At 50.2% G+C, this 121,896-nt stretch overlaps 10 protein-coding genes across 61 annotated transcripts; 5 read left to right on the top strand and 5 right to left on the bottom strand.

The window, feature by feature from the left end:
• Nucleotides 1-214: 214 nt before the first annotated feature.
• On the bottom strand, nt 215-10,219 carry C2CD2L (C2CD2 like). Of its 7 annotated transcripts, none has more exons than XR_012423775.1 (15): nt 9,466-10,219; nt 8,207-8,381; nt 7,385-7,480; nt 6,920-7,039; nt 6,640-6,750; nt 6,429-6,545; nt 6,223-6,334; nt 5,968-6,076; nt 5,230-5,294; nt 5,013-5,140; nt 4,749-4,923; nt 3,908-3,983; nt 3,646-3,779; nt 3,270-3,555; nt 215-1,304 (listed from the first exon to the last, which is right to left on the bottom strand). XR_012423775.1 is itself a non-coding variant. In XM_005579895.5 (15 exons), the coding sequence occupies exons 2-15, from the start codon at nt 8,372-8,374 to the stop codon at nt 1,093-1,095; spliced, it is 1,938 nt and encodes a 645-aa protein (XP_005579952.2). In that variant the 5' UTR covers nt 8,375-8,381; nt 9,466-10,219; the 3' UTR covers nt 215-1,092. The 7 variants fall into 7 exon arrangements, 4 of the variants coding, with proteins under 4 accessions (XP_005579952.2, XP_073871519.1, XP_045225939.2 ...); XM_005579895.5 differs by having other exon boundaries at nt 3,646-3,782; nt 3,908-4,009; XM_074015418.1 differs by having other exon boundaries at nt 3,908-4,009.
• Nucleotides 10,220-16,225: 6,006 nt separating this feature from the next.
• On the top strand, nt 16,226-24,188 carry DPAGT1 (dolichyl-phosphate N-acetylglucosaminephosphotransferase 1). Of its 10 annotated transcripts, XM_074015419.1 has the most exons (11): nt 16,226-16,593; nt 16,950-17,070; nt 17,245-17,458; nt 17,667-17,813; nt 19,574-19,658; nt 20,025-20,213; nt 20,524-20,611; nt 20,778-20,933; nt 21,012-21,815; nt 22,174-23,613; nt 23,812-24,188. In XM_074015419.1, exons 1-9 carry the CDS (start codon nt 16,433-16,435, stop codon nt 21,075-21,077), a joined length of 1,227 nt encoding a protein of 408 aa, XP_073871520.1. In that variant the 5' UTR covers nt 16,226-16,432; the 3' UTR covers nt 21,078-21,815; nt 22,174-23,613; nt 23,812-24,188. The 10 variants fall into 10 exon arrangements, with proteins under 10 accessions (XP_073871520.1, XP_005579954.1, XP_073871524.1 ...); XM_005579897.5 differs by having other exon boundaries at nt 22,174-24,188; XM_074015423.1 differs by having other exon boundaries at nt 17,633-17,813; nt 22,174-24,188.
• On the top strand, nt 22,598-24,188 carry H2AX (H2A.X variant histone). Its single transcript, XM_074015425.1, has 2 exons — nt 22,598-23,613; nt 23,812-24,188. The coding sequence occupies exon 1, from the start codon at nt 22,674-22,676 to the stop codon at nt 23,103-23,105; it is 432 nt and encodes a 143-aa protein (XP_073871526.1). The 5' UTR covers nt 22,598-22,673; the 3' UTR covers nt 23,106-23,613; nt 23,812-24,188.
• Nucleotides 24,189-24,519: 331 nt separating this feature from the next.
• Nucleotides 24,520-32,888, bottom strand: HMBS (hydroxymethylbilane synthase). 5 transcript variants are annotated; one of them, XM_015435824.3, is made up of 14 exons: nt 32,618-32,888; nt 29,680-29,733; nt 29,290-29,362; nt 28,866-28,915; nt 28,724-28,779; nt 28,248-28,325; nt 27,958-28,035; nt 27,760-27,835; nt 26,547-26,660; nt 25,907-25,945; nt 25,547-25,666; nt 25,259-25,312; nt 25,049-25,135; nt 24,520-24,958 (listed from the first exon to the last, which is right to left on the bottom strand). In XM_015435824.3, exons 1-14 carry the CDS (start codon nt 32,738-32,740, stop codon nt 24,785-24,787), a joined length of 1,176 nt encoding a protein of 391 aa, XP_015291310.1. In that variant the 5' UTR covers nt 32,741-32,888; the 3' UTR covers nt 24,520-24,784. The 5 variants fall into 5 exon arrangements, with proteins under 5 accessions (XP_015291310.1, XP_045225943.1, XP_005579945.1 ...); XM_045370008.2 differs by having other exon boundaries at nt 32,641-32,888; XM_005579888.4 differs by having other exon boundaries at nt 32,708-32,888.
• Nucleotides 32,889-35,751: 2,863 nt separating this feature from the next.
• VPS11 (VPS11 core subunit of CORVET and HOPS complexes) lies at nt 35,752-61,166 on the bottom strand. 6 transcript variants are annotated; one of them, XM_074015412.1, is made up of 16 exons: nt 49,908-50,305; nt 48,790-48,961; nt 48,557-48,692; nt 47,735-47,898; nt 45,303-45,550; nt 43,722-43,923; nt 43,170-43,321; nt 40,660-40,846; nt 40,092-40,238; nt 39,671-39,859; nt 39,403-39,564; nt 39,033-39,172; nt 38,740-38,942; nt 38,436-38,607; nt 36,404-36,626; nt 35,752-36,259 (listed from the first exon to the last, which is right to left on the bottom strand). In XM_074015412.1, exons 2-16 carry the CDS (start codon nt 48,934-48,936, stop codon nt 36,095-36,097), a joined length of 2,637 nt encoding a protein of 878 aa, XP_073871513.1. In that variant the 5' UTR covers nt 48,937-48,961; nt 49,908-50,305; the 3' UTR covers nt 35,752-36,094. The 6 variants fall into 6 exon arrangements, with proteins under 6 accessions (XP_073871513.1, XP_073871516.1, XP_045225947.1 ...); XM_074015415.1 differs by having other exon boundaries at nt 43,789-43,923; XM_045370012.3 differs by having other exon boundaries at nt 48,790-48,938; nt 50,096-50,305.
• Nucleotides 61,167-61,400: 234 nt separating this feature from the next.
• On the top strand, nt 61,401-74,990 carry HYOU1 (hypoxia up-regulated 1). Of its 11 annotated transcripts, none has more exons than XR_012423772.1 (26): nt 61,401-61,528; nt 62,437-62,534; nt 62,762-62,855; nt 63,034-63,112; nt 63,282-63,436; nt 63,561-63,637; nt 63,948-64,129; nt 64,381-64,496; nt 66,106-66,298; nt 66,506-66,640; nt 66,776-66,858; nt 66,995-67,127; nt 67,321-67,508; nt 67,771-67,909; nt 69,033-69,093; nt 69,229-69,308; nt 69,661-69,846; nt 69,978-70,150; nt 70,295-70,382; nt 70,484-70,606; nt 70,775-70,908; nt 71,036-71,120; nt 72,345-72,614; nt 72,709-72,759; nt 73,353-73,403; nt 73,530-74,990. XR_012423772.1 is itself a non-coding variant. In XM_005579886.4 (26 exons), exons 2-26 carry the CDS (start codon nt 62,444-62,446, stop codon nt 73,589-73,591), a joined length of 3,000 nt encoding a protein of 999 aa, XP_005579943.3. In that variant the 5' UTR covers nt 61,401-61,450; nt 62,437-62,443; the 3' UTR covers nt 73,592-74,990. The 11 variants fall into 11 exon arrangements, 8 of the variants coding, with proteins under 8 accessions (XP_005579943.3, XP_005579940.3, XP_045225945.2 ...); XR_012423770.1 differs by having other exon boundaries at nt 61,401-61,798; XR_012423771.1 differs by having other exon boundaries at nt 61,401-61,798; nt 73,350-73,403.
• Nucleotides 74,991-87,319: 12,329 nt separating this feature from the next.
• Nucleotides 87,320-93,840, top strand: SLC37A4 (solute carrier family 37 member 4). 13 transcript variants are annotated; one of them, XM_045370016.2, is made up of 10 exons: nt 87,320-87,368; nt 88,598-88,940; nt 89,749-89,981; nt 90,304-90,547; nt 91,096-91,254; nt 91,503-91,588; nt 92,110-92,223; nt 92,435-92,500; nt 92,864-93,002; nt 93,115-93,840. In XM_045370016.2, exons 2-10 carry the CDS (start codon nt 88,793-88,795, stop codon nt 93,279-93,281), a joined length of 1,356 nt encoding a protein of 451 aa, XP_045225951.2. In that variant the 5' UTR covers nt 87,320-87,368; nt 88,598-88,792; the 3' UTR covers nt 93,282-93,840. The 13 variants fall into 13 exon arrangements, 8 of the variants coding, with proteins under 8 accessions (XP_045225951.2, XP_045225953.2, XP_045225950.2 ...); XM_045370018.2 differs by having other exon boundaries at nt 87,320-87,935; XM_045370015.2 differs by having other exon boundaries at nt 87,320-87,997.
• A 1,002-nt stretch (nt 93,841-94,842) lies between these two features.
• On the bottom strand, nt 94,843-99,939 carry TRAPPC4 (trafficking protein particle complex subunit 4). Of its 3 annotated transcripts, XM_005579867.3 has the most exons (5): nt 99,723-99,939; nt 99,374-99,548; nt 98,208-98,311; nt 96,579-96,705; nt 94,843-95,174 (listed from the first exon to the last, which is right to left on the bottom strand). In XM_005579867.3, exons 1-5 carry the CDS (start codon nt 99,895-99,897, stop codon nt 95,096-95,098), a joined length of 660 nt encoding a protein of 219 aa, XP_005579924.1. In that variant the 5' UTR covers nt 99,898-99,939; the 3' UTR covers nt 94,843-95,095. The 3 variants fall into 3 exon arrangements, with proteins under 3 accessions (XP_005579924.1, XP_073871511.1, XP_073871510.1); XM_074015410.1 differs by lacking the exon at nt 96,579-96,705; XM_074015409.1 differs by lacking the exon at nt 94,843-95,174 and having other exon boundaries at nt 96,645-96,705; nt 98,132-98,311.
• Nucleotides 99,940-100,343: 404 nt separating this feature from the next.
• RPS25 (ribosomal protein S25) lies at nt 100,344-103,061 on the top strand. The gene is made up of 5 exons (XM_045370024.3): nt 100,344-100,423; nt 100,651-100,746; nt 101,164-101,347; nt 102,835-102,933; nt 103,015-103,061. Exons 1-4 carry the CDS (start codon nt 100,421-100,423, stop codon nt 102,927-102,929), a joined length of 378 nt encoding a protein of 125 aa, XP_045225959.1. The 5' UTR covers nt 100,344-100,420; the 3' UTR covers nt 102,930-102,933; nt 103,015-103,061.
• CENATAC (centrosomal AT-AC splicing factor) lies at nt 103,028-120,043 on the bottom strand. Of its 4 annotated transcripts, none has more exons than XR_012423769.1 (11): nt 119,850-120,043; nt 119,575-119,738; nt 119,059-119,157; nt 108,606-108,672; nt 108,131-108,221; nt 107,444-107,508; nt 107,193-107,332; nt 106,163-106,193; nt 103,995-104,081; nt 103,322-103,454; nt 103,028-103,228 (listed from the first exon to the last, which is right to left on the bottom strand). XR_012423769.1 is itself a non-coding variant. In XM_045370022.3 (11 exons), the coding sequence occupies exons 1-11, from the start codon at nt 119,967-119,969 to the stop codon at nt 103,168-103,170; spliced, it is 996 nt and encodes a 331-aa protein (XP_045225957.1). In that variant the 5' UTR covers nt 119,970-120,043; the 3' UTR covers nt 103,028-103,167. The 4 variants fall into 4 exon arrangements, 1 of the variants encoding a protein (XP_045225957.1); XR_012423768.1 differs by having other exon boundaries at nt 107,193-107,298; XR_012423767.1 differs by having other exon boundaries at nt 108,159-108,221.
• Nucleotides 120,044-121,896: the final 1,853 nt, after the last annotated feature.

Genomic DNA, 121,896 nt, shown 5'->3' with positions numbered 1-121,896 from the left:
ATTGACTTTTTGGCTACAATTTCACACTCCAGAGCCTCCTGTCTCTTCCATCCTTTCTCTGCACGCCCCTTCTTCCCTGCAGGAACTTCTTAGCAGATCCACAATGTGTGTCATCTACCCAACCTCATTATCCGGGCCCGTCTCTCATCCTCCCACACCATCCATGTCACAGCCTGGCTGCCTACTGCCTTTCAAAGGATAACCAGTTGTCCAGTTTATAAACTCCAATTTCACTTTAATAAATTAAATTCCAAGCCATCACACAGCAATGGACATCATCATCGTCTCCCAACACACAGAGGTGCAGCCTTGCGTGGCTCCACCATCACAGTCTTTAAATAAAGCCCCTAAAGCCATCTCTCTGGGGAAGGCTTCCCAGCAGGCTCCCGGCTCCCTCCTTCCCACAGAGCCACTGCTCACAGAGAAGGCATCAAGTACAAAAAACGGTAATAAAGGGGGAGGGAGGGATGAGGAGCAGGAAGGGAGGCAGAAAGGTGGGGAGTACCTGCCCCCCATCCCGGGCCGGCCCTGCTGTCTGTGAGCTGCCAACACTCTCAGAGGCAGACACGGGTGCTGGTCTGAGTGGGGACCTGAGGGAGGTGTGGGAGCCCCATCCTGAAGGGAATTACCCACCCTCCTGGGACAGAAAAGAAGGGTCACCTAGGAGAGATGCCCTCTATCATCTGTTCACGGAGGGTCCTAAGCCACACATATAAATAGAAAAGAGAATAAATAAGGGAGGAAGGGTCAGCTGAAGAGCTGAGCACCCTGGGACTCCACTCAGGGACCAGGCTCAGCAGGAGGCAAACGCTTCTGGGGAATGCCCACACATGCCAGACAGGGCCCTTCTCTCCCTCCCAGCCACCAGTCCCTCGTCTATGTCCTCGGCAACGGGTGCCCACCTCTCATGTGCTTCCCGTTCCAAATATCCTTCCAACCAGCCCCGTGGCCCAGGGTGGACAGGGCTTCCTGGAACCCAGAGGACTTTCCTGGCCCAGGCGCTGGAGATCCAGGAAGGGGTATGGAAGGGGAGGTGGGGAATGGGCTAAGAGAACTTGTGCCCTTTCCTAGCTCAGGAAGTAAGGAGGGTCCTCAGAGCTGGGGGCTGGGGTTACCATTGGCCTTGGGTTTGGATTTGAAGGAAAAGCGCTTGATAAGGCGGCGAGAAAAGCTGCCGGCCTTCTTTCGGACACTGGGCGTGGCCGTTGCGTTGGAGAGGTCATCGTGTGATTGGCTCAGGCCAGCTTCCTTCTGTCGAGGCCTCCGGCGGAAGATGAGCTTAGTGCCGCTGCGCAGGAAACTCACTGCAGGGGAAGAGGGGAAACTAAGGCAGAGAGGGGCACGGGGTGGGGTGAGACGGGGGCAGAGACATGACCGAGAATGGAGGGATCGAGGATGTGGACAGGATCAGTCCCGTGGCCCAGAAGCCAGGCTTCCTCAGGAAAAAAAGCAGAAACATACTTCTCCAAAAGGCTTCGTGGAAAAAAAGAAAAAAGAAAACGAAAGCATAAACAAACATGTGCTTTATCCTTCCTGAGGCAAAAATTGTGGTACTTGTGGAGATCTGTGTACACTCCTAACTCTGCCCGCAAAAGAGTTATCACGGGGCTGGCTGCTTTGTGAGGACAAACTGGGATTGGGCCTCTTTCCTATGGGAAGACAAAAGCTACCAGAAGGTACTCCCAAAAGCCTATAAATCATGAAGGGAAAGGTGGGTTGACACTGACTTGTTAACCGAATTCCAGGCTGTGAGCAGGAAGTGGTGCATCTAGAAACTTCAAAGAGGTAAATTCAGAATCAGTATAATGAGCAGGGTGCTCACCCAGCAGGCTTTGGAGGTAGAAACCTCATTATCTCAAGAAGTGATGCAGGCTTAAAAAATAGATCCCTTTGGGAGGCCGAGACGGGCGGATCACGAGGTCAGGAGATCGAGACCATCCTGGCGAACACCGTGAAACCCCGTCTCTACTAAAAAATACAAAAAACTAGCCGGGCGAGGTGGCGGGCGCCTGTAGTCCCAGCTACTCGGGAGGCTGAGGCAGGAGAATGGCGTAAACCTGGGAGGCGGAGCTTGCAGTGAGCTGAGATCCGGCCACTGCACTCCAGCCCGGGCTACAGAGCGAGACTCCGTCTCAAAAAAAAAAAAAAAAAATAGATCCATCCATGGTTGATAGTCTCACTGGTAGAGGAATGAAGATGTTTTAGGGTGAGCCTCTCAACTTTTAAAGTTAGAAGAACTACCACCACTGGTGACAGCCTGTCTTGCTGCCAGAAGGACAATCCAAGGGTTGGCCTGGGGTAGGATTTCTTATACTCATGGGGGAGAGGGTGCAGAATGAAAGGGAAGAATTTTTTTTTTTTTTTTTTTTTTGAGACGGAATCTCACTCTGTCACCCAGGCTGGAGGGCAGTGTCATGATCTCGGCTCACTGCAACCTCCGCCCCACCGCTTCAAGCAATTCTCCTGCCTTAGCCTCCCGAGTAGCTGGGAATACAGGCACCTGCCACCACACCTGGCTAATTTTTGTATTTTTAGTAGAGACGGGGTTTCCCCATGTTGGCCAGGCTGGTCTTGACCTCCTGACCTCGTGATCCACCCACTTTGGCCTCCCAAAGTGCTAGGATTACAGGCATGAGCCACTGCGCCAAACCACAGAAATTTTTTTTTTTTTTTTTTTTTTTTTGAGACAGGGTCTCACTCTGTCACCCAGGCTGGAGTGCAATGGCACAATCATGGCTCACTGCCTCAACCTCCTTGAACCTCAACCTCCCAGGCTCAAGGAATCCTCCCACCTCAGCCCCCTGAGTAGCTGAGATTACAGGTGTGTGCCACTGTGCCCGAGCAATTTATTGTATTTTTAGTAGAGACAGGGTCTTGCCATGTTGCCCAGGCTAGTCTTGAACTCCTGTACTCAGGTAATCCGCCTGCCTTGGCCTCCCAAAGTGCCAGCGTGAGCCACTACGCCCTGCCTGGGAATAAATTTTTATAATTTTTTTTAAAGGACAGGAAAACTGGCACTTAGACTCAGGAAGAAAGAACAATGGAGGTAAAGGGAAATAATCTGGCATCCCTTCCTATCACAAGCATGTCAGATCTAGGCCAGGAACCAAGGCACCAAGTTCCCTCCTCTAGGCTAGCTTGGCTGAACTAGGCTGGGAACTCCGGCTGTCTCTTAGGGGAGAAGAGAAGGCACGTTGGCTTGAGGTCCCCCAGGTCATGATATGTGTATAAAAGAAGAGATGAGGGGCACCCTGCCAACGTCCCCCTACCTTTGTGATCCTTGAGGCTGCGGGTCTCCAGGGCACCAGTGGACCCCGTTTCCGACTCAACGTCATCCACAGATGGCCTCTCAGAAATATCCGAACGGGTTGTCTCGTCTGCTTCCTGGACACTTGTAGGACTGGAGAGGGCATCTAGGGGTCCTGGAGACATGGCTGGTGGGTCTGAGGGAGGTGAAGAGGGACCTCCACCGGTCCCTGCATCATCCTGCATTGAGGCTTCCAGGGATGCCGCATAGCCCAGGGATAGTGCCAACTCGTCCTGAGCAATGGGCACCTGGCAGGAGGGACGAGTTTAAATGGGCAGGAGTGACCGACTCATTAGGGCTTTCTCCCCATCCCAGCTCCTCTCCCAGAGCCCTGTTACCTTGGAAACACCAGAGATGATGAGAGTGCTGCGCTTGGTGGGTGTCTTCTTGGCCGCCCGCCCGCTGGGCTCTGTCAGCTGGCGAATCGCTGTCTCTGCTACAGGGTCCAAGCCGTTGGAAAGGTGGCTGTCCCCTGCTGGGGGTGCAAAGGATGGATAACCTGACTTCTCCCTGGCTCTTTCTTGGATTGGAACTCAGAGTACTTTTTGATGCTGGGGCACCAGGGCCAACCCACACTCATGCACCCCATTCCCCACTCACGGCTGCTGCTATGGGAGGCATTGCTGGGGCCACTGCTCTCACTCAGCACAGTCGTCGTCTTCTCGGTCACCTCCACCTTGGACGGGGAGCGGGAGGGGGAGTCTGGTGGGTGGGGGAGGGTCAGTGAGCTGGGAGGTGCTTCAGAGTGGCCCCCACCCCTACTGTCTTTGTTGAGATGCAGACTTTGGGTGACTCAGAGGGCAAGAATGATTGAGGGGTGATTAATCACAAGGGTGATTAAGAAGATGCCGTGGGGACTAAAAGACACCCCAGGAGCTAATGGGAGTGTAGGAAAGTGCCATGGGGCCTGCTGAGGGTGTGGGGAGATGCTATGAAAATATGGAGGGGGGACAGTGGGGGTACTGGGGTCCCCTGAGGTTGGGGCAATTCCATGGGGGCCCCTATAATGGCCGAAGTACCATGGGGGCCCACTGAGTGGGGCAGAAATGCCACAGAGGCCTCTGGGTTTGCTGGAGGAACCCAGGGGGTACTGGAGGGCTGAGGGTAGCAGGATGGACATTTATAGTCAGCTAGGGCTAAGGACACCTGTGAAAAGCCAGAGGAGAAGCTGGAAGGTGGGAGTGCAACAGTCCTGTGTGAGGAGGGGCACGAGGATCCAGAAGGGTGGTAGAGTGAGAGGAATTGCTGGGGAAATGGCAGAAGGTAACAGAAAATTTGAAAGAGACAAAGATTGGGAGGAAGATGTGGTAGGACTGGAATGGAATATCTGAAAACAGGGGGAGTTGGAATTAAGGCTTTCTCTCCTCTTTCACTGTCCCGCCTTGGGTCTGCAGTCCCAGGCCCCTGGTTAGAGCTGGGCTCCCAGGCTCCTTCTCTTTACCTAATTTGCCATCTATACGGGGCCGGGATTGAACGGTGGTGACTGTGGTGACAATGGTGCCATCGGGCATGATGGTCCGGTCAAGCTCAATCTTCTTGGTAGGTGTGATGCTGGGGCGTGGAGTGGAGGAGGTGGGAGTACCCAGGTTCCGGGGAGAGCCCTCCTCGTACTGAAGCTGCCCAGGGGTGGGAGAGAGAAGAGGCAGAGCCTCAGAGACTGCCCATCCCCTGTGTCCTCCCACTGCCCCAGGGGTCAGCTTCTTACCTCCACTGCCATGGTGGCTGCTGGTCCCAGGGCTTTCCCTGGCCCTGGGGTGAGTGGGCATACCTGTCTTCGAGAAAGTGGTCTGGAGGGGGAGCCCACAGGCAGTGTGGCCTGGCCTAGGAGTTCGGCTGGGGAAAGGGATGGCACTATGAGCTGGGCCCACGGCCAGGCTCCACTCTGCACCCACCCAGGGGTGCCCCTCCCGCCCCTCACTCACTGTCTCCACAGCTGCTGCTCCTCAGCACTTTGAGGGTCAGCTCCCGGCTCTGGGGGCCCAGATCCCTGTGGGACAAGAGGAGATGGGGCAAGAAGGGGAAGATTAGCAAGCTGAACCCACACTTGAGTGGATCACAGGCCAGAGGCAGAGAGCTGTGTACATAAATAAAATGGCACAAATGCTCCAATTCCAAATTCTCTCTCATCCCAAGAGAAAGGGACAGGGCCTGAGTGGGAACCATGCTCCTCAGCTGTGCATTCAAATCCTCCCTGGCCCTGCTCCTCCTGTCTTGCCAGTCTCTCAGTTGCAAGCCACCCTCTTTCATTTGCTCCAGCTCTTCCCTCTGCCGAGAATACTTTCACACTCTGATGAAATCCTACTGTTGCTCTAAAGTGTGGTTTAAATGCCATCTCCTCCATGAAGCCTACTCTGATCCTTATTCCCTCATGGGAATTAATCTCCCCCCGACCTAGGCACTGCAGTGACACATTATATAAACCTCAACTGGAGTGGTTATACCATCTTCTTTGTTTATACCTGTCTCTGCCTCAAGCTTGTCATTGACCCAGGGGTGGGGGTCAAGTCTGTATCCCTAAGACCCACGCCAGGACCTGGCATACAATAGGAGCTCACACCAAAGGCTACTGAAAACAAGAGCTGATTCCTGCAAGGGCTGTGCTGGAAAGGTTTGATCCTTTCTGCTGTGGAGCATGGGGTCGGGGCAGGGTTACTCCTTACAGTGCCAGGTCTTCTGTCCACTCCACCTCGGGTCCAGCCCTCGCGGGCTTGGTCCACTTCTGCTGCATGGGGTTGTCAAGTTCAGCTACACAGCACAGTTCCTCGGTGCCTGGGAGGAACCAGAAGTTAGAAGATGCTCAGATCAAAGATGGAAAGTCAATGCAGAATAAAGAGGCTGCACCCTTGGCAGAGGGGCAGAGAGCACCTGCAACCAGCCATAGCCTTGGCAGTCCCGCAGCCACTTCTAGCTCTCACCTTCCAGCTCATTTCCCAAGTGAGATGCCCGAAGCTGCCGTAGGAATAACCGGGTAGGTCTGGGAATGGCTGGCTGAGCCTGGGGCAACATGGGTGGCTTCTCACTGGGTACCTAAGAATAGAAGAAGGTCCAAAGAGCAAGAATCCTGACATAGCACGCTGGGGACAAGGTGCATGCAAATCTTTTGCTTTGGGTGCCAACTCACCAGGCCTCCTGGGGCAGAGCACGCCCTGAGGTTGACCATCATGGCTGGCTGGGTGCTGACTATGGCATCCTTGATCAGTTCCTCAATTGTGGAGAGCTCTACTTGTTCCTCACCTCTCTGTAGAGAGGAGAAGGGAACAACAAGGAGGTGGATCCCCCACCTCTGCCTCCCTCCCTGTTCTGCCTCTTCTCTGCCACCCCTGCCTCCTTACCTCCCTGGCCTGCAGCTTGGGAAGCACCGTTAGGCTGAGATCTGGGCGATCAGTGAAGGCCCATGATATGAGCAGCCCCTCACCAGGGATTTCTTCCAGGTTGACTTCCAACTACGGACAGGAACAAAGTGACTGGACTGACTTGCCCCATTTCCCCAAGGACTCCTAATTCCTGAGGACCCTCCCTTCCTGAATTCCATCCCAGAGAGGAAACAAATGGAAGAAGCCGAGGCAATGGAACCGCCCCCTGCCCAACTCAGTTTCCCACATCCCCTTCTACCTGTGTTGGTGGCAGTGTCAGAGTGACGTGGTAGGTCTCCATGGAGACAGCAGCGGGGGACTGCTGGGTCACAGAGACTGGGAACCGCACCTCCTCAGCAGAGAGCTGGCAACGCAGCACCTGAGACCGGCGAGGTGGGTCAGATGTGGGGGAAGGGTGCTCGCCCTGCTTTGTCCTGCCCTATAATAGTTCAGCAGACCCCTCCCCACTTCCATTTTCCTAGGGACTTCATGTTTTCAGGATCATAACTCCCTAAAAGAATCAGATAAACGCCAAAGACTCCTCTCCCCAGAAAAATGCAGATAAACACACATCCAACATTTTGCGCATAACTTCAATGGGATTCTCAGACTTCCTGAAGTCAATCCTTAGATCCAAAAGGCATTCACAGACTCCAGGTTAAGAACCTCTGGACTAAAGGTCCTTTTTGGACCCCAAAGACAGCAGTGCCCATCAGACCCTTACCATGGTATGCTCAGATTGGTCTATGCAGGTCACATGACTGATGCTGGCTCTGGGTGGGAGTTGGGGCACCTCCTCAAAGGCGATTTGGATGGAGCTCTGAAGGAGTAATGTGGGCACAGGATCAGGTTTCTGGAGCTGCCCCCACAGGGCTGGCCTGCTCAGTTGCTGGCTGGACTCTGCCACTGCGGAGGCCTCAGCTGCAGGCTGGCTTCTGGCCCCTCCTTGGCTCAGGGCTTTAGGACAGGAGGTAGTCCCCTCAAAGCCTGCCTCTCCAGGGGCCTGTAGCTGCTAGGAGCCACTGAGCAATGGGGAGTTAGTCCACCTCAGAGACTAGATCACCTTGAGCTGAAGACCCTGGCTTCCTCCTGGAATACCAGGAGCTTCCTTCTTCTTCTCGCCATCATCCCTTTCATCCCCTACCCTACACCTAAAAAACGTGTACATAGAAAAAAGTTAAGGTGCTGGTTGCCACCTATATATAATAGCTGGGCAGAGAGGGAAAGGGCTAAGCCACGGGTAAAGGTGGTAGAGCCACCTTGTCCAAGATAAGAGCTGGAGAAATGAAGCTAAGCCTTCTTCCAAATAAATAGGATGTGGAAGCTCAAGAGTATGATGCTTCATATTCTTGGAGATGAAGACTAGCATGGCCTTGGGGATCTGTACCGGGGGACTGGGAAAAGATACAAGCTCAGAGGACTCAAGAGTCCAGGGGCCTGGCTAATTCCTCAAGGCAGATAGCAGGAAGGTATTAGAGAGCAGAAAGCTGCTTAGATCTCAAAAGAGCTGCTCCCTAATTCTTCCACAGTAATGGAAGCAACCTACCGCAGCCCCACCTGGATGGAGAGCAGTGCGGACACAGAATTGAGGAAGGAGCACAGAATTGGCTGGCAACTCTTCCTTGGGTCTTGAGATGGAGGAAACAAATCCACAGGGTTCATTTGCCTGGCAAACCAGGGGAAGCCAACTCCTTTGCTCTGGTAGCTGTCTCATTCAAAGGCTAGGCCAAGGAAGATGGGGAGACAGATGCTTGAAACCTCAATCTCCCCACCCTCTGCAAGGGAGGCCAATGTCCAGCTGAGTCAGCTATCCTGGGGAGTTGCTTCTGACCGAGGGACAAGGTACAGGGAGAGTTGGATGAAGAGGTGGGTGCAAGGTATTAACTGACAGATGCCATCTGGCTTTCAGCCCGCCAGCTGGACAGAGGAAATAGAGCAATTTCTTGTGGCCATTTCTGTTTCCAGGCATCTGGGGAACTAGTAAGGTAAAGCCTCCAAATTCATAGTGACTGGAAATAGAGAACCCTCTGAGCAAGGAGCTGATGGACTGTGAGAGCAAGGAGAGATTGCTGGGCCAGGATGGGAGGGAGCTCCAGAAAAGAGAGACTTCTACCTCCCACCTTATCTCCGTCTCATGACCACGCTTCCTGCCCCACTTCCTGGGAGGCCAGATGCCCATGGTGCAATGGGAGGAAGTAGGCTGGACTGGTTTGTGACTGACCCTCAAGGGGCAGCTGCAAGCTCATCTACTGGTAAGGGCACTGTCAATCTGTTCTCCACCTGAACACTCCCCCACCCCCCAAAGAACCACAGGCCAGCATGGAGGATGTGTTTGACTGTAGCAGTGAAATTACTGTGGGGTAGGGGAGTGATTCAGGCTCTTTGGGGATCTGCCCGACCACACCAGGGATTTGGGGCATGAAATGTTAAATGGGTGTGGTGGCATGAGAAGCAGGCAAATTCCTTCTGCAGGTGCACCTGTCTCCCACGCCCCAACACAACCAGCACCCAGGCAAGGCGGAAGTGCCCTCAAGCACAGGGATTAGCGTTGCTATGAGAACAGCAACTTGTGCATGGGTTTGGAGCCAGAGTACCTTGCCCACAGAAATGGAGGTCTGGGAACCCAGTTGGATTTCTACAACCCCCAGCCTTAGCGGCACCCTTTTCTCTGATCCGGGAGGGGAAGAGAAGCCATAGGGTTCCCCCGTTAATGCCCACCCCCAACTGGCCTCCTAGCAGGAGCAGTCAGTCCCTCCCCTGGAAAGAAAGGCTGAAGGGACCACCCAAGCGCTTGGTCCAACTCACCCCGTTCCTGCAGGCCTGCTCGTTCAGCGCTCGCACCCAAGCCCGCTGCCAGTTCTCCCGGAAAGACTTGAAGGCGAAGAGTGACGCCAGGAGGCCCCGGACTCCTGGCTCCTCGGCGGCGCCAGCCCGAGTCGCCCGCAGCCTCAGCAGCGAGCGCCACACGCCCAGCTCCCGTAGGGAACCCGCGGGTTCCCCCGCTAAGGCGGGTCCCGGGCCCCGGTTACCGCGGGCCCGCGCCAGCCACAAGCCCCGGGCATATTGCAGCAGCCAGGCGAACACCGTGAGCAGCGAGGCTGCGAAGAGGATCAGGAGGGCCACCCAGCCCACGTCCCGCTGCCCCCAGCCCGGATCCATGCTCCGCGCGCGCTCCGGTCCCGGTCCCGGCTGAGGCTCAGCCGCTACCCCGGGGGAGCATGGCCCGGGCTGGCCGCGGGGCGGGGGCGGGCTCCCCCGGGGCTGGGCGCGCGGGGTCGGGGGCTCTCCGCGGTTGAGTGCCCAGTACTAGTGTATGCCACAGAGCGAGGAGAGGAGGTCCTCGGGGGTCGCGACGCCGGGGTCTCTGTCTCCGTGGTCCGGGTCCCTTCTAGCTTGGTCAGCAGTCGGACCCTAGTTAGTCGCCGGCCAGTGCCCGACTCCTCCCACCGCGCGGGCCCCGCCGGACCCGGTAGAGGACTGGTCTGCAAAGACGCTGGGGCTCGCGGGCCGGCACCGGCTCCGGGAGGGCTGCGTGCGCAGAGCTGACACTGACAACACCGCCGGCGCCCCGCCCCCACCCGCCCTTAAAGGAGCCGCACCCGCGCCGGGCGGGGCCACGACAGCCTGGCGCTCCCTCGCTGGAGGAGGGCGGGAGGGCGAGCTGCCAGCGGAGGAGGTTCCGGGGTTGAAAATAGGCGGGATCTTTGATCACCTCGCCCCATCTTGCTATCGCGGTGCTCCCACACTCAGCTCAAGGCAAGAGTAACTTCACTTACCTAAGATCCTGCCTTTGCTTTCCGCTGTGCTTGTTAGATTTCCACAGGTCGGACGCCTGTGAGGTTAAGAAGGAGGTGACCCCTGTGGAAATCACCGCCCCCTTCTCCCAACACCCCCAGACTCAGCGACTTCTAGCTTCCCATTTCCTGGGGGAAGCGAGGCCCAGGGTAAGAAGGTGCAGAACATCCCTCCCAGATAGAAGTGTCTGGCAGAGGTTCCGCTGATGTCAACAGAGAGAAAGCAGAACTTGAAGCTGGGAGAGGTTGAGAGTAGAACGCCGAATTTTGAATTCCCCCCACCATCATCACCCTCCTTCCTCTTGGAGCTTGGACCCAGAAACAGCCCCATTAACCTACTTGCCCGTGTAGATTTGTTCTGGAGATTCCCAAGCCCAGGCTGTGTGTCTGTTTTTAAAAATAATATATTTCCATAGTAACAGCTCCTGCCTATGGAGCACGTGCAGAGGGGGTGGTAATGACAGGGGAGCTGGCAATGTAACACTGGACTGAATAGATTCAGCCACAAGACCTTGCACTCCGAGTATGTGATATCCCAACAAGCTCTCAAGAAATGGTGCTGTAGGTACACTGCCCAACCTCTGGCCTCAGGAGCCATCTTTTCCTAGACTCAAGGAGTTGATTCAACCTCTACAGGACTGGGGCTCATCAATGCTTGCTGAGGACAGGGGAAGGAAATACCTGCAAAAGGATTCAAAGGAATCCTGTGGGAATTCACTTTCTCCCAAGAGCCCCTTCTTCATACATGTGGGAAGGTCTTTGGCACACAGTTCCTTTCTTAAAGAGGTAGGATGGAAAGTTGTTAAGTATCTTTCTCCCAAACCCAAATAGTTGTCCGAGGAATGAGCACATGAAAATAAGAGAATAAACAATGCCTTCTAAAGTGTGAGGTTGCAGGGCTAGGTAGAACCTGACAGGTCAGCAACAGGTTTGTCTAAGCCAGAGGAGGTGGTGGGGTAGGCTGGGCCTCCCTGGATTTCCCTGTAAGAAATGATGGGGAGAGGTGGGGATGAATGAAGTAACCTTCTGTGGCCTGCCCATGTACTGTCACTGGACTGCCAAATCAGTGGAGATTCCTAGAGTCTGGGTTTCTAATCTCAAAGGGAGGAGAAGGCATGAAATCAAGGGAGGAGAGAACTCAGGGCCAGAACCCAGGGATGCAGGAGGAAGCTGTCAGTGGGGAGAGCAGCTAGGGTTTAGGGGAGCAGGTTATGCAGGAAGTTGTCCAGGTAGAAGGTTTCCCTATGAAGACCCTCTTCCCCCCAGAATCCTTCAGGAACCCTCAGAACCCCAGTGATCTCCATTCTCCGACTTCTTTGATTTATTCCCTTAACTTCTCCACTGAGTGCTTGGTCCTATGCTGCCAGATACTGCTTCACAATTCAGTCTTACATGAGTCTCCCTAGTTAGTCCTCCCTCTTTTTTTTTTTTTTTTTTTTTCTTTTTTTGAGACAGAGTCACTGTTGCCAAGACTGGTGTGCAGTGGCGAGATCTCATCTCACTGCAACCTCCACCTCCTAGGTTCGAGTGATTCTCCTGCCTCAGCCTCCCCAAGTAGTTGGGACTATAGGCATGAGCCATCATGCCTGGCTAATTTTTGTTATTTTTAGTAGAGACACGGTTTCACCATGTTGGCCAGGCTGATCTCGAACTCCTGACCTCAGGTGATCCTCCCCCCACTGCACCCAGCCTAGCCCTCCCTCTTTCATCCATTACTTGGACATCTAGCACTTACTTCATTCTGCCTTAGAGTCTAGCTGATTGTTTATATGTCTGCTTTTTCCATTCATCAGGAAGCTGCCTAGGGGTGGGAACCATGTCTTAGTCATATCTCTTCCCTCAAATTCAACCAAGATGCTCTAAATATGCTGAGGTAGACTCCTTGGGGACAAGCAACTATAATTATATCAGTTTGTATCCTCCACCGTACTGAAGAGCTTCCTATGCACATAGTAGGGATTAACAAACTTTGTAATTTTAAGAAGTCTAGCCAGGCGCGGTGGCTCACGCCTGTAATCCCAGCACTTTGGGAGGCTGGGGCGGGCGGATCATGAGGTCAGGAGATCGAGACTATCCTGGCTAACATGGTGAAACCCCGTCTCTACTAAAAATACAAAAATTAGCCAGGCGTGTTGGCGGGTGCCTGTAGTCCCAGCTACTAGGGAGGCTGAGGCAGGAGAATGGTGTGAACCTGGGAGGCGGAGGTTGCAGTGAGCTGAGATGGCGCCACTGCACTCCAGCCTGGGCTACTCCGTCTCAAAAAAAAAAAAAAAGGGGGACTAACAAGAGAATTTCTATGCCATTTCTGTCTTTTGAAATATCATTCATGCCATACCAGTGGAATGGGAAATCCTGGGGCTTGCTTTTAATTAACAACTTTTTTTCTAGACTAAGAGAGGAGAGGTGGGAGGAAAAGGAAAAAGAGTGATTCAGCTGTCTGGACAGAGCCACAGATAGAGTCCTGCAAGTGTCACAGCCCCAGACTATCCAGAGGGGTCTCATTGTCTTTGTGGCACTATGAAACATTTTTGGGACAGGCTTTGTCTAGCAATCAGATTTAGTGGATTGACCTTGCTCATTGGGAGCCACTCAGGGCTCCTTAGAAGAGATGTGCATCTCAAACACTGTCTGCTCAGTCCAGGGCCACTGACAAGTCAGCTGGTCTGTGAATTCTAGGGCCTGCGTCAGCATTCAAGAAAATGCTTTGAACTTTACCAGGAAAGGCACACAACTTCAAGTGAAGCCAAAAATCATGTGTTTGTTTGTTTCTCCTTCTGATTAGTCTGATAATCAACTGGGCCTTTACCATCATGGGAACAAAAATACTCAGATTATTTGACAAGCATCTTAGTAACCATTTTCTGATGGTAACTTGTATATGTGGATGATGAATCCTTAGTATCTCGTCTTTGATTATGTCCTCCCGCCCTCCCCAGGAGGGTGATGGTAGGGAGGGCTAATGATCTCTGGAGAAGAAAGAGACAAAGCTTCCCAATACCAGGCTGGGAAGGAAGATTTATTAGGATTGGCCTCCTAATAAAAAAGGAAATAGATACAGACTGGCTCTCAGACCTCCAGGGAGTCTCAGTATACTCATCATCAACAGGATAACTGAATGCTGCCTCCTCTGGGATCCCACAAGCTCCTCCTTTCCACCTGCTTCTGGCGTCTCACTGTCGCCGCCTGTGAAAGGTCCTTCTACTCTTATAATCTACTGAAATGATACTTCTCTTCCTCAAGACCACTTACTGTGGTCACAACTGATTGCTCCCTCCATATGCACCTCAGTGCTTCTTTCAGACTCAGCCTCATTACGTGTGATGATGCCTTCCTTGTACACAGATGTCTGTGTTCCTAGCCCCATGGGGACACCCTGTGGAAGAGAAAACACTTGCCTCCTGGGAGTTTCCAGTTCAAGAGGGGCACACGTGCATACACACAACACACACACAGAAAAATAACAGCAGTGGGATAAGTACTGAAAATCTGGTGGAATACTAGCAAGTAAATTATGAGAATGTATGTATTTTATACATATCTGGGTTTTTGTTGTTAATTAGAGCCATTTTCAAGTAGAAAAGCCATTTCACATCTGAGTTTGTTTGTTTGTTTGCTTGTTTTGAGACAGTTTCCCTCTGTTGCCCAGGCTGGGGTGCAGTGGCATGATTTCGGCTCACTGCAACCTCCATATCCTGGGTTGAAGCGATCCTTCTGCCTCAGCCTCCTGAGTAGCTGGGATTACGGGCATGTGCCACCACGCCCGGCTAATTTTTGTATTTTCGGTAGAGATGGGGTTTCACCGTGTTGGTCAGGCTGGTCTTGAACTCCTGACCTCAAGTGAGCCACCCACCTTCGCCTCCCAAAGTGCTGGGATTACAGACACGAGCCACCACGCCCAGCCTCACATTTGATTTTGAGGGAAAGAAGGAACTATCTTCAGCTTAAAAAGAGTCAACGTGACCCTGACTCCTGGAACATGCCAAAGAGGGAAGAGTGGACAAAGTGCTAGGCTATTGGAGTCCTTTCCCTAACTCACTGGTGGTGACTTCCTCTCTGACGAATGGAAATCATTTACCGCCTAAGAGCCTGTGGGGGAATGAAAGGTAATAAAGATGCTGGTGGCCAGGCGCGGTGGCTCAAGCCTGTAATCCCAGCACTTTGGGAGGCCGAGACGGGCGGATCACGAGGTCGGCAGATCGAGATCATCCTGGCTAACACGGTGAAACCCGGTCTCTACTAAAACGCAAAAAAAAACTAGGCGGGCGAGGTGGCGGCGCCTGTAGTCCCAGCTACTCAGGAGGCTGAGGCAGGAGAACGGCGTAAATCCGGGAGGCGGAGCTTGCAGTGAGCTGAGATCCGGCCACTGCACTCCAGCCTGGGCGACAGAGCGAGATTCCGTCTCAAAAAAAAAAAAAAAAAAAAAAAAAAAAAAAAAAAGATGCTGGTGAACTGGCTGGGCGTGGTGGCTCAGGCCTGTAATCCCAGCATTTTGGGAGGCCGAGGCGGGCAGATCGCCTGAGGTCAAGAGTTCGAGACCAGCCTGACCAAAATGGGGAAACCCCGTCTCTAATAAAAATACAAAATTAGCCAGGCGTGGTGGCGCATGCCTGTAATCCAAGCGACTGCCTGTAATCCCAGCTACTCGGGAGGCTGAGGCAGGAGAATCGCTTGACCCTAGGAAGTGGAGGTTGCAGTAAGCCGAGATCGCACCATTGCACTCCAGCCTGGGCAACAAGAGCGAAACTCCATCTCAAAAAAAAAAAAAAAAAACAGCTGGCGAATTGTTGTTTGCAGGGGAACAGGCCAAGCAAAATGCACAGCGACCTGCAGGAGGCCAAGCAAAATGCACAGTGACCTACAGGAAGAAACCTGACTGGGAGTTCCTCAGACTCACAGGAAGTCAGTTGTGGGTCTGATTCCTCTGCCTCCTTAGCTGTTTCCAGAGCCTCAGCCTGGAAATCTCCGTCTCCTCCTTGTGGGCGCTAAGTACAATGGATCCAGGGCCAAGCTGAAGTCCCGAGTTAAATCCAAGACCTGAGGGTACTCCCAATCCCTGAGTGAAGTGCTGCGCTGGGTTGCCGGGCAACTAACTGCTACAGCTGGGGCAGAAGGTGGGTGGGATGCTGAGAAAAAAATACCAGGATCGAGGACAAGAAAAACAGAGTGGGAGGGGCTTTTCAAGGATCTACGCTTCAGAATTTACACCATCCTTCCAAACCGTAGCTGCGTTTCCGGGAACTGAGTTGTGTTTACCTTGGCTTCTGACTATGTTGGCAACAGGTTTCCTGCAAGGAACAGGCGCGGCTCCACACCATCGTCCCTCCTCCCCACCCCCTGCCTTTCAATAGCCATTTTCCTGAAGCCGGAGGCATCCCAGATTAAGGGCAAGGTACGGTCCCTTTAAAATTGACCTACGGAGGCGGACTGAGCTAAAACTGACGTGCAACCGGAATGTGAGCTGTATCAGACACGTGGTACAAGGAGGCATTCATCTTGGAACCGGGCAACTGGCATTTCCGCTCTGGGTAGTACATCTTTAAAATAATGTTAGGGAAGTATCCGTTCTTGGCTGCTTTTCTTTAATTGCGTTTCCAATATTCTCTCGGTGATTCTACTCTCGAACATAGGATGAAATTTAGAATCACACTTCTTTTTCACCTCCACCCCCCCCCCACCTCTAGTGCCCATATTAAAAATGGCGGCTGCCGCCCTCCGCAGTAATAGTTGTTCAGCGAATAAAATCCGGGCGGAAACAGTAGGTAGGCTGGTTCAGTGGGGGCAGAACCTAGGTTGCCTTAGAGAGGTTCTTCGAGGTCCCGAGGGCGGCTCAAGTCAGAGTTGTTGGATTCTGCTCAGATTGGTGTGGGAAGAGCCTGCCTGTGGGGAGCGGCCACTCCATACTGCTGAGGCCTCAGGACTGCTGCTCAGCTTGCCAGTTACCTGAAGAGGCGGCGGAGCCGGGCCCCTGACCGGTCACCATGTGGGCCTTCTCGGAATTGCCCATGCCGCTGCTGGTCAATTTGATCGTCTCGCTGCTGGGATTTGTGGCCACAGTCACCCTCATCCCAGCCTTCCGGGGCCACTTCATTGCTGCGCGCCTCTGTGGTCAGGACCTCAACAAAACCAGCCGACAACAGATGTGAGCAGCGGCACACGGTTCCGGGCAGGGGGCAAGGGCTAAGGAAGGAGTGGCTAGGGCAGGGGCGGGGACCGGGGTGTTTGACCACACGTGAAAACTCAGAACTAACCCAGGCAGCCTGGAACTCGGAGAGGTGATGAGCAGAACTTATTCGCATTGGGGAAAGGATGGGTAGGGAACCTTGGGTATATCAGGGACTCTGGCAGTGGTGCTTTCCTCCCTCCGCCCCCCTCACCACTTCCCAAAATAAAAAACCAGGAATGAGAAGACCGCTTTGGGTTATTGTAACACCTGCACTAGTGAGTGACCACGCCCCCTTTCCTCTTTCCCCTCGCCCCCTTGCTGCTGGGCCACAGCCCAGAATCCCAGGGAGTGATCAGCGGTGCTGTTTTCCTTATCATCCTCTTCTGCTTCATCCCTTTCCCCTTCCTGAACTGCTTTGTGAAGGAGCAGTGTAAGGCATTCCCCCACCATGAAGTAAGTGGGTTCGTGGGGGTTGTTGCCTGTGGCTGGGACCTGGGAGGTACCTGAGAGAATTGGTGTTATTTGGGCTTGTGGGGAGGGGCTAAGAAATGATAAGAAAAGACAGGAATTCTTAAAAGGTGAAATGGGAGCAGGCTTGAGTCATGGACCTGCCCTAGCCTCCCCCAGTTTGTGGCCCTGATAGGTGCCCTCCTTGCCATCTGCTGCATGATCTTCCTGGGCTTTGCGGATGATGTACTGAATCTGCGCTGGCGCCATAAGCTGCTGCTACCCACAGCTGCCTCACTACCTCTCCTCATGGTCTATTTCACCAACTTTGGCAACACGACCATTGTGGTGCCGAAGCCCTTCCGCCCGATTCTTGGCCTGCATCTGGACTTGGGTAGGTAGTCCTGCCACCGCTACTCCTATGGCACCTACTTCAGGGCACCCTTCCTGGTGCTTCACATTCTCCTTCAAGTGTTCCTTTTCTGTCTCTGTGTCTTCCCAGATCCTTTCTGGTAGCCCTTCATCCTGTCCTCTGTCCTCACCACTTTTCTAAATCCTCCTCCCCTAGGTGGCACTACTTTTCCTACCATCTCTCCCTTCAGGAATCCTGTACTATGTCTACATGGGGCTGCTGGCAGTGTTCTGTACCAATGCCATCAATATCCTAGCAGGAATTAATGGCCTAGAGGCTGGCCAGTCACTAGTAATTTCTGCTTCCATCATTGTCTTCAACCTGGTAGAGTTGGAAGGTAGGTGGGATTGGGGGTGGGGAGAGAGAAGTCTGAATGTTAAAGGTGTGGCCTGATATATGACTTTGGGAAATTCAGGGAAAAAAAGCAATATGCGTAGTAATTATAGAAGATAAGGGAGGCTACTTACTTTGCAAATAATGCAGATTTATTGAAAGTGAGAAAGAAAAATAGCAGCCGTGTCATTTATAGCTGGATTGGCACTAACAGCTAGGCCATGATCTTCTCCCATTGAATATAAACAATTTCACAGAACCTCAACGTTACACAGGGTCATTCTGTGACCATGATGGAGGAAGACCAAAACTCGACCCCTCCCTCTATAATCCTGTTTGAGCACAGATAAAACCACAAAAACACTGAGCAACCCACAAAATGGCCAAGATCCTCTCTCTCTGTTAACGTGAGCCATGAGCGACTGCTGCGGCTTTCCAATAACAACTCAGTTCCTACCACCTTTTATTTTGTTTTTTGAGACAGGGTCTCCCTCTGTCACCCAGGCTGGAGAGCAGTGGCACGATCTTAGCTCACTGCATCCTCTGACTCAAACGATCCTCCTGCCCCAGACTCCCACGTAGCTGGGGCTACAGGCATGCGCCACCACACCTGGCAAATTTTTGTATTTTTTGTAGAGACAGGGTTTCACCACGTTGCCTAGGCTGGTCTTGAACTCCTGGGCCGAAGTGATTTGTCAGCCTTGGCCTCCCAAAGTGCTGGGATTACACTCTTGAGCCACTGTGGCCAGCCAGTTCCTACCACTTCTTAGATAAACATTAAAATGCTTGATCATAGAATTATTGTTGTTTTCTTTTCTTTTTCTTTTTTTTTTTTTTGAGACGGAGTTTCACTCTTGCCCAGGCTGGAGTGCAATGGTGCGATCTCGGCTCACTGCAACCTCCACCTCCCAGGTTCAGGCGATTCTCCTGCCTCAGCCTCCCTAGTAGCTGGGATTACAGGCATGTGCCATCACGCCCAGCTAGTTTTGTATTTTTAGTAGAGATGGGATTTCTCCATGTTGGTCAAGCTGGTCTCAAACTCCAGACCTCAGGTGATCCGCCCACCTCGGCCTCCCAAAGTGCTGGGATTACAGGTGTGAGCCACCGCACCCGGCCATGAATTACACCTGCTTTCTAACAGCACCCAATCCAGAGCAAAACTCTTACTTTCTTTTACCCTCTCCCAAAATACCCAAAACTGCAAGCCCCTCCTAACACTCTCTTACTGAGACATTCCGTGGTTCCCAATGGTGTGTGGTTTCTGAAGTCTCCCTTTTTACAACAAGTCATTAAACCTAGCTTCGAACTATAGATGTGTTTCTAGTGGTCTTTGGCTGATGGACATCAACAAATGTTTATTAAAGCTAAGTACTTTTTAAACATGATCGTATTTAAATCTTGTAATGGTTTTATGTGGCACATGTTATAATCAGCCCTGTTTTACAGATGAGTAAACAGATTTAGAGAAGTTAAATGTGTCATGATCAAGATCAAGGTCACAAAGCTAAGAAGTAAAGTTGGTGTCCAAACTGACATCAGAATGGGCTAAACCAAATTTAAGACAGTAACTAGTTTGGAAGGCTGCATGAAAGAGGTGGAATATTGGGAATTGCCTTGGGTGGCATAAAAGGGGTATTGAGTTCTTGAAAGTGACTTGGGTGAGGTGGATGATACAGCTGTAAACAGAACTTAGACAAAAATAGGACCATGGTATGCAGAAGAAGTGGGTATTAATTTTCCCTTCTTTCTTCCTTGCTTCCAAAGGTGATTGTCGGGATGATCATGTCTTTTCCCTCTACTTCATGATACCCTTTTTTTTCACCACTTTGGGATTGCTGTACCACAACTGGTAAGTAGGCCTATGGATAAGGGGAAAAGGGGAAAACTACCCGAACACATGGCAAAGATGGCCCTTATCATAACCCACCTTGTGGTGGAGAGGTTAAACCTGTGCATACCTCCATGGAATTTTCTGTGTCTTCAGTTGGTCGTATTCTGAAATTTCTCCGTACCCAACAGTATTTGGGGATGAGTGCGTGGAGGTCCCAGGAATAGATGAATTCAGGGCCTTGGATCCTGCAGAGTTGCTGCACAACTGGAGTCTCCTCTAAGTCAGAACTAGGGTCAGGGCTAGTCCAGTGCCCATAGGGTGTGATGTGAGAGAAAGGATTGGTAATGCCTCTTGCCACTGGCTCGGATCCTCTCCCCCACACAGGTACCCATCACGGGTGTTTGTGGGAGATACCTTCTGTTACTTTGCTGGCATGACCTTTGCCGTGGTGGGCATCTTGGGACACTTCAGCAAGACCATGCTACTATTCTTCATGCCCCAGGTGTTCAACTTCCTCTACTCACTGCCTCAGCTCCTGCATATCATCCCCTGCCCTCGCCACCGCATACCCAGGTAGCCGCTTTGGGGCTTGAAATGGACATCATAGCCTTTTCACTTGGGATATCTAATGCCAGCCTTTACATTGCTGTGCAAAGGGAGTGGGCCCAAAGAAGGGCTATTTCCATGTGAGTAACCCTTTATAACTTCCAAAGCACATTTATTTGCATCATCTGATACTCACAGTGGTTCTGATAACAGCAAGCAGCAGAGCCAGAAATAGATCTCAGGTTGACTCCACATTCAATGCTCTTCCTATTGATTAGCCACAGGGAGGAGGGTTCAAATAGTGGCCCAGTCACATGAAGCTGTCTTCCCCCCGCAGACTCAATATCAAGACAGGCAAACTGGAGATGAGCTATTCCAAGTTCAAGACCAAGAGCCTCTCTTTCTTGGGCACCTTTATTTTAAAGGTAACAGGGTAACAAGGAGGTAAGGCCCTAGGCTGCCATCCTGACCTTGAGGAATGGGGAACCTAGGCCTACATCAGATCCAAGGGGAACTTGGAAGCATTAAATAGATCCACATTCCTAAAGCATAGGTATTAGCTGAGGTTCTCTTCACCTCTGGTCCCTCCAGGTGGCAGAGAGCCTCCGGCTGGTGACAATACACCAAAGTGATACTGAGGATGGTGAATTCACTGAATGTAACAACATGACCCTCATCAACTTGCTACTTAAAATCTTTGGGCCCATACATGAGAGAAACCTCACATTGCTCCTGCTGCTGCTGCAGGTGAGGATGGGGATTGGGTTTATACCTCCTTGTCTCCCTTTCTCCGTGATTCTTACTCCAGTCCATTTCTCCTTGCAGATCCTGGGCAGTGCCTTCACCTTCTCCATTCGATATCAGCTCGTTCGACTCTTCTATGATGTCTGAGTCCCTTGATCATTGTCCTTTACCTCACAGTCTCTAGGATTCCTGACTCAGGCTGACCTCTTTCTGGTCCCAGACTGCCTCCTTGCCCAGGCCTCTCTCACTCTTCATACTCTTCCAGATTTTGTTCTCAGCATTTTCTTTTCCCTGTGATCACTGGCATCCTGGGCGTTTCTTGCCCCCTACTGTCTACTGATTGGATTTTACTTATGACTTTCTGCAACTTGCTACTCTCCCTCTCCATCCTGTCTTTGCAGCCTCACAGGGTGGGATACAGAAGTTTTTTTTTTGCAGTTATCCACAGTCACATTTCAGAGTCCTGACTCTCAAGGAACTACTGGTTTTTGGGATAGAACTTGGGCCAGGGCTAGGGACACAGGCTCCACAGTGACCTGTTATTTGATTGTAAATTAAGTGTTCTGATTAGTAAGAAGTAAGCAGGGGGCCACATGCTCTCAATGGAGACAATAAAGTGTTGTCTATTTCTTATTGTTCCTGTAGGTATATTTCCTATATGGGCATTTTTGGGTGGATTGGGAGGGTAGGTGGGGGTACTTCCTCCAACAGGATGCCTATCTCTCTGCCCCACCAGACCCCGTCTAACAAGAAGTGAACAGAACTGAGACCAAACAGAACATATTGAATAAACATTTAAATCCTGATACTTCAGGTGGCATGGAGGGCCACAAAATTGAAGTTATCCTGTTTCCTGGCATGGGGTCAAACTTTCAAAGACACCAGGTACAGTGGCTCATGCCTGTAATCCCAGCACTTTAGGAGGCCGAGGCAGGAGGATTGCCTGAGCTCAGGAATTCAAGACAGCCTGGGCAACAAAACGAGACTCCGTCTCTACAAAAATAAATAATTAGCCCACTGTAGTGGAGCATTTGTAGTACCATCTACTCGGGAGGTTAAGCAGGAAGGATCCCTTGAGCCCAGGAGTCCGAGGCTTGCAGTGAGCTGAGATCACACCACTGCACTCCAGCCTGGGTGACAGCAAGCAAGACCTGGTCTATTAAAAACAAGAAAGAAAAGAAAGAAAGAAAAAGAAAACTTTAAGGGGTCTAATTTCTTCCCTTTTCCATTCTCCCTTTGTCAGGTAGGAGAAGGGAGTGTGGAGTGACCGGACCTGGAAAGGGTAGCTATAGTATTGACCCCTTTCCTTTAAACATCCTACGCCAGCACAGATTTCCCAGACGCTCTCTAGGTGGCCTCAGACTCCACCCCTTTTGTCTTCCGGTTCTGCCTTCCGACTGTAGTGTTTAAATCTCGCGCGCTTTACAAGGATTGGCTACATCAGCGGGTGTTTGGCCGTCTGCGTGCTACCCCGCCTCCTCGCCTTTTCTCCCCGGGCAAAAGGTTTTCAAATTCGACCAATCAGCGGGCGCGCTCCCTCAGCCGAGGCGCGACACCCAAGGGTTAACCGCAACCAACCGGAGGCGGGTATTGGAGAAAAGAGCCAATCAGGAGGGCGCAGAGGTGTGTCCTGGGGGCTTATAAAGGCGGCCTCACGGCGCGCGCGCGACAGCAGTTACACTGCGGCGGGCTTCTGTTGGGTTGTCTCTGAACCGTTGTACTTCACCGGTCTACCTCGCTAGCATGTCGGGCCGCGGCAAGACTGGCGGCAAGGCCCGCGCCAAGGCCAAGTCGCGCTCGTCGCGCGCCGGCCTCCAGTTCCCAGTGGGCCGTGTACACCGGCTGCTGCGGAAGGGCCACTACGCCGAGCGCGTTGGCGCCGGCGCGCCCGTGTACCTGGCGGCAGTGCTGGAGTACCTCACCGCTGAGATCCTGGAGCTGGCGGGCAATGCGGCCCGCGACAACAAGAAGACGCGAATCATCCCCCGCCACCTGCAGCTGGCCATCCGCAACGACGAGGAGCTCAACAAGCTGCTGGGCGGCGTGACGATCGCCCAGGGAGGCGTCCTGCCCAACATCCAGGCCGTGCTGTTGCCCAAGAAGACCAGCGCCACCGTGGGGCCGAAGGCGCCCTCGGGCGGCAAGAAGGCCACCCAGGCCTCCCAGGAGTACTAAGAGGGCCCGCGCCGCGGCCGGCCGCCAGGCCTCCCCATGCCACCACAAAGGCCCTTTTAAGGGCCACCACCGCCCTCATGGAAAGAGCTGAGCCACTTCAGACTGCGGGGCAAGCGGGCCGCGGCTCCCGGCTCCTTTCCCCTCCCATCGCCCGCCTTTGCCGCCCGGCCTCGAGTCCCCGCCCGCCCCCCTCCTGGCCTGCACCGCCTGCCGCGTCGGCCTCGGGCCCTGCCCCATCCGCCGGCCGCCCTCCGGTAGGGCTCGGGCCCTCTGGACGCGGCTTGGGCACTCTTCGGGGACCACCGTGGCGCGGAGGACCCGAGCCTGCCGGGGGGAGGCCGGCGGCGCCGCACCTGCCCGCCTCGGCGCTCGTGACTCAGCCAGCTGCCCCATCCTGAGTCGCTGAGGGGCTGCGGGGAGGCCGCAGCACCTTCTGGAAGACTTGGCCTTCCGCTCTGACGCAGGGCCGAGGTGGGCAGTCCAGGCCGAGAGGCCGGCGGCCCTGAAGGTGAGTGAGGCCCTCGGCAGCTGCAGCCAGGGTGTCCGGTACTCCCCCGGCGTGGTGCTTAGCCCAGGACTTTCAGACGTGGCCGCTGGCCTGGAGGCTTTGGTGGGAGAGACACGATCGCTGGTTTCGGTCTGGCGCCCCCTCTGCGGCCGGGACCCAGGCCTTTCACATCAGATCTCCCTCCATCTTCATTCATAGGTCTGCGCTGGGGCCGGGACGAAGCACTTGGTAACAGGCACATCTTCCTCCCGAGTGACTGCCTCCTGCGAGGACATTTAGGGGAGGGCAGAGGCCTGCAGTTTGGCTTCACGGCTGGCTATGTGGACAGCAAGAGTCGTTTTCGCGGAAGCCGACTGGCAGCCAAGCCTGTCGGGCCTCCCCATTTCCCTTCCAGCAAACTCAACTCGGCAATCCAAGCACCTAGATACCAGCACAAGTCGGTTAATCCCTGTCTGGACTGAGCCTCCGTTGGCTTCCGAACTGGAATTTTGCAGCTAACCCTTCCAAGACTAGAACCTTAGGCATTGGGGAGTTTTAGATGAACTAATTTTATTAAAGGATTGTTTTTCTAAAAATGGAGCATTTGTTTTCATTTTGCAAGAGAGTTGTAGGATTAGTGACTTTCTATACTTTCCTGATAGTGGGGGTGGGAGGGGCATGCAATATAAATAGGCTCTACTGTTAACCGAAGAAGGAGCAAACCATAGGAATTTAAGATTATGGCTCTGTTTCTTGGTGTTCCTGCGAGACAATTTATTCTGTGTGAAATGAAAACTATTGAGGCAGAAGCAGAAAGGATGTACCAGGAGAACTTTGGGCAAAAGTCCCAGCCTCCGAGGTAAGGATGAAAGGGCTTTGTGTTTGTTCATATCTTCCCGCCAACCCCCCCACACACACACACAAAAACACCTTCAGAGCTGGTTTATTAGTAGAGTTGGTTACATTCAAAGGCTGTGGCTTGGACTTCTCTAAAGAGATGAAGCCCCCACATACTGAGGAGGCAAGGCAGTCATCAAGGCCCCAAACTGAGGCAAATCCCCGGAAGGCTTGAACCCTGCAGTTCAGTCTTCTGAGGTAATCACTCCCCAGACAGCAGTGAGAATGGGGCACTGAGGGCCGGGATGTAGGCACTGGACAGCAGCAACCGAGGCATCTGTGCCCCACAGACCAGTTAATGGGCATCGTTAAGCTGCCGTGCAACATCCAGGATGTTTTTGGCTCCTTTGCTCAGCAACAAGTTGGCCAGGCTGATGCCCAAGTTCTGGGCAGCCAACTGGGGCCCTCGTGGAATGTTACGAGCAGTGATGCCTACCAGCTGTGGGTCATCCTCAGGGCCATCTTCATGCTGTATGCGGGAAGGAGGTGGGAATTGGTGAGAACAAATGAGATTATATGCACTCTTGTTTATTACCCCCTCACCCTCCAGCTTTGGTACCTGGGCAGGGACATGGATGGTAGCCTGCATGGTGTCTTGTATGCTATCTGAGCCATCTAGACTCCAGACTCCTCCAGTCAAGTACAGCTGGGGAAGAAAACAGTTGCCTCAGCACAGTCTGAGAGCGGACTGCTTAGAAACCTGGGATGCACAGGAAGAAATGCCACAGTCCTCCCTTCCCTGGCTTGCCACCTATTTCCCCCCACTTACTTGCCCATCCTTCATAGCTGTATGCACGGCTACTGGCACACTGCAGCCTCCTTCCTGGAATGAGAAGTTCTTGTGAGCTCCAAGGGCTCTTAACACCATCCTGTGACCACAGACCTGAGGACATCACTGAAAAGATAACTGTGGGCTCAGACCTGGTCCTCTCCATACACAACATTCAACAAGAATGAGTTAGCACTATATACAGAGCATTCATGTAAGAAATCGTCCCCACCACCTTTCCCAGCTCTCCAAGTCCCCAGCCCTCCACAGGTGGAGCAGAGGCCCTACCAGGTGCCTCAGGAAGGCCCTTTCAGCGATGCAGCGAAGCAGAGTCTCGGGATCGTGCAGCACACCCACCAGATCCAAGATGTCCTGGTCCTTGGCTCGGACTTCCACGCCCAAGGCCCCCTGATGGAAAAACAGCCTAGGACATCAGGCCTGCTCTTTCCCCAACCAATGGCGCAAAGCATAGGACCATCTCTATCTACTTGCTCCCCAGGGCCTTTTGGACCAGTAGCATCCCAAGGCCTGCCCCTCCCTGAGAATGCTATTCTGGGGTAGCAGATGCAGAAGGTTGTGAGACCAGCTTCTTGGTTGAGAACAAAGGGAAGGGATATGTCACCATGTGGCTTCCCTGGTCAAGTATACCTGGCCCACAGCATACATGCATTCCTCAGGGTGCAGGATCTGTGGAGGCAGAACAGGTAGTCAAAAGGGTGGACACAGGGATGTCTAAAAACACTTGGCAGTGAGATGATTCCTATCATTGAGAAAGCCTGGGTAGGCCTAAGTGCAGGTCTGGCCTCTTTTTTTTTTTTTTTTGGTAAATTTTCTCCATGAAGGCCTAGAGTCTAGCCTCTGATTCACAATCTTCCTAGCCTGTGGTGTTAGAGGTGGGGTGGTCAAGAAGTGAAGACAGATGGTCCTTGACTTACAATGGGGTTACATCCTGATACACCCATTGCTAAGTTGAAAACACAAGCTGAAAATGCATTTAATATACCTAGCCTACTTTACATGTGCTCAGAACACTTAACATTAACCTATTATAGTTGGACAAAATCATCTAACACCAAGCCTATTTTATAATAAAGTGCTAAATATCTCATGTAATGAATACTATACTGAAAGTAAAAAACAGAATGGCTGTATGGGTACTAAGTACAGTTTCTACTGAACGTATATCACTTTCACACAATCATAAAGTCTAAAAATCCTAAATTGGGGATGACTATAAGGCAGAAAGGAGATGCAGATGAACTGGGGATAGGATAGGGGCAGCCCCTACCTGCCCCACCCGGTTGTGCCAGCCCATGCGCTGCAGGCCAGCTGTTGCCAGGATGATGGCACTGAACTCCTGCTGCTCGTCCAGCTTCCGAAGCCGGGTGTTGAGGTTTCCCCGCTGTGGAGAGTTGCTAAGGACCAGTGTCGGGCAATCTGGGGCCTCATGAGATTCCCTCTGCCTGAGTCTGTCTTTCCTTCTCTAGCTGGCTGACTTTCACTCATCTTCCAGCTCTCAGCTTAATGGTAACAGCTAACACTTACATCATACTTACTACATGCCAGACACTGCTGTAAAAGTACTTTCCATATGTCAGATCATTTCATCTTCACAACAACCCTGTGAGGAAGGTAGTATTATTATCCCCACTTTACAGATAAGGAAAATGACATAGGGAGGCTAAATGACTTGCCAAGGTTACAAGACCTCTAACAAACCTTCCCTGAACCCCCAGACTTCTGTGTTTAGATGTTCCAACTAGAAGTTTCCAGAAAATTCCCAACTTCACTTATTGGAGCACTTCGCACATACTATTTTTAAATTTAGTTTTATGAAATGTACTACATATTCATTGTAAAAGTCAAAACAATATAGTAGCATATAAAAATGGAAGTACTGGCCAGGCATGGTGGCTCAAGCCTGTAATCCCAGCCCTTTGGGAGGCCAAGGCCGGTGGATCACCTGAGGTCAGGAGTTTGAGACCAGCCTGACCAACATGGTGAAACCCCATCTCTACTAAAAATACAAAAATTAGCCAGGTGTGGTGGCAGGCACCTGTAATCCCCACTACTTGGGAGGCTGAGGTAGAAGGATTGCTTGAACTCAGGAGGCAGAGGTTGCAGTGAGCCTAGATTGCGCCACTGCACTCCAGCCTGGGCAACAGAGTGAGACCCTGTCTCAAAAAATAAAAATAAAAAATAAGGAAGTACTGTTCAGTATAACTGCATTATCCCTAAGTAAAAAGTAAACTCTACATATGCAGGGGAATGTTTATCTTGCTCACCATTATCCCCAATGCCTTGCACTCCAAACACTTGTCTGGGACTAAGAAAACACTAGACTATAAATGAGTGGACGGATGAGTGGATGGAAGGACAGACAGGCCACTAACCCCACGGGCTGCTTGCTGGAAGCCCCTTCCACTCTCAGGACTCCCAGAGCCCTCTAGACCTTGCCTTTTTCCTTGGCTGCTGCCCCTGTCACTCTTTTAAAAGGATACAATACTCCTGAACTCCAGATGTGAGAACTTTCTCTGCAGCTGGGCCGCTCTCCGCAGGGAGCTGGTTCCCACCACACTGCCCAGAGAGAGGTTACAATGAGATTTTAACTCTAGGCGGTCACTGTTCCTTTCCCCCTCCTCCCATCCCTGCATCTTCTGGGCACATCCCACCAAGCTGCCTATCCAGGCCCCACTTACCTCTTCTCTGGCAAGGTTTCTAGGGTCTTCCCAACAAATTTTGGGTGAAAGACAACAGCATCATGGGGGTTTTCCCGCCTGGAGGAGGAGGGAAGGGCATAGAATGAAGGAAGAAATTTAAGTTCAGATCACCACCAACTCACTGGTATTTCCTGAGTTTTCTGCCACCAGTCAACACTCCTCAGGGCAGAGGAGATAACCCTGGAGCAGAGGGTCAGATCCCAAAGGGAAAGGTAAAGTTTCACCTGATGCCTACCCCTGCCCAAGCCCCTTACTTGCAAAACTCTTACTTGCAGATGGCTCCGATGGTGAAGCCAGGAGGAAGCACTGTGGGCAGGTCCTTCAAGGAGTGAACAACCAGGTCCACTCTACAGAGATGGGAGATGGGGGTGAAGAGAAAGGGAATGAGCAGCCAGCCTTCACCCCTTCTCCACCCACCCCTGCCTCCACTTCAGTGGTGGAGCCTAGGGCAGTTCAGGAAGCACGCCTTCCCAAAATCTCAGGAGCATGAAACCTGCCCTCCTCTCACTCTCCCTCCTACCCTCCCTCCCCCAGCCATTCTTGCAGTCCAGGCAGCCAGCTGGCTCAGAACCAGACTCTCTCCTTTTCTGAAGCCTGAAAAAACCCACCTATGCGCCGCCTTCAGCCTCTCTGAGGGTTTAAGCCCAGCAGCCTATCTGACACCCGGGGTCCCAGCAAGAGACCTAGCACACTAGGTTCCCAGCAAGAGACTGGGGGGGCACCACACTCTCCTATCTTTACTTACTCATTCTTCTCCAGGGCATGTTCAAGCTCCTTGGTAAACAGGCTCTTCTCTCCAATCTGCCGGACAAGAAAGAGCCTGAGTGAATCCCTTCAGGGAAGGAAAGAAGAGTGGGGACAAGAACTGGGGAGGGAGATGTTGTTACCTTAGAGAGTGCAGTATCAAGAATCTTGTCCCCTGTGGTGGACATAGCAACTGAGGAGAGAGTCAATCAATCAGGCGCTCATTATTGATCAGCATTTACTGAGCCCAGCACTGTGCTACGATTCATGATGAGGACAGAGGCACATAATCCCTGGTCCCTGCCCTCTGAGTACATACGATCGAGCAGGAAGACCAGAAACACTCCTAAAAAGACCCAAAGCTCAAGATGTTAAATGCCAGGCTAACCCAGGTAGTCAGAGCTGGAGGTATTCAGAGGAAAGCACCTTCGGAACTGGGAGCAGCCCAGAGGGATTCTTGGGGCAGCGAGACAGGCTTTAGCTAAAGGCAAAGCCAGAAATGCTGTGTTCTCCCCTCTCGGGGTACCAGGCTTCCCATTAGCTTCCACTCCTTTCCAGAAAACTCACTGATTTCAAACTGCAGGCCAGGGTACAAGGCTTTCAGTGTTGCCACCACACTGTCCGTCTGTATGCGAGCAAGCTGCGGGTAGAGATTTGGATTAGTCCTGCCCTTCCCAGCCACTGCTCAGACTCTCAAAGGTTAGGCAGATCCTGAAGGGACTGGAATTTCCATCTGAGAATGAGAAGGGGCTTGGGAGCCCTCTGTACTCCAACAATTTTCCCAGCCTAGGGATGATCTTGCCATAGAATGTAATCTGCCATTCCCCAGGGAACTTAACGCCCAGCCACCCCATCTCCTCCATGCTAGGAATTAACCCTCTGAGTCCCCCAATTTGTGGTACTGTGAACATCACAACTGTTCTGACAAACCTCTTCCACCCAGGCTCCTGCACCCACCTGGCTCTTGCGGGTACCCACGCGAATCACTCTCATCTTTGGGCTGTTTTCTTCCTGCAGAAAAAGTCCCCAGGTCACAGTCCCCTCTGTTCCTTGTGTTCCTCAATACCTTGTCCAAGAACCAGAATCACTGGCTTGGAAGAAAGGAACTTCAGAACCTGGCCTGTGGCTAGCTGGGGCTCAGAGTGGGGAAATACTTGGGCTGGTCCCTTTCACCTTCCTCAGTACCTTCTGCCCTCCTCAGGGATCCAGAGAAGCAGAGACTAGAGGGAGGCAACAGTAGGACCTACTGTTGCTGCCACTGCAGTAACCAGGACACTGAGCCCTGAAGCCCACCTTGGCCAAGGAAGTTGTCAGTAGGAGTGCTGTGCACAGCCAGGTGGATAAAGAGATAAGGCCCATCAGCCTGGCCACAGGAAGGGTGGGGCCTGCAGCTGGCAGGGGCGGGGCAGCCAGGACCACACTGGGGAACCTGTGCTGAGTCACTGGAGGATAGATTCCTTATCTACAACAGACGAGGCACTTGAGAAAATTTCAGTGCCATCCAGATGCCACATGGAGTAGACTAGAGTCTAAGAGCAGCAAGCTGCCACCTTCTCCAGCAAGAGGCCCAGATGTCTGGCTGCAAAAGAACTCAAGAGGATGAAGATGCCACAGTGGGGAAAGCTGACAGTATTAACAGTCACTTAATCTGGCTGGACTGCATGCATTAAGGACTAAGGTCAACAGATCTGATGTACAGTCCTGCTCAGCCTCTTGGCTGGGTGACCTTGGGTACATTGTCCCATCAGGATCTGTTTGTTCATCTATAAAATGAAGAGGTTGGACTCAGGTTTCTTCTGCCTCAGATGTTCCATAAGACTAGGAGGCTGCGCTGCCTAAAGTTCGTTCACCTAGAGTGTTGTCTCCAGTTTCGCCAACAAGGAAATATTGGGAGGGCAGAGCCCAAGTCAAGAACTCAAGAGGACACGCCTCTTCCTCCTGCCAGAGTACCTTGGACAAAAGTATTCACTGCCAAGCAGGTAGAACTGAATTCTTCAGTCTAAGATAGACGTCCCATTTCTTTTTTTTTTTTTTTTTTTTTTTTTGAGATGGAGTCTTACTCTTTTGCCCAGGCTGGAGTGCAGTGGCATGATCTAGGCTCACTGCAACCTCTACCCCCCGGGTTCAAGCTAAAGGCATGTACCACCATGCCCAGCTAATTCTTGCATTTTTAGTAGGGATGGGGTTTCACTATGTTGGCCAGGCTGGTCTCGAACTCCTGACCTTGTGATCCTCCTGCCCCAGCCTCCCAAAGCGCTGGGATTACAGGCCTGAGCCACCACATCCGGCCTGATCCCATTTCTTTCTACATCAGACAGTAGCCACTGTAGATACTGATACTGTCAACAGTCGACATTCCCTGATATGGGATGTTCATCCTATGGAGTTCCTTTTTTTTTTTTTTTTTTCTTTCAGACAGAGTCTCCCTCTGTCGCCTAGGCTGGAGTGCAGTGGCACATTCTCAGCTCACTGCAACCTCCACCTCCCGGGTTCAAGCAATTCTCCTGTCTCAGCCTCCCAAGTAGCTGGGATTACAGGTGCATGCTGCCACACCAGCTAATTTTTTGTATTTTTAGTAGAAACGGGGTTTCAACATGTTCCCTAGGCTAGTCTCGAACTTCTGAGCTCAGGCAATCCACCTGCCTTGGCCTCCCAAAGTGCTAGGATTACAGGCATGAGCCACTGTGCCCGGCCTAATTTTTATATTTTTAGTAGAGACGGGGTTTCACCATGTTGGCCAGGGTGCTATGGAGTTCTTTTGCACCCAAACATCTGGGGTCTCTATTGTGGGAGCAGGTGACAGTTTGCTGCCCTCAGACTCTGGTCTACTCCATGTGATCACGCCAGTAAATTAACCCTGGGAGACCCTTTGCAAATTAGGCTAGGCTTGAAATACTAAACGTGGCCACCAAAATTCTGGGCCACAGGGAGCCCACAGAAAGGACTCTAAGGTCCCAGAACTACTAGGTTCAAACAATTCCTTAAGTTCCTTGAATGTGCACAGCATATTCAAGTCAAACCGTTTCATTAAAAAATAAAACATTGAGCACTTCTAAGTTGAAGCTATTGCTTCTGCATATTGTTGTCCCCTCAACAATCCTATCAGGTAGACAAGACAGGCACCTTTGGGACCATGTTACAGAAGCAACGGGTGGCACCAAGGCATGAGGTGACTTGCCCAGGGTCACAGAGATAATAACCGAGAAAGAGTTGGGGCTACAATTCAGATCTTCCTACTCCTAGTCCAGGGCTCCGGAATGACTGCAGGAGCAAAGATCCCAGCCCTCACCAACTGGCTGGACAGGGGGAGATTAGCAGCTCCCCATCTCTTTCTTATCTCAGCCTGACAGTGGCCTCCACCAACTCTGCAGTTTGTGCACAAGCCCAGGGCTCAGCAAGCAGGCTTGTAATGGGAAGGCCCACAGCGGCCTCCCACCCACGGCAGTAATTCAGTAGGTGTGTCTCAGCTGAGGACTTGGAGAGTTGGTTGTGGCTGGGAGACCACTGTAATACAAAAATAAGGCGCACTTCTAAGACGTTTGTGTGCAGTTCGGAGGCTTGGCTTATGCTCTCTCCTCTGAATCAAAATTGGAACGTGTCTTCCCAAAGGGGCCGCATCTGCATCCGCCTCGGCCCAGCCTCGAATGAAAGGACCACGTCTGTGTAGACGAACGTTCGCGGTCTGGGTCACTAAATCTAGAGCCGTGCATCCCAGGCCTGATGGGAATCCCACCCAGATGCCCGCAGGGACCGGGGTTCTGTTCCAGACAATCCTTCCACTCTTAACCCAGCACCACCGCTCTCTTGATTCCCCCATTCCTTCCGGAGGGCAACAGAACTACTGGCCCTTTAAAAATTATTCGGACCAAAAAAAAAAAAAAAAAGCCGTTCTGACCAATAGCGACTGAGGATGGCAACCTGGGGCCAATTGCTGCACGGCTCGTCCAGAAGCCCAAAGTGTGCTGGTCACCGGCTCAGCACTCACCGCCGTTGCAGCCGCATTGCCGTTACCAGACATGGCTCCGCTTAGGAAGTAGGCTGTGTTTGGGTGCCGCTAAGGTCCCCCAGCCCCGGGAAGCCGGGGGCTCCGGCCGGCGAGTACCGGGGACACGTGGGGCCCCAGCTTGTCCTACAGTCTGACTCCTGGTCTCCGCAAGGCTCACGTCACTTCCGGCGCCCTCCCTCGAAGGGGAGGTCCCTCCCTCTGGGCGGGAATTGGAACATTGCGACAGAGTGGAGCTCCTCATTCGACCTCTCCGTTCCCCAGCTGTGGCATGAGCAAGTAGTGCAGCTTCTATGGCACTTCCTTTGCTCTATTCAAACTTAGCTTTGCTACATCCCTGAAGTAGGCAGCATTTTTCTTTTTGATACAGGGTCTCACTGTGTCCCCAGACTAGAGTGCAGTGGATGACCACGGGTCACTGCAGCTTTGACCTCCCGGCTTCAGCGATCCCCCCACCTCAGCCTCCCAAGTAGCTGGGACTACAGGTGCACAGCACCACGTCCGGCTAATTTCTAGATTTTTTGTAGAGACAGCAGGGAGGTGGTCTCACTGTGTTGCCCAGGCTGGTCTCAAACTCCTGGACTCAAGCAATTATCTCACCTTGGCCTCCTAAAACGCTGGGATTACAGGCGTGAGCCACTGGCCCAGCCAGCATTTCAATTCTTAAGATGAAGAAACTGGTTCAGAGAGATTAAAGGTTATGCCTAACGACAAGTAACTGAAGTGGGAGCACAAACGCTACATACTTGTAGTGAGAAAAGAGCTTATTAGGAAAAGTGCTTTCCCATGAACATAATGAACAATCATGATTAATAATCACCCAGCTGGGTGCAGTGGCTCACACCTATATTCCCAGCACTTTAGGAAGCCAAGGCAGGAAGACTGCTTGAGCCCAGGAGTTTGAGACCACCCTGGGCGACATGGTGAAAACCTCATCTCTACAAAAAATACGAAAATAGCCAGTGTGCGGCCGGGCGCGGTGGCTCAAGCCTGTAATCCCAGCACTTTGGGAGGCCGAGACGGGCGGATCACGAGGTCAGGAGATCGAGACTATCCTGTCTATAGATCGAGACTATACAGTGAAACCCCGTCTCTACTAAAAAATACAAAAAAAAAAAAAAACTAGCCAGGCAAGGTGGCGGGCGCCTGTAGTCCCAGCTACTCGGGAGGCTGAGGCAGGAGAATGGCGTAAACCCGGGAGGCGGAGCTTGCAGTGAGCCGAGATCCGGCCACTAAAAAAAAAAAAAAGAAAATATCCAGTGTGGTGGCACACGCCTGTAGTCCCAGCTACTCAGGAGGCTGAGGTGTGAGGATCGCTTGAGCCCAGGAAGTCGAGGCAGCTGTGAGCTATCGTGGTGCCACTGCACTGTCGCCTGGATGGCAGAGTGAGACCCCCGTTTTTTATGTTTTTTTTTATTTTTTTTTTTGAGATGGAGTTTCACTCTTGTTGCCCAGGGTGGAGTGCAATGGTGTAATCTCGGCTCACCGCAACCTCCGCCTCCTGGGTTCAAGCAATTCTCCTGCCTCAGCCTCCTGAGTAGCTAGGATTACAGGCACCCGCCACCACAGTCAGCTAGTTTTTGTGTTTTTAGTAGAGATGGGGTTTTACCATGTTGGTCAGGCTGGTCTTGAACTCCTGACCTCAGGTGATCCGCCCACTTCAGCCTCCCCGAGTGCTGGGAATACAAGCATGAGCCACCGTGCCATGTGCTTAGCACTGTACAAAGAACTGGACACCTATTTGCTTGTTAGGCTTTCATAACAGCCATATAGGGTAGGTGTTATAATCCCTAATGCACAGATGAAGAAACAGATTGATGGGGAAAGAGTGGGAGTAGGGTGAGGGATAAGAGACTACACATTGGGTACAGTGTACACTGCTTGGGTGATCGGCACCAAATCTCAGAAGTTACTACTAAAGAACTTGTTCACATAACCAAATACCACCTGTTCCCCAAAAGCCCACTGGGAAAAAAAAAATTAAAAAAAAAAAATAATAACCAGTTGAGAAGGTAAGATGTACCCTAAGTCAAACAGCACAACTAGGATTCGAACCCAGGTCAGTGGATCCAAAGTCTACTCATAGCAGCTACAATACTGCCACTGTTTTTTTCTTTTTTACTTTTTGAGACAGGGTCTCTGTCACCTAGGCTAGAGTGCAGTGGTGTGATCAAGGCTCACTGCAGCCTCAACTTCCTGGGCTCAAGCCTCCCACCTCAGCCTCCTGAGTAGCTGGGACCACAGGCAAGCGCCACCAGGCTGGGCTAGTTTATTTTTATTTCTTGCACAGACGGGGTCTCACTATGTTGCCTGGGGGGTTGGTCTTGAACTCCTGGACTCAAGTGATCCTCTCACCTCAGTCCCGCAAAGTGTTGGGATTACAGGCATGAACCACCGCGCCCAGCCCATGGCAATCCTACATACTACCTAAACCACAATGTCAAACGTACTTCCTCCAATTAAACAACATAGGAGATGAAATTAGGTGAGGCTGTGGAGAAAAAAACAACATAGGAGCAATTTTCAGACAGGCAGCGCCACCCAAATTACACAGGGACACCTAACAACATAAACTTTAGCTGACAATTTCAAAGAGGGAAAGGTGTTTCCAGAAAGGACCTTTTCTCCTGTTTATCATCTGATAGTACGTACAGCAAGATGCCAACCTACCCATTAAGGTAGGTTAAGCCCAAAGCTCCCTACCCGAGTCTGCCTCCTGCTTGAGTATTTTGCCCAAACTACAGCCATAGAGACCAGCAAGAGGAAAGAGCAAGAGTTGTTTTGTATGTCTTGGTCCAGGTTGCTCCTGGAGCTCAGTCATTAGGTCTTTTGCAGAGGTCCTTCAGTAAATTGAACTGTACGCAATGCCACAGGCCCCACCCATTACTGGAACGAGACTGAGCCAACATGGTCTCCAAGAACACCATAGGAGGGAAGTGGAACGCCAGGAGAGCAGAGGGAAGGAAGTCCATCATGCAGTTAAGAATCACCAGGAAGTCCCCAGAAAAAAATCCTTAAGCTCCCAAATCATTATATTCTTTTATTTATAGACTCTGCGAGCAAGGACCCAAGCACAGCCTGGTGCTCTTGGATAGAGAATAAAGCAGCTATTGTCCACACTCAGAGGTTGCTGAGGTGCCCTCCCCCACTGATCTGGAATGATCTACACTGCTAGTGAAGAGGAGGGATGGCAGGCTGGCTAAATAAGAAGGCAGGGAAAGAAAGTCTGCTTTAGTTCTGAGGGCTGCGACATTAGATGAGAGTGGAGCCCTGGGCATGTCAGCCAGCCTTCTGTGTAACACCCGCTCAGGTCCCATTGTGTCTGTCCTCTCGGTCCTCCACTGTTGCCCACATCTTCCTCCAGGCTGCTTAAGTGCCCCTCCTGGAGTGCATGAGCAGGTCGCGCTGCAGCCCAGCCTCCAGGCTGGAGGTCAGTCTGGCTGTGGGAGGGTCGGTCAGCAGAGTCAATTTGTTGAAAACACCTCTGCCAAAGTAGTCAGCAATCACAGAAAAGCTGTCATTGGAGCACTTGAGCTGCAGGAGAAGAGGAGGGAAGGAGTACCAATCAGAATCAAAGTGCTTGTTTCTCAAATGAGGAGGAGATAAGGAAACAAGCCCTCCAGTGACTCTGTGACACTAGTGGGAATCCCCTGGCCCATCTAGCCCACTCATCCCCACCTGATGCTGGAATTGATCATGGAGATCTCGTTTCTGTTCCTGGGCCCGGATCATATCCATGACCTTCCGGTTTTCAGGGAGGCAGGTGGGGCAGTCAGCATCACTTTCCGAGTAACTCTCAAAGCAATGTTGGTGGAAGGAGTGGCCACACAGGAAGTGGACTGAGGGCAACTCCAAGGCACTGTTACAGATGCTGCACTTGGTCTTTTGGAAAATCTTAGGACTACAGGGAAGAAAGACCAGAAGTGAGTGGCAAAAGTGAGGGCAAGGCCAGGAGTCAAGGATAAGAAAGAAGGCAGCTGAAGTGGACGGCGCAAGGTCACCGGTAAGGCCCCTGAAGGCCCTGCCCTGCTCTTCTTATTGCCTTAGGGGAGTCAAATGATTATAACAGCCCTGGACCTGTAGTGAGTCTTAGCATGCTCCCAACAAGGCCAACTCAGCCTGGGGATCATTTCCTCTCTCTCCATTTTCACAACTGCCACTAAATTAACTTTCAGGTCTGTACTCAGATGTGACCCTTTCAGTGAGGCCTTTCCTGGCCACATTCTCTAAACTTGTTGACACACTTCTTCCCCGCTCCCCTTGCGCAATTTATTTTCCACTCAGAACTTACCACCACCTAACGTACTACAAAAGTTTGCCTGTTTGGCCGGGCGCAGTGGCTCACACCTGTAATCCCAGCACTTCCGGAGGCCCAGGCAGGTGGATCACCTGAGGTCAGGAGTTCTAGACCAGCCTGGCCAATATGGCGAAACCCTGTCTCTAATAAAAATATAAAGATTAGCCAGGCATGGTGGCAGGCACGTGTAATCCCAGGTACTCGGCGGGCCAAAGTAGAAGACTCGCTTGAACCCAGGAGGCAGAGGTTGCAGTGAGCTGAGACCGCACCATCGCACTCCAGCCTGGGAGACAAGAGCGAGACTTCATCTCAAAAAAAAAAAAAAAAAAAATTTTTGCCTGTTTGGCCAGGTGCGGTGGCTCATACAATCTCAGCACTTTGGGAGGCCAAGACAGGCAGATCCCCTGAAGTCAGGAGTTCAAGACCAGCCTGGCCAACATGGTGAAACCCTGTCTCTACAAAAATACAAAAATTAGTCAGGCATGGCGGGAGGCACCTGTAATCCCATCTACTCAGGAGGCTGAGGCAGGAGAATTGCTTGAACCCAGGAGGTGGAGGTTGCTGTGAGCCGAGATCGCAACATTGCACTCTAGCCTGGGTGACAGAGTGAGACTCCATCTCAAAAAAAAAAAAAAAAAAAAGTTTGCCTATTTAACATGTTTGCTGTCTGTCTCTTCTAAAACATAAAGCTCCAGGAAGGCCAGGCTTTTTGCCTGTGCTGTTCAGAATAGTGCTTGGGACATCACAGAGACTCAGAATTTGTAGAATGAAGAAACTTGTTCTCTAATAAATATTTTACAGAATGTTAAGGGCAGATAAGATTTCAGAGTTGGGATTATGGCTGGGCACCGTGGCTCATGCCTGTAATCCCAGCACTTTGGGAGGTCAAGGCGGGAGGATCACTTGAGGCCAGGAGTTTGAGACCAGTCTGGTCAACACTGTAAACCCCATCTCTACTAAAAATACAAAAATTAGCTGGGCTTGGTGGCGCATGCCTGCAATCCCAGCTACTGTGGAGGCTGAGGTGGGAGGATCACTTGAGCCCGGGAGGTCAAGGCTGCAGTGAGCCGTGATCACGCTCCTGCACTCCAGCCTCAGTGACAAGATCCTGTCTCAAAAAAGAAAAACACCAGAATGGCTTCCAACCACAATATGGATGTGTTTAGAAAAGGTAAAATACAGGCATATAAAGAACAAAAAGTACCTGCTACAAAATAATATCCTCCAAAGCCCAGTAAATAATGATCTGTGTAATAAACCATTTTTTGGAATTCCTCCATTAAAACACACCTTGAAGAATCAAAATGCTCAAAAGCACTCCATAGAATCCTCTATGGAAAGTACTTAGTAATAAATACCCTGTGAAGGGCAAGTTATCCCCTGGACTCCTCCACATATCCATGCCCTGGGTACCTGGCCTTGAGCTCTTGGATCTCCTGGCGGATACGGGTGGTCTCCTCTCGGTACCGCCGCACCCGCAGCTCATCCTGTGCAATCTGCTGGCTCTGTTTCTGTAGTTTTTGGACCAGGTAGTCTCTGATGACGGACAGTGTGGCTGTGGAGTTGTGGGCCAGGGTCTGCACCACTGAGATTGGGGTCCAAGAGGAAACAAGACAATGAACTGCGTGCGGCACTCTCTGGATAGAGTTGAAGGGCCCCTGCCACAGAGCCCAGCTGTCAGCAGCTTGTCACCCACCCATCCTGTCTTCCCAAGTACCTAGAAGAGGTGGCATGAGGTTCTTGTTCTCGATATGCTTGAGGACAGCTGCCACATACTCCTTGCAGTCCTCCTCCTTGCGAGCGAAGTAGCTGAGGGCCTGCTCCCACAAGGAGGGGTCCTGCTCCCCGTGGCGCTCACACACGGTGATGACCTGCCGGTACTGCTCGTGCTGCATGTGGTAGTGCATGATCTGCTGGAATCTGTGGCCGGGGCAAGGGCACACCTCAGTGGCTGTCTCTGGAAAATGACTTGGATTCTTCCCCTTTCCCTGAAATTCCCCAAACTCTTACAGCTTCCCCTGCTCATAGAGGTAAAGGACACCATCCTGGAAGTCATGCATCTGGCACAGGACCAGGGCCTTGTCAAAGACATCGCAGAAGCGACCACTCTTCAGCAGGGAGATGGCCTCTGCGTGAAGCTTCTCTTTGACCTGGAGAAGGAGGAGGGCAGAGTTGCTGGACAAAAGGGGAAAATCACAAGGTCTCTTTGGACAAGGCCAGTCAACTCTTTCCCTCAGTCCATTCCCTCTTCACAGAGGACCACTGAGCCCCGTGGTAAGGTGTTACTGGTCTAAGGAATGCAGTGAAAGGCAGCCCCCAAGACGGAAGAATGGAGATGGCATGAACTGTCTTTTCTCCTGCAGCCCTGGCCAGGCCTCACCTGTGGGTCCTTTTCATGAGCCCAGTTCTGCAGTCGCAGCTCAAGGAGTGTGTCGTAGATGCCCTGGGGTGAGTCTGGCTGCACTTCACTCATGTGCTCTAGGAAGGCCTTCAGCTCTCGCGGGTTATTGGCAAAGATGGGGATGAACTCCTCAGAGTTGGCCTAGGATGGCAAGGGAGGAGAAAGGAGGCTGAGTGAGTGGGCGTGATATACAGGAAGCCCCTGAAGTGATCCCCACTGTCTGAAGCTCTTTTCCCTGCAGCCTCACCCTGCAGCCTGGGGCCTCCCTATCGCTGTGGCCTTCGAGGCTGGGCCGATAATCAGTACAAAGTCCCTTCAGCAACTGAGTTGTCTGCTCTGGTATATGGTGCATGAGGATCTTGCCATAGCGCTTCATGTTGCTCTCTGCCTGCTCAAAAGGCAGCTTGCCGATGTACCGAAGGGCTTCCTGATAATTCTGTGGAAAAGTAAAGGGCAGAGTAGTGCATACTCCTGCCTCAGCCACCAGAAAGCACTTTCATCATTCTGGGGATGTCTTCAAAAACAACACGGCTCGGCCCAAGTTAAGAGTCTCACCTCTACTCAGGAGGATGGGGTGGGAGGATCACCTGAGCCCAGGAATTCAAGTCCAGCCTGGGCAACATAGCGAGACCCTGTCTCTTGGGGAAAAAAGACAGAGTCTCACCTACCTTAATGTCCTCTAGCTGGATCTTCAGGTACCACTCATGATGTGCATGGTTCTCTGCCAGGTACAGGGCATGGGAGTAGTAACCAGCCTGCCGGAGGACCTTGATGGCTGTCTCCACATCAAAGTGGACTTCACTCTCACTTTTTGTCTGCCGAGGAGACATGAGACAAAATCATTTACACAGACGTAGCTAGAGAAGGGAGAGGAAACAGGCATCTGACTTTCAGACAGATGCCTAAGGTGATACCATAAAGTCCACGCTTTGAAAATATTATGCTAGTCAGCCTGTGGGAGTGTCTGACTAAAGTTTTCCTCTACCCCTACCATTAGAGGGACACCGCTAGGGAAAGGGCTTCCCCAGTGCCACCACCCTGGGCTTAGATATCATGGGAAGTTCTAGAGTCATAAAACAAGAGGGGAGACGGCACAGAACTAACAGGAACAGCCGCTCCTCTAAATAAGGTCAGCCCTTTCCTCTCCCTATATCTTGCTGAAACGAACAAGTCCCAGTGGAGCCACCTCATGCTCAGTGGGGCCTCCAGGACTCTCCCACCAACACCATCCTGCACCTTGATGAACTCCTCCAGCTTCGAGCTGTCCTTGAGCTTGGTATAGCAGTTGAGGAGCAGGGTGGTATGGTCAGCATTGGCCAGGGATTGTCGGTGCAGGGTCTGCAGGTAGGCAGTCAGGTTGTGAATGCGCTGGGCATCTAGAAACTTGCGGATCACGTAGGATGGCTCCAACTTTCCAATGGTTCTAGGGAGACATGTGCACCAGATAGCATCTGAATCACTATACTTGTCCAACTCATGTACACAGGAATCACTTGCAGATCTTCTCAAAATGCTAATTCTATTTAAGTGGATCTGGGGTGGGGCCTGAGATTCTACATTTCTAACAAAGTCCCAGGTAATATCGGTGCTACTAGACTGGGACCACAGTGGGTAGCAAGGCTCCAGGGCACTGCTTCTTAAATTTGGCTAAAAATAGGAATTCTAAAGAGAATGGGGAAGAGGCTAGACAGGTTTCTTTTTATATTATTATTTTGTTGTTGTTTTATTGTTGTATTTTTGTTCTTTTTCTTATATATTATTATTTTTTAATTTAATTATTATTTTTTTTTTTTTTGAGATAAAGGTTTGCTCTTGTTGCCCAGGCTGGATTGCAGTGGCACAATCTCGGCTCACGACAGCCTCTGCTTCCCAGGTTCAAGTGAATCTCCTGCCTCAGCTTCGCAAGTAGCTGGGATTACAGGCATATGCCACCACGCCCAGCTAATTTTTTTTTTACGCTAGGATTACAGGCGCCCACCACCATGCCCAGCTAAATTTTGTATTTTTAGTAGAGATGGGGTTTCACCATGTTGGCCAGGATGGTCTTTAACTCTTGACCTCTGATCCACCTGCCTCGGCCTCCCAAAGTGCTGAGATTACAGGCATGAGCCACCACGTCTGGCCTTGTATTTTTTTTTTTTTAAGTGGAGACAGGGTTTTACCATGTTGGCCAGGCTAGTCTCGAACTCCTAACCTCAAGTGATCCACCCGCCTCAGCCTCCCAAAGTGCTAGGATTACAGGCATGAGCCATGGCACCCAGCCATATTTTTAAATCTATGTATTTATTTGTTGTTAGAAATGGGGTCTTGCTATGTTGCTCAGACTGGGCTCAAGCAATCCTCCCACCTTGGTCTTCCAAAGGGATAGGATCACAGGCACATGCCGCTGCACCCCAGCCTTAGACAGGTTTCTTTTATTTATTTATTGTTTTTGAGATGGAGTCTCGCTCTGTTGCCCAGGCTGGAGTGCAGTGGCACAATCTCAGCTCACTGCAAGCTCCGCCTCTGGGGTTCAGGCCATTCTCCTGCCTCAGCCTCCCGAGTAGCTGGGACTACAGGCACCCGCCACCACGCCCGGCTAATTTTTTGTATTTTTTAGTAGAGACGGGGTTTCACCATTAGCCAGGATGGTTTCGATCTCCTGATCTCATGATCCGCCCGCCTTGGCCTCCCAGAGTGCTGGGATTACAGGCGTGAGCCACCGCACCCGGCCACCTTAGACTGGTTTCTAAAACCCCTTCTCAAGGCAGAAAATTCCAAGAATTAGTACTGAGGGAAGGAATTATGGAAGCAAGAAATGAATATCTTTTCCTCCTTAAAGAACCAGGTCAAAGTAAGTATTTACAAAGGCCAAGCTAAAGTTTAAAATGAGAGGTAATCATCAGCTGAACTGCATACTGGTCATATAATATTTGACCCTAAAATTCCCTTTTCAACAAGGAATCTTGTCCTCTCATTTAAGGCATCATAGTTCCTGCAAAAAAAATTAAAAAGGCCGAGCATGGTGGCTCATATCTGTAATCCTAACACTTTGGGAGGCCAAGGCAGGTGGATTGCCTGAGCTCAGGAGTTCGAGACCAGCCTAGGGAACACCGTAAAACCCCGTCTCTACTAATAATACAAAAAATTAGCCCGGCATGGCGGCATGCACCTGTAATCCCAGCTACTCGGGAGGCTGAGATAGGAGAATCGCTTGAGCCTGAGGCAGAGGCTGCAGAGAGCTGAGATCACACCATTGCACTCCAGCCCGGGTAAAAGGTGAGAATCCATCTCAAAAAACAAAACAAAACAAAAACAAAAACAAAAACGCTGGGAGCGGTGGCTCATACCTATAATCTCAGCACTTTGGGAGGCCGAAGCAGGCAGACCACCTGAGGTCAGGAGTTCATGACCAGCCTGTCTAACATGGTGAAACCCCGTTTCTACTAAAAATACAAAAAAGTGGCTAGGTGTGGTGGCATGCACCTGTAATCCCAGCTACTCGCGAAACTGAGACGGGAGAATCACTTGAACCCAGGAGGCAGAGGTTGCAGTGAGCCAAGATCGCACCACTGCACTCCAGCTTGGGGAACAAGAGCGAAATTCCATCTCAAAAAAAAAAAAAAAACTAACAAACAAAACAAAAACAAAAGCAAAAACAGTTCCTGGTAGAATTCTAGCCCCTACCTGGAGCATGGATGGGCTTTAGCTATCTAGCTGCCTGTCCCTGCATTCACAGCTATATCCCAAAGTGCCTCCAGACTGACCGGATATATTGCTGGACAGCCCCATCGTGGTTGCCCTTGCTGTAGAGATGGTCTCCATACTGCATGAAAATCTGGGCCAGCCCATCACTGTCCAGATGTTGGCTCTTGGCAAGGTTAATCGCCATCTCAAATAGGTTCTTCTTAAATAGCATCTAGAAGGGAAGAGAGATTAGAAAATTGGTAGAAGTGGTCCTGGTAAGACACTTTCCCAAAATGTGCCCACAACATGCAAAACAGAAAGTCCTGGATTTCTGATCTGCCTAGATCCTAGACAAACCTAGAGCTCCCAGAAATCCCCAAGATCAGTATCACCTTATTTCATAAGGTGCTCTGGAAACAAAGTGAACCCTTAGAGTGGGCTCAGACTCCCAGCCATTATTTCCCTCTAAAGCCCCATCCCAGGCCATTTACCTTATAATCCTACCCTAAGGAAGCTGAGTAAGGCTGTGACCCATAAGGAGGGAAACACCCTAGCCAATATGACTTGGGGAACCTGCTCCTGCAGCTGCTTCTAGGTGCCTGTGGCCAGCTCTGGGAGCCTGGTGGCCTTGCCTCCAGTTTGGTCTGTGTGTCCTTCTCCTGCAGTGCGTGGACCCGCCCATCCCGCGTCAGCACGTACAGGGAGCCCCACTCAGCAAGCACATCCACTACATCCTCAAAGACGGCGCTATAGGCTATGAACTTGTTGCACAGGTCATAGATGTTTAGAATCTGCTTGTCGGAGCTCTGTGAGTCCCTGCTGGTAAACTCTGACCTGCATAGGAAAGAAAAAGCACCAGATATTTGGACATCTCTGTCTTATCTCCCCTTGATTTCCTTTCCCATGATAACTTTGGTGCACATTCCACCCAGCACAAATCACCTCTCTGGTCCCTCACATCCCATACCATGCAGCACTATGCTGGTAGTTGTAGAAAGAGAACATATAAACCTGACCTTACCCTTTAGGATCCTACAATTAACCCAAGCAACAGATGAGAAAATTAAGTACATTCAGATATCCATTCATTTAGAAAATAATCATCCAATACATGGTATATTTAAAACATTGTGCCTGGAACTGAATGAAAGCAAAACAAACCAGCATCTAACAGGGAGTACTTTCATCATGCAGAAGACCCCACCTACCCCTTAAAAAAACAAAAACAAAACAAAACAAAAAACTTGCATCCCACATTTCCCAGCACTTTCTAATTTCTCCACTCCTGAATCCTTTGTTCCTCTGCCCAACTTATTTTGACAAAAGAGTTAAAAAACAAAACAAAGTAAGGATGGGCGCGGAAGCTCACGCCTGAAATCCCAGTGCTTTAGGAGGCCGAGGCGGGCAGATCATGAGGTCAGGAGATTCAGACCATCCTGACTAACACAGTGAAACTCCATCTCTACTAAAAATACAAAAAATTAGCCGGGCATCAGGGCAGGCACCTGTAGTCCCAGCTACTCGGGAGGCTGAAGCAGGAGAATGCCGTGAACCCAGGAGGCGGAGCTTGCAGTGAGCCGAGATCGTGCCACTGCACTCCAGCCTGGGCAACAGAGCGAGACTCCGTCTCAAACAAAACAAAACAAAACAAACAAACAAACAAAAAAACAGGTCTAAATTCCCCGGAGCATTCTAGTATACTAGGGCTATGTAGCAAACACCTGCAGCAAAAACACCCATTTTTCATTAAAAAAAAATGTTATAACCAACTCTAGATATGTGTCACCAGCCGGGTGCAGTGGCTCATGCCTATAATCCCAGTACTTTGGGAGGCCGAGGCAGGTGGATCACCTGAGGTCAGGAGTCTGAGACCAGCCTGGTCAACATGGTGAAACCTTGTCTCTACAAAAAATACAAAAAGTAGCCGGGCATGGTGGCACATGCCTGTAATCCCAGCTACTCAAGAGGTTGAAGCAGGAGAATCACTGGAACCCAGGAGGCAGAGGTTGCAGTTAGTCGAGATCACGCCACTGCACTCCTAGGTGACAGAGCGAGACTCCATCTCAAAAAAAAAAAAAAAAGAAGTGTTATCTACATAACACCAGAGTAGGAGTAGGAGACTGGCAGGATCCAGGCATTAGGATTTTAAAATCAGGCGGACTCTGGGGAACAAGTCCAGCCCTCTCCCTGTCCCTTTTCACTGGAGTCCTTACTTGGGAGAAACCTTCCGGTCACGGGAGACAATGACAAGGTAGCCTCTAAACCAGTGGGCAATGAGCTTATGGCCCTCAAAGGCGAAGCAGGGCCCACGTTCATCAGGCTGATACAAGTAGACACACTCATCCCCGGCCACAATGAACTGCAGGTCCTGAGAAGGGTCACTTAGGGCTGAGCAGCGCAGGCCACAACCATGGGTGTCCAACTCCACGCGAGGATAGTCTTTTCCAGAAACTATATAGGACTGCCAGAAGTAAGAAAGGGGTTAACAGGCTCCTTTGAGGAGGTAACACTAAGCCTTCACGAAGGTATTCTCATCTCCATACTGGCTCTTTTTTCCCTCTTAGCATTCTAAGTCTTTCTCTTGGCTGCTGACCTTCTTCATTAACCATCACCCATCTATTAAATATATAACAGAGGGCCGGGCGTGGTGGCTCACGCCTGTAATCCCAGCACTTTGGGAGGCCGAGGTGGGTGGATCACGAGGTCAGGAGATCGAGACCATCCTGGCTAACACGGTGAAACCCCGTCTCTACTAAAAATACAAAAAATTAGCTGGGCGCGGTGGCGGGTGCCTGTAGTCCCAGCTGCTCGGGAGGCTGAGGCAGGAGAATGGCGTGAACCCGGGAGGCAGAGCTTGCAGTGAGCTGAGATCACGCCACCGCACTCCAGCCTGGGCGACAAAGCGAGACTCCGTCTCAAAAAAAAAAAAAAAAAAAAAAAATATATATATATATATATAAAAAACAGGGACCACCATTTCTTTCTCTGTATATATTATTTCTATCTAGTACAGAAATTCTACAAGTAAGAGAAATGCAATAATCTTCTACTGTTTTATCAACAGTATTCCTGAGAGAGTAGACTGTTGTAAATCTGGGGCACCAGGAACAAGAAAAGTAAAGATACTTGTCCATTGTCATTTAAAAAGTTAGTTAGAAATAAGCCGGTGCAGGCCGGGCGCAGTGGCTCAAGCCTGTAATCCCAGCACTTTGGGAGGCCGAGACGGGCGGATCACGAGGTCAGGAGATCGAGACCATCCTGGCTAACATGGTGAAACCCCGCCTCTACTAAAAAACACACAAAAAAACTAGCGGGGCGAGGTGGTGGGCGCCTGTAGTCCCAGCTACTCGGGAGGCTGAGGCAGGAGAACAGCGTAAACCCAGGAGGCAGAGCTTGCAGTGAGCTGAGATCCGGCCACTGCACTCCAGCCTGGGCGACAGAGCCAGACTCCGTCTCAGGAAAAAAAAAAAAAGAAAAAAAAAGAAAAAACAAATAGGCCGGTGCAGTGGCTCATGCCTGTAATTCCAGCACTTTGGGAGGTTGAGGCAGGTGGACTGCTTGGGCCCAGGAGTTTGAGACCAGCCTGGGCAACATGGTGAAACCCCATATCTAGAAAAAATACAAAAAGGCCGGGCGCGGTGGCTCACGCCTGTAATCCCAGCACTTTGGGAGGCCGAGACGGGCGGATCACGAGGTCAGGAGATCGAGACCATCCTGGCTAACACGGTGAAACCCTGTCTCTACTAAAAAATACAAAAAACTAGCCGGGCGAGGTGGCGGGCGCCTGTAGTCCCAGCTACTCGGGAGGCTGAGGCAGGAGAATGGCGTAAACCCGGGAGGCGGAGCTTGCAGTGAGCTGAGATCCGGCCACTGCACTCCAGCCTGGGCGACAGAGCAAGACTCCGTCTCAAAAAAAAAAAAAAAAAAAAAAGAAAAAATACAAAAATTAGCCAGGCATGGTGATGCATGCCTGTAATCCCAGCTACTCAGGAGGCTGAGGTGGGAGGATCGCTTGAGCCCAGGAGGCAGAGGTTGCAGTGAGCTGATGCAGCGCCATTGCACTCCAGCCTGGGCGACACAGCAAGATCCTGTCTCAAGGGAAAAAAAAAAAGCTAATTAGAAATAAAATTCAAAGCCAGGCGTGATGGCTCATGCCTGTAATCCCAGCACTTTGGAAGGCCAAGGTGGGTGGATTACCTGGGGTCAGGAGTTCGACACCAGCCTGGCCAACATGGTGAAACCCCGTCTCTACTAAAAATACAAAAATTAGCTGGATGTGCTACTGTGTGCCTATAATCCCAGCTACTCAGCTACTCAGGAGGCTGAGGCAGGAGAATCGCTTGAACCTGGGAGACAGAGGTTGCAGTGAGTCGAGATCTCGCCACTGCACTCCAGCCTGAGCAACACAGTGAGACTCCGTCTCAAAAAAGAGAAAGAAAATTCACGTCTTTTTACTACAAGCCCAGAGTCTAACTCTTCCCAGCTTCCTAGGCAAAGAAATAAAATACAAAGCTAGGCAAATGATTCGAATTATATGATTAAAATTTTAACAATCCCACCTTTCCTGTCACTTCCTTACCCTATCCCCCTGAGCAATGGAGAAGCCCTTCCTGCCTGCTCCTAAGAGTGGAGGCCTTGGTCATACCTGGACGTTCTCTGTTGTCACAACAAACAAGTGAGTTGTCTTTCCTGCTTGGCGAAAGGCCAATCCAGTTACAGGATAGTTGCCCTTGTGCAAAATCTGGGTCTTGCTATGACGGTCTCGGGTGATGTCTCCTTTGTTCAATGTAACACTGCCATCTGTGAAACCTGTAGGAGAACGAGAAAATTACTTCAGTGAGGCTGAAAAGATCAGGAAATGGAGAGGGAAAAAAGACCCTTGAGGCACTCAGAAGTGACAAGCTTTCTCCATATACCCAACCTCTCTAATTAATGGTTAACCTGAATATTGGCACTCACTGACACATCTTCAAAGAACAAAATTAAATCCCTTCCCATTCCAAACTTTATTTATTTTATTTATTTATTTATTTATTTATTTATTTTGAGATGGAGTTTCCCTCTTGTTGCCCAGGCTGGAGTGCAATGGCGCAATCTCGGCTCACTGCATATAACCTCCACCTCCCAGGTTCAAGCGATTCTCCTGCCTCAGTCTCCCTAGTAGCTGGGATTACAGGCATGTGCCACTACGCCCAACTAATTTTGTATTTTTAGTAGAGATGGGGTTTCTCCATGTCAGTCAGGCTGGTCTCAAACTACCTCAGGTGATCCGCCCACCTCAGCCTCCCAAAGTGCTGGGATTACAGGCGTGAGTCACTGTGCCTGGCCCCCATTCCAAACTTTAATATCTCAAAAGCCTCAGTTCAATTCAAAGTGGTCTCACGAAAACAGTAAAGATGAGAGGCAGAAGCAACTGTGAAGAAAATATATAATGAATCTAGGAGTGTTAGTTTTGCCTTCTGTTTACCAATGGCCATAAAGTTGAGATTTTCATGGACAGTCAAACAAGATACAACAGTTGGCTCTGTTCCTGGAATAGCAGGGAAGATTCGAGTGCAGAGTGGATTGCCACCATCTCTCTTCTCCAGGTTCCAGATCTTAACCTGTGGACAGACCTCAGAAGTGTAAATGCTAGTCATTCTCCAAGAAAAAATCATTTCCAGGCTTCCGGATCTTTCCCATTTCCCTGCTGGGACTCACCAAGGGATTGATGCCCTCTTCATCTTCTCCAACAGATGCCAGAATATTGTGCTGCTTCAGTTGGTACAGGTGTGTCACCCGTAGTTTGTAGGCCTGGAAGCCTGTAAGCTGTAGGGAACGTGGCAAGAACCAGATCTGGCCTTCCATATGTGCAGGGTAGTCAAGGAGCCTCCTTTCCAAGGAGAGATACTTATATTCAGACCAGAATTCAGATAACAATGATATGCATATAACTCTAAAATTTTCAAGGATTTTCCTACATATCATCTCATAGAACTCCCTATCTTAAAAAGAGTAGGGCCAGGCAGGGTGACTCACGCCTGTAATCCCAGCACTTTGGGAGGCCAAGGAGGGCAGATTACCTGAGGTCAGGGGTTCGAGACCGGCCTGGCCAACATGGCGAAACCCTGTCTCTACTAAAAATACAAAAATTAGCCGGGCATAATGATGTGTGCCTGTTAGCTACTCAGGAGGTTGAGGCAGGAGAATTGCTTGAACCCGGGAGGCGGAGGTTGCAGTGTGCCCAGATCACACCATTGCACTCCAGCCTGTGCAACAAGAGTGAAACTCCGTTTCAAAAAAAAAGAAAGAAAGCGGGCCATCCCAGCACTTTGGGAGGCCGAGGCGAGTGGATCACGAGGTCAGGAGTTCAAGACCAGACTGGCCAATACGGTGAAACCCTGTCTGTACTAAAAATGTAAAAAATTAGCCGGGTGTGGTGGCGCACGCCTGTAGTCCCAGCTACTCGGGAGGCTGAGGCAGGAGAATCGCTTGAACCCGGGAGGCGGAGATTACAGTGAGCCGAGATCGTGCCACTGCACTCCCGCCTGGGCAACAGAGTAAGACTCCGTCTCAAAAAAAAAAAAAAAAAAAAAAAAAGAGTGAAAAAGGCCAGAGTTGAGTACCAGCAACATGAAGACGAAAGCAACAACTGCTAGCCTCATTTACCTCCTCGCCAACGATAACGGGCAGGGGAGAGCATGTCACTTTACATATTCATCTTTTAAAGCCAACTTGCATTTTTTTTTTTATTGATCTCAAATTAAGCTAGTCAAATTGGCATGTGCACTTCTCTTACAGATAAGGAAATTAAAACCCAGAGAGGTTAAATGACTTGCCCAGGATTGCTCAGTTGATAACAAGTTAGGAAATGGACTTCTTTCTTCCCGTAGATCACAGAACGACTCTGGATGACCAGCTAAAGGAAGGAGGCACGCGGCACTGACCCCTCCAACAAACAGATTTCATCCTAACTCGATCTCTTCGGGATCCCGGGAGGGAAAAGACAGCTCCAAACGAAGGATATCTCCAAAGACCAGGCTCCCTCGGCCTGAGTCGCAGACAGTGATGCCAGGAGGGAGGCAAAGGAACTTGGAAGCAGCGGATCCAGAAGCAGGTGTGGCCCCGGGAGCGGCCCCATCATTGCCCAGCGGCTCCTTCACCAGCTCCTTGTCGAAGAAAACGAAGCGCCGCCACTGCAGGTAGGCCGCCATTTTGGCCGAGGGCCCCCACCTCCGGGAGCTTTGTCACGTGAGCTGAGCCAGCGAATCACGTGGTCGGCAGCTTCCGGGAGCCTCTGGGCCCAGGATCTCTAGAGTCCGGGTGACAGCTTCCCGCTGCTGGGAAAGTGGGCGGGGCCGCGCGCGGTAGTCCTAGTTCCGCAGTGTGCGACTTTGCCGGATGTGACTGTAACTTCGCTAGCTAAAATGCTTGAGAGCGGACCCTTCATCCCTTTGAACGTGTTTCTTCCTAAAATGCGCGGGTACCGGGAGATCAAGATGAGCGATGTCATGCGCCTTGTGGACTGTAACCCGTCGTGCCTAAGTGAATGACGTTTTGACCTCACAGGACTGTTTTGGGGCATAAATGAAACAGTGTATGTTAAACCAGTTTTTCGGCTGTATGAGAGGAGAAATAAAATTAGAAGTTTGTGTCTGCCACCACGCAGATTGTGAACCATAGTCAGTGTCTTACATTCGTTTTTGTTCCCCCTGTCAGAGCGTATGACACCTAACAGACGCTCAAAACGTTTCCCAAGGAAACGGGCTGGGCGCGATGGCTCATGTCTGTCTGTAATTCCGGCACTTTGGGAGGCCGAGGTGGGGGAATCACTTGAGCCCAGGTGTTCGAGACCAGCCTGGGCAACATGGTGAAACCCCACCTCTACAAAAATACAAAAATGAGCCAGGCGTGGTGGTGGACACCTGTGGTCCCAGTTACTTGAGAGGCTGAAGCAGGAGGATCGATTGAGCCCCGGAGGTGGAAGCTGCAGTGAACCGTGATTGTGCCACTGCACTCTAGCCTGGGTGACAGAGCAAGACCTTGTCTCAAAAAAAAAAAAAAAAAAAAAAGGAAACGGAAATACTGATGGGGCAGGAACTCCCAAGGCCCTGGGCTTTCTCCCCCTTTCCATAGTGGCAGGGTATGGGACATAGAACTGAGCAAAAACCTGGAAGTGGCGGCTTTGAGAGCTGAGTGTTTTAATGATAAGCGGCAGGTGTCCAAGATATTACATGGCCATTCTCCACTCCCAACTCTGGCTAAACCAGCTTTGAATGCAACCAAGATCTATCCTCATGGACAACTACTGTAGGTTTACTGTTTGTGTGCCATGAGAAGCTATACACAGAAGTGACATAGCATCATTTTGAGATAGTAGGGACATATGAAAAAGTGACTCTGTGGTATTTGTGAAGTTTATTTTTTGCACTCCTCTAACATCCTTTTTTTTTCTTCTTTTTTTTTGAGACAGAGTCTCTCTCTATCCCTCAGGCTGGAGTGCAGTGGCACAATCTCGGCTGACTGCAACCTCCACCTCCCGAATTCAAGCGATTCTCATGCCTCAGCCTACCGAGTAGCGGGGATTACAGGTGCCTGCCACCATGCCTGGCTAATTTTTGTATTTTTAGCAGAGATGGGGTTTTGCCATTTTGGCCAGGCTGGTCTCAAACTCCTTATCTCAGGTGATCCACCTGCCTCGGCCTCCCAAAGTGCTGGAATTACAGGCGTAAGCCACCGCATCTGGCCCTCCCCCAACTTATTTCAGAATATTTGATGCTGTATTTCCACCAGCCACAGTTCCCTGAGAGCGGGGGCTACGTCTTGTTTACCGTGAACGAGGCCTAGCAGAGCCTGGTAGAAGTCCCATGTTTGGTTGGAGGAATGAATGTGGATGACTCCCTTCTTATCCACTCCTCTCCTCAATCTGGTTGATGGGCAGGTGGTGTCCATTTGTCTGAAGAGGTAAATGATAGAAAGAAACTCTAGCCACCACCATGCACACAGATTTCCTGACTTCAACTAACGTTTCTTTCCTCTTCATGACACAGGATATCTCCAATTCATTGGAACTGTTTCAGGATACCAACTCTTGGGCAGAAGCACAAATGGGAGCAGACTGAACCCACTTTCACCTACTGAGCATATTCCATAGTAGTCATCAGAATGTTTAGATGGTATGTTAATATGTCAGTTGTTAAGCCTATGAAGAATATATGTTAAAAGAAGCAATGTGGCCAGGCAAGCTGGCTCACGCTTGTAATCCTAGCACTTTAAGAGGCTGAGGCAGGAGGATCCCTTGAGGCCAGGAGTTCAAGACCAGCATGGGCAACAGACTTCAAAAAAGACACAATGTGGCCGGGCGCGGTGGCTCACGCCTGTAATCCCTGCACTTTGGGAGGCCGAGGCGGGCGGATCACGAGGTCAGGAGATTGAGACCATCCTGGCTAACACGGTGAAACCCCGTCTCTACTAAAATACAAAAAATTAGCCAGGCGCGGTGGCGGGCGCCTGTAGTCCCAGCTACTCGGGAGGCTGAGGCAGGAGAATGGCGTGAACCTGGGAGGCGGAGCTTGCAGTGAGCGGAGATGGTGCCACTGCACTCCAGCCTGGGCGACAGAGTGAAGACTCCGCCTCAAAAAAAAAAAAAAAAAAAAAAAAGACACAATGTAAAAGCAGAGATGTGAACAGGAGATAGAGTGCATCTCCGTTGCTTGGGTGCTCCCCCTGCTGTCCAATGGCAGAGGCTCCACGTCGTCTTCTGAGGGCTGAATCTGGTTCTCCCTGTGCCCATTGGATCCTCTTATTGATGAGGGATACAAAGGCTGAGATTGGCCTGCCAGAGAGACCCACAACACCTCTTCAGACTTACTACCTTCTTTCCTGTCCTTCTTTTGACAAATGTGTATTGAGCACTCCTAGTCCAGGAATTATACCAAATGCCCAGAATATAAATAAACAAGACATGGTCCTCAACCACCACCCTAGGGACAGGCATAAAAAGAACGGACAGTAACAAGCCCCTAATTTCGTGTAGTAAATTATATCTAATAAAGTGCCTTTGCTTTTCACAGAATCTTCATAACAACCATCTGCAGAAGAGGTATCATTATCCCTGATAAGAAATGGAGTCTCAAAGAGTTTAACTTAAAGTGGCTCTCTCTACGCAAAAACTGCAAAGTTCTTTGGAAACAAAATGAGTAATTCAGCCCCCTACCCTCTAATTAGATAGTTTGATGGGTGTAAAGCTAGATTATGCTTGTCAGAACATACACCAGGGTTTGTCTCTTAGTTACACTGGTCTGAATCCAGGAATTTCAGGATAGTGAGGAAGATAACCAAGCAAATTACACAGAAAATGACTGTTCACTTACAGTTAGTTCTGCATACTGAGAACTCAAGTTCTAAAGGGACTAAAGATAAAGAAGAAATACAAGTCTTTAGTTTCAAATTAGAGAGGTCATAACTCAGAATCAAGAATGCAAGAATTGTCTTGCAGTATTCTCTCTTTTCCCTTTAGCAAACTGCTGCCCATGATATAAAAGTTATATCCACTGGAACAAAACAAGAAAACTTCTTGTCCCAAATGCAAACTTTTTTTTTTTTTTTTTTTTTTTTGAGGCGGAGTCTCGCTCTGTCGCCCAGGCTGGAGTGCAGCGGCGCGATCTCGGCTCACTGCAAGCTCCGCCTCCCGGGTTCCCGCCATTCTCCTGCCTCAGCCTCCCGAGTAGCTGGGACTACAGGCGCCGCCACCACGCCCGGCTAATTTTTTTGTATTTTTAGTGGAGACGGGGTTTCATTGTGTTAGCCAGGATGGTCTCGATCTCCTGACCTCGTGATCCGCCCGTCTCGGCCTCCCAAAGTGCTGGGATTACAGGCTTGAGCCACCGCGCCCGGCCCAAATGCAAACTTTAATATACATATATATATATATATTTTTTTTTTTTTTTGAGATGGAGTCTCGCTCTGTCGCCAGTCACCAGGCTTGAGTGCAGTGGCGCGATCTCAGCTCACTGCAACCTCCACCTCCTGGGCTCAAGTGATTCTCCTGCCTCAGCCTCCCAAGTAGCTGCTTCAGAAAACTTTAATTTTCTGTTTTTCTCATCTGGCTCTCCAGGTAGAAACTATCTTCTTTTTTTGGCCAGGCGCGGTGGCTCACCCCTGGAATCCCAGCACTTTGGGAGGCCGAGGTGGGTGGATCACGAGGTCAGGAGATCAAGACCATCATGGCTAACAAGGTGAAACCCGGTCTCTACTAAAAATACAAAAAAAAATTAGCGGGGCGTGGTGGTGGGCACCTGTAGTCCCAGCTACTCAGGAAGCTGAGGCAGGAGAATGGCATGAACCCGGGAGGGGGAGCTTGCAGTGAGCCGAGATCGAGCCACTGCACTCCAGCCTGGGGGACAGAGCAAGACTCCGTCTCAAAAAAAAAAAAAAAAAAAAAAAAAGAAACTATCTTTCTTCTATTTTTTTGAGATGGAGTCTCCCTCCGTCGCCCAGGCTGGAGTGCAGTGGCACTATCTCAACTCACTGCAACCTCTATCTCATCTCCCAGATTCAAGCGATTCTTTTGCCTCAGTCACCCAAGTAGCTGAGACTACAGGCGCACGCCATCATGCCCAGCTAGTTTTTGCATTTTTGTAGAGACGTGTTTTTGACATGTTTCTCAGGTTGCTCTCAAACTCCTGGCCTCAAGTGATTTGCCCGCCTCTGCCAACAAAGTGCTAGGATTACAGGCATAAGCCACCACACCCGGCCTGTTGTTGTTTTAATGTTTTTCCAGTTTTCGTCAATAATCACATATTTCTTTCATTCTTTTTTGTTTTGTTTTGTTTTTTGAGACAAGGTCTTACTCTGTCACCCAGGCTAGAGTGCAGTGGCACAATCACAGGTCACCACAGTCTCCACTTCCTAGGCTCAGGTGATTCTCCCACCTCAGCCTCCCCAGCAGCTGGGACTACAGGCTCACGCCACCAGGCCCAGTTAATTTTGTTGTTGTTGTTGTTGTATTTTTAGTAGAGACAGTGTTTCGCCATGTTGCCCAGGCTAGTCACGAATTGCTGGGCTCAAGCAATCCACACGCCTCAGCCTCCCAAAGTGCTAGGATTACAAGTGTGAGCCACCATGCCTGGCCACATATTTCTTTCTTTTTTTTGGAGTGGGGACCCGGCGGGGACAGGGTCTCACTCTGTCGCCCAGGCTGGAGTGCAGTGGTGCGATCTTGGCTCACCCCAACCTCCACCTCCTAGGTTCAAGTGATTCTCTTGCCTCAGCCTCCCAAGTATCTGGGATTACAGGCGCACGCCACTACCACCCAGTTACTTTTTGTATTTTTAGTAGAGACCGGGTTTCACCATGTTGGCCAGGCTGGTCTCAAACTCCTGACCACAAATGGTCCACGCGCCTGGGCCTTCCAAAGTGCTGGGATTACAGGTGTGAGCCACCGTGCCCAGCCCTAGCCGTGTATTTCTTTCGTTAATTCTAAAAATATTGTTATAGAAGTAGGAAAAAACTTATCTTGGTTCCTCTCCTGCTGAAAATGGGCTCTCTCCTGCCTAGGGTTACAGCAAAGTCAAACCTAGCGTCTCTTGAGGCCAGTCAAGGTGGCTCATGCCTATAATCCAGCACTTTGGGGGGCCAAGGTGGGAGGATTACTTGAGGCCTGGAGTTCAAGACCAGCCTGGGCAACACAGGCAGACCTCATCTCTACTAAAAATAAATAAATAAATAAGTAGCCAGATGTGGTGATATACACCTGTAGTCCCAGCTACTTGAGAGGCTGAGGAGGGAGAATTGCTTAAGCCCAGGAGATGGAGGCTGCAGTGAGCTGTGATACACCACTGCACTCCAGCCTAGGCAAGAGAGTGAGGACCCTGTCTCAAAACAACAACAACAACAAACCCTAGAGTCATTTGTATGACAGACAAAATAATTTTAAAATGTTTTATTGAAGTAACAACATACAAAAAAGTTCTATAATACGGCCCACTGAAATTCCAGAAACGAACTGGACACTCCCATAGTAACCAGCAACGAGAACACAGCTAGCAGCCAGGCACCGTGACTCATGCATGTAATCCCAGTATTTTGGGAGGCCGAAGCAGGGCAGATCACCTGAGGTCAGGAGTTTGAGACCAGTCTGGGCAACAAGGTGAAACCCTGTCTCTACTAAAAATACAAAAATTAGCTGAGCGTAGTGTTGCATGCCCACAATCCCAGCTACTTGGGAGGCTGAGGCTAGAGAATGGCTTGAACCCTAGAGGCAGAGGTTGCAGTGAGCTGCGATTGTGCCACTGCACACAAGCCTGGGTGACAGAGTGAGACTCTGTCTCAAAAAAAGGGGGAACATATCTAGCACCCCCAGAAGCTTGCCTTATGTCCTCTTCTAAACCCTCCAGCTTGGGCAACAGAGCAAGACCTTGTATCTAAAGGATAGCAGCATCCTGACTTCTATCCCTGTAGCTTAGTTTTGCTAGCTTTTAAACTTGATGTAAGTTAAATCATACAGTAATATTTGGGCTTCTTTCACTCAGTATTATGTTTGTGGAATTCATTTAAGTTGTCCTATGTAATAATAGTCCACTCATTCCTATTGCTATATAGAATTCCACTGTATGAATCTGTGATTCATTTATCTATCCAATTGTGGATGAGCATTTGGATAGTTTTCAGCCCGGGGCTGTTATAAAGCTATTACCAACAGCCTCTGGGTGAACATATGTTTACTTTTTTTTCCGACAGAGACTCACTGTGTTACCCAGGCTGGAGTGCGGTGGCACGATCTTGGTGCAATACAACTTCCACCTCTCGGGTTCAAGCAATTTTCCTGCCTCAGCCTCCCCAGTAGCTAGGATTACAGGTGTGTGCCACCATGCCAGGCTAATTTTTTTTTTTGAGATGGAGTCTGGCTCAGACCCTAGACTGGAGTGCAGTGGCGCGATCTTGGCTCACCGCAACCTCCACCTCCCGGGTTCAAGCAATTCTCCTGGCTCAGCCTCCTGAATAGCTGGGACTACAGGCACGTGCCACTACGCCTGGCTAATTTTTTGTATTTTTAGCAGAGACAGGGTTTCACTGTGTTAGCCAGTATGGTCTCGATTTCCTGACCTCATGATCCACCTGCCTCAGCCTCCCAAAGTGCTGGGAATACAGGTGGGAGCCACCCCTGGCCAACAATTAATTTTTTAAAATTCTTCTGATGTAGGATGTTCTCTCTGATCAACACTGCCCTCAGCCCATCATGTAATTTGCATGGTTTATGTACACATATACCCTTACCAATGTGTCTATTTTACACCTCTGTCAGTTTGGCACGTGTTCTGCAAGAGAGCAACTTTCTTCTCTTGGGTTTCTGCAGTATAGGGGAAGAGATCTAGTCCTCAAATGTTAACAAGTTATTCTGGAAAAGAACTAATGAGTTCACCTGCCTAGGTCAATCTAAATCAGGTGTTCTACATTAAAAATTTCCCATTGTTCTTCAGCTTGTTCTTGTGAAATGCTATTCTCCCCTCTGGTCCCAGAACAAAACAGCTGACTCCTCAGAGCACTTGAACCTGCTTCACTACCCAGGGGGACAGATACCCATTTGAGAACTGTTCTTTTTTTTTTTTTTTTTTTTTTTTTTTTTTTTTTTTTTTTTTAAGACAAGGTCTCACTCTGTCGCCCAGCCTGGAGTACAGTGGTACAATCTCGGCTCACTGCAGCCTTTGCCTCCCAGGTTCAAGCAGTTCTCCTTCCTCAGCCTCCCGAGTAGCTGGGATTACAGGCATGCCCCACCACGTCCGGCTAATTTTTTTGTATTTTAGTAGAGATGGGGTTTCACCATGTTGCCCAGGCTGGTCTTGAACTCCTAAGCTCAGGCAATCTGCCTGCCTCAGCGTCCCAAAGTGCTAGGATTACAAGCATGAAACACTGTGCCCGGCCCCCCAAATAGGTTTTTAATAAGCACATGAAACGATGAACATGTTTGTTTCCCAACACATTATGACTTCTTTGAAGGTAAAGACAAGCTCATACCCATCTCTGGATTAGCAGCACCTAGCCCAGTGCTTGCATATCAGAGTGGCCCAATAAGTGTTAAAACGCATGCTCTCTGTTTGAAATGAATGAAAAGGCTGGGTGTGGTGGCTCGCGCTGTAATCCCAGCACTTTGAGAGGCCTAGGCAGGCAGGTCACCTGAGGTCAGGAGTTAGAGACCAGCCTGGCCAACATGGTGAAACCGTGTCTCGACTAAAAATACAAAAATTAGCCAGGCATGGTGGTGTGTGCCTGTAGTTCCAGCTACTTGGAAGACTGAGCCAGAAGAATCGCTTGAACCCGGGAGGTGGAGATTGCAGTGAGCCAAGACTGCACCACTGCACTCCAGCCTGGGTGACACAGACTCTGTTGGAAAAAAAAAAAAAAAGAAATGGATGGAAAGAATCTACTTGGATAGTTGGTCAAAAGTGGAGTCAATTACTGAGAAACAAAATCTTTCCCTGTGGAATTGAATTGACAACTTATATGTCCATCATTATGGCAGAACAAACCCCATGCTATGGAATGTTCTACAGCAGTAAATGAGGAAGTGAATCACAGTGACATGGAAAATGCTCCACACTTTATTATTAGTTTAAAAAAATGGCAAACAATGTAACTGTATAACATTTTATGGTTTTAAAAAAGATAAAATGCAAGCAAGGTGCTGGTTGCAAAAAACAAAAAGTGTATATTATGAAAAGATAAAAGCTACAAGTTTCTAGAGACATATATATGTATAAAAGAGGGAAAGACCTGGAAGCTTATACATCGCACCAACAATAGCAGGTACCTCCACAAGAGAGAGTGGGGGTTTGGGTTGGTGTCAAGGAAATTTACCTTTATGTAGAATGAATTTTTTTTTTTTTTTTTTTTGAGACATAGTCTGGCTCTTTCGCCCAGGCTGGAGTGCAGTGGCGCGATCTTGGCTCACTGCAAGCTCCACCTCCTGGGTTCATGCCATTCTCCTGCCTCAGCTTCCTGAGTAGCTGGGACTACAGGAGCCCGCCACCAGGCCCGGCTAACTTTTTTGTATTTTTAGTAGAGACGGGGTTTCACCGTGTTAGCCAGGATGGTCTCCATCGCCTGACCTCCTGATCCGCCCGCCTCGGCCTCCCAAAGTGCTGGGATTACAGGCGTGAGTCACCGCGCCCGGCCGTAGAATGAATTTTTTAATGATTACATTTGTGTATTATTTGTGTAATTAAATTGTTAAAATCTTTTTTTTTTTTTTTTTTTTTGAGACGGAGTCTTGCTCCTCTGTCGCCCAGGCTGGAGTGCAGTGGCCAGATCTTAGCTCACTGCAAGCTCCGCCTCCCAGGTTTACGCCATTCTCCTGCCTCAGCCTCCCGAGTAGCTGGGACTACAGGCGCCCGCCACCTCGCCCGGCTAGTTTTTTGTATTTTTTAGTAGAGACGGGGTTTCACCGTGTTAGCCAGGATGGTCTCGATCTCCTGACCTCGTGATCCGCCCGCCTCGCCTCCCAAAGTGCTGGGATTACAGGCTTGAGCCACCGCGCACGGCCAATTCTGTTAAAATTTTAAGTGAATTTCATTTTTCTTTTTTTTTTTTTTTTTTTGAGACGGAGTCTTGCTCTGTCGCCCATGCTGGAGTGCAGTGGCGCAATCTCGGCTCACTGCAAGCTCCGCCTCCCGGGTTCACGCCATTCTCCTGCCTCAGCCTCCCGAGTAGCTGGGACTACAGGCGCCCGCCACTGCGCCCGGCTAATTTTTTCTATTTTTAGTAGAGACGGGGTTTCACCATGGTCTCGATCTCCTGACCTTGTGATCCGCCCGCCTCGGCCTTCCAAAGTGCTGGGATTACAGGCGTGAGCCACCGCGCCCGGCCAAGTGAATTTCTATTTCTACCAATTTGTCTACTGCCTGAATACATAACTATTCTTAAAAGGAAGAATAGACTCTCTCTTTGGGACTGCCAATAATTTTTCCTTCTAAGCATAGACACCGGACCACTCTCCACCTAAGCATCACGAAAAATGTAGAGAAAAGAAAAGCTAAGAGCTACTTAAACAAGTTCAGGGTTGACACAGCCCTGGCCCTAACGGCCAGGGCCTTCAAGCGGGTCTTTCTGTGAAGGGTGGCCAGGCATCAATTTAGTAGGAGAGAAAACAGGTGACTTATTTCCATCCACACTTAAGGAAAATGCACTCTCCAAGGACTGCGGACTTTTTTTTTTTTTTTTGAGGAGTCTCGCTGTTGTCGCCCAGGCTGGAGTGCAGTGGCGCAATCTGGGCTCACTGCAACCTCCGCCTCCCAGATTCAAGAAATTCTCCTGCCTCAGCCTCCTGAGCAGCTGAGATTACAGGCGCCTGCCACCAGGCCCAGCTAATTTTTGTAGTTTTGGTAGAGACGGGGGTTCACGATGTTGGCCAGGCTGGTCTCGAACTCCTGACCTCAAGTGATCCGCCCGCCTCGGCCTCCCAAAGTGCTGGGATTACAGGCGTAAACCACCGCGCCCGGGCGACTGCGCACATTTCTATGGAGCTGTAAATTAAAAGAGAAGGTAGTGAGGTGCTTCTGTCATTCTATGGCAGAAACAGCTAAAGAGTAGAGAAATATTCACAAGATTTAATAGAATAGAAATAGGAGAAGGTGCACACATGCTCAACCAACTATAGCCTCACAAATAAAAGTGTCTTTTGCGTGTAGCAAAAGTTTGGAATATTCTTATACAAATGAGTGGGGCTTAACCTAAGAAATCTAGGCCAAATTCTGCGACGAATGCATCGGTTATCTCTGACTCATCAACAAACATCTTTTTCTGTGGCTTCAGTTTCCCCAGTAAAACAGAGGGGGTTGCGGCGGACTCAGTTGGAGGCACAGCCATTCTCCAACGTCTATCTAAAGCCTAGAGCACCTCAATACCAACCGGCAGGCAAGCGCCTCCTCCGCAGGGCTGCGGACGGGACGCCTGTCATCCCATTCCTCGGCCGGGCTCTCCAGGTGACCAGAAGAAAAGCCCCGAGTGCGGGACTGCAGTGCGCCCGACGGGCTCCAGGCGCGGGTCACTCCCGAACCCCGGCAGCGAAGCATCCAGCGCCGGAAAAGGTCCCGCAGTCGCCCTGGGGCCGGCGGTGGGGAGGAAGGAGTGGAGCGCGGTGGCCCCGTGACGTGGTCCAATCCCGAGCCGACGCCGGCGGTTTTTGTCCAACCGGTGGCTGGTCCCCTCCGCCGCCCCTAGGACAAGGCAGGCAAAGGGGGGGCGGGGCCTGGGACGTGGTCCAATGGATACGCGCGCCGGGGCGGCAGGGGCGGGGCCGGGCGAGCGGCGCAGGGCCGGGCGGCCGAGGCGCCAATGAGCGCGCGCCGCGTCCGGGGCCGGCTGGTGCGCGAGACGCCGCCAAGAGGTTGGTGGCTAATGTAACAGTTTGCAAACCGAGGGGAGTTGTGAAGAGCGCGGGTCGGGGGTGCTGCCGGCCTCGTGGGTACGTTCGTGTCGCGTCTGTCCCAGAGCTGGGGCCGCAGGAGCGGAGGCAAGAGGTAGCGGGGGTGGATGGAGGTGCGGGCCAGCCACCCCTCCTAGGGGAGACAGCGTGCGAGCTCCGGGGGCGGGTCGGAAGCGCAAGGGAGGGCCGCGCGGACGCCGGGCACTCGGCCTCGCACCGGGCTGCTCGCAGCTCGGCCCCCCGGTCTGTCCCCACGCGCTGGGACGGGCGGGATCCGTTTCCGGGAGTAGGAGCCGCCGCCTTCGTCAGGTGAGGCTTAGGTGAACACCGGGTACCGGATACCTGCCGGGCGGGGAACCTTACCGCCCCTGGCACTGCGTCTATGGGCACAGCGGGGCCGGGGAGTGAGGTGGGGAAAGGGAGGGGGCGGGACAACCCGCAGGGATGCCGAGGAGGAGACAGGCCTTTCCTCCATCCTAGTCACCCCCAACGTCATTACCTTTCTCTTCCCGTCCAGGCCCAGCCTGGCTTTCCCCGCCAGCGGGGGAGCTCCAGGTGTGGGGAGGTGGTTGTGCCCTGGGCGGGGATCCCTGGCCGCACCCCAGGTGTCTGACAACAGGCACAGTGCTGCGGTGCGGCACTCACTGCCTGTGTGGTGGATGAAAGGCTCGGGTCTCCTTCGTCTTGTCCTGTTAGCTTCTCTGTTTAGGGATGTGGCATAGCTGAGGACCCATGCTCTTTCACTTGGGCCTTTGTGTGGGCGCTGCTGGGATGATTAGAGAGTGGTTAGTACCCATCAGGAGGGAGAGGGGGAGAAGTAGGCTGCTTTGCCCTGGGTAAGAATGGAGTAGGTATGAATCTTACAGCTTCTCCGTTCTGGGATGTGGTTCTGTCTCCTTCCCTCCGGGCATCCAGTTTGAAGTGTTTTCTTTCTTCGCCTCCCCCAGGGGCACAATGACAGTCAAAGTTAGGAGGCAGAGGCCGAGGAGGCGAGTCTTTTGGGCCTTGGTGGCTGTGCTCTTGGCAGACCTGTTGGCACTGAGTGGTATGTACCCAAGTAGAGGGAGCAAATGGATAAATGATGACTGAAGGATGCGTGATGGGAAGCGGGCTTGGGGCTCTTGGTCAGAAGTCTCTTGAGTTGTTAGGTCCAGACCCTTTTGTCTTTTGCCATCTTCGTTTACCTATGGAAAGTGGTATGCTTTGATTAGAGGGGGGTCTCAGGAAGGTGGGGGAAGGGAGAGCTAACTGACAAACCTCTTTTCCCTTCAGATACGCTGGCAGTGATGTCTGTGGACCTGGGCAGTGAGTCCATGAAGGTGGCCATCGTCAAACCTGGAGTGCCCATGGAAATTGTCTTGAATAAGTGAGGGTGGCTCCTGTGTTAAGGGTGGGGAACGAGGGAGTCTGGGCTGCAAGTGTGAACGTGTTCGTCATAGTGCCCACAGCAGACTTCGGCGTCTGAGTGGTTAAATGTGTGTGAGTGTCGAGGCTTCTGAGTCCTTCTGCTGCAGGCACCTGGGCCCAAAGTCTCTTTTCCTCAGGGAATCTCGGAGGAAAACCCCAGTGATTGTGACCCTGAAAGAAAATGAAAGATTCTTTGGAGACAGTGCAGCAAGCATGGTGAGCTAGCAGTCCCCCTTCCCAGAGCTAGCAGTTCCCACCAGAGTGGTGGGCAGAGGAGAGGAGATGGCAGCCCCTGGAGTCTGTTTCCTTATCAGTCTCTGTGATGTAAGAGGTAGGTAATGGTGGACTTGGGAGCCTAATACTCTGCTCCTTCTTCACCCCTCAGGCCATTAAGAATCCAAAGGCTACGCTGCGTTACTTCCAGCACCTCCTGGGGAAGCAGGCAGATAACCCCCACGTAGCTCTTTACCAGGCCCGCTTCCCGGAGCATGAGCTGACTTTCGACCCACAGAGGCAGACTGTGCACTTTCAGATCAGCCCGTGAGTGTTCTGTTGGGGAAGGTGGTCTCAGCAACTCTGCTGGGCTCCTCATTGGTGTGTGTTCCTGATTATGCCGCCTTAATGCCTGACTTTCCTTGGCTCCAACTACCTTCCCTCCCCTCAGGCAGCTGCAGTTCTCACCTGAGGAAGTGTTGGGCATGGTTCTCAATTACTCTCGTTCTCTAGCTGAAGATTTTGCAGGTGAGTAGTCAAGGTGGGGCCCTTCATGGCCAGGCTCCCCAGGATCTAGGGCAGTGTTTCTCAAACAGCGGCAACTTTGCCTCCCAGGGAACATTTAGCAACATATGAAGATACGTTTTGGTTGTCGCTTCTAAGGGGTGCAACTGGTATCTAGTGGATAGAGGCCAGGGATGCTGCTAAACGTCCTATAGTGCACAGGACAGCACCCACAACAAATAATTACTTCGTCCAAAATGTCATTAGTGATGAGATTAGAAGCCCTCATCTAAGGTGTGGAGCCGGTGGGACTCTTTTCTATTGTCATCTGTAGAGCAGCCCATCAAGGATGCAGTGATCACCGTGCCAGTCTTCTTCAACCAGGCCGAGCGCCGAGCTGTGCTGCAGGCTGCTCGCATGGCTGGCCTCAAAGTGCTGCAGCTCATCAATGACAACACTGCCACTGCCCTCAGCTATGGTGTCTTCCGCCGGAAAGATATCAACACCACCGCCCAGGTGAGCCGGGGGGCCTGACCAGACATGCAGGGTGACTGAATCTAAGGACAGAGGCCACTTGGTCCCTTTTGCATCTTGTTTGCATGGGCTGGCCCTTGGCAAAATGTACCAATAGCCTCCTCCCAGTCCCTCTTGGAGCTGTTTAGCTTTATGTTAAGAGTCAGACAGCCCCTTGGAAGCAGGCGGGTGGGCAGGCAGGCACCCTGGAGTTTGAAAAGGTTCCTGTGACAGTTGCCTTGATATCTCTACAGAATATCATGTTCTATGACATGGGCTCGGGCAGCACTGTATGCACCATTGTGACCTACCAGATGGTGAAGACTAAGGAAGCTGGGATGCAGCCACAGCTGCAGATCCGGGGAGTAGGGTAAGTGGGTACTTGGCAGGGAGGGCTTCTTGTGAAGACCCTCAAGTCAGGGGTTTCTTCTTGGAGAAGAAACACTGCTTTGCTCTCCTGCATGCTGCAGGAATGCTCTCCCGATTGAGCCATCAGTCATTGTAGGGGACCACTCACAAAGAGTAAGGCGAAGCTGGGGTGCAGGGGAGGACAGTTTGGGAAAATTGGAAGACATGAACTTTCGAAACGTATTCTAAGGAAATCCGTGGAGCTGCAGGCCATATGTAGGGTGTCAGATTCAATCATGTTTTTGTTCTCTTGTCATTTCCAGTTAAATAATTTACCACTCTTGTTGTCATGTTTTTTAATTTTTTTTTATTTTTATGACCTGTGACATAGCCTTCAGGAGATCCTGAGAACATGTGCCCTGTTGTCTCATTTCTTGAAGCCATCTTTTTCTGACTTCACCATTACCACCCAGTCCAAGTTACCATCAGCTTTTATTTGCAGAATTAAAAACATCTCCCTGTTTCTGGTGATGTCTCCTTTTACTTCTTTCTTCGTATTAGAGGGTTCTTCTTAAAATCCAACCTGATCATTAACCTGTTTCTTTAAAAACCTGTCATTGGCTCCAAAACTTTCCCTGCGCCTGTCTCAACCCTGCCTTCTGCAGCCTGTCTGAGCCCTGAGCCCTCTTGCTCTTTGAGCCCCAGATGCTTGCCCTCCTCTGGAACTTGCCATGTACTCTCCCACTTCAAGTTCTTTATGAACATTATTGCCTCTGTCTAGAATGTTCTTTCCCTTCCAGCTAGTGAACTCTGAACTCTTCAGTTCAAGGGATGCTTGCACTGAACTCATCCTTCAGGTTTCAGTTCAAGCATCACTTTTTTTTTTTTTTTTTTTTTTTTTTTGAGACAGAGTCTTGCTTAGTCGCCTAGGCTGGAGTGCAGTGGCGAGATCTCGGCTCACTGCAAGCTCCGCCTCCCGGGTTCATGCCATTCTCCTGCCTCAGCCTCCCAAGTAGCTGGGACTACAGGCACCCGCCACCTCGCCCGGCTAATTTTTTGCATTTTTTTTTTTAGTAGAGACGGGGTTTCACCGTGTTAGCCAGGATGGTCTTGATCTCCTGACCTCGTGATCTGCCCGCCTCGGCCTCCCAAAGTGCTGGGATTACAAGCGTGAGCCACCGCACCCAGCCTCAAGCATCACTTTAGGGGACATGTTCTTGGGCCTCCCTCAGTAGCTTGAATCTCCCCCTGCATGTTCTTCAGGCATTGTCCCCTGACCTTTACAACATGTGACGTAGTGATAATTTCACATTTATGCGACTATTCAACTTTTCCATACCAGGGACCCTGTCTCTCTCCCCGCTGCCACATTTGTATTCCCAGAGAGAAGTACTAAGTAATGCTCAGTAAACACTGTCGAATGAATGAGTGGAAGAAGGGTCACTGTGAGGTGTCAGCTGTGCTGTAGAGCGTTGAGGGCAGAGTGTGTGTCCACACATGGGGCACTGGAGATGAACAAGGTCCCCTGAGATGAAGGAAAGTTGCCATGTGGGGATGAGAGTCAGGCTCCTATGCAGATGTGGGGACCCCATGTTTTCTTCACTTTTTTCCCTGCTCCCTTTTCTCAACAGATTTGACCGCACCCTGGGGGGCCTGGAGATGGAGCTCCGGCTTCGAGAACACCTGGCTGGGCTTTTCAATGAGCAGCGCAAGGGTCAGAGAGCAAAGGATGTGCGGGAGAACCCACGCGCCATGGCCAAGCTGTTGCGTGAGGCTAATCGGCTCAAAACCGTCCTCAGTGCCAATGCTGACCACATGGCACAGGTGCCCACAAGTGGCTGGTTGAGGCTATATTTGTCCCACGTAGAGGGTGGGGGACCCTGCCACTGAACTAGACTGCTCGTTCCTGGCATGGCCCATGCTCCTCCCTCTACCATCCTCCCCAAAGACCTATTCTTTTTGTTTCTGTCCTACTCACCAAGAGAGTGGGACCTGGGCAAGAACTCCCTGACAGTCCCCATCCTTCCCCAGATTGAAGGCCTGATGGATGATGTGGACTTCAAGGCAAAAGTGACTCGTGTGGAATTTGAGGAGTTGTGTGCAGACTTGTTTGAGCGGGTGCCTGGGCCTGTACAGCAGGCCCTCCAGAGTGCCGAAATGAGTCTGGTGAGCGAGTAGGGGAAGGTGGGAATGCCCTGTAGGAAAGGGCATAGGAAACCCATGGGATGTCAAGGGACGAGTCAGTGCTGAGGAAGAGCACTAAGTGTCTGCTGTTCCACCTCTCATTCTTACCCACTGCAGGATGAGATTGAGCAGGTGATCCTGGTGGGCGGGGCCACTCGGGTCCCCAAAGTTCAGGAGGTGCTGCTGAAGGCCGTGGGCAAGTGAGTTTAGGGGCTAGAGCACTGGGCTGAGTTCTGCCTGGGGCACAGCTTTGGGCTGAGCAGCTGGAGGGCTGAGGGGGGAAGTCCCAGTTGCATGCTCCAGGGTAGGCCGTGCTGAGGCTTGGGATTTTCCCAGGGAGGAGCTGGGGAAGAACATCAATGCAGATGAAGCAGCTGCCATGGGGGCAGTGTACCAGGCAGCTGCACTCAGCAAAGCCTTTAAAGTGAAGCCATTTGTCGTCCGAGATGCAGTGGTCTACCCCATCCTGGTGAGTGAGCCTGACTGAGCAGGTGACAAGCTCCCTTTACCTCTCCCAAGTGGGGTTTCCCCTTCTGTCTGCTCTGTCTCATCCCTTTGTCTTTCTGCTAAGAGGTATTCCCCACCCTACCCCCATCCTTACCCCAGAACCTACTTGGGTTCTCTAGTGTGCAACAGTATGCCTCTGTCTGCCTGCTGTGTAGGTGGAGTTCACGAGGGAGGTGGAGGAGGAGCCTGGGGTTCACAGCCTAAAGCACAATAAACGGGTACTTTTCTCTCGGATGGGGCCCTACCCTCAACGCAAAGTCATCACCTTTAACCGCTACAGCCATGATTTCAACTTCCACATCAACTACGGTGACCTGGGCTTCCTGGGGCCTGAAGATCTTCGGTGAGGGGCGGGGGTGCAGGATGGGAGCTCCAGGGACAGGGAGGCATGGCTGCTGGACAATGAGGACTGGGGGTGAGGGAGGATGTGGGCCTGCAGGGCTGAAACAGGGCAGCTATGAGCAACTTCTCTGGAGAATGCATCCATCCTCCTGAGTGTGCCCTTGGGGAGTGCCCCTGACACCTCATGCCAGGAGGCCATGTTGTCTAGAGGGGGAGATGGGCTGGAATGGGTCCCCCTGAACTCCTCTTTCCTCCCCAACCAGGGTATTTGGCTCCCAGAATCTGACCACAGTGAAGCTAAAAGGGGTGGGTGACAGCTTCAAGAAGTATCCTGACTACGAGTCCAAGGGCATCAAGGCTCACTTCAACCTGGATGAGAGTGGCGTGCTCAGTCTAGATAGGGTGAGAGCTAAAGGAGACCCTGGGTGCAGGGCAGGGGCTCAGGCCCTGCCAGCCATTTCCAAAGTGGGTTCCACATGGCATTAGGATATGGTAACCAGAAGTTTAGGAATCAGAAAAATGTTGGCTCTAAACAGCTAAGCGGTGATCTGGTGCAGACCTCCTTATAGCCTATAAGTGGTTATAGGCATTGTAAATTTCTTGGAACTGTTGAATAGTTTGAAGAATCCACTCTTTTTTTTTTTTTTTTGAGATGGGGTCTTGGCTCTGTCACTTAGGCTGGAATATAGTAGCATAGTCATAGCTCATTCCAGCCTTGAACACCTGGGCTTAAATGATCCATCTCAGTCTCCTGAGTAGGTGAGATGATATGCATGTGCCACCACATCCTGCTAAATTTTTTTGTTCTTTTTATAGAGACAGGGTCTCACTATGTTGCCCAGACTGGTCTCTAACTCCTGGGATCAAACGATCCTCCTGCCTCAACCTCCCAAAGTACAGGGATTACAGGTGGGAGCCACTGTGCCTGGCCTCAGGAATCCACTTATTATTATTATTACTTTTTTTGAGACAGAGTCTGCTTGTCTAGGCTGGAGTACAGTGGCGCAGTCTTGCAACCTCCGCCTCCCGGGTTCAAGCGATTCTCCTGTCTCAGCCTCCTGAGTAGCTGGGATTACAGGCGCCCGCCACCACGCCTGGCTAATTTTTGTTATTTGGAGTAGAGATGGGGTTTCACCATGTTGGCCAGTCTGGTCTCAAAACCCTGACCTCAAGTGATCCACCCGCCTTGGCCTCCCAAACTGTTGAGATTACAAGCATAAGCCACTGTACTCAGGCAGGAATCCGTTTTTGAAGAACAAATCTGGGAATATGGATTTAATGGCTCATACAATTACTGAGTGGAGAAGTAGGGGGCTCTTTGGGGAAAGAGGAGCTGGGACCCTATTCGTGGAGGCCTCCTAATCAAGAGATGGGCAACCAACTCCCAAGTCCTTAGAAAAGGCAGCTGAGAGACTAGGCCTGCAACAGCATGGAGTGTGCATAAGCAGACACCCACTTTGGCAGGATGTTTGTGGAGAACAGGTGGATTAGCCTGTGTGTTTCTTGATTTTGAACCTGTTTTCAGGTGGAGTCTGTATTTGAGACACTAGTGGAGGACAGCCCAGAAGAGGAATCTACTCTCACCAGTAAGATGGGCATGCATGTGTGTACGGGAGAGAATGTGTGAGCGTTCGGGTGGTGGACAGGGCATGGCCCTTGGGTTAGAAGGTGGAGTCAGTGCTGTGGTCTCCTTTTGAGTCTTTGGGTTTTCCTCCCCCTAGAACTTGGCAACACCATTTCCAGCCTGTTTGGAGGCGGTACCACACCAGATGCCAAGGAGAACGGTACTGATACTGTCCAGGTGAGTTCAGGATGGAGCCAGGGGAGCATGGAGGACAGTGGGGGATGCAGGTGGTAGCAGCAGAGGAAGGGGGTGAGGGTAGGCCACACCTGCCCCTGTTATGTTAACCATTCACTCCCCAGGATCTTCTGGGCTCTCAACTGTTTCTTGACCGGTGCTCCCAAGGCCCATTCCCCTTGTTCCAGATTCTCTTCCTTTGTCCAGCTAAATTGTCACAGTCCAAGCAGGCCATTGACCATTTGCATAGAGCGGTCACCTGTATGGAACCCCCATGGGGTCAGCGGTGCTCAGCCAGGCCTGCCTGGAGGCTCTGCTCCTGATCATTCCGTGGGGCGCCTGCGGTGTTTCCCAGGAGGAAGAGGAGAGCCCTGCAGAGGGGAGCAAGGATGAGCCTGGGGAGCAGGTGGAGCTCAAGGAGGAAGCTGAGGCCCCGGTGGAGGATGGCTCTCAGCCCCTGCCCCCTGAACCTAAGGGAGATGCAGCCCCCGAGGGAGAAAAGGCCACAGAAAAAGAAAATGGGGACAAGTCTGAGGCCCAGGTGAGCTGTGGCGGAGGAAGGCCAGTGTGGATCCAGAGACTAAGGGAGCGGGCAACTGCCTTGTATCTGACCCCATGGAGAATGTAGGAGGGCAGAGGCTTTTCCTGACACCCCTGACTCTTCCCACCCAGAAGCCAAGTGAGAAGGCAGAGGCAGGGCCTGAGGGCATCGCTCCAGCCCCAGAGGGAGAGAAGAAACAGAAGCCTGCCAGGAAGCAGCGAATGGTTGAGGAGATTGGGGTGGAGCTGGTCGTTCTGGACCTGCCTGACTTGCCAGAGGATAAGCTGGCTCAGTCGGTGCAGAAGTAAGTGAGGACAGATGGTGTGTACATGTGTGGGCAGGGTGGGCAGGGTGTGGGATGGCGCCCTGGGAGGGAGGGCTGTCTGACCCAGAGTCTCAAGTTCTCACTCGCTCTCTCCCTCATCCCTACCCCTCCTTCGTCCCGTAGACTTCAGGACTTGACACTCCGAGACCTGGAGAAGCAGGAACGGGAAAAAGCTGCCAACAGCTTGGAAGCGTTCATCTTTGAGACCCAGGTCAGTGGGCAGGAGGCAGCAGCCCCTGCGGGCTTATGCCTGGCTCTGCGGGCGTTGCCCCTGGGCTTGCGGGTGCATGTGTTTGCATGTCCCCCACCCAGGACAAGCTGTACCAGCCCGAGTACCAGGAAGTGTCCACAGAGGAGCAGCGTGAGGAGATCTCTGGGAAGCTCAGCGCCGCATCCACCTGGCTGGAGGATGAGGGTGTTGGAGCCACCACAGTGGTGAGGGGCCTCTCAGGACATGGCAGGTGGAATGGGAGCTCTCCTTCCTCTCCCAGGGTCAGAGAGAGAGAGAAGAGCCGGGGCTTGAGCCCATAAAGAAAGACAGGGGGCTGACTCCAGGCTCTGCTGTCGTCCCTCCACCCCTCTGCCCAATCCCACATCCATCAGATGTTGAAGGAGAAGCTGGCTGAGCTGAGGAAGCTGTGCCAAGGGCTGTTTTTTCGGGTAGAGGAGCGCAAGAAGTGGCCCGAACGGCTGTCTGCCCTCGATAATCTCCTCAACCATTCCAGCATGTTCCTCAAGTAAGCAGCCCCTGAACCCTGTATGCAGTCCTGCCAGGCCACTGGTTCTCATTCCTCCCAGCTTCCCACTCCCCACACCCCAGACCCCTCTCCCTCTGAAGTTAATGGTCTCCTTTCTGCCTTCCAGGGGGGCCAGGCTCATCCCAGAGATGGACCAGATCTTCACTGAGGTGGAGATGACAACATTAGAGAAAGTCATCAATGAGACCTGGGTAATCACTTCATAAATACTTAACCAGATACTTAGCTGCCATCCTAGGTACTGTGGGAGAGGCGGAGAGAGGAAGCCACAGCAACCCCTGCCTCCTGGCTTAGCATCTAATCTGAAGACAAAAGATGTTTGTATTTGAGCCCACATCTGATTAGTCCCAAGCAAGAGCCATGGCCATAAGAGTCATCAGACTGGAGAAGCAAAATGCCCATGCCATGAGGATAGAAAAAGCTGTTTTGAGGGGCTGGGATTTGACCTAGGTCAGAACATGGTCCAGGGTTTGGCTAGGTGAGACTGATGTGGCATGTGAAGTAGAAACTGTTTTGGATGTGTGGGGACTCTTGAGCCACAGCTCAGAAGTGGAGAGTCAAGAAAGGAGTATTCAGCCGAGCACAGTGGCTCATGCCTGTAATCCCAGCACTTTGGGAGGCTGAGGCAGGTGAATCATGAGGTCAAGAGATCGAGACCATCCTGGTCAACATGGTGAAACCCCATCTCTACTAAAAATACAGAAATTAGGCCGGGCGCAGTGGCTCAAGCCTGTAATCCCAGCACTTTGGGAGGCCGAGACGGGCGGATCACAAGGTCAGGAGATCGAGACCATCCTGGCTAACACGGCGAAACCCCGTCTCTACTAAAAACACAAAAAATTAGCCGGGCGAGGTGGCGGCGCCTGTGGTCCCAGCTACTCAGGAGGCTGAGGCAGGAGAATGGCGGGAACCCGGGAGGCGGAGCTTGCAGTGAGCTGAGATCTGGCCACTGCACTCCAGCCTGGGCGACAGAGCGAGACTCCGTCTCAAAAAAAAAAAAAAAAAAAATACAGAAATTAGCTGGGCGTGGTGGGGCGTGCCTGTAGTCCTAGCTACTCGGGAGACTGAGGCAGGAGAATTGTTTGAACCCAGGAGGCGGAAGTTGCAGTGAGTTGAGATCGTGCCACTGCACTCCAGCCTGGCAACAGAGCGAGACTCCGTCTCAAAAAATAAAAATAAAAAAGGAATTTTCAAGGGGTTTGTTCAGTTGCAGTCACTCCAGAGTAGTAGGATGTAAGCCAGAAACATGCAGGTTGGGACTTCGTTGTGGAGAACATTTATAATACCCTTCTGAGGAGTCTGTTAGCCTCATGGGACTGAGGCCAGGGGTGGCAGTGATTTGCAGTCTGAGGGAAGAGGCTGGTTGAGGGTGTGATTCCATCTGGGACAGAGATGTCTGCTCTCTCCATGGCTAGCTCGGAGCCTCTCCTGGTCTCACCCACAGGCCTGGAAGAATGCAACTCTGGCCGAGCAGGCCAAGCTGCCCGCCACAGAGAAGCCCGTGTTGCTCTCAAAAGACATTGAGGCCAAGATGATGGCCCTGGACCGAGAGGTGCAGTATCTGCTCAATAAGGCCAAGTTTACCAAGCCCCGGCCCCGGCCCAAAGACAAGAATGGGACCCGGGCAGAGCCACCCCTCAATGCCAGTGCCAGTGACCAGGGGGAGAAGGTCATCCTTCCAGCAGGTGAGGGCAGGGTACCTGGCTGCATGTTCTGCTGGACAGAGAGATGGCCTCCTTTCCCTCCTGAGGCTGTGTCTTACCCCTGGTTTCCTTCCAGGCCAGACTGAAGATGCAGAGCCCATTTCAGAACCGGAGAAAGTAGAGACTGGTGAGTTGGAGCAACCATGGTTGAGCACGTGGATGTTGCATTAGCCCAGGGCTAGGCAAACTGGCAGGCACAGCCTGTTTCTAGACAGCCCATGAGCTTGAATGGCCTTTGCGTTTTTAAAGGGTTGTTTAAAAAAAAAAAAAAAAGGCTGGGCGCGGTGGCTTACACCTGTAATCCCAGCTCTTTGAGAGGCTGAGGCGGGTGGATCACCTGAGGTCAGGAGTTCGAGACCATCCTGGCCAACATGGTGAAACCCCATCTCTACTAAAAAATGCCAAAAAAATGAGTCAGGCGTGGTGGCGCACACCTTTAATCCCAGCTACTCGGGAGGCTGAGGCAGGAGAATCCCTTGAACCTGGGAGGCGGAGATTGCAGTAAACTGAGATGGCGCCACTGCACTCTGCACTCCAGCCTGGGCAACAGAGACTCTGTCTCAAAAAAAAAAAAAAAAAAAAAGAGTAGGCAAAGAGACCAAATGTGGTTCATGTATCCTAAAATATTTACTAGGTGGCTCTTCATGGAAAAACTGGCCCAGCCTTCCCTTAGCCTCTTCTTCCCTTTTGAGGAGACTAACCTGTTCCTTTCCAAAGCAGGATCGGAGCCAGGAGACACTGAGCCTTTGGAGTTAGGAGGTCCTGGAGCAGGTGAGGGTGGAGCTGGGGCTACAGTGGGAAGCCTGGTGGGGTCTCAGGAAATCCTCTGCAAAGAACTGGGGTTGGTTCCTCTGTTTCACCTGCCGTGATTCCTTTGCTCCCCCAAACTCCCAACAGAACCTGAACAGAAAGAACAATTGACAGGACAGAAGCGGCCTTTGAAGAATGACGAACTATAACGCCCACCTCTGTTTTTCCCATTCATCTCCACCCCCTTCCCCCACTACTTCTATTTATTAAACATCAAGGGTGGGGGGAGGGGTAGGTCCTGCCCTCGGCTGGAGTTCCTTTCTCACCCGTGATTGGAGGTGTGGAGAAGGGGAAGGGAGAGACAGCTCACTGGTTCCTTCTGCAGTACCTCTGGTTAAAAATGGAACCTGTTCTCTTCCCCAGCCCCACTCCCTGTTCCCTACCCATATAGGCCCTAAATTTGGGAAAAATCACTGTTATGTCTTAATTTGCCTGTGGGTAGGGAGAGAATGGCTGCCAGTGGTTGATGGGTCCTGGTGATGGGAAGGGTATCTGGGGTTGCTGGGGAGTTTCCACTCTTCTCTGGTGATCCTTCCTTCCCTCCCTTCCTCTCCCACCATGCGATCAGCATTCTTTCAGGCCAGTGTCTTCAGAGCCTCGGTTACCAGGTTTGGTTTCCGAGTGCCTATCTGTACTCTTTCCTCCCTCTGCAGGCTTCTCTTTCCCTGAGCCTCCCTCCCCCGTTCCCATCCAGCTTCTTTCCCCCTGGATTTCCTTGGCTTCCTGCTGCAAATTGGGCAGTTCTCTGCCCCTTGCCTAAAAACCTGTACCTCTGGATTGGTGGAAGTAAATCTGGAAGGATTCTCACTCGTATTTCCGACCCCTAGTGGCCAGAGGAGGGAGGGACACAGTGAAGAAGGGAGTCCACCACCTCTCCAAAGAGGAAAGCCACGTAGAGAGGTTGGCATGGGGTGCCCACATCCTGCAAGCTCTGTCATAATCTGCATCTTTCCAGCAGCCTGGTACCCCAGGTTCCTGTAACTCCCTGCCTCCTCCTCTCTTCTGCTGTTCTGCTCCTCCCAGACAGAGCCTTTCCCTCACCCCCTGACCCCTGGGCTGACCAAATGTGCTTTCTACTGTGAGCCCCTATCCCAAGGTCCTGGGGAAAGGAGAGACCATGGCGTGAATGTAGAGATGCCACCTCCCTCTCTCCGAGGCAGGCCTGTGGATGAAGGAGGAGGGTCAGGGCTGGCCTTCCTCTGTGCATTGCTCTGCTAGGATGGGGACCCCTGACCCACCATGCCTATGCCTAGGGAGCCCGTCTCCAGTATTCCGTCTGTAGCAGAAGCTAGGGCTGCCACCCCAGGTCCATGACAAGAATGAACCTGGCTGTGTCAGTCATTTTGTCTTTTCCTTTTTTTTTTTTTTTTTTTTGCCACATTGGCAGAGATGGGGCCTAAGGGTCCCACCCCTCACCCCACCCCCACCCCCTCTGTATGTTTGAATTATTTCAGTAGCAGTTGATGCTGGTTGGACAGGTTTGAGTCAAGTTGTACTTTGCTCCATTGTTAATTGAGAAACTATTTCAATAAAATATTCTTTTCTACAGTTTTTGTGCCGTGAGTTTTTAAAAATAGAAAAATTTTTAAATAGAAACTTTGGGCCAGGCATGGTGGCTCATACCTGTCATCTTAACATTTTGGGAGGCCAAGATGGGAGGATCGCTTGAGGCCAGACCAGCCTGGGCAACAGCGAGACCCTGTCTCAAAAAAAAAAAAAAAATCTGAGTGTGGGGATGTGTGCCTGTAGACCAAGCTACTTCGGAGACTGAGGCTGCAGGGTGGGTCCCTTGGTCCCAGGACTTTGAGGCTTCAGTGAGCTATGATCGTGTCACTGCACTCCAGCATGTGTGACAGTGAAAACCTCAAAAATGTTTGAATAATTATCAAAATGTTATTAACACTTTGGACTTAGTTGAGATTTGTATATGTATTTTTTTCATGGGAACAAAATACTGGTTTTATTTTACTGCTAACATTATTTGGACTCCTATATCCCAGGTATTTTTAGGTAACTTTTTTTTTTTTTTTTTTTTGAGACTGAGTCCTGCTCTGTTACCCAGGCTGGAGTGTAATAGTGCGATCCAGGCTCACTGCAACCTCCGCCTCCCGGATTCAAGTGATTCTACTGCCTCAGCCTCCCGAGTAGCTGGGATTACTGGCACCCGCCACCATGCCCAGCTAATTTTTTTTGTATTTTAGTAGAGACGGGATTTTGCCATGTTGGACAAGCTGGTCTCGAACTGACCTCAAGCGATCCACCTGCCTTGGGCTCCCAAAGTGCTGGGATTACAGATGTGAGCCACTAGGCCCAGCTGGTAACATTAATTTTTAAAATAGCAACCTCATGGTACAAACAAGATACCAGTTCATAGAGATTTAGTAAGTAATTGGTCCAAGGAATGAATCAATGTTGAGTGCTTCAGCTAGATTTGAGCTTAATTCGGACCCATTCACCCTTGTTCTTCCTACTTAGCCAAGGGAATGTGTTGGTAGAGATTCACCATTTGTCGCACAGTTTCATTTGTTCATCAGTTTGGGATGGAGCATTCCTAACCCAAATTTTCTATTACCAAGGAAGGATCCCTTTTGTCTTTAATCATGTACATATCTTTTTTTTTTTTTTTTTTTTGAGACGGAGTCTCGCTGTGTCTCCCAGGCTGGAGTGCAGTGGCGTGATCTCGGCTCACTGCAAGCTCCGCCTCCCGGGTTCACGCCATTCTCCCGCCTCAGCCTCCCAAGTAGCTGAGACTACAGGCGCCCGCCACCACGCCCGGCTAGTTTTTTGTATTTTTAGTAGAGACGGGGTTTCACCATGTTAGCCAGGATAGTCTCGATCTCCTGACCTCGTGATCCACCCGCCTCGGCCTCCCAAAGTGCTGGGATTACAGGCTTGAGCCACCGCGCCCGGCCTAATCATGTACATATCTAAGCAGTTGTATACAGTATACAGGGTGTTCTGTCACCCAGACTGGAGTGCAATGGTGCCGTCTTGGCTCACTGCACCCGCGACCTCCCAGGCTCAAGCAATCCTCCCACTCAACCCTGTAGCAGAGACTACCTGGCTAATTTCTGTATTTTCTGGTGGAGATGGGGTTTCACCATGTTGCCCAGGCTGGTCTTGAACTCCTGGGCTCAAGTGATCTGCTTGCCTTGGCCTCCCAAAGTGCTGGGATTACAGGCATGAGCCACTGAGCCTAGCCCCGTTGTATTTACATTTAATAACCATGAAGGCCCAGCCAGGTGTGGTAGCTCACGCCTGTAATCCCAGCATTTTGGGAGGCCAAGGCAGGCGGATCACGAGGTCAGGAGATTGAGACCATCCTGGCTAAAACGGTAAAACTCCGTCTCTACTAAAAATACAAAAAGTCAGCCGGGCGTGGTGGCACCCGCCTGTAGTCCCAGCTGCTCAGGAGGCTGAGGCAGGAGAATCAAATGAACTCGGGAGGCTGAGGTTGCAGTGAACCGAGATCGTGCCACTGTACTTCAGCCTGGGTGACAGACTCATCTCAAAAAAAATAACAATAACCATGAAGGTTGTCTTTTTTCTTCTCTAAAAGTTGAACAAGTCACATAAGTTTTGAATGTGGAAGTTTTGTTTTGTTTTTTTTTTTTTTGGATGACATTTAGACAGTTTCAGATTCACAGCAGAAAGCAGAATTCAGCAGGAAGTACAGAGTTGCCATATAACTCCTGTCCCCACATATTGGATCTCCCCCAGAGTGGTACATTTGTTACAATCACTGAACTTACAATTTATTATCTCCCAAAGTTCTGTATGACACCATAATGGTGGGTACATATACATTTGTCAAAACCTATGGAATGTGCAACACCAAGACAACTGAAACTGTAGACTTGGGGCAAATATGATATGTCAATGTAGGTTCCTCAGATGTAACACCTGTAGACCTCTGGTGTGAAATGTTTATCACGGGGGAAGCTGTGAGTGTATGGAGGAAGGGAATATACAGGAACTCTGTATTTTCCCCTCAAGTTTGCTGTGAACCTAAAAGTGCTCTTTAAAAAAAAGGCGGGGCTAAGTGCAGTGATTCATGGCTGTAATACCAGCATTTGGGGAGGCAGGAGTGGGAGGATCACTTGAGGCCAGGAGTTTGAGAACAGCCTGGACAACATAGCTAGACCTCATCTCTACAAAAAATAGTCCTAGCTACTCAGGAGGCTGAGGCAGGAGGATCACTTGAGACTAGGAGCTCAAAGCTGCAGTAAACTGTGATCGTACCACTGCACTGCAGCCTGGGAGGCAGAGACCCTGACTCTTAAAAAAAAAAAAAAAAAAAAAGGCCTAGCACAGTGGCTCACGCCTGTAATCCCAACAGTTTGGGAGGCCGAGGAGGGCTGATCACCTGTGGTCAAGAGTTCGAGACCAGCCTGCCTGGGCGACAAGAGCGAAACTCTGTCTCAAAAAAAAAAGGGGGGGGCTGGGCGCAGTGGCTCAAGCCTGTAATCCCAGCACTTTGGGACGCCAAGACGGGTGGATCATGAGGTCAGGAGATCGAGCCCATCCTGGCTAACACAGTGAAACCCCATCTCTACTAAAAAATACAAAAAATTAACCTGGTGAGGTGGCAGGCGCCTGTAGTCCCAGCTGCTTGGGAGGCTGAGGCTGGAGAATGGCATGAACCCGGGAGGCAGAGCTTGCAGTGAGCCGAGATCCGGCCACTGCACTCCAGCCTGGGTGACAGAACGAGACTCCATCTCAAAAATAAATAATTAATTAATTAAAACATAGAAAGAAATAAAAAATTCATTTCTTTTGAAACAGGGTCTTACTCTGTCACCAAGGCTATTTATTTTTTTATTTTTATTTATTTATTTTTTTTTTTGAGCTCTCAAAAGGGTGCCTGTAGTCCCAGCTACTTGGGAGGCTAAGGGAGGATAACGGCATGAACCCAGGAGGCAGAGCTTGCAATGAGCCAAGATCACACCACTGCACTCCAGCCTGGGCGACAGAGTGAGACTCCATCTCAAAAAAAAAAAAAAATTAGCCGGGCATGGTGGTACGCGCCTGTAATCCCAGCTACTCAAAAGGTTGAGGCAAGAGAGTTGCTTGAACCCGGGAGGCTGAGGTTGCAGTGAGTCCAAATTGTGCCACCATACTCCAGCCTGGTGACAAAGTGAGACTCTGTCTCACAAAACAGAAACCCCCACAGCTAACAGCATACTCAATAGTAAAATATTGAAAACTTTCCCTCTAAGATCAGAAATAAGACAAGATTATTTTTAATCTTAAGAGCTAAAACTATAAAACTCTTAGAAGAAACTATATGGGAATTTGGATTTGGCAATTGATATGGGTTTGGAAATATGTCCCTTCCAAATCTCATGTTGAAAACTAGTCTCCAACATTAGAGGTGGGACCTGGTAGGAGGTATTTGGGTCATTGCAGTGAATCCCTCGTGCATGGCTTAGCACCATCCACTTGTGATGTGTGAACTCTTGCTTTGAGTTCACACAAGATTCTGGTTGTTTAAAAGTGTGTGGCAAGCCTCCCCATCCCAACCTCTCACCACTTGCTTACTCCTGTTTTTGCCATGTGACGAGCCTATTCCCACTTTCCCTTTTGCCATGATTGAAGGCTCCCTAAGGCTTCATCAGAGGTAGAGCAGATGCCAGCACCACGCTTCCTGTGAGGCCTGCAGAACCGTGAGCCAATTAAACCTCTTTTTTTTTTTTTTTTTTTTTTTTGAGATGGAGTTTTGCTCTGTTTCCCAGGCTGGAGCGCACTGGCGCGATCTCAGCTCACTGTAGCCTCCGCCTCCCAGGTTCAAGCGATTCTCCTGCCTCGGCCTCCCGCGTAATCAGGATTACAGGCGCACCCTACCACACTCGGCTAATTTTTGTATTTTTATTAGAGACAGTGTTTCACCATGTTGGCCACGTTGATCTCGAGCTCCTGATCTTGTGATCTGCCCACCTCGGCCTCCCAAAGTGCTGAGATTACAGGCATGAGCCAGCATGCCAGGCCACAAACCTCATTTCTTTATAAATTACTTGGTCTCAGGTATTTGTGGATAGCAATGCAAGAATGGTTTAATATAATAATGATTTCATAAATATGACACTAAAAGTGTAACCTATTAGCATAGCATCAAAATGCATTTTGAAACATTTTTAAATTTTATTTTTAATCTTTTTCCTAGTATAATAAAATCCATTTTTATAAAACTGTTTTTATGCCGGGTGCAGTGGCTCACGCCTGTAATCCCAGCACTTTGGGAGGCAAAGGCGGGCGGATCACGAGGTCAGGAGATCCCCACTCCAAAAAAAAAACCAAAACTGTTTTTAACGTTTCCTTCTTAATCTCAGAATATAGCCTTAAAACATCCTTGAAAACTCTTTGAGCCGGGCGTGGTGGCTCACGCCTATAATCCCAACACTTTGGGAAGCCGAGGCAGGCGGATCACAAGGTCAAGAGATCGAGACCATCCTGGCCAACATGGTGAAACCTTGTCTCTACTAAAAATACAATAAATTAGCTGCGCATGGTGGCGGGCGCCTGTAGTCCCAGCTACTCAGGAGGCTGAGGCAGGAGAATTGCTTAAACCTGGGCGGTGCCGGCCGCGGTGGATCAAGCCTGTAATCCCAGCACTTTGGGAGGCTGAGATGGGCGGATCACAAGGTCAGGAGATCGAGACCATCCTGGCTAACACGGTGAAACCCCGTCTCTACTAAAAAATACAAAAAACTAGCCGGGCGAGGTGGCGGGCGCCTGTGGTCCCAGCTACTCCGGAGGCTGAGGCAGGAGAATGGCGTAAACCCGGGAGGCAGAGCTTGCAGTGAGCTGAGATCCGGCCACTGTACTCCAGCCTGGGCGACAGAGCCAGACTCAGTCTCAAAAAAAAAAAAAAAAAAAAAAACCTGGGCGGCAGAGGCTGCAGTGAGCCAAGTGCTGCTGCACTCCAGCCTGGAGACAGAGCGAAACTCTATCTCAAAAAAAGAAAAGAAAACTCTTTGAGCCGGGCGCAGTGGCTCACGCCTGTAATCCCAGCACTTTGTGAGTCCAAGGCGGGCAGATCACAAGGTCAGGAGATCAAGACCATCCTAGCTAACATGGTGAAACCTCATCTCTACTAAAAATAAAAAAAATTAGCCGGGCGTGGTGACACATGCCTGTAGTTTCAGCTACATGGGAGGCTGAGGCAGGAGAATTGCTTGAACCTGGGATGCAGAGGTTGCAATGAGCCAAGATGGCACCACTGCACTCCAGCCAGGGCGGCAGAGCGAGACTCTGAGACTCAGTCTCAAAAAACAAACAAACAAACAGTTTGTTTCCCTCCCCACCAGGCACTCCCATGCACAACACTCACTTCTCTAATTATGTGCTTGCTCAGAAAATCCAATGGCTACTTTTTTTTTTTTTTTTTTTTGAGGTGGAATCTCGCTCTGTTACCCAGGCTGGAGTGCAGTGGCACGATCTCGGCTCACTGCAACCACCACCTTCCAGGTTCAAACGATTCTCCTGCATCAGCCTCCCAAGTATCTGGGATTACAGGTGCTTGCCACCACGCCTGGCTAATTTTTTTGTATTTTTAGTAGATACAGGGTTTTGCCATGTTGGCCAGGCTGGTCTCAAACTCCTGACCTTAGGTGATCCGCCCGCCTCGGCCTCCCAAAGTGCTGGAATTACAGGCGTGAGCCACCATGCCTGACATATATATATATATTTTTTTTTTTAGTGACAAGGTCTTACTCTGTCACCCAGGCTAGAGTCCAGTAATGTGATCATCACTACAGCCTCAACTTCTTGGGCTCAAGCAATTCTCCCACCTCAGCCTCCAAAGTAGCTGGGACCGCAGGTGTGTGCCACCATTTTAATTTTTAGTAGAGACAAGGTTTCTCTATGCTTCCCAAGCTGGTCTCAAACTCCTGAGCTCAAGCAATCCTTCCGCCTCTGCCTCCCAGTGTTGGGATTACAAGCATGAGCCATCTTATTCGGACAGGGCCTAATTTTGAAACAAGCCAGTAATAAAGACTCAGCTACGGAATCCTACTGTTTCTCCTGTTTCGGGGGAGTCATGAACAATTAATCCAAAACCACCAGGTAGGAGTCAAGATGATGCCAGCTGGGCTTCCAGACAAGAAATTACTCAAGAGAGCTATCAGAACAAGACACGCAGACACCCTCCTGTACCACTCCCATGTTTCCCATACCAAGTTTTTCTTATAAAATCTCTTCACTGAGCCCAAAAAGCTGAAAGAGTCTTTTAAAGGCATGAGTCTGGCCATATCCCAACTGTTAGCATTTGATTAATAAACCTGCTCTCTGTAGGCCAGGCGCAGTGGTTCACATCTGTAATCTCAGCACTTTGGGAGGCTGAAGTGGGTGGATCACTTGAGGCCAGGAGTTTGAGACTAGCCTGGCCAACATGGTGAAACCCTGTCCATACTAAAAATACAAAAATTGGCTGGGCGCAGTGGCTCATGCCTGTAATTCCAGCACTTTGGGAGGCCGAGGCAGGCGGATTACCTGAGGTCAGGAGTTCGAGACCAGCCTGGGCAACATGGTGAAGCCCCCATCTCAATTAAAAATACAAAACTTAGTCGGGTGTGGTGGCACACGCCTGTAATCCCAGCTACTCGGGAGGCTGAGGCAGGGGAATCACTTGAACCCAGGAGGTGGAGGTTGCAGTGAGCCAAGATCGCACCACCATACTCCAGCCTGGCGACAGAGTGAGACTCTGTCTCAACAAAAAAAAAAGAAAGAAAGAAAGAAAGAAAATAAAAGAAAATAAAAGAAAAAAGAAAACTAGTGTTGATGAGGCTGTAGAGGAATTAAAACTCTCACATGGCTGGGTGTAGTGGCTCACGCCTATAATCCCAGCACGATGGGAGGCTGAGGTGAGAGGATCACTTGAGCCCAAGTGCTCGAGACCAGTCTGGGCAACATAGTGAGACCCCCATCTCTACAAAAAATAAAAATTAAAAATTAGCCAAGCATGACAGCTGAGATTATTCTGGTGGTTACTCTTTAATTTTTTTTTTTTTTTTTTTTTGAGACGGAGTCTCGCTCTGTCGCCCGGGCTGGAGTGCAGTGGCCGGATCTCAGCTCACTGCAAGCTCCGCCTCCCGGGTTTACGCCATTCTCCTGCCTCAGCCTCCCGAATAGCTGGGACTACAGGTACCCGTCACCTCGCCCGGCTAGTTTTTTGTATTTTTTTTAGTAGAGACGGGGTTTCACCGTGTTAGCCAGGATGGTCTCAATCTCCTGACCTCGTGATCCGCCCGCCTCGGCCTCCCAGAGTGCTGGGATTACAGGCTTGAGCCACCGCGCCCGGCCACTCTTTAATTATTAAGACCTATTCTTATGTTTATTTTTTCTGTCAATTCCTTAAATTTTCAAAATTGATATTATCCCCCTTTACCAAATAAACTCCTCAGTATTAATTTATCAAGTTACCTCTCTCATGTTGATACCATCTCTAATTTTCTTTGCTTTTTTTTTTTTTTCTTTTTTGAGATGGAGTCTTGCTCTGTCGCTCAGGCTGGAGTGCAGTGGTGTGATCTCAGCTCACTGCAACCTCCGCCACCAGAATTCAAGCGATTCTCTTGCCTCAGCCTCCAGAGTAGCTAGGCTAACAGGCGCATACTACCATGGCCAGCTAATTTTTGTATTTTTAGTAGAGACAGGGTTTCACCATGTTGACCAAAATGTTCTCAATCTCCTGACTTTGTGATCTGCCTGCCTCAGCCTCCCAAAGTCTTGGGATTACAGGCGTGAGCCGCCGTGCCCAGCCTATATATATATATATATATATATCTATATATATCTATATATATCTATCTATCTATATATATATATATATATATATATCTTTTTTTTTTTTTTTTTTTTTAGATGGAGTTTTACTCTTGTTGCCCAGGCTGGAGTGCAATGGCACGATCTCAGTTCACTGCAACCTCTGCCTTCTGGGTTCAAGCGATTCTCCTGCCTCAGCCTCCCGGGTAGCTGGGATTACAGGCATGCACCACCATGCTTGGCTAATTTTGTATTTTTTTCAGTAGCGACGGGGTTTCACCATGTTGGCCAGGCTGGTCTCCAACTCCTGACCTCAGGTGATCTGCCCACCTTGGCCTCCAAAAGTGCTAGGATTACAGCATGAGCCTCTGCACTCAGCCTTTTGTTTGTTTTTTTAAACAGAGTCTTGCTCTGTAGCCTGGGCGCAGTGCAAAGTCTCAAAGATGGCTCACTGCAGCCTCAAACTCCTGAGCTCAAGTGATCCTCCTGCCCCAGCCTTCCAAGTAGCTGGTGATACAGAGCTGGCAAGTCTCAAAATTGGGGCTTAGCCCAGAAGGGATCTTGGCTTCTCCCAGGAAAGAATCAAGGGCAATATGGTGGTAAAAGAAAGCAATTTGCAACTTCATCGAAGCAGCAGAGTACAGCAGCAATAGCAAGGTGCTACTCCTTGCAGAGCAAGGTTAACCCACACGCAGTGTGCCCAGAGTAGCAGCATATGGCCTGTTAGCAGCTGTATTTCTACCCACTTCATGTGTCTGTGTGTGTGTGTTTTTAAGTATATAACCACTTTTAATTACTTGCAAATTAAGGGTGGGTTATTCAGAGCTTTCTAGAAAAGGGGCAGGAAGTGTATGAAACCATATATAGTAACTTTCAAGTCGTTGCCATGGCGTGTTGCCATGGAATTTGTACACTGTCATGGCGCTGGTGGGAGTCTCTTATGTTAATGAGCAGTGAGGGCAACTAGAGGTCACTTTTGTCACCATCTGCTGATTTTGGTGGGCTTCTTCACTGTACCTTGTTTCTTTTTTTTTTTTTTTTGAGACGGAGTCTCGCTGTGTCTCCCAGGCTGGAGTGCAGTGGCGTGATCTCGGCTCACTGCAAGCTCCGCCTCCCGGGTTCACGCCATTCTCCCGCCTCAGCCTCCCAAGTAGCTGAGACTACAGGCGCCCGCCACCACGCCCGGCTAGTTTTTTGTATTTTTAGTAGAGACGGGGTTTCACCATGTTAGCCAGGATAGTCTCGATCTCCTGACCTCGTGATCCACCCGCCTCGGCCTCCCAAAGTGCTGGGATTACAGGCTTGAGCCACCGTGCCTGGCCACTGTACCTTGTTTCTATCAGATCCTGCTCCAGCCAGCAGGGTCCTGGCCAGGGTCATGACTAGGGTTGGGAAAACAAGTCCTGCTGATTCCTACCTCCCTGGAACTACAGGCACATGCCACCACACCCATTCAGTTTTTAAATTTTTTATCTATAAGAGATCATGTTTTGTTGCCCAGACTGGTCTCTAACTCCTGGCCTCAATCACAATTATTTTAAAATCTATTCAGCTCTAAGGCCGGGCACAGTGGCTCACGCCTGTAATCCCAGCACTTAGGGGGGCAGAAGCTGGCAGATCACTAGAGGCCAGGAGTTCAAGACCAGCCTGGTCAACATGGAAAAACCCTGTCTGTACTAGAAATACAAAAATGATCTGGGCGCTGTGGTGCACGCCTATAGTCCCAGCTCCTTGGGACTCCTGCTGAGGCAGGAGAATCCCTTGAACTTGGGAGGCAGAATTTGCAGTGAGCCCAGATCGCACCACTGTACTCCAGCCTTGGTGACAGAGTGAGACTGTCAAAAAAAAAAAAAGATAATTTGAGGTTTTGGATTATGTTATCTTCCTTCAGAAAGAAATTACTTTTGCTGGCCAGGCATGGTGGCTCACGCCTGTAATCCCAGCAGTTTGGGAGGCCAAGGTGGGTGGATTACCTGAGGTCAGGAGTTCGAGACCAGCCTGACAAACTTGGTGAAACCCCATCTCTACTAAAAATACAAAAATTAGCCAGGCATGGTGGCACGTACCTGTAATCCTAGCTACTCAGGAGGCTGAGGCAGGAGAATCTCTTGAATCTGGGAGGTGGATGTTGTGAGCTGAGATTCCTCCACTTCTCCAGCCTGGGCAACAGAATAAAACTCAGTCAAGAACCCCGGAGATGGAGGTTGCAGTGAGCTGAGATCACTCCATTTCCAAAATAAAACGATAGGGCTGTTAATTTAGGTGGTAGTTACAGGGGTATTAATATATGTAAAAAATTATTAAGTTGTACATGTAAGATTCCTGCACTTTTTGTATTTTATTATGTGTATGTTAATCTTAAAAATAAAAGGGGAGAAAAACTTGATGGCTCTGTACTCCTCTATTAGGTAAAGAAAGAATCTGTTCTGGTTTGCTTTTGGAGACACTGTTTCCTGGTCCTCTGATCTACCTGGCTGAAAGCACAGTGCCTGGTACAAACTAGGCTCCTGCTCAGTTTTGAATTAACGAAGTTCAGTGACATTGCCATTCTTTTTTTTTTTTTTTTTTTTGGACAGGGTCTCGCTCTGTCGCCCAGGCTGGAGTGCAGTGGCACGATCTCAGCTCACTGCAACCTCTGCTTCCCAGGTCCAAGCAATTCTCCTGCCTCAGCCTCCCCAGTAACTGGGATTTCAGACGTGCAGCACCAAGCCTGGCTAATTTTGGTATTTTTAGTAGAGACAGGGTTTCACCATGTTGGCCAGGCTGGTTTCAAACTCCTGACCTCAAGTGATCTGCCTGCGTTGGCCTCCCAAAGTGCTGGGATTACAAGCATGAGCCATCACGTCCGGCCTGTCATCCTATTTTATCTCATCTCCTCCTCCTCCCTTCTCCGACCACCTTCTCTAGAGTAAAAGATCTTTGCTCTCAATTTTGGAACACTTAAAATTCCTTCAGTCACTCTTGTTAGGAAGATATAAGGGAAGAGAGCGAGAGACAGGAGGCAACTTAACGGCCAAACAGGATTATTCACAGGAATAAGCCTGCGAGGGGTTCCAGTCAGGAGTCTGGCTGAGACCCTGATCGCTTACAAGCTGAGGCTTTTATATTGGGGAGGGGTTGGGAAGCGCTGGCTGATTGGGACTGTTGGGGACTTTGTTAGGCTATGTTATCTTCTGTTGAAGCTATGGGCAGGGTTAACATTTGCTTTGTCATCATTGTTGTAAAATAGCATCACTACTGTTACTCCTCACAACTCTTACCTGGGATCAGTGAAAACCACTGTTGTTGAGAACTCTTACAGAATTTCTGAGCTCTTATCTAAATCATCTGTCGAGTCTTTGCAATGACCTACCAGGCTGGTAGGAAACCGGGGCTCATAGTAATTAACCAAGGTCACACTGTTAGAATGCTGTGGGTCTGGGACTAGAATTTGATATTTACTCTGGGCCCCGTCTCTGTCCCCAACGATCAAACCACAAGTTAAAATTCCAAATTGTGGGCCGGGCGCGGTGGCTCACGCCCGTAATCCCAACACTTTGGGAGGCCAAGGCGGGTGGATCACGAGGTCAGAAGATCGAGACCATCCTGGCTAACACGGTGAAACCCCGTCTCCACCAAAAATACAATAAATTAGTCTGGCGTGGTGGTGGGCGCCTGTAGTCCCAGCTACTCGGAAGCCTGAGGCAGGAGAATGGCGTGAACCTGGGAGGCGGAGCTTGCAGTGAGCTGAGATCGTGCCACTGCACTCCAGCCTGGACGACAAAGCGAGACTCCGTTTCAAAAAAAAAAAAAAAAAAAAGGAAAGAAAAAAAATGCTGTGTTATCTTACAACACCTTTCCCAGACTGTGAGCAACTTGGGAACAATGATTATCCACCTCAGTGTTCCATGTGTTTTGTAGAGGAGGGCACTCACTAAAAACATGGTTTGCTGAATGCAACCACTTAAGAATTGGACATGCCGTGCTCAACCCCTAAGGGGCGCTGTGCTGGTCCAAGGAGCAGCGTGACCGGCGGAAGGGAGTAAGTCGATGTCCCCGGCATGTGGCGCGGAGAACTCCACTTGGCGGCAAGCGAAGAAGCAGGAGAAGACCACGCCCCCGCTCGTCGCGCATGCGCAGCCTTCGCTGGCTCCGCCCCGTCCTATTCGGGCTCCTGCCTCTGTTCAGGTAGGGGCGGTATGCGGGGGAGGGGCGTCACCTGAGGGCGGGGCTCTCAGGTCTTGGGGATCCATTGTTGGCTAACCCCAACTTCCTGTACGACCCGGAGCTGTTCCTGCAGTTCCGGAGACAATTCATGGGTCTTGGGGGCACCGAGACGCTGCCCCTGACCAGCACAAGACCCCTTTCTATGGCGCCAGTCCTGTGGTCTCCGCACCTCTCCAGCTCCTGCACCCCCGGCCCCGTGGTTTCCAGCCGCACAATCGCGTGTCCTGAGTAGCGTGAGGACACGGGGCTGGGCAGGTGCCAGGAGCCCGCCGCCTCTCCTCCTCCCCCGCCCGCCGCCTGGCCCTCCCCTACCAGGCTGAGCCTCTGGGTGCCGGAAGCGCGGGGCCTCCGGGGGAATACGTGCGGTCCCTCGCTCCGCGTGCGCCTACGCCTTCTGCTCCAGTTGCTTTACCAATTGAGCGGAAAAGCCGGGGCATGTTGCCGGGTCCCTGGGCGGGACTGTTGTGCACCTTCCCGCCCACGGGCTGCCCAGTCCCTCTGCTTGCGGCCCCTGCCAACGTCCCCCAGGTTGGAAACCAGACCCTGCAGCCCCCAGCCAGCCCAAAGGAAGCCCAGACTGACGTCGCAGGGTAATGGGGATCCAGAGGTAGCTCTGTGGGGCCCCATCAGAGCTTAGCAGGGCTTTCTGTGTGACACCGTGGGACCTGAACTGGGGAGGTCCCCTTTGCTTAGAATTACAGGGGGCAACTGTAGGAAACAATTACATCTATTATGTGCTAAGGATTGAGAGTTCCATGGGTTGAGGCCCTCTCTAGAAGGCTTAGAAGTGGGGTAGACGGGGTGTGTGTCTGACTTTGTGTTTTGCTGGGGTGGTGGTGAGTGGGTGTAGAAACTAACCTAGTGCCAAGTGCAGTGTCTGTCAACTAGTAAGTTAATAAACCTTCCATGAATGAATGAGAAGGTTCTGTGACTGAGGGAGCAGGGCTAGAGAGGGCATCTCTGCTCATCCCCCCCCCCGCCTCCCCTGGGCTCATGCAGACAAAAGTAATTAGGTTGAACCTTTAATCAAAGCTGGTTTCACAGGCAAGCAGACATGATAGAGGAGGTAAAGGCAGAAATCCTGGGGACACAGGGTGCTGGCCTGGCTCACAGGCATGCCTCCTTCTGGGACCTCCTCCACCCCCTGCAGTTTGGTGATCAGTAATCTCTTGTTTTCTTGTTTCCCTCAGGACACTGGGTCCCCTAGGAGCCTCCCCAGGCTTAATGATTGTCCAGGAGGTGGCTATAAAGGGAGCCTGGGAGGCTGGGTGGAGGAGGGAGCAGAAAAAATCCAACTCAGCAGATCTGGGAACTGTGAGAGTGGCAAGCAGGAGCTGTGGTCAAAGGCTGTGCGTCTTGGCTGGTAGGGCCTGCTCTTTTCTACCATGGCAGCCCAGGGCTATGGCTATTATCGCACTGTGATCTTCTCGGCCATGTTTGGGGGCTACAGCCTGTATTACTTCAATCGCAAGACCTTCTCCTTTGTCATGCCATCATTGGTGGAAGAGATCCCTTTGGACAAGGATGATTTGGGTGAGCCCTGAAACAGCAGGGTGGTGGGCCTGGGGACACAAAACCAGCAGGACACACTGGGTGTTTGTGTACGGGCATGTCGTGTGGGTGGAGTGTCTGTGCAGTAGAGGCCAGGTGCCAGAAAAAGAGGCTCTGAGATCCATGGATGTGGGTGCATGCAGGGCTAAGGAGGGCTGCTTATTTGATGTGTGTGGATGTGTGTGCGCATGCCCCTGGAGGCACTGTTTATTCTGAGAGTGTCTGGGGGCTTCTGAGCATGGTTTTCACATCTGTTTGGGTGCATGTGGAGGCTTCAGGGTGAGTGCTGGCTACTGACACTGTGAGCACTGGAAACTAAAAAGTTGGCACAATGACTTCATGTGGCCTGGCATGCTACCCTTCAGGAGGGACAGGGTCCCTGACTCCAATCCTGAGCCCTTCGCCCCATGTTGGGTGGTGGAGCAACAGAACTGCTAGAGGCCCGGGGTTGGCATCCAGGGTGAGGTGGGAAATCCCATATGCAAATCCCAGGGATGGGGAGCTGCCATGTCCTGCTCCCTTTTTGTTCCCTGACAACTGTAGCTGAGAATCATGGGTCAGTCTGGGGCTAGTGCTGATGGTGAGGCAGGAGAAGTGGCAGAAGTAGTAGGGCCCCATGTGTGAGTGTCCGATTGCAGCGCAGGCTCCTCCTGTTCCTCTGGGAAGTAACCTGTCTCACCCCACTGGGCACCCCTACACACCTGACCCCATGCCTTCTTCCATTGCTCCCGTGTTTCTCCCCTGGTCCCTAACCCCTAAGTGTACTGTTCCCTGCTCCCCTCCCCTGCAGGGCTCATCACCAGCAGCCAGTCAGCAGCTTATGCTATCAGCAAGTTTGTCAGTGGAGTGCTGTCTGACCAGATGAGTGCTCGCTGGCTCTTCTCTTCTGGGCTGCTCCTGGTTGGCCTGGTCAACATATTCTTTTCCTGGAGCTCCACAGTACCTGTCTTTGCTGCCCTCTGGTTCCTTAATGGCCTGGCCCAGGGGCTGGGCTGGCCCCCATGTGGGAAGGTCCTGAGGAAGGTGAGTGTTTCCAAAGAGCCTGTTTGGATTGTCATAGAGGATGCCTAAAGAGCATGTGGGAGCGCCCCTTCTTACCCACCACCTCCATACCCAACCCAGAGCAGGTTCCTGAGCAGTTCCTGGCCAGCTCCTATTGCTTGTCAAGATATTTTAGGAGGCTGAGAGTGGTGGGATCAGGTGGCAGAGGAGGGAACTGCCCTGCCAAACAGAAGCGCCCTCTCCCTCTTCCCTGTAATGTGAGCTTCTAGGGCTGCCCCACCTGACCCCACCCTCAACATGGGCAGTAGGCTGGGCACCTATGTTGTTGCTCTCTGCCCCACAGTGGTTTGAGCCATCTCAGTTTGGCACTTGGTGGGCCATCCTGTCAACCAGCATGAACCTGGCTGGAGGGCTGGGCCCTATCCTGGCAACCGTCCTCGCCCAGAGCTACAGCTGGCGCAGCACGCTGGCCCTGTCTGGGGCACTGTGTGTGGTTGTCTCCTTCCTCTGTCTTCTGCTCATCCACAATGAACCTGCTGATGTCGGACTCCGCAACCTGGACCCCACACCCTCTAAGGGCAAGAAGGGTAAGCCCCCACCCAAGCCAACCACTGGGGCACTCATTCAGCAGGCAGATTTTTGTTGAAGACTAGGCGTTTGCCTGGTCCTATGCTAGTCAGTGGATGTGGGGGAAGGAGTGGTAACGAAGGCTGCATGGGGAGTGAGCAAAACTCCATCCCAAGAGGCAGTTAAATACTGGACAAGTGGCAGAGCCAGCAAGAGCTGTGACTCATGTTATTTTCTGGCCTTTCCTCACAACAGCACAGACTTCCCTGTCCTGGATAGATAGAATCATGAGCTTTAGTGGTTTAGGCCTGTTTGATCCTGTTTGTCTTTCATTCATTGAGCTTGGTCCTTAAGTGGCTTGGTCCTCCCTGGTCCTGTTTCTCTTTCATTCATTGAGCTTGCAGAGGAGAAGGGGAGAGGAGAGCAGTGGGGGGAGGGAATACCCTTCACGTTGATCCTGGCTGTGCAGATGGACTCTGCCCCTGTAGCTGGTTAATGAATGTTGGGGGCTCAGGTTGGGGAGAGCAGTCAGAGCCGAGCCTGACACCCAGCCTCTTCCTACCTCCAGGCTCCTTGAAGGAGGAGAGCACCCTACAGCAGCTGCTGCTATCCCCTTACCTGTGGGTGCTCTCCACTGGTTACCTTGTGGTGTTTGGAGTAAAGACCTGCTGTACTGACTGGGGCCAGTTCTTCCTTATCCAGGAGAAAGGACAGTCAGCCCTTGTAGGTAAGATGAGCATGGGGACAAGGGTGGGCATAAGGAGCAGGAACCAATGCAGGGGATGGAAATTCAGGCCTTGCTTCCCTTTATCCTCTTTATTTGTTCTTTGAGGCCGGGCACTACTCAGGCAGCTATGGCCAGTCACCCATGGGAACCCTGTACCTCTCCAGGTTTAAGCCACTGTGGGACAACCCCAATGTGTAACACCCTCCCACCCTTCCCTTCCCTCTTCCTACCACAACTCCCCACTGCAGGTAGCTCCTACATGAGTGCCCTGGAAGTTGGGGGCCTTGTAGGCAGCATCGCAGCTGGCTACCTGTCAGACCGGGCCATGGCAAAGGTGAGTGGGCAGAAGGGACAGGAAGGAGGAGGGTCCCTTTCAGTCTTCACAGCATGGCTGAGACAGGCACTGGAGAGATGGGAGTCCCAGGGCACAGGCAGGTTGGCATCTGCTGGTTTAGACCGGGTGAGGAGGGAGCGATTCCGGGCTGGTCTTAGCTTTCCTACAGTTGTGGAGGTAAGGCTCTTGGGAGAATTTTAACTGATGTGAAGGATAGCCAGAATATTTCTTAACTTAGCTATAGGTTTCTCCACAGCCCCAGGAAAACGGGCTGGGAACAGACTAGGTGCACTCCCCAGCACGTGTCCTAGACCTGCCCCATGGGGGAGGAAGGGATGTTGTGGAGTTTGGCCTCAGAATGTAATGAGCAGGTCCCAGGGCCTCCCAGAGCTGCCCAGGGCCAAGAACTGAGGTGGGATTGCCAAAGACCTGTCAGCAGAGTCCCTGCTGTATCAGAGTCCAGGGATGGGGGTTCTCTGCCCTGTTCTGAGGGTGTGACATTGCCGGGACTGTATCCATAGGCGGGACTGTCCATCTACGGGAACCCTCGCCATGGCCTGTTGCTGTTCATGATGGCTGGCATGACAGTGACCATGTACCTCTTCCGGGTAACAGTGACCAGTGACTCCCCCAAGGTAATTAAGAAAGGCCTGGCTCACAGCAGGGCACAAGGAGAGAAGGCAAGGGCCACTGACTCTCTCTTCCTCTCCTGGCTGTAGCCTGGGCCAATCTTTTCTTTGCCTCTCAGATTCCCTTTTCAGTTCTGATTGGACCGTTCCTCTCTGTGTCTGGGTTCTCCTCCTCCACTCTGGGCCTGGTTTTCTTTTCTTCCCTGTGCTCCTCTAGGACGTTGCTTTCTGGACTCCGGCTCTTCACCCTCTCGCAGAGCTCACAGGCTTTACAGAACATGAGGTGCCTTAAAGATATCTCTGGTGGTTCTCCTGGTCTGTCTTACCTTTGTCCTACCCCTTTGCCTTACCCCTAGCCAGTCCAATCTGTGTGAATCCTGAGGACAGCCTCTAGCTCGGAGGGATGACTTCTGTACCTCCTTTCCTTGCCCACCTAGGTCCCAGGGTTTGCTCAATGTGGCATCTGCTACTCTAGCTCTGTACTGTCAATTGTGTTGGGGAGTGGGAGGAAAAGGGTCACTTACTTACTGTCCGTTTATGACTCCCGTTTGTTCCTGGGGACCAAGCCTCCTTCCTCGCTTTGGCAGCGGTGGGCAGGCAGGTCAGCTTTCCAACTCTGAATGCCACTCCACTCTGCCCTTGGCAGCTCTGGATCCTGGTATTGGGAGCTGTATTTGGTTTCTCCTCGTATGGTCCCATTGCCCTGTTTGGAGTCATAGCCAACGAGAGTGCCCCTCCCAACTTGTGTGGCACCTCCCACGCCATTGTGGGACTCATGGCCAATGGTAAGTGTTACTTTCTAGAGTCTCCCTCACCCCGACCCATGCTTTGCATATAAACCAGTGAGAAGCTGGAGCTAGCACCACTGGCTTAGGTTCATCCCCTTCTTCCTGACAGTGGGCGGCTTTCTGGCTGGGCTGCCCTTCAGCACCATTGCCAAGCACTACAGCTGGAGCACAGCCTTCTGGGTGGCTGAAGTGATTTGTGCAGCCAGCACAGCTGCCTTCTTCCTCCTACGAAACATCCGCACCAAGATGGGCCGAGTGTCCAAGAAGGCTGAGTGAAGAGAGTCCAGGTTCCAGAGCACCATCCCACGATGGCCTTCCCCCTGCACGCTGTTGGGGGGGAGAAAAGGCGGGGCCTGCTTGGCTAGCCCTGAACCTTTCACTTTCCATTTCTGCGCCTTTTCCCTCACCCAGGTGGCGCTGGAAGCTATCAGTGGCTAGTGAGGTCCCAGTTTCCCCGGTCCTATGCTCTATTTAAAAGATAACCTTTGGCCTTAGACTCCATTAGCTCCTATTTCCTGCCTTCAGACAAACAGAAAACTTCTGCAGTCAGGAAGCCTCCTGTACCCTTCTTCTTTTCCTAGGCCCCATCCTGTCCCCATCCTACCCCATCCCCACCTGAAGTGAGGCTATCCCTGCAGCTGCAGGGCACTAATGGCCCTTGACTTCTGCTGGGCCCTAAGTCCTCTCAGCAGTGGGCGACAGCTGTTGCCAATACCTCAGACTCCAGGGAAAGAGAGGCGGCTATCACTCTCACTGTACCACTAGGCGCAGTTGGGTATAGGTGGGAAGAAAAGATGACTTGTTATAGGAGATTAAAACTAGATTTGATACTGAACACTGTCAGTGATTCATTTTTTCAAAGTGAGACAGCTTCCTTGGGAAATACTGTTGATACCTGCTCTTGCCACCCCAAAAGGGAAAGACTTCATTTCCCTGGAATCGGGAAGCTGAAGTGTAGATGGACTCCTTTAAAGCTCATGCCTCCTCTGCCTTCACCTGAACATTGAATAGTTCAATGACTATTTTAGAGATAAAGCTATTGGGTTGTGGACAGGTGAAATAACTTGATGGAGGGAGGAAGTGTAACAGTGGTTTACTGAGTGTGTAGTCAGAAAGCCTAGGTTCAAACCCATACTGTCAGTAACTAGCTTGGAAACTTTGAGGCAGAAAGTCTGCTAAATCTGTAACAGAACGTACCCCCTGGACTTAGGGTGAAGATCAAGTGAGATAAAGCAGGAATGCCTGACTGTAAGTGCTTGATATATGTTCCATCATCATCATCATTTATTTTTATTTATTTATTTTTTTGAGACGGAGTCTCGCTCTGTCGCCCAGGCTGGAGTGCAGTGGCGCAATCTCGGCTCACTGCAAGCTCCGCCTCCCCGGTTCACACCATTCTCCTGCCTCAGCCTCTGGAGTAGCTGGGACTAGAGGCGCTCGCCACCTCGCCCGGCTAGTTTTTTTGTACTTTTTTAGTAGAGACGGGGTTTCACTGTATTAGCCAGGATGGTCTTGATCTCCTGACCTCGTGATCCGCCCGTCTCGGCCTCCCAGAGTGCTGGGATTACAGGCTTGAGCCACCGCGCCCGGCCTATCATCATCATTATAACAGCCACCACCACGGCCACCACCACCCCAGGACCCCAGGAAATCAGCAGCAATTCTGGGACTAGATCCAGTGCTCATGCTTCAAAATCTTATATTCATTTATTTAATGAACACATATTTGTTATGTTTTTTACTAGAACATAATCATCTTCCCAGAATTCCCTCACCATTTTTGTCTCCCTTCCTTTACCTTTCCCCCAAAACCATCGATTAAGATAGAGAGCAAACACCAAGATCAAAGGAATATTTATTACAACATTTATGGACCTAGCTCCTCCAAAAATAAATCCACACAGAGCTGGAAAGTAAGACCATGGTATATACAGAAGGAAAGAACACAGTGTTAAGGCTCAGGAATCAGTTTTGTCTTCAGGGTCCGCATTCTCCCATTTTCCAGTGCACTAACAAGGCTGCTGGGGTTTCCACTGCAGTATTCCTTTTGCAGGAACTCTCAGAATTTGGGGGTCCATCACAGGTTCAGCCTATGACCCAGGTCCAAAAGTTCCAGCCTTCTCTGCCACCTCCAGGGCTAGCTTCAGGTTCTGGTCAAAGAGCTCACACCTAAGCCAGGCCCAAGGTGGGAAAAAAAGCGTGAGGCCTGAGGCTTTCTCCTCACTTAAGCCAGGGGAAACTGCTTGAAGAACAACATGTATCATGGAAGGCTGAGGTTGGTGGATGAGCTGAGGTCAGGAGTTTGAGACCAGCCTGGTCAACATGGTGAAACTCTGTCTCTACTAAAAATATAAAAATTAGCTGGGCATGGTGGCGGGCACCTGTAATCCCAGCTACTCTGGAGGCTGAGACAGGAGAATCGCCTGAACCCAGAAGGCAGAGGTTGCAGTGAGCCATGACCGCACCATTGCACTCCAGCCTGGGTGACAAGAGTGAAACTCTGTCTCAAAAACAAACAACAACAAAAACCAAAAAAATGACATAAACCCCAAGGAAATACTGTTTTCTCTAAAGAGTCACCCAGGCTGGAATGCAGTGGCACAATCTCAGCTCACTGCAACCTCTGCCTCCCAGGTTCAAGTGATTCTCTTGCCTCAGCCTCCAGAGTAGCTGGGATTACAGGTGCACACCACCACACACGGCTAATTTTTGTATTTTCAGTATTTTTAGTAGAGGTGGGGTTTCACTACGTTGACCAAGCTGGTCTCAAACTCCTGACCTCAAGTGATCTGCCCGCCTCGGCCTCCCAAATTGCTGGGATTACAGGCGTGAGCCACCGCACCCAGCAATTGTCTTATTTATTTAGAGACACTGTCTTGTTCTGTTGCCCAGGCTGGAATGCGGTAGCATGAGCATGGCTCACTGATGCCTTGACCTTCCGAGTTTAAGTAATCCTCCCACCTCAGCGTCCTTAATAGCTGGCACTACAGGTGTCTGCCACCACACCAGGCTAATTTTTTTTTTTTTTTTGTACAGATGGGGTCTATGTTGTCCAGGCTGATCTCAAACTCCTGGGCTAAAGTGATCCTACCCCCCAATCTTCCAAAGTGCTGAGATTACACATGTGAGCCACCGGCCTGTCCTTCTGTCTTACTTAAAAGTAATACTCAACTAGGTGCAGTAGCTCACGCCTGTAATCGCAGCACTGTAGGAGGCCAAGGCGGGTGGATCACCTGAGGCCGGGAGTTCGAGACCAGCTTGAACATGGTGAAACCTTGTCTTTACTAAAAATATGAAATTAGCCAGGCGTGGTGGCACATGCCTGTAATCCCAGCTACTCGGGAGGCTGAGCCAGAAGAATCGCTTGAACCTGGGAGGCGGAGGTTACGGCGAGCCAAGATCGCGCCATTGCACTCCAGCCTGGGCAACAAGAGCGAAACTCCGTCTCGAAAACAAACAAAAAAAGTAATACTCTACTATGCTTCAACTAACTTTGGACAGAGCACACAGGGAGGGGCAAGGAGACTTGGGGCAAGGAGGCTTTAACCAGTATCTAGAAGTGGAGCCACTTACCTGATGGGCATTTCTAAGGAGTAGAATGGATTCTTAAGGGCAAAGTCTGAGTAAATCTCATAAATCTTTCGGAGAAGAGAATCTATTCCAGCTTGCCTAGGATCTGCTAGAACCACAAACTTGATCCCTGGAGAGAGACCAAGAATGGTTACCAAAGGGTAGACGTTGGAGCAAATAGTGTCATTCTGTATTTGTACAGTACTTTCAGTTTTGCAAAACCCTTTTATAAGCCCATTTTAATGTTATTATTTTTACCACATAATGCAGGAAAGGCAAGACTTTGAATCTACTGATGAGACCAGAGAAGGGAAGTAACTTTATTATGTCACCCAACTGGTTAAGACCAAGCTTTGAGTTCTAGCTCTACCACTTACTAACTAACAGTTTTGGAGTCCCTCAGCAGAAACATTGCTAGGCAAGGGACAAACTCAGGCAGTTTTCAGTAAATTAAGGGGTGAAGCAATGACACTCGCAATCCAAAGGTCATATCCATTTGGCTTTCACATTTCATTTTGGAAAGACATTTAACACCTTCCAAAGTACATGCAACAGGGCTAGCATTAAGGTGAGTTTTATCTGAACACAAGATAACCTGTGCTGAACATGCTGGGTGGCATGCACAAAATCAGTTTCAGATTAAATATTGGTTTTGTATTTGCAAAACAAACAAACAGATGTGTCTGTAGAATTGTGCCAGGAAGGTCGGGCACGGTGGCTCATGCCTGTAATCCCAGCACTTTGTGAGGCTGAGGCAGGTGCATCACGTGAGGTCAGGAGTTCAAGACAGCCTGGCCAACATGGTGAAACCCCATCTCTCCTAGAAAAATACAAAAATTAGCTGGGCGTGGTGGCAGACACCTGTAATCCCAGCTACTCAGGAGGTTGAGGCAGGAGAATTGCTTGAACCCGGGTGGCGGAGGCTGCAGTGAGCCAAGATCGTCCCACTGCACTCAGCGTGGGCGACAAAGCGAGACTCTGTCTCAAAACAAAGCAAAACAACCCCACAAAAAATTAGCTGGGGATGGTGGTGGGCATCCGTAGTCTCAGCTACTTGGGAGGCTGAGGCAGGAGAATTGCTTAAACCCAGGAGGTGGTGGCTGCAGTGAGCCAAGATCATGCCACTGCATTCCAGCCTGGGTGGCAGAGTGAAACTCCATCTCAAAAAAAAAAGAATTGTGGGCCGGGTGCGGTGGCTCATGCCTGTAATCCCAACACTTTGGGAGGCCGAGGTGGGCAATCACCTGAGGTCAGGAGTTTGAGACCCGCCTGACCAATATGGAGAAATCCCGTCTCTACTAAAAATATAAAAATTAGCCGAGCATGTTGACGGATGCCTGTAATCCCAGCTATTTGGGAGTCTGAGGCAGGAGAATCGCTTGAACGCAGGAGGCGGATCATGCCACTGCATTCCAGCCTGGGCAACAAGAGTGAAACAGCTCAGAAAAAAAAAAAAGAATTGTGCCAGGAAAAGTATACCCCCTCTTCCTGCTTACCAAAGGTGTCTTTGGTCAATCCCCTCCTCCCACCTTCTCCACCACACTCCTCTGGCCCACCTGGAGATGCAAACTTGTCAGTGTCTCTTCCCCACCTTCTCCATCACACTCCTCTGGCCTCCGTGGAGATGCATACCTGTCAGTGTCTGGTAGCAGTGCAATTTGAATGTGTCTGTCTCCAGCATCTCAATGCCTGAGCTTCCCTGTTCAGGAGACAGCTGGGAGCCGATGGCAAACAGCCTATATGCAAAGGAGGCAAAGTTGCTCTAAGGCAGGAGTGCTTCTCAAACTTCCACTGAAGTGTCCCTATTTGCTGAGGAGTTAACGTTATGGCCTGGGACAGTCAGGAGAAGTAGTGTGAACTGTCTGGCAATAGTGTCAAAATTTTTAAGTTCATTTGAATTCTGTGAATATTTTACATTCATACTTTGTTTTAAGACATTTTACATCTAAAACTTTGGATAAAATGATTACTCTAGGAATGTGTGCCGCGCTTACTAAGCTTGTGCTTTTAAGCAAAAGCTGGCACATCTGATACCACAATTGAGAGCAGGAAAAGATTTTTTAAGATCATTTAGTTAAACTGGCTTTCTTTAAATATGAAGAAACTAAGGCTCAGCGAAGAGAAGTTGACTTTAAGTAAGATGACACCTCGGCCGGGGGCAGTGGCTCTCTCCTGTAATCCCAGCACTTTGGGATGCGGAGGCGGGTGGATCACCTGAGGTCAGGAGTTTTGAGACCAGCCTGGCCAACAGGGCAAAACCCCGTCTCTACTAAAAAAATACAAAAAACTAGCCGGGCGAGGTGGCGGGCGCCTGTAGTTCCAGCTACTCGGGAGGCTGAGGCAGGAGAATGGCGTGAACCCGGGAGGCGGAGCTTGCAGTGAGCTGAGATCCGGCCACTACACTCCAGCCTGGGCGACAGAGCGAGACTCCGTCTCAAAACAAACAAACAAACAAACAAACAAACAAACACCCCGTCTCTACTAAAAATGCAAAAATTAGCTGGTCCTGGTGGCGCGCGCCTGTAATCCCAGCTACTCGGGAGGCTGAGGCAGGAGAATCGCTTGAAACTGGGAGGCACAGATTGCAGTGAGCCAAGATCGCGCCACTGCACTCTAGCCTGGGTAACAGAGCGATACTCCGTGCCCCCTCCTCTCCCCCCACAAAAAAAATGACACCACTGCCACTATTACCTAAAATCTAGATCTGGATCGGTTGCGTTTTTCATAACACCAAAATGACGATTTAAGAAAAGGTAGACAAATTACAAGCGCTGCCGTTCAGGAGACGGGGGACTTACGAGTGGAACATGGAGGCCAGCATGAGCTTCTCATTAGAAGTGAGGCGGGGCCGGCCAAATCGAATGGACACCGGGTAATTAGCAGGGTTACCCAAATACTCCAGCACCTCTTTCCCGTCGGCCGTGTACTTGCCGTTCACGTCCATGCCATTGATGGCCAGCACTGCATGGCCCACTGCAGAGGTAAAGCTAACGGTCAGCGAAACTGCAGCCCCGGGATTCCGCCGCGGGGACAAGAGACCCGACACCACCCCCTTTCCCCCAGCCCCGCACCTACAACCAACCCACTTCTGCAGCACTGGGGCCCGTCTCCCCCCAACCCCCCGCCTCCGGCCCGAGCCTAGCCCACCTCGGATGCCGTCCCGCTGGCCGAAAGCAACCAACACACGCTCATCGTGTAGCTTGAGCAGCAGATCCAGCGGGTAACTGAAAGTTTTCTCAGCCTCAGCCCGTGGCGCGTAGCTGTCCAACTGGTAAATCAAGCCGCCAGCTTTGTTCACCACATACACACTAAAAATCGCCATCACTGCCGCTGCCGCTCGGAAACTGTCATTCGGCCGCTACCCGAAGGCCCCTCCCCGGAACCGCATCACAGCACTTGCCCCCGGCCCCACCCCAGCCGCCTCCTCCTCCTCCTCCTCCTCCCAGGCCCTGCATGCTGCCACCTGCGGCGCCTGCGCATTGGGAGCGACACGCTCGGACATAAGTAGTGCCGGAAAGTTAGTTGCCGAGACCTGGTGGATTGTTTTCCGTTTATCAGTGCCGGAAAACAGTACTACAGTACTGCGTCACAACTAGCCCGGACTCCGACAACCTGGCGCGGTATTTAGGTGGTGCGGCTTGGGAACTAGAATTCACTTCCTGTCTTCCTCTTGAGGCTAGAGGGCGAACGCTTCGCCGTGGGACTTCCTCCGCCTGGCTCCGCCTCTTGCCCCGGAAGTACTTACAGCGGACGGAGGTTTCTGGGCCCGTTTCTGAGCAGCGCTTCCTTTTTGTCCGACATCTTAGCAAGCCAGCGGTGTCTGCTGCTGCTCCCCGAGCTTCGCAATGGTAAGCTACAGGGGTATGAACTCGCCGGGGTTCTTGGGTTTGAGGACTCAGTGGGGAGAGCCTTCGGCGGGAGCTCTCCTTGGCCTGCCGACCTTGGTTGCAGGGCGGGCGCGGTTATTGCTTCGCCCATGTGCTCGGTGGTGGAGTTTGCGGGGGCTGAGGGCGCAGTATTAGGGGAGTTTGGGGCTACTTGAGGACCTGGTTGCATTCCCGCTGCCCTCCTACAGCCGCCCAAGGACGACAAGAAGAAGAAGGACGCCGGAAAGTCGGCCAAGAAAGACAAAGACCCAGTGAACAAATCTGGGGGCAAGGCCAAAAAGAAGGTAGGAATAAGATCCCTCTGAGAGAGACTAGGGGTTCCCTCCCGTAACCTTCTGGTAATAGGTAGCTTGTATAGCAATTGGTTTTTCAGGTATAGATTTCTAGAGTAAAAATGTGAGAGTTTATCCTCCCATCACCATTCATTCTTTTTCCTAGTTTCCATTAGGATCATGAAAATGAGACCAGTGTGTAAAGTGTCTGCCTCTGTGCCTGTCGTGTGATTTTTAACTGATCTAGTGGGGCTCGGCCCCTGTTCTGAAGCCCAAGCACCTGTCGGGTTTTTTTTTTTTTTTTTTTTAGTAATGTGTAATTTATCTTTGATGATGATGGAACAGATTTCTCTGACGCAGATTACTCGAGAGGGAAAGGGTGCTTCTGCCAGAAATACTAACTTGTTTCTGTTTTGTTTTGGTGAGCAGAAGTGGTCCAAAGGCAAAGTTCGGGACAAGCTCAATAACTTAGTCTTGTTTGACAAAGCTACCTACGACAAACTCTGTAAGGAAGTTCCCAACTATAAACTTATAACCCCAGCTGTAGTCTCTGAGAGACTGAAGATTCGAGGCTCCCTGGCCAGGGCAGCCCTTCAGGAGCTCCTTAGTAAAGGTGAGGGGTGTATCCTACATGTGTGCTTTTGTAGGGTAAATTGTCTTGACCACGTTAACCATCTTCAGTGATTTTGCTGGAAAAGCAGAATTAAAAAAAAAAAAAAAAAAAAAAGGCATAGCTTGACCATTGACTGTTAGTAATGTAATTCTGATGTCTTACTCCTGAGATGAATTCTTAGGGTTTGTAGCCACTTTCGTGCTGTGGACCCTGTGGCAGTTTGGTGAAGCCCAAGGATCTTTTATGTTTCAAGTAAATGGATGCATAGAATTACAGGGACAACAGGTTTTGAAATAATTAGATTAATATTTTAAAACAATTTTGAAAATGTTGAAAACCTTTATGGTAAATATTTTGATGTATTAAATTTTAAAACCAGAAATTTAGCATGGTCTACTCAGTAGTATGGTTTGATTACCATAATTCCACAATAATAAGGGTCAGCTAACTATAGTGACTGAACATCTGTAATTCTAGCACTTTGGAAGGCTGAGGCGGGTGAATCACCGGAGGTCAGGAGTTCGAGACCAGCCTGGCCAATATGGTGAAAACCTGTCTTTACTGAAAATCCAAAAATTAGCCGGACGTGATGGCGCACGCCTATAATCCCAGCTACTCAGGATGCTGAGGCATGAGGATTGCTTGAACCCAGGAGATGGAGGTGGCAGTGAGCCGAGATGGCACTACTGCACTCCAGCTTTGGTGACAGAGCAAGAGACTGTCTCAAAAAAGGGGGCGGGGAGGTGCGGTGGAAGATAATGGGCCCCTAATTTAAAGGAAAAGTAAAGATAGATGATCGTTAAAAACTGTAGGATTCTCTGTTACGAAACGTCAGATTAAGCAGGTGCAGTGATACCCTTGTATTTCTAGCTACTTGGGAGGCCAAGGCAGGAGGATCATTTGAGCCAAGGAGTTTGAGTACATTCTGGGCACCTTTGAGAGGACCCCCCCCTCCCGGCCTTTTTTTTTTTCTTTTAAATAGAGATGCTGTTTTGCTCTGTTGCCCAGGCTGGTCTCCTGGGCTCAAGAGATCCACCTGTCCAAAGTGCTGGGATTATAGGCATGAGCCACTACACCTGGCCAAAACAGAAACCTTAATAGTATGTTTTTGTTTTTTTGGTTTTTTTTTTTTTTTTTTTTAAAGACAGTCTCACTCTGTCGCCCAGGCTGGAGTGCAGAGGGGCAATCTTGGCTCACTGCAACCACCAACTCCTGGGTTCAGGCAGTCCTCACACCTCAGCCTCCCAAGTACCTGGGATTACAAACACGTGCCACCATGCCTCACTAATTTTTGTATCTTCGGTAGAGATGGGGTTTCACCATGTTGGCCAGGCTGGTGTGCAACTCCTTACCTCAAGCTGTCTGCCCGCCTTCACCTCCCAAAGTGGTGGGATTACGAGCATGAGCCACCATGCCCAACCAAAAACCTTACTAGTTTCTATTATAGCATCTATTAAGCATCTCATCCTACTATCTTCTCTCCCTAGGACTTATCAAACTGGTTTCAAAGCACAGAGCTCAAGTAATTTACACCAGAAATACCAAGGGCGGAGATGCTCCAGCTGCTGGTGAAGATGCATGAATAGGTGAGTAGGAATGCGTGGGCTCATGGAGTAGGAGGTAGATACAAAGCTATGGTTCTGATTCTTGTAATTTTTTTTTTACAGGTCCAACCAATTGTACATTTGGAAAAATAAAACTTTATTAAATCAAATGAATGAGTATGTCTGTTTCCTAAGAAAGACAATGATAAAGAATTCGGTGGAAAGTAGGGGTTTGTTGACTTTGCTTTTAGCCTCATGGTAGTTGGTAAAGCATGATTAGCTTTTTTCTGTATGTGACTGCTTCTTCATTGCTGCAGCTTCAGTTTTGAATTGATGTCTGAAAGGAAATAAAGGGTTAACAGGATGAAGGGTGATATCTCCAAAAAGGAGGTTGGATGGGTAGGTTGGAGACCTGGCACTGAACACATACCTGGACTGCCAGCGTCGTCCATTATTCCAGACTCGGCCAAAAGAGGGCAGCCAGCCTGCACTGGTCCTGGAGCTGTGATCAAAGTTGGCCCCAACTCGGTCTGGGGGGAGTTTTTTCAACTTCTGTTTTTCCTCTGTGCAATGATAAGGAAACAGCTTTTTATTTTTCTTTTTTAAGAATATAGAGGCCGGGCGCGGTGGCTCAAGCCTGTAATCCCAGCATTTTGGGAGGCCGAGACGGGCGGATCACGAGGTCAGGAGATCGAGACCATCCTGGCGAACACGGTGAAACCCCGTCTCTACTAAAAAATACAAAAAACTAGCCGGGCGAGGCAGCGGGCGCCTGTAGTCCTAGCTACTCGGGAGACTGAGGCAGGAGAATGGCGTAAACCCGGGAGGCGGAGCTTGCAGTGAGCTGAGATCCGGCCACTGCACTCTAGCCCGGGCGACAGAGCCAGACTCCGTCTCAAAAAAAAAAAAAAAAAAAAAAAAAATATAGAGATGGGGTTTCACTATGTTGTCCAGGCTGTTTTCAAACTTCTGGGCTCAAGTGACCCTCCCACCTCAGCCTCCCAAAGTGCTAGGATTACAGCCATGAGCCATCACACACAGGCAAGGAAACTGTTTTTGAGTGTGAAGATTTAGAAGACCCTCTCTTGAATTAGTTTACTTACTTTCTTTAAGAAATTCTTCATAGGATGGTCCTATTTCTTGGTTCCCACCGATGTATTCATCTTGGATCATCCAGGGAGGTGTGGCACCTGAAAAAGAAATAAAGTCTTCCTTTTTTTTTTTTTTTAAGTCTTCAGGCTATTGTGAAGCATGTCCTAGCTGTTAGCTCACCTCTCCTAATTAAGAACTAGAAATGTCTAAAAGCAAAAAGCAAAGCCCAGGAATTCTGGAGCTTAGGAAGAAGACCCTAGACTAATTTAAAGCAACGTACCTCATATGTGATAGTCATTTTCAAATGGCTTTGAGGCATAATTGACATAACGATACACATTTAAATTTGGTGACTTTTGAGTGAAGCTATTACAATCAAGACCCCAAACATCTGCCTCTAAGTATCACTGCCCCCATTAAAATATTTTCCTGTCCAGGCAATCAGTGATCTTTCTGTTGCTTTATTGGTTTGTATTTTTTAGGATTTTCTGTGTGTGGATATTGAGTGGGGTCTGGCTTTTTTTGTTTTTTTTTTGAGAGGAGTCTTAACGCTAGCCCAGGCTGGAGTGCAGTAGCACGTTCTCAGCTCACTGCAACCTCAGCCTCCGGAGTACTGGGAATACAGGTGCACACCACGACACCCAGCTAATTTTTGTATTTTTAGTAGAGACAGGGTTTCATCATGTTGGCCAGGCTGGTCTCAAACTCCTGACCTCGTGATCCACCTGCCTCGGCCTCCCAAAGTGCTGGGATTACAGGCGTGAGCCACCGCGCCGGCCGGGTCTGGCCTTTTGAGATTAATCTGTGTTGTATGTATCAAAAATTCTGTCTTCATCCTGGAGTACTATTCCGTTGTTAATCCATTTGCCTGTTGATAGACATTTGAATTGTTTCCAGTTGGGAGCTGCTACAAATAAAGCTGTTCTGAAGGTTTGTGTACAAGTCTGTGTAGACAGGCTTTCTTTTCTCTAGTTAGGAGTGGAATGGCTGGATAATATCGTAGGTGTATCCTGAACTGTTTTCCGAAGTGACTATTACCAGTTTACATTTTAAGCAGTAGTGTATGAGGGTTTGGTGGTTTTTCTTTCTTTTTTTTTTTTTTTTTTTTTTTTTTTTTTTTTTGAGACGGAGTCTCGCTCTGTCGCCCAGCCCAGGCTAGAGTGCAGTGGCGCGATCTCGGCTCACTGCAAGCTCCGCCTCCCGGGTTTACGCCATTCTCCTGCCTCAGCCTCCCGAGTAGCTGGGGCTACAGGCGCCCGCCACTTTGCCTGGCTAGTTTTTTCTTTTGTATTTTTTAGTAGAGACGGGGTTTCACCGTGTTAGCCAAGATGGTCTCGATTTCCTTACCTCGTGATCTGCCCGTCTCGGCCTCCCAAAATGCTGGGATTACAGGCTTGAGCCACCGTGCCCGGCCGAGGGTTTGGTTTTTCTACAGGCGCCCACAACCGCGCCCGGCTAATTTTTTGTATTTTTAGTAGAGACGGGGTTTCACCGTGGTCTCAATCTCCTGACCTTGTGATCCGCCTGCCTCGGCCTCCCAAAGTGCTGGGATTACAGGCGTGAGCCACCGCGCCCGGCCTCTTTTTTTTTTTTTTTTTGAGACGGAGTCTTGCTCTGTCGCCCAGGCTGGAGTGCAGTGGCCGGATCTCAGCTCACTGCAAGCTCCGCCTCCCGGGTTTACGCCATTCTCCTGCCTCAGCCTCCCGAGTAGCTGGGACTACAGGCGCCCGCCACTTTGCCTGGCTAGTTTTTTCTTTTGTATTTTTTAGTAGAGACGGGGTTTCACCGTGTTAGCCAAGATGGTCTCGATTTCCTGACCTCGTGATCTGCCCGTCTCGGCCTCCCAAAATGCTGGGATTACAGGCTTGAGCCACCGTGCCCGGCCGAGGGTTTGGTTTTTCTACATTGCCAAACACTTGGCACAGTCAGTCTTTAATTTTTGCCATTCCAATATATACATAGTGGTATTTCACTGTGGTTTGCATTTCTCTAATGACTAATGATGAACATCTATTTATATGCTTTTATTGGGTTGTTTAATATCAAGTTGACAGTTCTTCCTATATTCTGGATACAAGGTTTTTACCAGATACATATGCTTTATCTTGGCCAACTTTATTAAAAAAGAAAACAAGAAAATTATCTCCCAGGGTTTTAAAAACTCTGCCCTGGACCTTACCTGAGTGGATGTTACCAACTCCTGGTATATCCTGTAGTTGGAAATGGGAAAAAAAAATGCTAGTTAAAGTCTAGCCATGATTAAAAAAAAAAAAAACAAAACCTAGAAAAGATAGAGCACACTTCAAAAGAGGTGGCTGTGACTGCTGCCACAATGCTAAATTCTGCACCCCAGCTGATGTTAAACTTTGAAAGCACAGTAAGTCATTCTTAAGACAGCCCTGTTCTTAGGAAGCTCACAGTCATAACAGTGGAGATGTCTGTAAGTAGAGTGGCTATTACGTGCCAGGTGAGCAAAACCTTGCCTTCACAGCACACATATAATTGGGGAACAGCATTAAGCACAAGTTAGGTAATTAGGTTTGCAACTTTACATGGTGCTACATCCACTTGAAATAGAGATAACCTGTTCAGATAAGCCATTTATGAAAAAGTGACATTTGAGCTAACAGTTAAAGGAAGGTAAACTTTAGGTGATAAGGGAAGGAAAGCATGTTTTAGGCAATGGCAACTGTAAAAGCCCGAAGCAACACAATCAATACAGCTGAAGTGTAGAGTAAGATCATAAGTGGTACGATGATTTTCTGTTGGTGAGGCAGGATTGAAGGGGGAGTAGAAGTTGTCCAAAAGCTGAATAGAGGCAGACAGATGTTTAAAACTGACTGCTTGTTGACAAGATATGGGAGACGGAAAAGGAAAGGATCTGCATCTAGTGATTGGAAATACAGGAGTGGTGGAGGTTAGTTTCAGATGCCTATGGATATTTAAATATAATAGTCCTGTGTTGAGTTGGTACTATGAGTTCTACAGAGGGCAAGATTTAGGAGTTGGCACTCCTAAGTGGCAATACATGTGAATAGGATCCCTTTGGAGGGTGAGAAGAAGTCTGAGAACACTACTAGGGAACAGTGAAGTAAGAAGGAAAAGCCTGCAGTGGAGACAGCAGTGACTAGAATAGGTAGAAAATCAGAAGAGGGGTCCTGAGACCTGAGGGAGCATTGGCCCTCTTCTGGCTTGCTTATCCTTTGTACCTGATGGCCAATGAATGTCAGAGATGGTCCTATCTCCATCCAGTCAAGCTCTGGAGCTGGTGGCAGGTCCAAGTTTGAGGGCTGCTGTGAGCTGGAAGCTACTTGGCTGAAAAACATGAGCCAGGCTGGCAGATGAGGTCCTTGAGCCATGAGGGTGGTAAAGATTAGATCTGTTTCCATTTCCCGGCCAAAAGGTTGCAGAATGTTCTAAGATGTCAAATTCCCAACAAGAGATTCTCTAACAGTCTTACCTGTTCATCCCTTTCCAGCTTCTAGGTGCTGAAGAGCCCTCTTCTGGGTCTGGCACTGCCTGAGGCTGAGTTTGATTCAGGAAAAATAAATGTGTCTGGGATGCTTAAGAGCCTGCCTAGGCCATGCCTCCACCCTCCAGACCCCAGTATCACATGAAGGAAACAAATTAGCATATGGAAGGTACTGCCCTGCCATCTTTTACAGACTCTTCCCTCCCTCCCTCCCAGCCCCGTCCACATATTCACTGACTAGGCCTGCCCCCTTGTGCACAGGTAAGGGAATTCAAGCCAAGCAAATGAGAATGCAGTCAGAGTTCTCTTAGAAGCACTTTTTCATGGCCAGGTGCAGTGGCTCACGCCTATTATCCCAGCAGGCTGAGGCAGGTGGATCACCTGAGGTCAGTTCAAGACCAGCCTGGCCAACATGATGAAACCCTATCTCTATTTAAAATACAGAAATTAGCCAGGCGTGGTGGTGACACCTATAATCCCAGCTACTCAAGAGGCTGAGGCAGGAAAATCGCTTGAACCTGAACCTGGGAGGTGGAGGTTGCAGTCAGCCAAGATTGTGCCACTACACTCCAGCCTGGGTGACAGTGAGACTCTGTCTCCCAAAAAAAAAAAAAAACAGCACTGGTTCATGAAATGCTGGACTTGGGAAAGCCAGGGATCAGTGGATTTGGATACTTGTCTGGATCCTCCGAGGGAAACCAACCTCTAAGACAGACCGAACCACCTCCTGCCGGCTCTGCTCCACCTCGCGGATCTGAGCTGCCATCTGTGGGAGAGAGGCTGCTTAGACAGGATCATGGGGGCCAGTTTCTTCAGAGGCCTTTCCTTTAACTCAGGGGCCCTCCACCCCCAGGCGTGGACCAGTACTGGTCTGTGGCCTGTCAGGAAGCAAGCTGCAACAGCACTGCTGCCTGAGCTCCTGTCAGATCAGCGGTGGCATTAGATTCTCATAGGAGCGCAAACACTATTGTGAACTGGGCATGCAAAGTATCTAGGTTGCGCGCTCCTTATGAGAATCTAATGCCTGATGATCTGAGGTGGAGCAGTCTCATTCTGAAACCATCCCCTGCCTGGGTCCATCTGGAAAAATCATCTTCCACGAAACCAGCCCCTGGTGCGAAAAAGGTGAGGGACTGCTACTTTAACTTACCTCCTTGATCACCTCATCCTCCTTTTCTTCATAGGAATCCAAACCTTTCACCATGGATTTCTTGAATCTAAAAAGAAAAGGGGCAAAACCGCCCAGAACCCATTCCCCACCAGTTATGAAAAGCTCCTCAGATTTTTTTTTTTTTAATTTTGAGAAATTTCAAATTCAGAAACAAAACAGTATAATAAGCACCTATGTACCTCTCACCCAGAGTCATTGTAAACATTTTGCCACGCTGGCTCCATTTCTTTTGTACAGACACATGTCCTCTTTGCCAAAACAAAAATAGGTTTAGATGTCAAACCAGATTTTCAGCACGTATCTCCCAAGAAGAGGAACATTCTATACAACCATGATACCATTACCACATCAAGAAAATTATTCTTTTTAGTGTTCAGGTATTTGGCTGGTTAGTATAGACATGGTTTATATGTCTTTACACTTGAGTGTAGGCATACAGGCCAAAGTGGAAGGATTGCTTGAGCCCAGGAGTCTGAGACCAGCTCAGGTAACATAGTGACCCTGTCTATACAAAACATACAGAAATAGCCAGGTGTGATGGTGCACGCTTCTAGCCCCACCTACTTGGGGGGGTGGGAGCATTGCTTGAGCCTGGGAGGTTGAGGCTGCAGTGAGCTGTCATTGTGTCATGGCACTCCAGCTTGGACAACAGAGCAAGACTCCATCTCAAAAAAAAAAAAAAAAAAGCCGGGCGCGGTGGCTCACGCCTGTAATCCCAGCACTTTGGGAGGCCAAGGCGGGCGGATCACAAGGTCAGGAGATCGAGACCATGGTGAAACCCCGTCTCTACTAAAAATACAAAAAATTAGCCGGGCGCGGTTGTGGGCGCCTGTAGTCCCAGCTACTCGGGAGGCTGAGGCAGGAGAATGGCGTGAACCCGGGAGGCGGAGCTTGCAGTGAGCCGAGATCGCGCCACTGCACTCCAGCCTGGGCGACAGAGCGAGACTCCGTCTCAAAAAAAAAAAAAAAAAAAAAAAAAAAAAAAAAAAGGGCCGGGCGCGGTGGCTCACACCTGTAATCCCAGCAGTTTGGAAGGCCGAGGTGGGCAGATCACGAGGTCAGGAGTTTGAGAACAGCCTGACCAACATGCTGAAACCCATCTCTACTAAAAGTACAAAAACTAGTCGGGCGTGGTGGTGCGCACCTGTAATCCCAGCTACTCAGGAGGCTGAGACAGGAGAATCACTTGACCATGGGAGGCGGAGGTTGCAGTGTGCCAAGATCAGGTCATTGTACTCCAGCCTGGGTGACAGAGTGAGACTCCGTCTCAAAAAAAAAAAAAAGCGAAAACTGTTCAGGCTGCTGGTATCTCCTGGCCACTGGCTGCCACTACAGTTCATTTATCTGGAACCTGGGCTCCTGAAGATGCAGCGCTGGAGCAGAGAGATGATGCTGACAGGGTGTATTGGTCTGTTTTCACACTGCTGACTGATAAAGACATATCCAAGACTGGGTAATTTACAAAGAGAAAGAGGTTTAATGGACTTAGAGTTCCATGTGGCTGGGGAGGCCTCACAATCACAGCAGAAGGTGAAAGGCATGTCTTACATGGTGACAGGCAAGACAGAATGAAAAACCAAGCAAAAGGGGAAACCCCTTACAAAATGGTCAGATCATGTGACTTACTACCATGAGAACAGTATGGGGGAAAATGCCCCCATGATTCAGTTATCTCCCACTGGGTCCCTCCTACAACATGTTGGAATTACGGGAGATACAGTTCAAAAAAATTTGGGTGGGGACACAGCTAAACCTTATCACAGAGGTTGATGACTGACCCAGTCACATTAGAAATAGGTGGACTTAACCGGGCACAGTGGCTGACGCCTGTAATCCCAGCACTTTGGGTGGCTGAAGTGGGCAGATCACGAGGTCAAGAGATCAAGACCATCCTGGCCAACATGGTGAAACCCCGTCTCTACTAAAAATACAAAAAATTAGCCGGGCATGGTGGCAGGTGCCTGTAGTCCCAGCTACTCGGGAGGCTGAGGCAGGAGAATGGCATGAACCCGGGAGGTGGATCTTGCAGTGAGCCGAGATTGCACCACTGTACTCCAGCCTGGTGACAGAACGAGACTCTGTCTCAAAAAAAAAAAAAAAAAAAAAAATTCCAAAAATTAGTTTGGCGTGGTGGCCTGCGCCTGTAGTCCCAGCTACTCGGGAGAATCGCTTGAACCTGGGAGGTAGAGGTTGCAGTGAGCTGAGATCATGTCACTGCATTCCAGCCTGGCGAAAGAGCGAGACTCCATCTCAAAAAAAAAAAAAAAAATCCTGCCTACTCTGAAGGCTGAGGCAGGAGGATTGCTTGAGCCCAGACGTTTGAGGCTGCAGTGAGCCATGATTGTACCGCTGCACTCCAGCCTGGGTGACAGAGCAAGACCCCGTCTCAAAAAAAAGAAAAAAGCATCTCAAATTATTTAACCAAATGGACTAAAAGCACATAATGATAATGGATAGTATAGACTGCCAGGTTTCTTTCCTTTACTTTGTGCGATTATCACCAGGAAATTTCTCTATGGGTCTCGTAATCCACAACACCTGAGTGTATCACATGAGTGAGCAGGACAATGAAGACACAGTGGAACACAATTGGACTTTCTATAGACTAACCTGGAAGGCAGGTATCTAATTTCCAAACCAGAAGTTCCTGGAAACTGAGTTCAAGGAAATAGAAGAAACTGATTTAAAAAAAACATTACACTGTGGTTGAAGTCCAGAAATTTCTAGGCGGCTGGCTGGGCACAGTGGGTCATCTGTAGTCCCAGCACTTTGGGAGGCTGAGGTGGGAGGACTGCCTGAGACCAGGAGTTTGAGACCAGAGGAAAAGAAAATGACAATGTGGAATTGTAAAAAAAAATTTTTTTTTTGAGACAGCGTCTCACTCTGTCGCCAGGCTGGAGTGCAGTGGTGCCATCTTGGCTCACTGCAACCTCCGCCTCCTGGGTTCAAGCGTTTCTCCTGCCTCAGCCTCCTGAGTACCTGGCACTACAGGCGCCTGCTGCCACACCTGGCTAATTTTTTAGAGACAGGGTCACTGTGTTAGCCAGGATGGTCCCAATCTCCTGACCTCATGATCCTCCTGTCTTGGTCTCCCAAAGTGCTGGGATTACAAGCGTGAGCCACTGCGCCTGACCAAAAATTTTTATTTATTTGAGGACCAGAGAGAAGTTTTGTGCTTTAGCAGACTCCTCCATGTTTTCTTCTTTTCGCCCTGTTCAAACTCTCCAGGTACTGTTTTTTTTTTTTCTCTTTTTGAGACAGGGTCTTTTGCTATGTTGCCCAAGCTAGAGTGCAGTGGCATGATCACAGCTCACTGCTGCCTCAACCTCGTGACCTTCAGCATTCCTCCTGCCTCAGCCTCCCCAGTAGCTAACACTACAGGCAAATGTCACCATGCTTGGCTAATAAAATTTTTTTTTTAGAGATGGGGTTTTGCTATGTTGTCCAGGCTGGTTTTAAACTCCTGGGCTCAAATGATCCTCTGTCTCAGCCTCCAAAAGTGCTGGAATTATAGTCATGAGCTACTGCAACTGAATTGCCGTTTTTTTTTTTTTTTTTTTTTTTTTTTTTAAGAGACATTCTTGCTGTGTTGCCCAGACTGGAGTGTAGTGGTGGGATCACAGCTGACTGCAGCTTCAACCTCCTGGGCTCAGGTGATCCTCCTGCCTTGGCCTCCAGAGTAAGTATGGACTATAGGCTAGCCTTCAAAGCAGGTAGGACTATATACCCCACTAATCCACTAATCCAGATATCCTTTTTATTAAAAATGTGAAAATCAGGCCGGGCCCAGTGGCTCATGCCTGTAATCCCAGCACTTTGGGAGGACAAGGTGGGCAGATCATGAGGTCAGGAGTTCAAGACCAGCCTGGCCAATATGGTGAAACCCCGTCTCTACTAAAAATACAAATTAGCCAGGCATGGTGGTGTGTGCCTATAGTCCCAGCTACTCAGGAGGCTAAGGCAGAAGAATTGCTTGAACCTAGGAGGCGGAGGTTGCAGTAAGCTGAGATCGCGCCACTGCACTCCAGCTTGGGCAACAGAGCGAGACTCTGTTCCAAAAAAAAAAAAAAAAGGTCTGAAAATCATTATGGTATGAAATCTATCCTTATTATAGTGCTAAAATGATTTCTGATAAAATAGTTCCTAACTCAACTAGAACACTATGAAGAATGAAAGAATGAGCAGAGTACTCATGATGCCTTTGAGCCAAATCGAAACATACAGCGTGATCTAATTTCCAAACCAATAGGCAGTATTGTAATATTAAAGGAAAACTATTCCAATCACTTAGAAATACTTGCTAAGTACTGCTTTTTATAGTTATGACAACTGTTTTTTCTATGCATATGAATCAAGCAACCAAATATTTATAACCATGGAAATACCTGATTAGAAATTTTTTTTTTTTTTTTTTTTTTGAGACGGAGTCTCACTCTGTCCCCCTTGCTGGAGTGCAGTGGCCGGATCTCAGCTCACTGCAAGCTCCGCCTCCCGGGTTCAGGCCATTCTCCTGCCTCAGCCTCCCGAGTAGCTGGGACTACAGGCACCCGCCACCTCGCCCGGCTAGTTTTTTTGTATTTTTTAGTAGAGACGGGGTTTCACTGTGTTAGCCAGGATGGTCTCGATCTCCTGACCTCGTGATCCACCCGTCTCGGCCTCCCAAAGTGCTGGGATTACAGGCTTGAGCCACCGCGCCCGGCCGATTAGAAATATTTCTAACCTGGGCCAGGCTCGGTGGCTCACGCCTATAATCCCAGCACTTTGGGAGGCCGAGGCGGGCAGATCACCTGAGGTCGGGAGTTCAAGACCAGCCTGAGCAATATGGTAAAACCCCATCTCTACTAAAATTACAAGAATTAGCTGGGCGTGGTGGCGTGGGCCTGTAGTTCCAGCTACTCAGGAGACTGAGGCAAGAGAATCGCTTGAACTCAGGAGGTAGAGGCTGCAGTGAGCCAAGATCATGCCACTCTAGCCTGGGCAACAGAACAAGACTCTGTCTACAAAAAAAGAAAAAAGGAAATATTTCTAATTATTGGCCAGGTGCAGTGGCTCACACCTGTAATCCAGCACTTTGGGAAGCCAAGTCGGGTAGATCATTTGAGGTCAGGAGTTTGAGACCAGCTTGGCCAACATGGTGAGACCCTGTCTCTACAAAAAAATACAAAAATTAGCCCCTTTTCACAAGATGGCGCCAAAAGCTAAGAAGGAAGCTTCTGCCCCTCCTAAAGCCAAAGCGAAGGGTCTGAAGGCCAAGAAGGCAGTGTTGAAAGGTGTTTACAGCCACAAAAAAAAATCTGCACATCACCAGCCTTCCAGTGGCCCAAGACACTGCGACTCTGGAGGCAGTGCAAACATCCTCAGAAGAGCACCCCCAGGAGAAACAAGCTTGACCACTATGCTATTTATCAAGTTTCTTCTAACCACTGAGTGTCCCATGAAGAAGACAGAAGACAACACACTTGTGTTCATGGTGAATGTTAAAGCCAGAAAGCACTGGAAGAAGCTCTTTGACACTGATGTGGCCAAGGTCAACACCCTGATTCGGCCTCATGGAGAGAAGAAGGCATATGTTTGACTGGCTCCTGATTACAATGCTTTGGATGTTGCCAACAAAATAGGGATCATCTCAACTGAATCCAGTTGGCTAATTCTAAATATATGTATATCTTTTCACCAGTAAAAAAAAAAATAAATTATCAAGGCCTGGTGGCTCATGCCTGTAATCCCGGCTACTCAGGAGGCTGAGTCAGGAGAATTGCTTGAACCCAGGAGGCAGAGGTTGCAGTGAGCCGAGATCACACACCTGCCCTCCAGCCTGGACAACAGAGTGAGACTCCATCTCAAAAAAAACCCGAAATATTTCTTTTGGATTCTGAATGAAAATTTTCCTATGGGAGAAATCTTACTTCTTATGCCTGTTACAGTATAATTCCCAAATGTACCATCAGAAAAAAGAAAAAAAAACCCTTATTTTTAAAAGTATACATAGAGGCCGGGCGCGGTGGCTCAAGCCTGTAATCCCAGCACTTTGGGAGGCCGAGATGGGCGGATCACGAGGTCAGGAGATCGAGACCATCCTGGCTAACACGGTGAAACCCCGTCTCTATTAAGAAATACAAAAAACTAGCCGGGCGAGGTGGCGGGCACCTGTAGTCCCAGCTACTCGGGAGGCTGAGGCCGGAGAATGGCGTAAACCCGGGAGGCGGAGCTTGCAGTGAGCTGATATCCCGCCACTGCACTCCAGCCTGGGTGACAGAGCGAGACTCCGTCTCCAAAAAAAAAAAAAAAAAAGTATACATAGAAATCTTTTTTCTAGGCTGGGTGTGGTGGCTCACGCCTGTAATCCTACCACTTTAGGAAGCCGAGTCAGGTGGATCACTTGAGGTCAGGAGTTCAAGACCAGCCTGGCCAACATTTTGAGACCCCCCCCCCCCCCAACTAAAATACAAAAATTAGCTGGGTGTAGTGGCACGAGCCTGTAATCCCAGCTACTTGGCAAGCTGAGATGGGAGAATTGCTTGAACCTGGGAGGTGGAGGTTGCAGTGAGCTGAGATTATGCCACTGTGCTCCAGCCTGGGTGACAGAGTGAGACTCTGTCCAAAAAAGAAACATCTTTTTTCTATTCCTATCACCTCTAAACATTTTTACTGACCCACAAACTGGATCACACCAACTGGTTACACTAACTGATATGTGATCAGTTTCTTTTCCTTTTTTTTTTTTTTTTTGAGGCAGTTTTTTGCTCTTGTTGCCCAGGCTGGAGTGCAATGGATGGCACGATGTCAGCTCAGTGCAATCTCTTGCCTTCTGGACTCAAGCGATTCTCCTGTCTCAGCCTCCCGAGTAGCTGGGATTACAGGCATGAACCACCATGCCCAGCTATTTTTTGTATTTTTAGTAGAGATGGGGTTTCACCATATTGACCAGGCTGGTCTCGAACTCGAACTCCTGACCTCAAGTGATCCTCCTGCCTCGGCCTCCCAAAGTGCTGGGATTACAAGTGTGAGCCACAGTGCCCGGCCATGTGATCAGTTTCATTAACTTCTCTAAAAACAAATTCATATTTATTTTTAGAGATGGGGTCTTGATACATTGCCCAGGCTGGCCTCAAATTCCTGAGCTCAAGCTATCCTCTTACCTCAGCCTCCTGAGTAGCTAGGACTACATGTGTGTACCACCACATCTGGCAGTTTCATTAGTTTCTTGATTATCCTTTAGGCATTCCTTTTTGAGAAAATAAGCAGATACAGTTGACTTTTGCACAGCGCAGTTCGAACTGCACAAGTTCACTTGAAAAAGTTTTTGGAGATTTGCAATAATTTGAAAAAACTTACAGATGAACCACATGGTCTAGAAATACGAAAAAAATTAAGAAAAAGGTATGTCATGAATGCATAAAATATATGTAGATACTAGTCTTTTATTATTTATTACCATAAAATACACAAATCCAGGCGGAAACAGGAGAATCGCTTGAACCTGGGAGGCAGAGGTTGCAGTGAGCCGAGACGGCACCACTGCACTCCACCCTGGGTGACAGAGCAAAACTCCCTCTCCAAAAAAAAAAAAAAAAAAGTTAAAATCTATCAAAACTTACACACAGAAACACAGACTGTACATGGTGACATTCGCAGTCAAGAGAAATGAAAATAAATGTAAAGATGCAATATTACATAACTGCATAAAATTACACTCCAAACTGTACAACTGTCACAATTTTGTAGCCACCTGTTGCAGTGAACTCAAGTGTTGTGAGTATCTGCTTAAAACACAGTAATGCTAGTCATCTTGTAAGCAGTTGTCTCACCAGTAAATTGCATATTACAGTGAAAGTGATCACTCATGGTTCCTGCATATTTTTCAGTAATGTCATACCATTAACCTTGAATAGTAACGTGGGACCTATAGGAGGCGCCATTAGTGATGCCTGAAGCGCTCCCAAGAAGCAGAGAAAAGTCATGACATTACAAGAAAAAGCTGAATTGTTTGATAAGTACTGTAGATTAAGATCTACAGCTGCAGTTGCCCAGCATTTCAAGATAAATGAATCCATACACATTGACAAAACCCATGTGGAAAAAAAAAGGGTGAGGGGTGAGCATGGTGGCTCACTTTGAAAGGCTGAGGTAGGCGGATTGCTTGAGCCCAAGAGTTCGAGACCAGCCTGGGCAACATAGCAAAACCCCGTCTCAATTTAAAAAAGAATTTTTTTTTTTTTTTCTTTTTGAGACAGTTTCTATTTTCTGCCCAGGCTGGAGTGAAGTGGTGTGATCTTGGCTCACTGCAACCTCTGCCTCGCCAGGTTCAAGCAATTCTCCTGTCTCAGCCTCCTGAGTAGCTGGGATTATAGGCACCCACCACCACACCCAGCTAATTTTTGTATTTTTAGTAGAGATAGGGTTTTGCCATGTTGGCCAGGTTGGTCTCAAACTCCTGACTTCCCATGAGCCACCATGCCCGCCCCCAAAAAAATTTTTTTGGTCTAAAGGCAAAGAAAAAAATAACTAAATCCAGCCTAAGGAACACTGTAAAAAAAAATAGGAGGGGCCGGGCGTGGTGGCTCAAGCCTGTAATCCCAGCACTTTGGGAGGCCGAGGCGGGTGGATCACGAGGTCAGGAGATCGAGACTATGCTGGCTAACATGGTGAAACCCCGTCTCTACTAAAAATACAAAAAACTAGCCGGGCGTGGTGGCGGGCGCCTGTAGTCCCAGCTACTTGGGAGGCTGAGGCGGGAGAATGGCGTGAACCCGGGAGGCGGAGCTTGCAGTGAGCCGAGATCACGCCACTGCACTCCAGCCTGGGAGACACAGCGAGACTCCGTCTCAAAAAAAAAAAAAAAAAAAAAAAGGAAATTCATGAAGCTATCACTGCACCTTGCATGCTTTGCACAATACCTTTTTGTCTTCATATTGAAAGCACAGCTTTTATGTGGGTACAGGGTTGTTAGAAAGGCCTACCTACGGCCGGGCGCGGTGGCTCACGCCTGTAATCCCAGCACTTTGGGAGGACGAGGCGGGCGGATCACAAGGTCAGGAGATCGAGACCACGGTGAAACCCCGTTTCTACTAAAAATACAAAAAATTAGCCGGGCACGGTGGCGGGCGCCTGTAGTCCCAGCTACTCAGGAGGCTGAGGCAGGAGAATGGCGTGAACCCGGGAGGCGGAGGCAGTGAGCCGAGATTGCGCCACTGCACTCCAGCCTGGGCGACAGAGCAAGACTCTGTCTCAAAAAAAAAAAAAAAAAAAAAAAGAAAGGCCTACCTACAGCTTCTAATAGGATTCAAGAAACAGCAAAATCATTACATGACAAAGCAAAAGGAAGGTGAAGGATCTAAAGCTGGAGAGTTTAATGCCAACAAAGGATGGTTTGATACTTTTAGAAAGAAGTTTGGCTTAAAATATGTCAAAACAGCAGAAGGGGCAGCTTCTGCCAACCAAGAGGCAGCAGATGAATTCCCAGATACCATTAAGAAAATCACTGAGACCAGGCATGATGGCTCACACCTATAATCCCAGCACTTTGGGAGGCCAAAGCGGGTGGATCACAAGTCAGGAGTTAGTGACCAACCTGGCCAACATGGTGAAACCCCATCTCTACTACAAATACAAAAATTAGCCAGGTGTGGTGGTGTGCGCCTGTAATCCCAGCTACTTGGGAGGCTGAGGCAGGAGAATCATTGGAACCCAGGAGGTGGAGGTTGCAGTGAGCTGAGATTGTGCCATTGCACTCCAGCCTGGGCAAAAAGAGCAAAACTGTGTCTCAAAAAAAATAAAATAGAGTTCAAAACTATTAAAAGTAGGTACTGGCTGAACAGCAGTTTCTTACAAACTATAAACAGCCTCTTCTAACGTTAGTATTCTCTGTGCCTCACATTTAAGTAGTTGACAATAGCCAACTTTTTTTTTTTTTTTTTGAGACGGAGTCTCGCTCTGTCGCCCAGGCTGGAGTGCAGTGGCGGGATCTCAGCTCACTGCAAGCTCCGCCTCCTGGGTTTACGCCATTCTCCTGCCTCAGCCTCCCGAGTAGCTGGGACTACAGGCGCCCGCCACCTCGCCCGGCTAGTTTTTTGTATTTTTTAGTAGAGACGGGGTTTCACTGTGTTAGCCAGGATGGTCTGGATCTCCTGATCTCGTGATCCGCCCGTCTCGGCCTCCCAAAGTGCTGGGATTACAGGCTTGAGCCACCGCGCCCGGCCAATAGCCAACTTTTAGTATTGTTCTCTATTTGCTAAATCCCATCCCCCAACCAAACCTCAAGAACTGTCACATTTTTGTGTCCAACATAGTACCTAGAATAAGAAGTGCTATGAAGACAGTAGATACTTCAGAAGTCCCTCCTGAACTTTCCAGTTAATAGAGTAAGCTCCCATACCTGACAAAGATCCAGAGAATTCACTCTGCTACTTCATGTTCAATACCAGTGACTCACCGTACATAATCCTGGGGAGTGACCAGAAACTTCTCTTTCATTTGGACCTCAGCTTTGTTCTCCCACCAGAATTTGTTGGTTGCTTTCTTGTGCTCAGGGCTGAAAATGGAGAGGATAAGCAATCTCAGCTATAGATTATAAAATATTACTCAGATATTAAGCATTAGGTTTGTAATGCAAACTGACATCTGGGTTTCTGCCCGGGGCAGGGCTGAGAGAGGAACACTGTTACCATCTCTTCAAGATCTCGTGTCTCTTCTTTCCATAAAATTGTGAGAATCTGAGGGGAGGTTAGGGGCGGTAACCAAGTTGGCTTTCGCAGCCAGACCACCAGCACCACTTGGGACCGTGGCAGCATAGGACCCCTACCCTAAAAAGGCTGGCAGCACCTGTGAAGTGACTCAATCCATCCATCTTGATCAAATCACAAAAGCGTTCTTTTTGTTACCCACTCCAAACCCTCCTCCCGTATATGTATGCGTCTGTGCTGGAGCAGGCTCCCAGTTCGGCTCTCACCTGGCCAGATGCTCCAGCAGCCCCCCGTACAGCACCGTCAGGTTTCCATGGCTCAGGTGTTCCCGCACCTCACAGCCGCAGCACAGGCACCAGCAGCATCGCTCGTGTTCCGGCACGTAGCGCTCCACCTGAGCGGCGCGGATGGCCTTGCGGGCCGCCTCCACCTGCGGGAAAGAGACGAAGTAGAACCCCAAGGGGGGCACCCAAATCAACCCGCTCTGGCCTTCACCGACCTGCCCCGCACTCCCATCCCATCTCTAGCCTTGCCGCCGCACCTGGGGCAGGAGCCTCTCCAAAGCCTCCTTCAGCTGCCGCTGGTGCTTGCGGCTGTAGACGTGCCCGCGACCACAGAAGAAGGTCTGGCGGCACAGAGGGCAGCGCTGCGCCGGCGCCATAGGCGGGGGACCCGGTATCACCACCACCAGCAGCTGATCCTACGCCATCCGGCGGCCCCTGACCCCTGACCTCTGACCCTTCGGGGCGGGGCTAACCCAGCGGCCCCCAAGCGCCCAGCAGGCGCCACTGCAAGCCCTTCTGCGGCTGCGCAGACTCCTCCCAGGCCTCTGGTCCCGCCCAGGCACCAGCATTCCAGAGTCCGGCCGGTTAAGGGGGAAGGCGGCGCCATCCTGCAGATGTGCGGGGACGTGCGCCCTCCGCAGCGTGAGGCTCACAGGCCACACACAACTCGGCATTGGCCAGGACCTGTAGTAGCCAACAGGACACTTAATAACTGATGTATAGGTGCGCACTGTGTGTACAGAGCTTTACGTTAACCACCTCACTGTGTCATCTCGCTGAGGTTGTGTGATTTACTACTGTTAGCACATTTTTAAGCGGGAAACCTGAGGCATGAGGAGGTAAGGAGCTTTGAGGAGGGTTGCACAGGTGTTAAGTAGCACGCTCAGCACCTGAGCCCCGGCACTCATCAGTGCGGCGGATGGAGGGGAATGCCTGCTGGAGGGGACCACGAACTAAAAATCGTAGTCGCCCCCACAGGGTGTGCTCGCCGTGGCTCCTATAAAGGTGTAAGGGAAGCTACACAGTCTGCAGCGTCGTTGCTGAGGGATCGCACAGTTCCCGTAGATTTTGCTGCTAGTTCTGGTGCACTAACCTGGATGAACTACTGTCTGTAGGGCCTGCACAGGGTCAGCGCTACAGAATTCAGGCCCGGCGTAACTACTTCCCCCTTCAGATCTTCACTTCCTGTTGGAACTGTCCTCTAGACTCTAGCCTCTGCCAGAAATAATTCATTTTGAATACCCTTGTAACTCCCAATTCCTTGATCTCCCATCATTCTCCTGGCAGGGTCAGTCCTCGGCCTTGTCCCCCCAAATTGCTCCGTCTCTGAATCCAGACTCTGAAGTTCGGCTCTGCCTACCTAACCTTAAGTTATCCCATGTGGCCTTACCATCAGCCTAGTCTTTGACTGCAGGGAAACCTCTTTTCCTAAAGAAGACACCTCTTTTCATTCATTCACTCTGGAAATGATTCAATGTCTGCCTGCTGCTGATGCTTTGCTCTCCACCAGGGGTTTTCAAAGTGTGCTTCCCCGCTCCCCCCGGGCCTAGAGCATCAGCATCAGGGAATTTGTCAGTAACGCACATTCTTGGGCCCCAACCCAGAACTACTGAATCAGAAACTTGGAGTGAGGGCCGGTCACGGTGGCTTATGCCTGTAATCTCAACACTTTGGGAAGCAGAGGAGGGCGAATCACCTGAGGTCAGGAGTTGAGGACCAGCCTGGCCAACATGGTGAAACCCTGTCCCTACTAAAAATAGAAAAATTAGCCAGATGTGGTGGCGTGTGCCCATAATCCCAGCTACTTGGGAGACTGAGGCAGGAGACTCACTTGAACCCAAGAGGTAGAGGTTGCAGTGAGCCAAGATTGCACCACTGCACTCTAGCCTGGGCAACAGAGTGAGGCTCCGTCTCAAAAAAAAAAAAAAAAAGAAGGAACTCAGGGTGACGCCCAGCCAGCTGTGGTTTTATGAGCTCTTCAGGGGATAGTGATGCGTGATCAAATTTGAGAAGCACTGGTCTAGGTCTTAGATCCTCTTGGTTCACTTTCCTCATTGGATCTCAGGAATGTTCAGCTACACTCTCAGGGCAACTTCTCACTTCACTTGACCTTCCAAGACCTCTCGTTCTGTCAAACCCCAATTTTGTATCAACCCACGCATCCTTCCCTCATGTGTTCCAAAGCTGGTCAGAGTAGTCTACACTACTATCTGCTTCAACTTCTGGTAACGTCTAAGCCTTCAACAGTTTTGCTTGTGAAACTGCTTCACTGAAGTTCTCCACCACCAAGTAGTCAGCTGGCAT

This window comes from Macaca fascicularis, chromosome 14 (genome assembly GCF_037993035.2).
Source record: "Macaca fascicularis isolate 582-1 chromosome 14, T2T-MFA8v1.1".
In the NCBI taxonomy this organism is placed as follows: domain Eukaryota; kingdom Metazoa; phylum Chordata; class Mammalia; order Primates; family Cercopithecidae; genus Macaca; species Macaca fascicularis.
This window is presented reverse-complemented; position numbering and strand designations above follow the sequence as displayed.

What these genes read in the sequence shown, in the direction of transcription:
- DPAGT1 (XM_005579896.5), top strand. Translation starts at nt 16,433, where the DNA reads ATGTGGGCCTTCTCGGAATTGCCCATGCCGCTGCTGGTCAATTTGATC. An exon ending in AAAACCAGCCGACAACAGAT is followed by an intron (nt 16,594 to 16,949) that starts GTGAGCAGCGGC and finishes GCTGGGCCACAG; the next exon opens with CCCAGAATCCCAGGGAGTGA. An exon ending in CCTCGCCACCGCATACCCAG is followed by an intron (nt 20,214 to 20,523) that starts GTAGCCGCTTTG and finishes TTCCCCCCGCAG; the next exon opens with ACTCAATATCAAGACAGGCA.
- SLC37A4 (XM_045370016.2), top strand. Translation starts at nt 88,793, where the DNA reads ATGGCAGCCCAGGGCTATGGCTATTATCGCACTGTGATCTTCTCGGCC. An exon ending in CAGGCTTTACAGAACATGAG is followed by an intron (nt 92,501 to 92,863) that starts GTGCCTTAAAGA and finishes TGCCCTTGGCAG; the next exon opens with CTCTGGATCCTGGTATTGGG. An exon ending in TGTGGGACTCATGGCCAATG is followed by an intron (nt 93,003 to 93,114) that starts GTAAGTGTTACT and finishes TCTTCCTGACAG; the next exon opens with TGGGCGGCTTTCTGGCTGGG.
- VPS11 (XM_045370012.3), bottom strand. Translation starts at nt 50,282, where the DNA reads ATGGCGGCCTACCTGCAGTGGCGGCGCTTCGTTTTCTTCGACAAGGAG. An exon ending in ACACACAGACCAAACTGGAG is followed by an intron (nt 43,322 to 43,721) that starts GCAAGGCCACCA and finishes CTTCCCTTCTAG; the next exon opens with ATGCTATTTAAGAAGAACCT. An exon ending in CTCATGAAAAGGACCCACAG is followed by an intron (nt 39,173 to 39,402) that starts GTGAGGCCTGGC and finishes CTCCTTCTCCAG; the next exon opens with GTCAAAGAGAAGCTTCACGC.
- H2AX (XM_074015425.1), top strand. Translation starts at nt 22,674, where the DNA reads ATGTCGGGCCGCGGCAAGACTGGCGGCAAGGCCCGCGCCAAGGCCAAG.
- HYOU1 (XM_005579883.4), top strand. Translation starts at nt 62,444, where the DNA reads ATGACAGTCAAAGTTAGGAGGCAGAGGCCGAGGAGGCGAGTCTTTTGG. An exon ending in CTGCAGATCCGGGGAGTAGG is followed by an intron (nt 64,497 to 66,105) that starts GTAAGTGGGTAC and finishes TTTTCTCAACAG; the next exon opens with ATTTGACCGCACCCTGGGGG. An exon ending in ATGCTGACCACATGGCACAG is followed by an intron (nt 66,299 to 66,505) that starts GTGCCCACAAGT and finishes ATCCTTCCCCAG; the next exon opens with ATTGAAGGCCTGATGGATGA.
- HMBS (XM_015435824.3), bottom strand. Translation starts at nt 32,740, where the DNA reads ATGTCTGGTAACGGCAATGCGGCTGCAACGGCGGTGAGTGCTGAGCCG. An exon ending in CATGCCCTGGAGAAGAATGA is followed by an intron (nt 28,326 to 28,723) that starts GTAAGTAAAGAT and finishes CCATCTCTGTAG; the next exon opens with AGTGGACCTGGTTGTTCACT. An exon ending in GAAACCTTGCCAGAGAAGAG is followed by an intron (nt 27,836 to 27,957) that starts GTAAGTGGGGCC and finishes CTCTCTGGGCAG; the next exon opens with TGTGGTGGGAACCAGCTCCC.
- TRAPPC4 (XM_005579867.3), bottom strand. Translation starts at nt 99,897, where the DNA reads ATGGCGATTTTTAGTGTGTATGTGGTGAACAAAGCTGGCGGCTTGATT. An exon ending in CCAGCGGGACGGCATCCGAG is followed by an intron (nt 99,549 to 99,722) that starts GTGGGCTAGGCT and finishes TTACCTCTGCAG; the next exon opens with TGGGCCATGCAGTGCTGGCC. An exon ending in TCCTTAGAAATGCCCATCAG is followed by an intron (nt 95,175 to 96,578) that starts GTAAGTGGCTCC and finishes GGCCTGGCTTAG; the next exon opens with GTGTGAGCTCTTTGACCAGA.
- C2CD2L (XM_045370004.3), bottom strand. Translation starts at nt 9,819, where the DNA reads ATGGATCCGGGCTGGGGGCAGCGGGACGTGGGCTGGGTGGCCCTCCTG. An exon ending in ACCAATCTGAGCATACCATG is followed by an intron (nt 7,040 to 7,384) that starts GTAAGGGTCTGA and finishes CGCCGGTCTCAG; the next exon opens with GTGCTGCGTTGCCAGCTCTC. An exon ending in CAGCCACCATGGCAGTGGAG is followed by an intron (nt 4,924 to 5,012) that starts GTAAGAAGCTGA and finishes ACCCCTGGGCAG; the next exon opens with CTTCAGTACGAGGAGGGCTC.
- CENATAC (XM_045370022.3), bottom strand. Translation starts at nt 119,969, where the DNA reads ATGGCGCCGGCGCAGCGCTGCCCTCTGTGCCGCCAGACCTTCTTCTGT. An exon ending in CTGCTGGAGCATCTGGCCAG is followed by an intron (nt 119,158 to 119,574) that starts GTGAGAGCCGAA and finishes CTCCATTTTCAG; the next exon opens with CCCTGAGCACAAGAAAGCAA. An exon ending in GGACGACGCTGGCAGTCCAG is followed by an intron (nt 103,229 to 103,321) that starts GTATGTGTTCAG and finishes ATTTCCTTTCAG; the next exon opens with ACATCAATTCAAAACTGAAG.
- RPS25 (XM_045370024.3), top strand. An exon ending in GGGGCAAGGCCAAAAAGAAG is followed by an intron (nt 100,747 to 101,163) that starts GTAGGAATAAGA and finishes TTTGGTGAGCAG; the next exon opens with AAGTGGTCCAAAGGCAAAGT. An exon ending in TCAGGAGCTCCTTAGTAAAG is followed by an intron (nt 101,348 to 102,834) that starts GTGAGGGGTGTA and finishes TTCTCTCCCTAG; the next exon opens with GACTTATCAAACTGGTTTCA.